Here is a 122,125-nt window from a genome sequence, read left to right on the forward strand (position 1 = left end):
ACCAAAGACAAGAGTTTGAACAGCCTGTCACACACAAAATTTTACAATATACTAGAGAATCAAAAGAGAGAGAATTTAATCTTTTTATTACCATGGAAAAACCCACTGATGCTCCCAAAGAGGCTCTGCAAGGAAAGAGTAAACAATTGGCAGAAGGTCCCTACCCCAGCGAAGTATCCTGTTTACAACCATCCTTTCCTCTGTGCCAGAACACACCAGACTGAACCTTGAAGCCAACGAGGTAACATCAAGAATAAATTGTGTCCTTTGTCTTCAAATATTCGCTTGTGTTGCATGCACATAATTTCTGTTTCTCTGAAAGCACGCTGTCCAACTTTCTCCAAGTACTGTGACCTCCAAAGCCTCAGTGTCACATTCTGAAAAGCTATTCTGCATCTGGGCAGGTCACATTTGCAGTGATCTACTACATCTGCCATTGGTAAGGCCACAGACATGCCTGGTGTTTGTTGTAATGTTCATTGCACTGAGATAGCCCTAGGCACAAAGTGAGGTTTGATTCTCTTGCACGGGCACTTGACTGCAAGATTAAAAACTGTGCAGCTATAAAGTCACTACAGTTCTCCCTCCTGCAAAAGTGTACACCCATGAGTGACCATACTGACATGAGAGGTTTCACAGGAACTCCTGAATGTGCTCTGAAAATGAGATGGTTTTTATTATGTTGGAAGCTGTATAAAAACTTTATACAAATTTGAATTTCTAATTTAGAATCATAGAATGCTTTGGGTTGGAAGGGACCTTTAGAGGCCATCCAGCCCAACCCCCTTGCAGTGAGCAGGGACAGCTTTAACCAGATCAGGTTGCTCAGAGCCCCGTCCAACCTGACCTTGAAGGTTTCTAGGGATGGGGCCTCCACTACCTTGCTGGGCATATTTCTAAATATTCTGAAGTCTGTGATTTCTGTAATTTTTAGTGTCTCAGACCATATTCTTTTTTGTTATTTATCTCACCATAACGTGCATCTTATTCACAACTGCAGAGCATTGCTGACTCATGCTCAGTACGTAAGTCACTCTATTTTGAGGTCATTGTCTACATCAGTTTTCCCCATCTTGCCTTTATTCAGTCCAACATCTTGCTCCTTCTTGCATCTATTCAAATTCATATTCCTACCAAAATATGGAACAATTTCTTTAAGTTTTAAAAGCATTGCAATTTTTACATTCAGCTTCATCATATATTTTCTGGGACTTTTCCCTAGTTTGTCAAGGCAATTTGGATTTCTAATTCTATCCTTCAGTGTGACTTCTGTACCTGCAAAGTATACTCTTAGTCTTTCATTCAAGTCATCAATGAAAATGCTGAACAGTATCAAACCACTGAAGCACTTTACCCTACACAGTCCCCTGGTGTGACATTGAATGACCAATAAGCTTTCTTTCAATACGGCACGCTCTGCAGTTCTGCTTTCACTTTACAGTAGCTTCAGCTAATTCACTTGTCCTTAGTTTCTTTATGATACTATTAAAAGAATATTATATGACAGTGTCAGAGAACTTCCTAAAGTCATGATAATATTCTGTTTACTGCTTATTGCCAACAACAAAGTTAAACTGGCTGGCCTGTTTTTTTGAAGATCAACATCATGTTTGTTCATCTGTCAGACCTTCCTCAACCTCCCAGGAGTTCTCAGAAACAGTTACTATGGATCTCAGGTTGCCTTAGCTAAGTTTGCTGCTGCTGCAGTTCTATTACCTTATCATGAGATGCTGAGTGCTCTCAGGCCTTGAACCAGCTGTCTACAGTCATACAAGAAGCAGTCAGCAGAGCTACAGGCTGCATTGGGCAACCCACCCTCAAACCCAGAGAAATCAATGAGCTCAGAGGACCTGTTTAGGTGTAAGGGTGTGCAAAATCCATAGGCTGAGAGAACTTACGCTAGAGGCAGTAGGAGTATTTCACAGATGCTTCTGCTGGTATAAGAAAAACATCTGCCATTCCGTAGAGGTCTCTTCTGTAACTTTCTAGATTCATGAATTACATGGTTCACCGCTTCACCTGCCCACTGATAGATGCCTTGCAACTTTGAACAGTCTAAAGCAAGCAACAGAAACTGCTGAAAACTTTAGGTCTGGCAACATTATAGCTCCGTTCCCAGTAACGGCCAACTTTTGCAGCTCACTTCTCAAGTTATTTACTAGAACAAAACTTAGAAATTTTGACATTTCCTGCTCAATGGCAATCGTGGGGAGAAATGAATCAGAAGTAAAAAAAACAAAATGTTTTGGGGTGTGTTTGTCTCAAATGACACAGATCATTCATCCTAAAAGCAAATCCCGTGGAGATACAGTCAGTCCAGATATCTTCCACCATAGACTGGGGAACCTGGAAGTCCAAAGACCTCTACAAATTTCCAAAGATGCTGAAGTCAGAAACTCTGAGCCTAGAATTTCCATGGTACTACAAGGGTGGCATTTTTTCAGCTGGGTGTCTGCAAGTACTAAAACACCCACTTAAAATCCAAAACATTAATGCTTCTCCAGCTGCTGGATAACCTGCATAGAGCCTCCAACAGTGCTCTTGGTGAGCTACTGGGAAACCAGGCAGAAATGGCAAGCACTACACATTCTTCAGCAGGAGTTTACTGGAACCACTCCAGCTCTGCAAAAGAAGTCACTTTCTACCAGTTACTGCATGTAGCATTCCCATAATAGGTAAAAGATATATGCAATCCACCTGCCCATCACCAAAGCTGCCAGCAATCCAGACAAGGAACAGCCCCAGAGCATGCACTCAGCTGCTTGCAATCCCAGGACTTTAAAATGAAGAGGCAAGATGAGATCTACTGACTCAGTGACAGACAACCTGTACATTAAAATGAATTTAATATTTGAATTTTTGATTGCCACATTTCCAAAACCAAATTTCTGTTTGACACAGCCATTGATGTCAGGAATTAATTTAGATCCAAATCTCTGACAAATTTTTTAGAAAATTCTTGAACAGAAGCATGGACTCTTAGTAGATGGGAATAAGTCTACAGAGATGAATTAAATTACCCTTTACATATGGCCAATGACAAAAGATTACAAAGAAAATTACTGAATGTTTCTTACGTGACTTTCACAGCAATTCACTCCACTAGTCTATCACAAGTTTGTTTTCAGAGAGAGCACTGGTCAAAATTTACATTAAAAAAGACAATTTAACTAGAATAAAATTAATGGAGGAAGGAAAATGTCAATTTAAAGAATCTGATGGTGAAAAACATGTAAATTAATTTGAATAATTTCAATTTTCCATTACTTTTTGAAGTTAGAGCATATTGTTTCAAATATTAATAAAATCAAGTTTGCTTTGTGTTGGTTCACTTTCCTTAGCTATATAAAATATGCAAACTACCATTCTATTATGTTACAATTATATAACATATTTTATATTATAATATCTTGATGTTATCTGAATGAAACAAATGGTTCTGAATAATTTTTCTCATTCTGTGGGAAGCTGGTAAGTGATTTTTTTTTTGGTTGATTGTAAATTAAAACAAATTTGAAAGTGTCAAGATTTTCCACAAGCTAAAATCTTAATCTTAATCTTTACGAGAGGAGAGGAGAGGAGAGGAGAGGAGAGGAGAGGAGAGGAGAGGAGAGGAGAGGAGAGGAGAGGAGAGGAGAGGAGAGGAGAGGAGAGGAGAGGAGAGGAGAGGAGAGGAGAGGAGAGGAGAGGAGAGGAGAGGAGAGGAGAGGAGAGGAGAGGAGAGGAGAGGAGAGGAGAGGAATCCAACTGAAATCCTTATTCATTCAACACAGGTGAGCCAAACCCATGACTAAAATATCACTTACACTTTTGTTTACATTCTTTCAATAGCTATTTACATGGCTGGAGAGTAGCTGCTTATACATGTATACACATTTCCTATTTATATTTGTTTCTATAATTGCTTATAAGGTTTGCAAATCCTTTATTATAAATACCTCTTTCTACAAGCTTTGTTCTTCATTTCATGCAAGTATATGACATTTGCAAACCTACAGAAGCTTCCAGGTAAAAGCAACTGCCTTGGTTTTAAACTTCTTTTATCCTTAGATATTCTGGGCCTCTCTCTTCTACCAAAAAACCAGCAGCATCTGTGGAAAGAGTAAACAACATCATTCTGTCAATTTTAGAAGATCCTGAGGATCTTAACTTCCATGGCTTATGCAGAATACTAGCTGGGATAAATTCAGTATCATTCTTACATGATGGAGGATTAGGCTGAAAACTATGAAATAATCAACTTGGCTTTAACAATGTTTCAATTTTTCAAACTAAAAACAATCACCACAATAGAATAAAATAGATCATACCAATACATAGTTCTAAGCACTGTTATTCAATACTGATATTTATTCCTTGGCTGTAGAAGATTAGGGCCTTCTCTCAAAAGCTATTGTGAGAGTAAGTCCCTTTGTACAGACAGAAAAAAAAAGGCTTTTCTCTTACAAAATAGTCTTAAGAGGAAAAAAGGAAGGGATATACTTGAGTATCATCCTGAGGTGAAGCCAGGACATCACGTGCATATGTATCCACACATAAATGGAGAACCACTCCTAGTTCTCCCCATTTAGATGCAGCCTGGCTGCAAAAAAGATAAATAAATAAATATAACCTCTAAGCTACCATGGGGAGTCAATTGCTCAGATGTGTTAAAAATAGCCTCCTGACTTCTCTCCTGTCAAAGCAGATTTGTTTATAAGGACGTGAGACGCAAGCATGCAATGAAACACAATCTAGATAATCCCTTTATTTGTTTAGGCAATTATTTGAACAGCCTAAATGAATGATCCTAATATAAGGAGTTTCCTATAAAGACTGTTTCCAAGTGATCAGTGGATAAAAGGACCCCTACTGTTACAGCACCCTTTAAAGAAGGTTAGAGACACCTTAACCCTGGCAGGAAAATCAGGTACCAATGGCATCCCTGGAGGTAAAGGTGACCCATGCAAAGAGAAACGACACTTTATTAATTCCTTCCTTACCTCCTCTTCATGAAACAAGGTGGACCATGTGATAGGATATCTCTAAACAACAGGAGTAGAGAATAAAAGCTGATAAAAAAATTAACATACATGAATTCTGGCTCCCCTCCCATATATCCCACCTAACTTAACAATAGTAATTAACAACAAAAATTAGATACACGCTCAGTTTCCATGATAGGCAATGTGTTTGCTGACTGTCTCTGTACAGGTAGAAGCATTAGAGGATCATGTCATTGAGTGTCAGTGAGCTTGAGTCTAGAATTCTCTATACAACAATTTTCATAAGGATTTCTATTCAGCTGAGGTCTCAATAATAAAACCATCAGCTGAATACTTTAAAATCTGATTTCAAACTGAAATGCACACCAGCACTGTCAGTATATCTATTCAGCATTAATAACGGCTTTGCTGATTTATGGTTCTGCTGATAAAGTAGAGCAAATACACACTACCCTTCTCCTCCTGCTAAGCATACAAAAATATCAAGATGTGATTTTGTAAACAGATTATTTTTAAAAAGAGTTTGTACCTACACCTGGTAAACAATATCTGATACCAAAAGCACCAAAAAGAAATTTAAAGAAAGGCTTTTAAAAAGGAAAAGAAAAGTCAGAATAGTTTAGACACTGAAGTGACATCAGGCCTCTCTAAACTTGTGAGGAGCATGAGCTAAAACAGACAGTCACATGTCTAATTAGTTATTTTCACACTCCTTTAGCTAAATATTGGTTTTGGACAAAATATCTGCAGTATTTGTACTGGAATCTGCATCCTAATGCAAGAGTCCCTGTGTTCTAGATAATATACGCTATTGTTCCCAATGTTAAATGTCATCCAGTAGTTTCTAGAAATAAGTATGCTTAATTTATGAGTGTGAAGGTATTGAAAAGATAGACATCTGTCCTCAGTCCTCCTATGCAATATGGGTATTTCACTCTCATGAAAGTAAAGGCAGCCTTGCCTTGCCTTGCCTCTCCTTTCTTTTCCTTTCGTTTTCCAGTATCCTGAACCCCTGGATTAAAGAAACATTTCACATATGCTTCAACACACCCTTATCTGAGGACAATACCTTAAGAACAGTAGCTCAGGCTAACATGTGCAGCTGTGCTCTGCTTACAGGTTCTTAAGACAGGAACCCACCACACACACCTAAAGATCTCCCACAGTTTCAGCGTGCCAACTATTTCTTTGTCAGAGGTAACCTAACTGGTAAATACCTAATTAATGGAACAATTGTTGTGGTAAATACCTAATTAACAGAACAGTTGTTGTCAGCTGGTATCTAGAGCAGTTGCTTCTGTTGCAGACCTCAAGAAGGGCTCATGCCCCAGAGAGCTTGTTCCACTCTTTCAGCCAACCTCGTACAGCGTGCTATCTCTGCCTATGATCTTTGCCCTGCCTGTAGCCCTAGACCATCACAGCTAAATACTGTAAACATTTGCTAGGAAATGATGAATATGCTCTTTGCAGAGTACATGCCACAAATCCAAAGCTTTGGGGATGTGTCTTCACTACCCTATAGATGGTCTGTGCATGCACAGTAAGCCTATGCTTTCAGGACATGGGGATTTGAGCTCCAACAGCTCACACAGTGTGCCCGGAGGCTGCCTGATGTTTACTCTAAGTGTTAGCTTTGCTGCCCTTGCAGAGCACAGTAATCCGGCAGGTGTGCTAAGGATGTGTGTGGAGCTACCAGATATATGCCAGTCTGGACAAATATACAAATTCCTCTAAATTCCTGCCTGAAAAAAAGGACGATAGGCTTTCAGTGCTCAAAAGTTAAGTGTCAACTCTGAGGCTTGCCATGAGCTATGAGTTTTCCATGGGTGTTTGAGAGAAAAAAAAACCACCAATGTCTGGTTCATCCAGCTAACCCTAGAGAGCCAAGGGGATGACCACCTCATTCAGGCTGGACAGGATCATACTCGAGAACTGCACAAGGACAGAGTAAAGTAAAACAGAGCTGGTTTACTGTCTGTCTGCATCTGACAGTCCCTATCCAGGTCCATACTACAGTGAGCAGGATCTGAAATGTGACTTCCCAGTCTCACCCCTGTAAACTACAGTAGCCCTTCTAGAAAATGGACATGTCCTACCATGTTTACACCATCTACAGACAGAGTCAGGAGCAATACAGACACTCGCAGACACAGAGAAGCCAGTTTTCTCTGGCTAGCTTTCAGTTAAAACAACTGCCCTGGCTCCTCTAAAGAGGATCGCCATACTGGGACAGTAAGTTAATGCACACCATGGGCTGCTGGCAGGAGGTGAGTTCTGCTGTCCAAAAGGCACAGAAGTTTTCCGCTCATTCAGTCAGAACACTCAAGGCAGAAAAAAATATCCGGAGGCAAGAGGCTATTCAGCTGGTCCCTGAGCAGAGACAAGATGCCCGCTCACAGGGTGGTGGCAGGCTGAAAGCAGGAGACAGCCACCTAAGCCATAGGCCATGCAGCAGCCTACAATTAGCATTTACACAGCTCTCGAGTGCTTTGCAAATGTATTTTATCCCTACTTAACCCCTCTTCAAGCTTCATTTCCCCATGGGTACTCAAGAAGTCAGTGGCTGAGCTGGAAAATGTATTTCTTGCTGGCTCCAGTCTTTGCCAGGAACACAGGTGCTACTTTAGTAGCTCCCTGTAGATGCTCTTCATGCCTAGCAACAACAAACTGAATTTTTCTGACAGCAGATCAATTATAGGGGACTCCAAGTAATAGAAAAGGCAAGTGTGAAGTGCTCGGCTTCAAATTTTAAGGCAAAAGTATAATCTGTATTTGACTGCATTTTCTTTTCCCTGCCATCAGTACCAGTTTATTTCTACTGTCTCTTCAGCTAAAGAAGTGAGAGTTCAACCTGATTTTACTCAGCCACCCTCGGGAATGCATTCCTGCCAGCAGCATTCAGCTAACCCTGTTAAAAACATATAAAATCAGTGGGGCTTCTTCATACTCCACCAGGACAGACTTTGGTTCAGCATATTCCTTTCCTCTAGTGACTCTGATGCCCTTTTCAGCAAGCATCATTATGCAGGAGAAGCACTTGTGTGAAAGGCTCCCGTATAACACAGGCATTTAAGATCTGTCCTGCAGGCAAGAGCCCCTTACTGTTTTGACAATTTCCATAAGAATTTCTGTGTTACATTCTGAGTGAACTTTGCTTCAAAATATCATTCTTGTAGGAACCATGGATGGTGAATCCAAAGCAGGCAGCACTCTGATTTGGTCTGCATAAAGTTCAGAGAGAGGGTGAAGGGAACAAACCTTATGGGCAGGGAGGAAAAGCAGCAACATCTTCTGGATGGTATGCTGTAGCAAGGTGCTAGCATGCACCAGAGTTGCAAAGAGAGATTTATTGTAGGCAAAATAAAACTGCTTGTCTAGCCTGAGAGAAATTCAATGAGCAAGACGGTAAACAGAACTAATTTACAGCTGGTGAAATGCTGCTGAAGTTACTATTTAAAACATCTTCCTCTAGAATAGAACCTCTCTATAAGATGGTTAAAGACAGCTGAGGTGAGATGATCTCAGCTTCAGATACCAACACTAGTTATACTAGGGACCCTACATCATCTGTTTTAGACATTTCCTTTAGGATTAGAATTGCCCACTTTTGTCCCTTGACCACAGTAGGATTAGACAACAAGCACCAATGTAGAGTACTATGGTCAGCTGAATCCCCCTCAAGCTGTCGAGGGACGATTTTTAACCTTTTCAAACAAAACAACCACTGTTGTCCCCTCTGTAATTAAGAGGAATCAAACTTCAACCAACAGAGCTAATCAACTCTCTTTCCCCTTTTTGCCGTGGATGAAGAAAGAGGTAACAGATTTCCAAGTCAGAAGTAGAGAAGAGCTGTGAAACAACGCAAGGAAGGAAAGGGAAAAGGAGAAAGCATCTGAACTGGGGAAGAGAGGCATTTTTCCCGGTGTTGATGCTGCAGGTACCACACTGATTCAGCTCCAGCAGGTGAAGGAAACATGCACCATGTAAACAAATAGCTGGGGGAAATAATAGCCAAAATGGAGCTACCCTGGGAAAAGGTGAAGCATGGAAACTGTCAACATATTTATTAACTGTATTAACTTCTGGTATCTAAAACATATGCTTGGGCCAAATATTCAGGTGCCTTTGATGGTCAATGGAGGAAACAGGCAAAATTAGATCAGATCAAAAGTGTATACTGCAAATGTCTAAGACCCATTGGATGAATCCCATTTGCTGTAACTTTCACCTGTAGAGAGTCCACCTTTGGTTAGAAAATAAGAAGCCCATCCTAGCTGTCCTCATTTAGGGAACTCAAATCTGACATGATAACAAGCAGCAACAAAAATGGACAGGATAATTTACAACTGTATCTGAGCAGCTTGGCAGGGGCAGGGCAGCTGTTTTCTGTGTGACATTGGAAAACACCCCTGTGGCCCACAGCTTTCAGTAGTATCCATTTTATTGCCCAGAAAAGTTCAGGAAACCAGAGCAAGTTCAGAGAAACAGAACAAAAAGGGCTAGAGCTCTGGACAGAAGGAACGGTAACGAAAGTACAGAAGCAGCAAGTGTATGTTATACATGGAGATATGATTACGAGGATATTTTGAGGAGCGTTGAAATTTTGTTAAGATGGGTGTTTACTGAGGTGAGATCAAACTAGATTTTTACATTAAAGAGCATGAAAGACCAAGAGGACAATGAAGAAGACAGAATTGTTTAAAGAGGGGGTGTAGAGAAAGTGGCAAAAAAATCCAAGAGAAATATGAAGATAAATTTGCCTGAAGCTGACATCTACTAGGCAGTTTCTCAAAATGGAGAGAAATCCCTCCACTTGAGCTTATTAAATACCAGTGAAACAGTAGACAATTTTTCAAAACAAAACAAAAAAATTATGCTGGGAAAAGTACTTATACCTTGATATTATGGTTCTAACTTCTGCATAGTTTTCATACATAGCTTAGTCTTTTGCAAACTGCCTTTTCAAAAAAAGTCAACTAGAACATTTTCATTGAATGCAAAAGGCTTTAGAGTAACTCAGAATGTAAAGGCATATCATCCAGCCTGTGTGTCCATAGGCTAAAATAAAGTTGCCTGGTTTTAAAATGTGCAGAATGCCTGCAGTTTCCACCAGCATCAGTAAGGGCAATATGAAAGACAGAATAAAGATGAAATGAAAGATCATCCTATGAATTTGTCTCCCATGAAAATTAAGGCAGTCAGTGTTGTTTTCTCCTCATGTGCTGAATTTTGGCAGCTATAGTAATGGTGTCCAGACTAACTGGGACAACCTCAAGTGGAGGTGCCTTAGAAATCAGTCCTGTGATGACTGCCAGGCCTGTGTCCGGCAGCTGGGACTGCAGGAGGGTGAGACATACATGACCGGGATCCCGCGGTTACCCTGTGCAAATTATCTGTGCTGGGGAGCAGGCAGCTTGCAGGGACATGTCCAACCTATTGCAGGGTTTGGGTAGGGGCAGGGTGGTGTAGGCGGGTGTCTGCCTGAACTTCAGCAGAAACCTGGCTTTAGTGGGTGGTCTGTGTCAGCCTGTATGTTGCTTGAGAAACCTCATTGAACACATTTGTAAACTACAAAAGGCCTGAACAGACCAGAGAAGCTGAGATTATTTCCATCTGTTCAGCCCTCCGTGACCTTTCTGTACCAGGGAAAGGAACCCGTGAGCCTGGGAAAGAGAAAGACAGGGAAGCAAAGTGGGGGTGAGAAATGGCAGAAGGTGAAGTGTTGAGAATCTAAGTTTAAGTTTGGCAAACTAGTGAAAATAAGGCTGAAGTGGTGTGTCTCCTGTGCAGGTATGAATAACAACCTTGTTGTGTACTGGACTTCTGGTTTCAATACCCCACTTCACCTTGCATTAAGTTTGGTTACTGACCCTGAGCCACAGCTCTCCTGGCCCCACATTTAACAACCCTCTGGGGTCAAATGGGGTTGGCACAGTTTGGTGAGCCTGAGCGGGGCTGCTTGTTCAGTTTATGTCAGCTCTTTAACCTAAGGGTATTCTTCATCAGAGCATCTCATTTTCCATAAACTGGTGCTTTATTTAAGTGCTTGAGTAATCACTCAAAGTTGGTCAGATGACCATTCAGACACAACAGCTACACCAAAAAGTCCAGGGAACAGAACATTCATTCTCTGGCATCTTTACACAGCTAAAGGGACATGGGCTATTTCACAGCTAGGATGTGCTCTTTATCTTCTGATCAAAGGTGGACTCTCTACTGCTGACAGTTAAAGAAAGTAGGATTCATCCAACAGGTCTTGGATATTTTGCACTTTTAATCTGATCTAGTTTTGCCTGTTTGCCCCATTGATCATCAAAGGCACTTAAACATTTAGCTCAAGCATACATTTTAGATACCAAAGGTCAATACAGTCTCAAAAAGTCACTGCCCATAATTTCACAACTAATCAGGCTGCATAAACAGCATTACCGGGTAACTGCTGGTAATGGCTACAGCCGTGCTTCCTTCTTTCCAGACCCTCTTTTCTCCTTCTGTAAACCCGAAGGAGCCTGTCCCCCATCAGCTCTGCCCCCATGGCAGCAATTCCCAGTGGATTACCAAAACCAGTATTTACTCCTTAACAGCAACTCAGGGCAAACTAGGCTCAAGTTGCACTGTTTGGCTGCTGAGACACTGGATTAAAAGTGAAATTGTGGGACTAAATTAATTGTGACCACTGACTTGGAGGATTAGATCCCCAGGGTCTGACTATAGAATTTGTGCATCGAGAAACTGATACCCTGATGAGGTGAAGAAGGACTTCTGGGTCACTTATGGCTGCTTTCTCCTCTTGCAGCAGAAACTCAGTCAGATTTCTTCAGCCTCCTGCTTTTTTTTTAATGATCATAAATACTTTCTAGCAATAACATTATTATTTTTTCTCCCTGAGACTTCATCTGGCAAGTGGAAGTACAGCCTGTTTCTTCTTATCTCATTTGGAGACTGCTTTGCTAATTTTTCTGGAGTGTATTGAGCATCAGTGGAACCTATATGGATTTGGCTGGGTGGCTGGGCAGGGTCTGGAGGAGGATTTTCAGGACACGTACATTTTTGCAGTTCTTCCTTCTGAGATTTCCTTTGTCTGGCACTTGATGCAAGCCTGAGTTCTTCGCTGGGTGTACAGCCTGAGTGAGAAGGATGAGGACCTACAAGAGGAAATTCTCAAGGAATTAAAACGCGTGCACACATTACCAAGACAATTGAAAATTAACATTCCCCAGGGTATGGTATTGGGAAGCCTGTCAGAGTGAATAAAGCTCTGAGGAGCAGCAAAGATGCTCTCCAAGGAGAAATCAGATAAAACAGTTCAGCATGAAAAATATTCACAAAGGTGTCCCTGATCACGACAGCCATTGCACAGGAGAAGAATCAAATCCATGTTATAACTGAAGTAAAATCTGCAGTGGGAGCTCAGAAGTTTCTCAGCATCGGGGGATCTTCCCCAAGGAGAAACTTTGTATAAATAGTCATTGTAAAAGAGCTGGAGATGCTGCCTGAGACAGCATGAATGAATTCACTTGAGAGATGCTGTATAAATATTTGAAATGGAAGAAGAGCTTAATATAAGAGCTGTCTTGGCCATAAAGGAATAGGCCAGCCCCCTAGCCAGGTAGCAGCAGAGGCCGCAGCTCTGTGGTGAAATCAAAATGACAGTCCACGCAGAAGAAACACTGACAGATGATCTGTGAGAGATGAAAAGCTATCCAAAACCCATCCTTGCTAAATCACAGGACGAACACCTCAGAAGTGTGGTGAGGGGGAGGACGACCTTTCTGCTGGGGCCTGTTTTGTTGGAAGCAGAGGACCCACACAGGAGAGGGACTTAGAAAACCAGCCAGGTGGGAACAGCTTTCACCCCATCCTCTGGGGGAGTCCTTGCAGAAGAGAGGCCAGGTTGAAACCAGAGATGATCCCTCTTTTGCTCCTACACCAGGCATGAGGTCTTTGCATTGACGTGTAGGCACCTGGAGAGGCTTCCTGAGCACTTTGCAGTCGGAGGGACAAGGACCAGGGAGCTGAGAGCAGGACGAGGAGTGAGACGAGCACTGGAAGGAGCAGTTGTGGCACCAGGGGTAAGGAGGGAGGTGGTGCAAATCTGCCTTTTGGCTCATGCTGGGTGAAGGAGCCCAAGACAAAGTAGCCAGCTGCCAGTGACCCGGAGGGACGCTGGAGAGAGCAGTCAGTCTAGCCAGCGGTAGGACCAGGAAAAGAGATAGATGGGCAAGGGAGTGCAAGGGGAAGGCTGTTTTACAGAGGTGGGGAGACAGTGCCTTACTCATGCAGGGAGTTTAAAATGCCACATTCCCATTTGGCTTCAACTCTTCTCATCTATCCCACTCCTGGCAATTTCCGAAAATTGCTTCTTGCGGAATTGCCTGTCTTGTATGCAGTACATTTTCATTTTCTCAGGACATGTTTAAACACTCTCTGTCCTGTGCTAGTGTAAGGGGTTAATATCACTCAAGCCCTTATGAAGCCTAGTCCCTGTTCCTATTGCAATGAATTAAATGTAATTAAAGAAGTTTAATTAATCAACAAGTAATTGGACTTGCAGTCCACCCCTTGACAGGCATTTTATATTGAGATTCAAGCCATCAGAAATAACCTCCAGCACCCAGTTTTTAAAACCTGATAAACCTTTTCCTGACTGGAGCGGTACACAGAAGGGGGGTGACTCCCAGAAGAGGGGTGCATGGCTCCACCGGGCACTTGCCACAGCACGTCCCATGCTGAGCGGTGGATGCTGCCCCAAACAGTGCAGCAAGCCTCATCACAGCTGTTGCCTCTTTGTCAGGAGGTAAAAAGGGGAAAAAGTGTTTCTGAGCTTTCTGCGGCTCAGAAAGATGGAAACATGGATTTCTCTGGCAGTCTCTGAGATACAGGAATCTGTTCTGCCACTCGAGGCTTTCAGAGCACCATGAAGAAAAGGCTACATCAGGCTGAGGAGTCCCGTGGCCCAGTCTTTTTTGGAAACACAAGAAATCAAAGCCAGATCCCAGATAGGCAGAAGCCAGAAAGTCTTCCTGAGCCTCAAGCCCAGTTCCAGAGCCTCAGCCAGCGGTGTCCACCACAGCTATGGCCAAGTCACAGAGGAAGATCTTTCTGGGAACACCAGTGAATGAGGCACCGATACACATTAACTCGTGGAAAGCATTGAACTGATGACATTGAAGGTCAAAGCGAGGAAGGAAATGGTTACACTAAATGAAAACTGATTTATCAATGCATTTCATTTCAGTTTCCTTTAGTTCCAAATTCTTCCCATGTGCAGTTCAAGACTCTGTGTGTCTATCTATATGTATATGTATTTATATATATGTGTATAATTTCAGTCCAAGATGAAACTATATACTCGGAAAGGTACAATCACGCATTTCATGGGTAGGGTAAGTCCTGTTATGCAGAGAGACAGTTCTCTGTCTCCTCACAAGAAAAGAACATCCCTATGTTTCAAAAACAATGGCAGCTCTATTTCAATAAAAAAATCCACAGCACTTTATCTTCTCCTTTCATAGAAGACTTCTACTCACAATTTCCAGACAGTGCTGATGGCGTACCTCTTATCTTCAGGGGTAATGTCATGTCTTGTGTCTGATATAAAGAAAACCATATGTTGTTTCCAGCAGGGCATTCTCTCTGTTTTACAGTAACAGACACACTCATTTAAAAAAAGAAACAAACAAACAAACAAACAACAACAAAAACAACAACAACACCCACAAACCCCCACAACCAAAAAATGGTATTAAATTCAATGACTGTGCATTTCCCATCAAAGACTCCAAAAATCCTGTAGAATAACTCCCCACTCCTTAGCAGCTCTGTGTGTTCCATGTGTGAAGGATGTAGGAGCCACTGTACGGATGGAGCTGGCTACCTGTCAGTCTGTCGGCTACAGCAGCCTGAAGGAAGAAGCATTTTGTTTCCAGGTCCTAAGAATTTAAACCTACAAGTAGTCATGCAGGCAGTTGCCAAGGTTATACACTGGAACAGACTGGGCATTTTCTGTTTTCAATTTTGGCCTTACTTGTAGACCGAAGGATTTCTTTGTCATCATCTTAAAACATTTTAGTGGAAAGAAATCAGGACTGCCCTGCAGAATGGTGATCTCCTGCAGACTGCTCTTCCAAAGCCATTTAGAAATTCTGGTTTTACCCACTCCAGGTAAAGATCTTACCTAATACTGATACTTAGGTACATTTAGAAAATGGGAGGAATATCTTTTAAAAAGTCAATCCCATACTGTAGGATGCTTGCTAGATTTCATGGATTAAAAAATTCTAAGTATGAAATACAGACTCCACTTCTACACGCATTTATCCTTGGTGATTCATGCCATCCCTTATCCATGCCACTCAAATCTCATGTCCATAAAAATCTTCAAGGTTGATAAATATACTTTGCTTCGACTTTCTGGACACTTTTTCCAGTTTTATGGTCACTAGACAAATGTAATTAGGAATATGCATTTCTGCTTCCATTCAGAACTTTAAAAATGTAACTTTTTGATTCTAGGTTTTGTTTAGTTTTGGTTTTAAGTGGTTATAAAATATAGATTACTTTCTACATCAAAGGGCAGTTCAACACACGCTTCTGTCCGGACTTGTGATTTTTGTCTACACACAATTAGCATTTATCCCTGACAGTTTTATATGCATATTTGACCCTGATAACAATGCCAAAATGACGTAAGCCTCTAGCCACCTTTTGGTATAGCAGTATCACCTACAATTTCATAGACAGCTAATGTAATCTCCACATGTCACAGTTAAGCAAATCCACCATTTGAAGGGACAACTTGAAATATACAATTGACTATGCTTCAAAATAATTTTGTTCTCCAAATGATATTGTCATTTCAGAATTCTGCAATAATGATGACATCGCAGAACTAAACAGGTCTGGGGATGTTTAGGAGTGTCACACATTTTCAAACATTTCCAGGGTACTGAAGCATTGAACAAAGGCACCCAAACTCTGACCTGTAAATATTTTTTCATCCCTGCTGCCTCAGGGAGGAACGCCTTTTCTTAGCCAAGCCACTCCAGTTCCTTGCACAACTCTCTTCCTTTCTGTGCCTGTGGTTGCCAGCAGACAAGAGGGACACATGACAGGCTACGTGTTCTTGCAGGTATATGTTATCTGTGCAGACCTGCCAAATACCTCCTCTTTATACAGAGAGCAGAGAGGCATATTACAGGGTACAGTATTTACTGTTTTGCATCTATCATTTCCTCTCATACTTCCTAGTGAGTGAAACTGTGGTCCTTCACCATTTGTTCTATATATGCAGCAGGTAGATACTGTTAAGACTCACTACCACAATTTAAAGTAGGCAACAAGGGCCTCTCTTAGGGAAGGATCTAAGGCTCTTGTATTCAAATCATTTAATTTCAGTGGCTCCATTAGTATTTCTCTTTACTCTTATCTACAAACATTTATTAGCCTTTCTCACTTTCATAAGCAACTCCCCATATTTTACCTTTGTGCCCTTCCCCTGTTAAGTCCCTCAAGCACCCTTCCTAGAACGTTTTGTTCCTTTGCCCCATTTTCCCCACAGCCATGACTGCCACTGCACCTCACTGTCCATCCCACTTCTTCTCTGAACAGCTATGGTAAATACAGCTAGCCACTTCCTAAAGCAAGTATTTTTTCCCCTAGAACCACAGCCAATTTTTTCTCTCATAAACCCTTGCAGTATTACAATATCCCCAATGAAGCCATCTCTTACTGGGACCCATAGTCAGCAGCTCTGTTTTCCAGATGTTCTCTTTTTTCAAAACCATATGAAATCTCAGTGTCTTTTAAAAGCAATTATAAAACAGTGCTGGTTCCAAGTATCCTGCTTCTCAACAGTTCATACATCTGCAGGCCTAACTCCCATTTGCTGCCACTGAAGGTTGGGAGCAGTAATTCTCATGTAACATCTATTCCTCCAGGGCATAGAATGGTAGGCAAAAAAGATCTAGAGACATGTACGTAAGGCAACTGTTGCTGTTGTCGCTGGTGTTGTCTTTCAGCTAGGTGTTTGCAGTGCAAAGACCTGTAGAGATTTTTGAAGACTCTGTCCTGATATTTTGTCTTTGCAGTGTAAAGGTCTCTGATCCTGCTTCATGGCCCTCTGGTGCTCTGCAGGATTAATGCTACGAGATGCCGTTTACTCTTATGTACATTTATATATTTTTATAGGTAGGATGACCCCATCTGTGTAAGTAAAGAGACAGAACAAAATTCAGTACCAAACAAATACAGGGATTTTCACAAGAAAAAGCTGCTGACCCATTATTTAAACGTATTCCTACTCCTCCTAGCTATCAAGGTTTTGTCAGTTTATAAAACACTTTCCAGCAACCAATAACCTTTAAAATGTATTTACCAGGACTCTTCAGTTTTACAGTCTTCAAAGATGGGGAACTTTCCTTCTCTGAGGCCCTTTTCTTCTTTGTAAGTTTATTAATATTAGAGGTGTCTCTGATTTCACCAGAAATCTACAGATCGTCTTTTACAAAATAGTCCAAAACATACACCAAATTCAATATTGTCATGCTCCTTGGCTTCCTAAAAGATAAGATTTACAGTTAAAAAGCTACTTTACCCACATCTAAACAAAATAATTTTACAAAACAAGCATGGCATGCTCAACATGGGTACTTACGTCCAAAGCCCACTATTGCAAACAAATCTAGAGGATCCCAGTGTTGTGGTTTAACCCAGCAGGCAGCTAAACACTACACAGCCGTTCGCTCACGCCCCCCCTCCCCAGTGGGATGGGGGAGAGAATCAGAAAAAAAAAAAAAAGTAAAATTTGTGGGTTGAGATAAAAACAGTTGAATAGGATAGCAGAGGAAGAGAAAGTAGTAATAATAATAATAGTAATAATAATATACAAAGCAAGTGATGCACAATGCAATTGCTCACCACCCGCTGACTGATGCCCAGACAGTTCCCGAGCAGTGATCGCTGCTCCCCGGCCAACCCCCCCCAGTTTCTATACTGAGCATGACGTCATATGGTATGGAATAGCCCTTTGGCCAGTTTGGGTCAGCTGTCCTGGCTGTGCCCCCTCCCAGTTTCTTGTGCACCTGGCAGAGCGTGGGAAGCTGAAAAGTTCTTGACTAGGGTAAGCAGTACTTAGCAACAACTGAAACATCAGTGTGTTATCAGCACTAATCTCATCCTAAATCCAAACCACAGCACTATGCCAGCTACTAGGAAGAAAATTAACTCTATCCCAGCCAAAACCAGGACACCCAGGAATTTTGTTTTTCCAATAGGTCAGAGAAAGGGTTTTGTGGGAGAGTTTTCCTGGTTTTTCACTACAGCTATTTAAACCTGTTGTTAATGAAAATTTATGCTATCAAAAAAACACCCCAACGATACAAGTTAGGTAATTACATCACCAATGTGACTGCTGTCTTAAGTGTAGCACTAAAAGCATTAGTCATTACAAAATGCTATTCTGAAAGCCTTTACGCATTCTGAGTGAATCACAGAAAGCTTCTGCTGTTCAGCAATTAGAAAAATAAGCCTGTCAGCAAAGCATGAATGCCAAGGACTGGGGCGGCATATTAAAACAGAAATATTTATACACATAAAGGTAGTTATAAAAAATAGGTAGCCTTGTTTCAGGGTCTGTAGAAGCAGCCATCTTCTGTCAGGAGGTTGTGTTTTAAGATACTGTCCTGGTTTCGGCTGGGATAGAGTTAATTTTCTTCCTAGTAGCAGGCACAGTGCTGTGGTTTGGATTTAGTAGGAGAAGAATGCTGATAACACACTGATGGTTTAGTTGTTGCTAAGTACTGCTTATGCTAGTCAAGGACTTTTCAGCTTCCCATGCTCTGCCAGGTGCACAAGAAACTGGGAGGGGGCACAGCCAGAATAGTTGATCCAAACTGACCAAAGGGCTATTCCATACCATATGACGTCATGCTCAGTATAGAAACTGGGGGGGGTTGGCCGGGCAGCGATCGCTGCTCGGGAGCTGGCTGGGCATCAGTTGGCGGGTGGTGAGCAATTGCATTGTGCCTCACTTGCTTTGTATATTATTATTACTATTATTATTATATTGTTATTATTATTATTTTACTTTATTTTATTTCAATTATTAAACTGTTCTTATCTCAACCCAGGAGTTTTTCTCACTCCTACTCTTCCAGTTCTCTCCCCCATCCCACTGGGGTAGGGGAAGTGAGTGAGCAGCCTGTGGTGATTAGCTGCTGGCTGGGGTTTAACCCCGACAGGGCACAGAGGAGATTGCTGTTCCAGCACTGGGATATTTATCACATGTAGCAAGAAAAACATTTTTCTTTGTAAAACCATCAATTTTGCCTGCTAATAGCAAATGAATGACTAAACCCCCATGATCTTCATGGCTCTCTGCTGAGTCTTGTGAGGCTATACTGAGTGCAGGCTGGTCTGCTACGATGAGGAATAAAACCTCTGCGCTTTATAATGGGAAATTAAAATGGGATCTCAAGCAAGAGGGGAAAAAAGGGTCAGAAATAGTGACAAATGACACTCTCCCTGAGAAATTTATCTCGGTCATCTCTGGAGATTCTCCATGTGTTCCACAGCAATAGACAATGTAATACTTACTTCTTCCTGGTATTATCATAGAATCATGGAATCATAGAATGCTTTGGGTTGGAATGGACCTCTAGAGGCCATCCAGCCCAACCCCCCTGCAGGGACCAGGGACAGCTTTAACCAGATCAGGGTGCTCAGAACCCCGTCCAACCTGACCTTGAATGTTGCCAGGGATGGGGCCTCCACTACCTCTCTGGGCAACCTGTTCCAGTGCCTCACCACCCTCATTGTAAAAAATTTCTTCCTTATATCCAGTCTAAATCTATTCTTCTTTAGTTTAGAACCATTACTCCTTGTCCTGTCACAACAGGCCTTGCTAAAAAGATTGCCGCCATCCTTCCTGTAGGCCCCCTTTACGTACTGAAAGGCCGCAATAAGGTCTCCCCGCAGCCTTCTCTTCTCCAGGCTGAACAACCCCAACTCTCTCAGCCCGGCCTCATAGGAGAACTTAATGTGAACTTAGATCTTTGAAGTTTTTCCCTTCCACTTTTTAAACTCGACATATCTAGGCACTGGTCAAACAGTATCTGCTCTACTTGCCACGGATAAAAACGCCCTGAGCTCCTGACTTCAAGAAAATGCACATAGGAAAAAGATCTGAAATCCAGCATTTACTGTACATATTACTGTTTAAAGGACACTTGGTTTTTGAAATACAGCTTTCGGACCTCTACTGAAAGAAATCTGTACTTACCGTTAGCCAAAGACACACGTAACTAACATTACATTATGGCAGTTTACATATAAAGGAGGTACATGCCATATATTGGTGAAAAATAGGCAATTTCCAGATAATAAAATTGTCTGCTTTTCTTATTGCTGTATGTTTTTTTTTAAAATAAATTTTATAAAACATTTTATTCTTTACATTATAATTGGCTCTCATTTTACATTTTAAAGAGTTGTGCTTCATTGTGATGGAGAACATGATAATGGGAGGGCTAGATCATCCTGTTTCTCATAGACCTTGTCTAAAGTATATAGACATTTGAAGAATGCACTCTACTTTCTCAGAAATTTTATACTTGCTATCTTGACACAACATTCACTTTTCCTGCAGTAATAGGTTAACATAGTGCTTCTGCATAGAGAGAAGATGGTTAATCTGGCTGCAACTACATCAAGAAAGAAAATGGGTATTCTTATGGTAAAGCATCCAGTTGTTTCTTTACCTTGCCAGAAACCTGTATGGATAAAATCAAATCAATACCAACAGTTGTTTTAACTGAATCTAATTCTTGTTAGGAGCACATTCCTATGGAATCCTTTTTTTTTCCTTTACTACCATTTTTAAACCTCAGAGACTGTGAAAAACTGAAAAAACAATGCCACTGTCCTGCTTTTGTTAATGACAGAAAAATGGGGAAATGTGACTAGATTACATCAATGTACACAAAAAAGTTATCAGTAACCAAAGTGCAATTAACAACACCATAGATTTCTTCCAAATTATATATTTTTACCAGAAGCAAGCTCTTTAACATTATAAAGCAGGTTTATTTCTTCAGCATCTCCTAACTGCATTTTTACAGGCAGATCATTTTAAAGAGAGCTTTATAATTGCTGTTATATGGCATTCATCCAACCTAAGGTAACAATAAAGTAGACTTCGGGTTGGGGGTTGACATTGTTTACCATTGTCAATATTTTACAAACAGGTCACTGTTTAAAGTGTTTTATACTCTTTGTTAGTAATCATTTACTTTACCTACTGTATCAACTGTACATTCATCTTTTTGGTCACATTACTTTAAAAAGACATTGGTATTTAAATTCTTACATTGCCCTTACAAGGGCAGTTCCTCCATCAAATGCTGTAGCATAAGCACAAAGACAGTGTCACATGTTTTAGTACTACGGTGATGTTATTCTTACTATCAGTGTTGCTAACAATAATGTCAATATCAGTATCAATTTATTCTTTATATTGGCATCATTCCAAATCAACCAACCACAGACATGCCTGGACCATCTACACTAAAATTCCGAGTTTCAGAAAGCCGCTCTTTCAGGTGATGATTAACAGTGCTAAAAAGTGAAGCTCTTATTATAGCTTTCAGCAACTTTTTCCATTAACCTTCTAACTAAGGACCTCAGTTTCAGTATCTACCCATCATTTAAAGACTGCCACACCTCCTTATCAACCTTTTGACATCTTATTCGCTTGTCACTTCTGCACAAAAAATATGTGGAATCCTTTTCTGAGCGTCTGGAACAACAGGCCCCAGAGTCACCTGGAGACTCTGTAAACACTTCCTCCAAAGATTAAGAGATCACAAACAAAAGAATTAGCATCTACCACTGATTGCCACCAACATCACCTACCTGAAACTATCTTCATCTTGGCATTCATTTACCTGTGCTTCACTCAGTCCCCATGGACACATCACATATATCAATATACACACTTGCAGGTATTTGCATATATACATATGCATACATATATATATGTGTGTATTTATGTATTTGAGAGGTCATATGTTCCTTTACATGTTCCTTTGCTGCAGAATGCCCTAAGTAGCTACATCCCACCCATGAAAGGGTTTTGTGGGTACATAGCTCATGTAGCAGCAAGCTAAGGCCAGAGGGAAACAAGACACATCTGAATCCAAATGTAATGTGGGGAATCTTAGAATTCCTATATATCACATCTACCAAGGAACAGACCAGAGGTGTGATTAGGTTTAATCGAGAGCTTGCTTTATTAGACCTATCTTTTAAAAATGGTTTAATTAATTGCAGTGGGGGGGTGCAGGCTTTGATAAGGGTCTGAGTGATGCTATATGGCATTTCCATACACATCCATTATGTTTTTACTTCATCCAGTTTGAGAAGAGTTACCTGGACACCTCCACTCTCAGCTGTACCCTCTGGCAGTCCCGTTCCTAGTGTGAGGATGCAGCAGACACTAAGCATGGAGCAGATCTTAGGCATTCCTGAGAAGCCCAGAAAGATATGAGAGAAAGGCTGTTCAACAAATACATGCTGGGCATATAAAACTTTACCAGACAATAGGACTGTTGTGTGGAAACAACCCACTTGTATCTCTTAGGCTCACAGTAGTTGCAAAAATGACAATAGCAAGTATAACATTAGAGTTTGTCCTGGTTTCAGCTGGGACAGTTAATTTTCTTCGTAGTAGGTGGCATAGTGCTGTGGTTTGGATTTAGGATGAGAATAATGCTGATAACACACTGATGTTTCAGTTGTTGCTAGGCAGTGCTTACACCAGTCAAGGATGTTTTCAGCTTCCCATGCTCTGCCAGGTGCACAAGAAGCTGGGAGGGGGCACAGCCAGGACAGCTGACCCAAACTGGCCAAAGGGCTATTCCATACCATATGACGTCATGCTCAGTATAGAAACTGGGGGGGGTTGGCCGGGGGGGCAGTGATCACTGCTCGGGAACTGTCTGGGCATCAGTCAGCGGGTGGTGAGCAATTGCATTGTGCATCACTTGCTTTGTATATTATTATTATTATTATTACTACTACTACTACTACTACTTTCTCTTCCTCTGCTGTCCTATTAAACTGCCTTTATCTTAACCCACAGGTTTTACTTTTTTCCTGATTCTCTCCCCCATCCCACCAGGGTGGGAGGGTGAGTGAGCAGCTGTGTGGTGCTTAGTTACTGACTGGGGTTAAACCACGACAGAGTTGCAGCCAGACTGAAAGAATAAGAAATAAACGTGGTGTTAAACTTAAATCTGGCTCCCACCTGGAGTTCTGCTGTAGCCTGCCAAGCACAACAGGGAAGAAGGCAACAAGGAAACTAGTCTGGAGATCAGAGCAGAGGTGTCTGTAAAGAACAAAGGCTGTCTAAACAGTACCGCTGTCTGCAGACACTGCACTAAGTCAGGCAGCATTTGGAAAGAGGAAGCTCACAAGAGGAGGAGGGAGAGAAAGAAAATGAAGGTGGCAGAGGAACAGAAGAGAACAAAATGGGACAAAACAAAGGTAATGAGAAAAAGGCAGAGTTGTAGTGTCCTTCAGCATTTAATGATAATAAATGTTTGACTGAGATTATAATTATTGGTCAACAGGCAAAAAGGATTACAGGAAAAAGGAAAGTGCTGCTGAGAGGGGCAAGTGTACTTGCCACTGTAATGAAATGCTACAGACTCTGCGACACGCAACCCCCCAGCTGTGTCCAGCCAAGTGGTCATGGACCACTTTATGAACTGGATCAGAGAGCTGACAGGAAAAGCAAGAACAGAGGGGGAGATTTCTTCACTCATGGTACTTCTTAGAGGGAAGTATAAGGGGATGTTGCCTCTTGCACCATCTCATCTTGACTTGACTGACTTGCTGAGGGGAGAGGAAGAGATGTTCTGAATTAATAAAACAAGAATCTGTGAGGATGTAACTGAGGACAGGGACACTAAGCCCTGCAGAGCACTGAGAAGTAAAAAATATAGTTTATGTAGAAAAGCTGGCATAGAGAAAGTAGGCTGTAGCCTTAAAGCCATAGATGTTTTCCCCAGAATAGTTTTCTTGGACTATTAGGCTGTTTAGCTCAACTTTGCTGTGAAAGCCCTGTTTCTTTGCAAGCCTTTCACAATTAGTTGTCATTCTCTGCTCTTGCCTCCCTTCAAGACTTTTAACACAATCAGATTTAATTTATTAGCAAAGTGAGTTGCAATTGCTTCCAAGTAATGAGCAAAGATGCACTCTCTTTCTTTATTTAGGTCATCCCTAGCAAAATCACTGCTGCAGACACCAGCTACTAAAGGACGCAGAGAACATCTGTGTGTCATGTCCTTTCATTTACCTTATCCGGTTCAGTTCAGTAGGGCAGATTTCATGCTGTACACCCACTGGAGAATACTTTTACCATGTGGATATGATGCTACCAGAAGAAGAGAACCAGTTGGGGAAAAAAAGACTTTTTGCTGTCTCTTTGGGGAGGGGTAAACAAAGTTAAATCTTTGTGCAGAATATGGTCAACACACAGACTTGTTGAAATACTCAGAAGGATTTTTCTAGCCCAGGATGAAAGTTCCCAACAAATCCTTTCAAAGACAACAGCCTCGAGAGCAGCCGGTCACCCATGTCTTAAGTGATTGCTGCGGACCTCACAGGTCAGCATGTCTTCAGCCTAATTTAGATGGGGCTGGCACATCCTAAATACAGAGCCAAATCACTGGACTGTTGGCTCTCTTAGAGCTTTCCCCAAGCCTTTCCCTACAACGAAGCACTCCAAAGACTGTCTTGCTCTAATGCAGAATGACACAGGGTTTCAGAAGTTCAATCAAACTGGAATTCTCTGTGGTCTTGGCCTATAATAAAAGCTCCCCCGGGAGGTACTGAGTAAGTGTATTTTTCTAAGCACTCTGGGTAGTCCTTCTTAGTCCTGATTCATAAATTATTGGTGCCTCCCTGTTTTTTCTGAAGACTCCTTCAGTGGAGGCTTCAGATCTGTGGTATTGAGTAACTCACAGCCGTCTGTCCCTGACTTATACAAATATAAAAAATTCCCTGTTTACTTTTCAAAAGCACCATGCAAACCAAAGGCACTGAGGAGAGGTTTGGTTTTCTTCTACACTTCCCCAAAATATCAGTGAGCTATTTCTTTTATAGTCTCTGATCATAACCAGAAAAAGAGAAACATGTAAGTTGAAATTGAAAGCATGCAATCTGCCTGTTGTTCAATTTCTGTTTTTCCTGGAAATAACTGGATACATATAGATCCATAACTACTACATTGCGAAAAGTTGTGTTAAACAAAAATATTGCAGCTGCTTGCTATAATTGAAAAAGAAAATTCAATCTGCTCTGTCAGCTGGGTCCACTTCATATGAGATAGTCTCATTTTCTTTTTAGTCACTGACTTCAGGAATGGCTATCATAGATGCTCCATTTTTGTGTTCTGTGAAATCCTCTTCACCCATATCAGTCTCTGGGGAAGGATGTTCAAAACAGAAATACAGTACATACAGCAGGTAGCTTTAAGCACCATTTGATGGGAATGAAACCATTGTGAAGATTCATTAGTTCAGTAAATTGCCACTGCAGCTTTCTAGTCACATTAAAAAACTGATGCTTTTAATGCAAGCCAGGCTAATAAACCATATGAATTATGCTACGCTGTTTTGTATCTAGATCTAGAACTGCTCTATGCCACCATAAGGCAGACAGAATAGATGAAGTCACCACAGAAGACAAGCTCAGAAACGAGCATATAATTAGGCTAGTTGGTAAATCCATCTGCCAATTCATGAACAGCTTGGCCCTGGCTTTTGCAACCTCTGTTTCCAAGAGAATACTGACAACCAACCAAATCTTGTCTTTTGAGATCAAATATTCTGCCTTGTGTTGTTTTAGTATGTACATTAATACCTCACCATGCAACATTAATAACTCACCATGTTACGTGACATGTCCAATGATATGCCACCAAGACAAACTCATGTTGGTTGGTTGTTCTGTCACTGGTTTATCCCTGGTTGTGACCTTGTTGACCACTGGTAGAATAAGGCCTACATTAGTGAGGGACTTTGTTAGGAGAAACACAGACACTATAGCTATTTGGAGAATGATGGCTTCCCTTTCCTGTTTGAAACGTTCAGCTAGAAAATGCTCAGTCACTCTCCCTGTGTAAATTAGATCTTCTACAAGAGTGTATGGGAAAATGCTATAATTTTATCTACTTGCATCCCAGCACTTTCATCAGCACATCTCATTTTGAAGGATGTCAGTCTCCCAACTTTATTGTGAGTCTTGCAATATCTGACACTAGAGCCAGCTTGTTAATCAGGATACAGCTTTTATTCAGAAGAAAATCGAGCTCTTTGGGTTATTGGGAAACTCAAAAACTATTAACTGTGTTCCTGAATGGTTTCAGATGATAAAAAAATCAAGAAGTACAGCTAAGATACCATTATCTACAAGCCAGTCTCATAGGCTTGGGTAATTTACTCAGGATTTTTAATCTTGGGAGATGTCAATCCTATAGCTATGCTAATAAAAATCACAATGTATACTTGAAAAATACTAGGATCGTATCTATTTCCTTTAGTCATGTCCAAGCAGTTGCAAGTTTAATTAAAGATATCACTCTAAATTTGCCACTAATCCCATATAAACACATAATTATTTCTTTCCCTCTAGTCACTAGAAACTGTAGAGCAAATCTTTTTATATTTATTCCAGACTTTATTTCTAGACCAACCCACTAAACTATTATAATCTGCTGTTCTTTAGAGCATTTTATTCTTGGTTCCTGGATACTTCCCTAAAGGAGTCATGTTTGCTAGTTATTAGAGAGTATTATCTTTCCTTTTGCTATTCCTGCGTTGCAGCTCTTGTCCATTTATTATCTAGTGTAGTCCAAAAGGACCTAGGCACCAAAATCAGCACACCAGATATATTTGGTCTGCAAGTACCTGAGACAAGCAGCACCAGCCAAGTGGCCCAGGCAGGGCAGATGATATAATTCTTAAGGGAGCAATATCAAAACCACATAAAGCAGGGAACCATCAGTCAACAGATTTGATTGACTGTGATGTTGGTTTTGGCATTCTACCTTGAAGAAAGTGGCCCAGCTGCCAACTTTCTCTGAAAAATAGCTGAACTCTATTTTTGTCTCTCTGAATACATGACTAGATCTCTCTAATTCAAACTTATATTACCAGTGTAATATGTAACAAACTAACTTTCAGACATCTTCATCCTGCAAAACTGCAAATGATCAAAAGTCATGAGTGCAGGCTGTGTTTTGTACTGTCTTACCTTAGTTAAGTTTAGTTAGATCATGCTTCCCACCATTTTACAGACTGTACTATGACTACTAATTGAGAGACAAGGGTTCCATCATTTTGGAGAACTTTCTGCCTCAGCCAAACAATAGAAGGGGCTTTAATCACATTATATACAGCATCTACCACACTGTACTGTGAAATCACTAGTCCATTAAGAGCCAGATTCAATTAATGACTTAAGTTCCTAACTACCTATTGCAAAAGTTGATTAGGAAGCTAGGAGCTTGCACATCTTATCAAAGATACAGGATGAACAAAACAGTCACAGTGCAAATGAAAACTGAGCGTACCAGTATTCCAGCCTCTTAGTGATACAGTCTCCCAATTAAAAGGGATTATAATAATAAATAGAGATATTTGAAATGTTTGCAAATACTCTTCTGTCTATGCATACTTGTTCTGGAACTGTAGTTGAGAACTTTTTCATACCCTTTTTCATAAGATTTTCTAAGCACAAAATCTCAGAGAAAACAAAGGTTCTTTGCTGTATATAGGTGTGCAAGCCCCACTTACCATGATGACCAATGGTATTTTATCCATTCCTTGTGCCACCCTGGTAATTTATTTGTCTAGTGCCTCTCCTTTTATTCTTGGGTTGTAAGCTTTTTTGGTCAAGGACCATTTTTTATGCCTGTCTGTAAAGCATCAAGCACAATGACATCTTGGTCCATGGCTTACTTTCTGATGCAAATAAGAATCTGTCTCTTAGATCTGAGATGAAAGAGGTTTTGAATCCTTTCAAAGAATGAAAGAAATATTTCTGTAAGCACAGAAGCAGAACCAAAAAAAAAAAAAAAAAAAAAAAGGAGCCCAACAATGCTTTCTGCAGAAGCCTAGAAATATTAGTGGAGAAATAGCTGCCTCATATTACCATTAGTTATGTATCTGACTACCAGGAGGTCTTTTGTCATAACAGAAATCAAAGTGGACTCAGGAGAAATGACCAAACTGTGATCTTTGGTGAAGCTGGAGTCATGAAAGCTGTTACAGGCAATGGGCATTTACCTAAAGTTAGCAATGAAGCTGAAGAAAGAATTTCAAAAGAATCAAAACAACATTAAGGTGGGCAGATTTTGTACATGGAATGATGATATTATTTTTGAGCCATCTGTCAAACCAAGCTCAAAGACTTCCAAACCCATGTTGCAGGGGGTGGAAATACCATCAGATGTTTTTTATTGGCTTTGATGCAAGGCTAACTGGGTTAGTTCATTGTCTCCAAGAGTCATTGGCTCTGTTATCTTACAAATCTAAAAGAAAGAAGCAGTCAAAATTTACAGTAAGAATAAAGCAGTGAGAAAAGCAGTAAACTTCCTCTTCTCTGTTAATACCAAAATGATCTTTGATTTTACTTTGGACAATAAAGTGACTCTAAGTCTCCAAAGTACCCCAGTAAATTATTTCTGTCAATCCACAAAACATACTCACAAAGTTTTCTGTTGCACATATTCTGTGTTCCTCTGAATCTTGGAACTATTTACATTATTCTAAGAGCAAAATAAATAGCTCAACACCTGAGCATCAAACTAGTCAAACTCTTGCTGATAGGGGACAAAAAAGGGGTGGGGGGGGTGGGGGAGGACACGACACACACGACACCACCCACACCTTACAAAGGTGGCAGATCTTGCCAGGGTTGATGATGACTCCCTTTGCCCTGGTGCCCTCATCTTCAGACAAAGGCAAACTGGCAGCTGCTGGCATAGTGTTGTCGTTTAGCCCCAGCCAGCAATTAAGCACCACGCAGACACTCACTCACTCGCCCTACCCCGGTGGGATGGGGGAGAGAATTGGAGGAGTAAGAATGAGAAACACTCCTGGGTTGAGGTAAGAACAGTTTAATAATTGAAATAAAGTAAAATAGGAATGATAATAGTAACAATATAATATAACAATAATAATAATAATAGTATACAAAGTAAGTGATGCACAATGCAATTGCTCACCACCTGCCAACTGATACCCAGACAGTTCCGGAGCAGGAATCACTGCTTCCCAGCCAACCCCCCCATTTATATACTGAGCATGACGTCACATGGTATGGAATAGCCCTTTGGGCAGTTTGGATCAACTATTCTGGCTGTGCCCCCTCCCAGTTTCTTGTGCATCTGGCAGAGCATGGGAAGCTGAAAAGTTCTTGACTAGCATAAGCAGTACTTAGCAACAACTAAAACATCAATGTGTTATCAGCATTATTCTCATCCTAAATCCAAAACACAGCACCATGCCTGCCACGAGAAAGAAAATTAACTCTATCCCAGCTGAAACCAGGACACATAGAAATGAGTTGTTGAAGGTAAGACATCTCTGGCTGATGCTCTGGGAGGGGTTAGGGGCTAGAGAAGGTGGCCTTTTCCTGCAACAAGAGAAGCAGAAAGCCCTGGTTTCATAGCCCCTCCTCTACAATCTCTGACTGGTCCCATCTTTTCCCTCCCCAGGAGACCAGGAGACTCCCCAGGTGAGTAAGCAGTGTGGGGTGCCTGCAAGGTGACTGGAGAGGAAGCCAGTCACCACATGAGGCAGGGGGGATGCTCAGCTGTCTGACAGGTCTCAGGGGGAAGTGGAAGTCCCATATCCCAGGGGGAAATAGGAGAAGGATGAAAGAAACCTCAGGTTCCTGCCCCCACCTCTGCACTCCAAAACTCTAGTTCTTTCTCCAAACCTCCCATTCCTTCTCCAAACCTCCCAAATCCTCCACTGTTCTCTCCCAGCCTAAGTCAGCCATACATCTGTTTCATGTACTCATAGTTATCTAAAAATGCCATACTCCCTCTTCCCTTCCCATTACCCACTTGGAGCCTTCTTTGCAGATACTGAGCCTTCCCCACAGAACTAAATGTCGAGCCAACTCTGGCTGTAACCATAACCTGGATGAGAGCTGTACAATCACTTTGTCATTTCCCCGTCATGTAGTGGAGAGTACCTCTGCTAATGGAGGTTTCAGAATATCCCTCTGTTCACACTTCACCTTGATCCTTTGGCTAGTCATTTTAATGAAACCTGGAGGAGTGGAAGGGGAGAAATGGCCACTGTCCCACTGATTCTATAAAATACATTGCATTTAATCCCTTCCTTGACCCCAAGGCTGCTAGGTCAAGACTCAACACTTGTCATTGCTCATGTTCCCTGTAATAACCATGCTCACACTGGCTGTGTCTGAGCTGCACACATGCCACCCCAGCTAGGGGTTAGAAGTGGCCTGGGGCAGGTACCCACACCTAGGAGCTCAGGAACAAGAGTCACATGGCCACTGGGAGCTCAGTCCTGACCTTCTACACAGTCGGAGAACGGAGGTAAGATACCTTACCATTAAAACAGTGCTTGAAAAAACATATTTCAGACCTTGATGACCACGGGCCGATTTTGCCTACCCATGACCACATGTCCATCGGGGTGGATTAGCTTTGATGGGATTGAATTGGATTGGATAGGACAGGGAGCAACAGACATAGTGCCCCGCTATGCAGTGCCAGCAAAATCTAATTATCTGCTTTTCTGCTTTTAATCTATCAGTCTAACTTTCTTTGTCTTTTAATCACTTCCAATAAAACTCAGTGATACTTTTCTTTAGTCTTTTCATTATGGTTTTCTTTTAAGATAAATGGATGTCATGGATTTATATCTGCTATCAGACAGGGCTATGCTCTGATTTATAAGGGAAGACAAAATTATGCAATAACAGGCATTTTAGATAGGATATAAAAAGTTTCCCTTTCCCATTGCTTAAAGATTGCGCTTTTTTTTTTTTTTTGTGAATGATGATTTTCATTGAGACCAAATGAAGTGAATTAGTTGCAGGAAAACTATGAAGGGTGTAGAGAACTTGGGACCAATCCTTTTTTAAATTATAAAACTGTTCAATCTGTTTTGGTTTGTAAGAATAAGTGAGTATATTATATAGATTTCTAAAGGCTTTAAATCAGCGAAACCCCTCAGACTATTTTAACACTTGGAATTTACTCTGTGATTTGACTTCATTGGTTTCTGTTGAGCATGACTCCTTCCCAGTCCTCTGCTCTGTCTTCTGTCTCTGTTTGCTTTCTCTCTCTTCCCCTTTGTCAATAGAGGCATAACTTTTTTCCACAGCATGACTCAAAATTTGAAGGAAGGTCTTAGTTTGGGTCTGTCCCTCCCTACCCAAGCACTCCATTCTACAACTGGCTGCTTGTTCAAATACATCTTAAACTCTGGCTTGCCTTGTTACACATTTTTCACTCTCCAGTGCACTATCAAGGAGATTCACGTCTTTGCTTTTTTCTTGTAAGCTGCATGGAACCTGGTTCTCACACTCAACATTGCTGCCAGAAGTCCTCATCTTTCCCTTCCTGTGGCCCTCCACCACTGCCATGGCCAAGAGCAGAAGCACTATAAGATGAGATCCAAGTCCACAGGGCTGAGAGTAGTTTCTGAAGGTTTCAAACATCAGCCTCACAATGAAAATAAGATACATGATGTCATAGAAAATAACTAAAGATCTAAAGCTAAAATTAGATGTTTGGGTCCATGCTTGCAATGGCATAATTCTTCCTGGCAAAATCAGAAGGCTGTTGAAAACCCTTACTGTTACCTGCTGGTGAGCTCCAAGAGCAAGAGTGTAGCTTTAAAAGCCTTTCCCTTCTCAACTGAACCCAGGGAAAATTGAGGCAAATAGCAAAGTGGCCTCTTCCATCCCAGGATTATTATTCAGACCAATGCTTCTTCTGTGGGAATGTAGCAAACCAGAACTGAGCTCATGCTTGTCATTTAATGATTTCATTGGGGTTTTTGATATGAAGCTTCTCCTTTGAGTCAGGGCAGAAGAAGAGACTTAGATAGGAATACCTAGGGCATGCTCTGCTGTGTCTTGGGAAGATGCAGTCTCCCCCATTGTTGAATGTTTTCTAAATGCAAGCCTAAAATAAGGATAAAATCCCCATCAAAATGTTTTACAGCCCCAAAATACATGTTTCTGTGACTCCAGATGGGAGTAAGGATACCAGCAGAGCTGTTTTCTCTTACTTCGTAGTCTCTGGATCAGAATACAGAAAGATATTAAGTTTGTCCAAGAAACAGCGGGTGTTAAAGTCTTCAGTTTTCACAGCTAATATTGCATTTGAAACAACAACCAAGAAAGCAAAGCTTGAACATTTGGGTTGATTCCACAGAGAATAAATTAAATTTACTGTTTATAAAAAAGTCTGTGTTGCAGAGAAATATTAATTCTTTGGGAAAAGAAATTAGCAGAGAAAAAAAGAGCAGAAGGAAAACCATGAAAAACTTAGACTATTTGTAAGGACATTAAGGTGTTCATCGGAAAATCGAGATCATAAGATGGTTTTCATCTTTAAAGGAAACTAAGTTATCAAATGTTATGTATGTATGCATATATATATATAATGTGGGTGTATGGATACATAATGTGTTTGGAACAGGCTTTTCAAGGAGCTATTATTTATGGATCTTTCTACCAAGCTGGAAGAAAATTCTTAAACTCTTTTTGCAGATTTAGCGCTTCATTTTACATCTTTGAAGAGGTCCCCTAAAAGGCTAAGAGCAAAATCTAAGCCTCTATGTGACTCTTAGAAACAGCATAATAATATGAGCATCTGGAGAAAAAAAATGTTTTCAAACAAAGTGAAGAGACCAGATAGTTCAGGAACAAACAGAAATAAGGAAAAAAAAAACCCAAACCCAAACTGTATGAGATGGATTTCTTTTTCAGAACTGGATTTTTAAGCTTACACTGCCCTGATGGCATGAAGGATGATTGGACCCAAAAGCTATGCCCAACTGCTGAATGAGGCATGCCTGAAGCTTCTCTCTGACACTAAGGCCAAGTGGTATGGAACATACTATTAAACTCTCTTACCCTGTAAAACAGAGTGGCTGCAGTCACACTGCACTTGGGAGCAGTCCCTGGCCTAAGCTAACTTCTGAACTGTGCCTGAGAATCATTTGGGAGAGCGCTACTTGGCCGAAAGCAAGCCAGGGGACATTTCAATAATTTAACAATATAAATAATCAAGTCCAGTGATGTGCCCTGGCACTGCTTAATTTATTAGAGCAGACACAGCTGACATGGCCAGCTGCTGATCCCTTAATAGCACAGAGAAAGCACAGAGAAAGCACAGATGGCCTTGGACTGCTCTCCTCTTCAAGCAGGGGTGCCGGGAGCATGCCGAAGCATATGCAGCACTTCACCAGGGGCCAGGGGAAACCCGCTCCATGCAGAGTGGGCCAGGGCTCAAGCTGGAAGCAAAGCTGCTGCTTTCCAGCACTGCTGCCTCCTTCCTGTGGGGCTGTGCAGGAAAACAAGCCACCTTTTGCTTGGTCCCAAGTCCATGGAGGGCTGGAAGATGCTGCTGTAGCCTGCTGGGGCACTGGAGGAGGGACCAGGGTTGGGGGTGGTCCTCTGCGTACAGTGGCCATGGTCCATGCCCAGGGATCGGAGGCAAATTTGTCTGTATATGGAGACAGAGCCTCCCCTGCCCTGCTGTGCTGCTGGGGCTTACTCACTCCAGCATAAACATTGAAGAGGGCTGCTTTGGTATCTGGCTTTTGGTTTATAAAATGGTATAAATCCTTCCCTGCTGAGAAGCACGGTTCAGACCAGGCTTGGGAGGTGTGCCTCTCGCCAGGGCACAGCGTGCACCAGTGGGGAGGGAACAGCCCCCTCAGGCAGGCAGTGGGATCCAGGGGAGATGGGTCACCAGGGGGCCACAGTGGGAGGGACCCCACGAACCACAGCACTGGCTTCTCCAGGTGGCAAAGGCTTGCCAAGGAGCGGGAAGGGATCCACTGGGACCCGTGTGTACCACAGCAAAAAACACAAGCAGGCTTATGGGAGGGGCTGCACTATATACTGCAATTTACATTTTTTAGTGCAGTTCTCAAAACAGGTGGCTTGTTTGGCTCCTTTGTAAGTGTCTTTGGTGTGCGTTTTTAAAAAAAAATCTTCTTTTTAATAGAACAGTTTCACTACTGGACTACTCTGGTCATTAATTTTTAAACAGAATGTCTGGAAAGGCAGCAATTACTTTTTGTAGGTCACTGGATAAAAACCTACTTTTTCTTTAAGAGTCTTGTTTTCAGATTTGTAATGAACTAAAACACAAACATTTAAATGACATAAAAAATTAAAAGAAACCCATGCAAGGCAGCCATGCATAGAATAGTTCCCAATGTGAGCGCAACTATTTTGTGTCTATCCCTCTGTTTATGTCTTGAAGGAAAATAGGCAACCCTCAGGAATTCAACAGTCGCTCCTTATTTGCCTCACAGCACAGTGCTGTGAAGTCTCCATGGATAAAACACAAGCCATGGGCATCAACTCTTTTTCAACCATCCAGTTAAGGTTGGCATACCATGCCTCTGCTCACCACTGAGGGCTGACCCTCATCACTAGGGTCCAGCCTCACGTCCATCACAGTCTGGATAGTGTGACTCAGACCTCCTGTTAGAAAACTCTGTCCTCCAGCAGTATCCATTGCCAGCCACCGGCTGAGACAGGCAGCATGGATGCCATGTGACATGTCTTCAGAAGCTTGTCTCAGAGATAGTCTTCATCTTCCTCCAATGGATGGTGGGAGGACTTTTGTATGGGCTTTTTCCTCATTCTCATTCATTTGCATTTGCACTTTATGGCTGTTTATGTTATAGCTTGCCCTTCAGGGTCTGCCATACTTCGACAGAAGGATTAAGAGGTTTGAATGGAGAGGTGTTGGTGCAAACCTGATACAACAGGAGGTGGGATGGGGCCTGAGGATCCACCTGGAGCCAGGATATGGGAAGTGCTTCTGAATTCAGTAATACAGGCATGGCCTTAGACAGTCTGTCTGCAAACTGTGGGGCTGAATTCAGGCCACTGACATCTGTGGATGAGTTGGCTTGTCTCAGTTGAATTAACTAGAAAATTAAACAACACCCATTAACGAATGGGCAAACATTGTACTAGGTGTGGGTTCTAGATGGCGTTCAAGCCTATAGAAGCTATAAAAGCATTGTGAACACAGGTGTCTGTGCCCTGAGTACTCAAAGCAGAGCCTCCATAGCCAATCCTCTGCAAAAAAGAGTGGGAGAGTGGGATTGTTTCATCTGCATGATGCCCTGGCCACAGGAACAGCATCACTGCTAGATGTGCAGAGCTAGGGATCACTCAGGTTCTGATATCTGTTCTCTTTTCCCTTCCTGGCTTCACAAATATGGAATAGGTCATCATCACGTAAACTTAGAAGCTTGCTTTATTGCATGTTGCTATTCAAATATCAACAAATCAGTCCTCTGTCCACGCACTACAGTTTCTTCAGCCCTTTGCTGAGTTCTATCCTTTCCTGTGCCTCTACTGCTGCACTGGAGCAGCTCAAAGACCAGGCTGTAGGCCAAGTCACCCAGCCACAGCACACACTGCTGTAGTTCTCTTTCACCGTAAGACCTGGACCTTCTTCAGTTTGTCCACATCTATCTTGAACCAGAGAGAACTAAAACTAGATACACTGTCGTAAGTGGCAGCCTCACCAGTGCCAAGGAGAGGGGTATAATGCCTTCCCTTGATCGGTTGGTCACATTCCTCCTAAAGTGGCTCAGCATACAGTTTGCTTTCTTTGCAATTTTGACTCATATTCACCCCAGAGTAAATAATCCATCATAAAGCCCCAGTCCTTTTCAGCTGCAGTCAACATGATTCTGGTCAAATAATTGGTTTTAGTAATATTTTTAGTAAAATAGATCACATTATTTTTTCAGGCATGACAATAGATTTGTGATCTCATGACAATCTAAACAGCACATTGCACAGATCACTACTGTCTTTTCCTTTAGGAACCGGTTGTTTTCCTAACAGGATTACAGCAACCATCATATACATAGTGAAACAAGGCAGTCCCTGCTTCAAAAGAAGAAACTTAGGTAACAGGAGGTATTGCATGGCTACCAAAAGCAGATAAGCAAACATGAGTTGACAGTGAGATACTGATGTTTTGCTATAAAAAGCAGCAATTTCAACGTCAGCTGCATAGCCATTATATTTTATTGCTGCCTTCTGTGTCTGATCAAAGTAACTGTGGCTATAAAGGTGTCATGAAGAAACAAACTCCTTTGGGTTGCCAGCCTCCCATATGATGTCATTTTTCACTGAGGCTAATACAAAACAGCATGGCTTGCGAACAGGAAAATAAATACCACAACAGAAAATCTTACCAAGGTAAGTCAATGGGAAAGAAAGAAAAGCCCAAAAATCCAGGTGTTCAAGCTGTTCTCTGGAGTTCCAAGATGATTTCCTGGAGCAGCTCCCGGGGATTTCCTAGCCGGGACACCTGCACTCACATGAGGCAAGAGGGCTACTCTCACCTAAGAAGTTAGCTTTCCGTTTGGGACTGCGTTTGTGAGAGTGCACCTGGAAGCCTCCACCAGTTACATGGGATCACACTATCTTTTTAACCAAGCTCATTGATCATCCCAGCAGAAACACGTTACTGCAATTCCTGAATTTCTCATACAATTAAACTACCTGTTGATACGACCTCTAGCAGTAAGGATGACAGGAGGTGAGAAGATAAAAAGCTATAACAATTTTTATGAGAAATATCCATGACAATTTATTGCGAAAATTTTAATCTGGATGCATAATGCCACTGAAAAATCAAAAGTAGTGAATTTTTCACACAGCTTATTTTACAATATTTACAGTATAAAAAGAGGAAGCAGTTATTCAGAGGATTAGTCCAACCCCTCTCAGTGGCACCAGAGCACAGTTTTCCTTAAAAAAGGCTATATTCCTAAGAATCTGAATAAATTCAGGCCCATAAACATGTTACTACATTCGCTGAAAAAGGAACCAAAGAAGCAGTCTGATTGTATTTCCAACACAGAGTGTCTCATAAACTGTGAAACAGGAAAAGGTAAACTCTATGAATTTACTCTCTGCTAACCCAGTTTGCTTTTAGCAATGGTAGAAAATAAAATTATCAAAGAATAACAATTTTTTTGAGACTGCCAATATAAACAGTTTCTTGCTCCAAATGAATCTGAAAAGTGCAGCCACTACATTTTCCTCTCTATAGATAGAAATCATTCTGCTCCTGCTGTAGTCACAACTAAAAATCCCGGTAGCCCTAGCAACGGGACCCCTGAATGTCGGAGGCAGGCCATATAAAGATCTGAGAAACATCCCAAAAGACTGAAGCAAAGAGAGTTTAAAAGGGAAGCATTCTTCTTCACTCCTTGACTACCATCTTCTTGTTGCTGAGGGAAGAGGCAAATCTCCTAACTCCCAATATGATATTTCTGTACATTAACTAGTTAGAATAAAGGCTAAATTCAAAACTAAATCACTTGAGTAGAAATTCAGTACCTAATTTACTGTAATATTAGGCCCCTGGCTCCTATTCTTTTCAGTTCATAAATGTAGATTGGCTAGAGGGACTGCAAAACACAAAGCAATAACATAAAATAAACTATTAAAGCAAAGGACACCATGTTCCTTTGATTCTCACACGCACCCACACACATACGCCCACACATACGCAAAAGCTCCTCAGGAGTAAGAATTCTGAAAAGTGAAAAGTCCAGTATACAACAAGGCTGTAAAATAGACTTATTACTTTTTTCTATACATGTCCTGTGTTATTAAGCAGCTTTCCTATAAAAAAGGCCATGACATCTGCATGCCTTTTTCTGCTGCTGGAGAGGTAATTGCTTTTTCAATAGAAGTCATTTCAAGCTACTTGCTATACATTGAGTGACACACTGGACAAGTAATTTTATGTTCCCACAACAGCAAATTAGAAAGGCAGCAGAGCGATAGAGTAACCACAAGACAATCCTTTTCTCCCCTTCAAATTATTGCACAGAAAGCACTAAAAACAATACAATGTCCAGCTACTGACTTCACAGTGGACCATATTCCACCCCAAATTCTTTTGCAACAGTTCTTGTCTTCATTGTTTTTAAAAGGATTGCAAATGTCTAGAAACTTAAGCAAGACAGTTGTTAAGGTTTGATTTTACTGCAATCCCTTTAAAATATTAGACTGTTTTTCCATTTGGAAATAATTTCTTGATTATGTCAGAGGCCTGATTTGCCCTTCAGAGTTTTCCTGCCTTACACTAGCCCTCCATTCAGGCGTCCAAATGCAGTTGTGAGTCCCATTTACCAAACCCTTAGCTCAAGCTAGTAAAGTTACTCCTGGATAACACTTGTCAGCTACATCATTTGCACAAGAATAAACACATGTATTTGTACACAGGAAGTAAAACAAAGCTTTTGGGACCTGGAAAGCTTGAAGAGTTCTGATAAGGCAAGAAAGGACTGCAGCGCTCCTACTGAAAGGCAGGGAAAAAAGGGTAAGAAAGTCTGGAGCTGTCACCTCCATACTGGATGCTACCATGCAGAAATGGATTCAGTATTGAGCTCAGATTGAATCATTCCCAACATTTCATAGTAGATGCTTTACAGCACTGACAGAAAGAGAGGTGAGGAAGGCCAGCTATCAGTTTATTCAAAAGCATGCAGCACCTCCCAAGGATTCTCTGATGTCTGGCTAAAACTGATTCAGCCTGCTGAGGAAGGGAAAAGGAGTTAAAGTAGGTTTATTATTGTGTGGTCCAGTTTACTTTCCCTCCTCATCCACGTCCTCTTTCCCAAAAGAGTCAAGCACATATGAACAGAAAAAGGACAGATCCTTTTGAAGAAGCCAGTTTATTTTCTCAATATGCATTGACAGTCATAAGCGCACAAAATGGAAAACAAAAGGTTATCATAGAATCATAGAATGGTTTGGGTTGGAAGGGACCTTAAAGATCATCTAGTTCCAACCCCCCTGCCAAGGTCAGGGACACCTTCCACTAGACCAGGTTGCTCAAAGCCCCGTCCAACCTGGCCTTGAACACTTCCAGGGAGGGGGCATCCACAGCTTCTCTGGGCAACTGGTTCCAGTGCCTCATCACCCTCACAGTGAAGAATTTCTTCCTTATATCTAATCTAAATCTACCCTTTTCATTTTAAAGCCGTTACCCCTTGGTCCTATCACTACATGTCCTTGTAAAAAGTCCCTCTCCAGCTTTCTCATAGGCCCCCTTCAGCTACTGGAAGGCTGTTACAAGGTCTAGCCACAGCCTTCTCTTCTCCAGGCTGAACAGCCCCAACTCTCTCAGCCTGTCTTCATAGGAGAGGTGCTCCAGCCCTCGGATCGTCTTCATGGCCATCCTCTGGACTCGATCAAAGAGGTCCATGTCCTTCTTATGTTGGGGGCCCCACAGCTGAACACAGTACTCCATGTGGGGTCTCTCCAGTGCAGAGTAGAGGGGTAGAATCACCTCCCTCAACCTCCTGGCCACGTTTCTTTTCATGCAGCCCAGGATACGGTTGGCTTTCTGGGCTGCAAGCACACATTGTTGGCTCATGTCCAGCTTTTCATCTACCAGTACCCCTAAGTCCTTCTCCTCGGGGCTGCTCTCAATCTATTCTCTGCCCAGCCTGTATTTGTGCCTGGGATTGCCCCGACCCATGTGCAGGACCTTGCACTTGGCCTTGTTGAACTTCTTGAGGTTCACACACGCCCACCTCTCAAGACTGTCAAGGTCCCTCTGGATGGCATCCCTTCCCTCCAGCATGTCAACTGCACCACACAGCTTGGTGTTGTCAGCAAACTTGCCGAGGGTGTGTGTACTCAATCTCATTGTCCACGTGGCCGATAAAGATGTTAAACAGCACCAGTCCCAATACCCACCCCTAAGGAACACCACTCATCATTGCTCTCCACTTGGACATCGAGCCATTGACTGCAACCCTTTGAGTGCAACCATCCAGCCAATTCCTTATCCACTGAGTGGTCCATCCATCAAATCCATATCTCTCCAATTTAGAGACAAGGATGTCATGCGGGACAGCATCAAATGCTTTGCACAAACGAGTCCAGGTAGATGACGTGAGTTACTCTTCCCTTATCCTCTAACCCATTGTAGAAGGCCAACAAATTTGTCAAGCACAATTTGCCTTTAGTGAAGTCATGTTGGCTGTCACCGATCACCTCCTTATTTCCCACATCCCTTAGCGTAGTTTCCAGGAGGATCTACTCCATGATCTTGCCAGGCACAGAGGTGAGACTGGCCTGTAGTTTCCCAGGTCTTGCTTTTTTCCCTCTTTAAAAATGGGGGTTAAGTTTCCCCTTTTCCAGTCAGTAGGAACTTCACCAGACTGCCACAACTTCTCAAATATAATGGATAATGGCTTAGCAACTTCATCCGCCAGTTCTCTCAGAACCCATGGATGCATCTCATCAGGTCCCATGGACTTGTGCACCTTCAGGCTCCTTAGGTGGTCTTGAACCTGATCTTCTCTTACAGCAGGAAGTTCTTCATTCTCCCAGTCCCTGCCTTTGCCTTCTGTGACTTGGGCAGTGTTGCTTAGCACTTGCCAGTGAAGACTGAGGCAAAAAAGTCATTGAGTACCTCAGCCTTCTCCATATCCCAGGTAACCAGGTCTCCCATTTCCTTCCAGAGAGGGCCCACATTTTCCCTAGTCTTCCTTTTATCCCCAACATACCTATAGAAGCTTTTCTTGTTGCCCTTGACGTCCCTGGCCAGACTTAATTCTGTCAGGGCTTTAGCTTTCCTAACCTGATCCCTGGCTGCTTGGACAATTTCTCTGTATTCCCTCTAGGCTACCTGTCCTTCCTTCCACCCTCTGTAGGCTTCCCTTTTGTGTTCCAGTTTGTCCAGGAACTCCTTATTCATCCATGCAGGACTCCTGGCGTTTTTGCCTGACTTCCTGTTTGTTGGAATGCATCACTACTGAGCTTGGAGGAGGTGATCCTTGAATATTAACCAGCTTTCTTGGGCCCCTCTTCCCTCCAGGGCTTTATTCCATAGTACTCTACCAAGCAGATCCCTGAAGAGGCCAAAGTCTGCTCTCCTGAAGTCCAGGGCAGTGAGCTTGCTCTGCGCCTTCCTTGGTGCCCTAAGGATCTTGAACTCCACCATTTCATGGTCACTGCAGCCAAGGCTGCTCTTGAGCTTCACATCCCCAACCAGACCTTCCTTGTCGGTGAGAACAAGGTCCAGCATAGCACCTCTTCTCATTGTCTCCTCTATCACTTGGAGAAGGAAGTTACCATCACATTCCAGGATCTTCACAGATTGCTTATGCCCTGCTGTGTTGTTCCTCCAAAATACATCAGGGTGGTTGAAGTCTCTCATGAGGACCAGGGCTTGTGAACGTGAGGCTGCTCCTATCTGTCTATAGAGGGCCTCATCCTCTTGGTCTTCCTGGTCAGGTGGCCTGTAGCAGACCCCTACTATAAAGTCACCTGTCCCTGCCCACACTTTAATCCTGACCCATAAACTCTCAGTCTGCTCCTCATCCATCCCCAGGTGGAGCTCCATACGCTCCAGCTGGTCATTGACATAGAGGGCGACACCCCCCCCCCTCATCTCCCCTGCCTGTCCTTCCTAAATAGCCTGCATCTTTCCATTCCAACACTCCAGTCATAGGACCCATCCCACCACATCTCCATGATGCCTGTAAGATGATAGCCCTGCAGGCATGCGCAGGTTAATACTGAAAGCATGCAAAAAACACTTCCAAATGCACAATTTTACAGAACAGGCAAACAGAACTTCTTACAGACTAAATCAAAGCAATGAAAACAGAAAAAGGAACATGCTAAAACCCATACTTAGGTACTCAGATAAAATACATACAAAATTTAAAGCAAGCTTTGCAAGCAATTCACTAACTGGTTGTTCAGATTCCATGACTTTTCATAAATAAAATTACAAATATGTCAGGTAAACCTCCAGATGCAGTACGTCAGTTTTCCCATCTGCAAATCCAAGTCCAAAACAAATTACTTGCTTTCTGTGCTTGGACTCAAAATTAGAAATAAGTAGAGCTGGTTCACTTTTGGCCCAAGGGATTGGCTTTGAATTGGCTTGCTGAGCTAGACAGCAGTAATAAGCTTTCTGTTTGTAGACTATAATCTTAAATTTGGCACTTGTTCTCCCTGCAGTCCTCTGGCACAATGGCATCTATTCAGACCTCCTACTTTAGTTGCCTAACACAAGTGCTGAACATCTCAAAAATGGATGCCTGGCCATAGCAGGCATCAATAATAAAATAATTTAGAGTACCCAGCTTAGGTCCACTTAGCCTGTGGAAAGAGCCAGGCCTGAAAGAAGGCCCCTGAAGAATGATTCAAAGCACTAAAGAAGATGCCAACTTCCCCCTGCTGCCTAGAAGCCCCTTAACAACGAAGCAATAATCCTGAAAGTTTCCTTGGGAGTGCTAGCACATTGCTGAATAGACAATTGTCCAAAGGAGAGGAGAAGGTGGACTCCCAGCAGGTGCTTCTCTGAAGGTTTTGCATTAAATGTTTGTGTCTGCATGAGCTCAGAACAATGAGCCCTCTCCTGTGGGCACCACATTGCCAAGGTGTCCCCTTCTCGTGGTGCCCCAGTGAGCAGAGCCCCAACTCAGGATGAGCAAGACCTGTTGCCTTCCAGCCCCAAACCCAGGGTCAGTGGGGAGCTGAGCCCCTTGCCCTCTTTTCCAGGGATGTGCTATTGCTGTCTTCTTAGAGGTCGTCTAGCATAGCTCATCATTGTTCAATCTCACATACCAAGGCAACACAGCAAATACAGTTCCCTGAGCAATTCATTAGTTAAGCGAAGTAACCTATATTCCAGCTGCCAGCTGCAAACTAAGAGCTGATGCACTGCTGGCAACACAGTGAAACTTTGTTTTCATATACCCTGTAAGATATATATGTGCATATATATACACACACCATAAAATATGAGTATACATATGCTATATATTTATATAATCTATAATATATAGATTAAACATTGTCATATGTGTTACAAAAAACTGCATTTATTATAAATATTTATATATTTTATATAAGTAATATATATATAAACTGAGACCTTATTCAGAAAAATTGTAATTCAAAGGTTTTTTCGGTCTTTCTGGGTTGCATTCTTTAAAGCACCTGCCACTGGAAGAAAATTGATAATCCCAGACTGGGATAAACAAATTTAATAAAGAGGTTCAACAAAATACAGTGTTGCAGTGAAAATCTCATCAAAAGCTGGAATGATGTAAGGCAATCAGCTAAACTGAACCTCTACTTCCTCTGCTTCCATTTTTAAGCATGAATAAATGTAGTATGAATGTAGAACAAACATAACTCTTGCAGTGTCTCCAATCCTGTCTCCCTAGTTTCTAATTGAATTCTTTCATTTCATGATTTGGTTTTCCCAGTATCACTAGTCTAAATCAGTGCAACATACAGGCAATGTACATTAAAAAATTGTAAAATGTACAAATAAATTCCATTCATAGTTACAGCAAGTCCCATTAAAGCTAAGCTGGTCCACCAAATAACAGCCTGTAAAAATATCAGGGAGAATTTTACTGTTAGTATAGGCAATTATAGAACAATTTAACTGGAATCAGTGGATACTCTGAGCTTATATCATCACAAGCAAGGACAGAACGTGGATTATCACCTAATACTATTAAGAAAGCTTTAGGAGTATTTTGCCCATTTGATGAAGTCACAAACATTTTTCAGGTTGTCATCGGTACGCCAGAAGGAGAAGACTATGAGACCCACAGCCCTTTTCTTCAAGAGCAGCAGTGCGCAAAATGTGACCTTATGTCCTCTGACCTGTGTCTGTCCTTATATTCACCTCAGGAGTCTTTCCACTGCATCTTTTCAAGAACTTGTCTTCTTCGTGTTTCTATTTTCCCATGAAATAGCACTTTCTTCCCTTGTGAAGTTTTTTTACAGCAAAAATATCAGGACATCTGGGGCTGTATAAGAAAGTATTTTGTGGGATTTTATGGTTTTTTGGCCACAGGTTATTTTCTCTCCCAGGATGCTACCTGCTTGGCCACAGCCTTATCAGCAAGTAAAACAAAACCCCAAATGCCCAAATGTCATAAATGTCTGGTTGTCAAGTACAGACAACCTGCAGATCTGGCCATAAACATTTGTGGACCAATGTCTTCTAGGCACCATAAATAAAACTCATTGTATCAAGAACAGCAACCAGAGGTCATGAAGAAAACTTCGGATGATACGAAATACAGCTGCGCACCTGCTTAGCAGCTCAAGTTGCTTTACCCTCAAAAACTAGCAAGTGTACTGTAGAGAGAAGGCTACAATTTATGGTTATAAAATCACACAATTCAAATTACAAACCTTGTAAAAAGAGAAAATTACCCTTGAATATTAACTCACAAATGTAAGATGGTTGGCATTTACTATTTGTTCCTGCATAATTTGCATGGTGCCACTGGTGCCCAAAGCAGTATACAACAGCTGAGCTGAGGTAAGATGAAGAACTGGTCATTATGCTGCAGAGTCAGTTGAAGTGTATGGCTCATACTCCAAGATATAAAATACAGTGGGCCATATTCTGGCTGGAGATTTTGATCTTGCTTATTTGCCTCTTCAGCCATGCCCAGCTGAGGCATGCATCACCCTGTCGTTGGGGATGAGCTCCTCGTTGATACATATTTTGTGCCAAGATGCACATACCCCAGCGTCAGTACCCCGTGCCTATGATCTCTGCACACTCACAATTCACCACCAAGTCTTCCAATTCCTCCACCTCATGGCTGTCTTTCCTCATCAAAGCTTTTAATGGGTTTATCATACAAAAACATTGCCCAGACTAAAATTAATCTTCAATACCACAGAGGCCTGAAATTTGATTGTTGTGGGAATTCCTCTGGCTTTGCGGCATTTAAATTCTCAGCCATAGCCCTGTGTAAATGTAGAAGTTATTGTGTCTTGAATAGGTTTGTGCCTTCCCAGAACAATGTTAGATTAGAGTTTAACACTTCTGTATCACCCAGTTTCTTGTCGCATGCTTTTTTTTTAAATTAAATCCTGCTTTACCTAGTACATACTAATGAGTCCAAGCTTCTCCTGTTTACATGTTGGGAGTTTCCTAGGCTCATGTTACAGGTTAGAAGGTCTACTGCGTATTCTGTTTAAAAGAATGAATTAAAAAAACAGAGTTGAATATTAAGTCCTTAAGTAAAAAGACAAAAATAAGAAAATTCCCCAGCCCTCCAATTAAGAGCTTGCTCATTCAGTCCTCATACCGTGCCAGCAGACTACACACTGATAAAACCAATTTTGGATTATTTAGACTTGAGCAAAAATTCTGTGAGTTTAGGGAGCCAGCATGAAAATCACTGGCATAATGACAAGCTCCAGTGATAAGAAAATTCAATTAAATCATTACACAGAAACATAAGCACTGATGGAATTTCCACAGCTTTAATGAGGCCAGTATGGAGTTCACGACCTTCTGTGAAAAGCGTGTTTAACGATGATGGGCTGGGCCATTGAGTGCCATTATTTATTTAAAGTCCTAAAAGGGAGCTTGTCTTGCACTCTGGATGAGTCTAATCAGCAATAAAAAATTATACCCTAAATAAAAGACATGTCCCTGCCTCTTTCAGCCTCCCCTTTACTAGCACCAGAGAAGAAAAGGAAAATATGAGTTTTGCAGCATTTTCATAACCTGAAAACTAGGCAGCTGTTGGTGAATAAAGGGCAGAGTTTGCCTCCATCCATGGGTCATAGCAATGTTTTAAGGGATGTAGAAGAATGTTTTTTTTCTTACTTCAATAATCGCTAAGGAAGTTATCGAAGTAGGAAGAGAACAGGTGAACTGGGGTTAGGGTGTACAAAAGAAAAAGCCATGTATATGGGAAAAGAAACAGGGCAGGAAGCTCCTGAGTTTAACAGTAAAGCATGACCAAATAAATCCAACATATAATTGATGATGCATTTAATGGTGGATAGCTGAAAATCAGAAAGGCTATGCCTATACTTGTAAATCAAACAGCACCGAGGCACATTTCAGACTCAACACTTCCAGGCTCCACTCTTTACACCATTAAATTATTTGTGACCCCTGGTATAGTTCAGGACCATTTCAGCTAACACTATGCAAAATTTTTCAGTTATGGTTCAAAAGTTAGCACGGATAGGCAACTGTCATGCAGCAGCTGGTATTAGAGAGGAGGATGGTTTAGCAGTGTGGATGCAGGGTATCCCTTGCCATTCAGTAACAGCACCAGGCAGCACTCCCAAGCGGTTTCAATTAATTGATGTAGATAGAGCTAGAAGGTCCATCTCTTGCTCCAGTCATAGGATCTGTACTTGGCCTCACTTCTGCTCCTGAAGGGAGAGAGCAGGAGGAGATGAATTTCTGCCCCAGGTCACTGCTTGAGAGTGCAGGATACTGGCATTTGTTGCAGTGTCCAAATTACTGAGTTCTGGGAGTATGGTCAGAGCTTTTACAAGGACTTAAATAAAAACTGGAAAAAATCTCAGCTGAATATGTCACAAGATTATGCTCATGGTCATCTTTATTTCATTTGGTTTACTTGGATTTCAGATCAGGTCTTGAGAACACAAAGTACTTTGGACTCCATATGAAGTCCTCAAGTCAAAATGTTATTAAGATAAATCTGAACTTCCTCTTCAGGGAGTAGACAAAATCAAATCCAACACCAAGAAGGAGAATCACTTGGTTCAGTACTCATGGGAGAAGTGAAACACTTTTAAAATAAATGCACAGTGGGTAAACACAGCTCCTTACATTCTCTCTCAAATTGCATTTTTAGAGAAATATTTTATTAGGGTTAATACTGCTTTTAAAGTTTTTGTGGAGAGCTGAGGAGAAAATAATCCTTGGCTTTCAAAAAATTGTGCTTTGCAGCCTTCAGAGGATCTTGAACTTTAGTGTCTCCACCTACCCCTCTTCCACATCCAGCCAGGACCTTTGGTTGAGTGTTTATTGAACAGGTATACGTTAACCTTCCACATAAATACTGTCCTATTGACACTTACAAATAAGTCTGTCTTTTGCTGTTTAAAATTCACCATTTAATAGTCAGTGTTTGTAGAAAGGTGCTAAATAAAGAGAAGGAGAAAAAAAGAAAGGGAGAAAAACGCTTCAGGCAAAGTTTCCCATCATCATCTTCTTACTGTAATTATCACCACAAAGCATAGCAAAAAATGGTCCAGAGCACAATGATTTATCTAACACAGAAAAGTAATAAAGGTCTGATTCTGATTTTCTGATATTAATCAGTATTTGTAAGAAGAAAGTCAGCTCCCCAGTATTTTACACCCTTCCCATAGGATAAAAGACAACACAAGATTCAAAAGAGTGGGGACTGATGCATTTGGAGACATTAACCTTATTCCCTCCCAGACCCTGATCTTGCCTGTTTTCAGTGTTCCCACTTCCAAGCAAGCACTCAGCCGTGCTGTTTTCAACAACATCTCTGGTCTCAAGTGCCTCCATGCTGCAGGGGACAGTTTGCAGTCAAGACAGTCTGCTCAGGAGGATGCTGTATATTGTGCTGACCATGGCCTCTCCTCCCTCTTTAAAGAGCACAGAGGAACATCTGTGGAATAAGCCTGATTTTCTGAGGAGCTAGAAGTTATTGCTAAGAGAAGCAAGGCAAGAACAGAGAAAAAAGTAGGATAGGTCCAGGAGGGGACATAACAGAAAAACAAGCCCTGAGTTGCTGAGCTTTTTATAGATCTAGAGGGATTGCCATTTAAATGCTGATGTTTGCCAAAGTAAATCAAATATTTATTAAGAAAATCGCCTGCTTGGGTGGAAAACTGGAGCTCTTCAGAACCGATGATGTGCTTACCTGGAGCAAATGGAGATTTTTTTAAAAAATAATCACCCATTATAAGCAAAAGTAAAAACCAGACCTTGACACAGCAAAGTCACAGCAATTACTCTGCACTGCAACATTTGGCAATAACCCAGGTTTTCCAACATCTGATCCAATGTAGCTCAGCTTCCTGTTTGCACTTCCAAATGACCCGCAGCCACTGCTACAGGTAATGCCAGTAAAACTGGTTGTGTTTCACAATATTCTGATGGGGGTGATTTCTGCTTTGTCTTACTGCTCTAGAGCAGATTATCTTGCACGTATTTGCTGCAGTGCCTGATTATACCTGACTAAAATACAAAAAAACCCCAGTATGTCCTTGCCAGGAACCATAATCATCTAAAAACTTTGAATTGCTATGGGTTTTTTAATCCACAAAAAGGAATCATGCCATTTTAGCTTTAATGCCTTCACTGGAGAAAAAAAAAAAAAAAAAAAAAAAACCACCTGTGAAATTCCCAGTGTTTGTTTGCTTTGAAACAGCCAGACTTTATCAATTCTGCCCCAGTAATATCTCTGCTGCAGACAAACTCTTTAGAAACCAGAAGGCATAATATGGAGAAAATCAAATGACGATTGCATAAATGTCTTTTTCCCGTTACCCAGACTGGAAGCCGGGTTCCCACAGATATTTGTGAAACTTTTCTCTCAGCTAGTTAGGTGCAGAATCACTTTGAGTTTTTTGTCTGTTTGTGAGGGTCCCCAAATTTGGCATAGGAACACACACTGATGCACTTCTTAGAAAAGGCTCAGGTCACAGGTATTTAGATATTAGCTATATATCACACAGTTTTCAAGCACTTGAACAGCAGGTTAAATGTAATAAGGCTTTGGAAAAGAAAGAATTTTCTACAGCTGTTCTTCTCTGATGTCAATATTTCTTGCAGTTTCCAGTTCAGCTTATTTGTTATGTTACAGAGCATGATCATGAAAGCTCTGTTGTTCATTGTCAAGGAAACAGCTGTGAACAGCTGGCATATTTTATGACCATTCTTATTGCAGGGTCATGCAATAATTTGTGAATTACCACCAGAGCTGAAAATTTTCTCTTGTCAATGTGAGTTGACAGATGTTTTGTCTTTGACCTATAATAGCCTACATAAGGACTGGACGTTTTTGTCACATTTTGAAAAGTACAAAGAGATAGTGGCAAGATGACTAGTTTAAAGACATTAAACCACTGCAGAAGTTCAGTTGTCAAAACATGTAACAAGAAAAGATTTGATGAAGGCTAGAATGCTATTATTTCTACAGCTATAGCTGCAGCATTAAGTAGCTGACAACTATATTTTCAAAGTTATCTAACATTTATATCAGGGTCCCATTCCTCTTTTCTTGCATTAGCTTGTCTACCCTCCTGCTTCCCCCTCCTTTATAAATATCATTACCTTTACTCAGCCCTATGCTTCTGCCTCTCCAAATTTCAGGGTCTCTCCCAGCCCTCCTAAATGTAGCAACTATTACCTCTTTTTTCCCAAACAAATCCTTGCAGCCCAAGCCATGCCAGCCCTGTCCATCCCAGCTCTCTGCACCCCACTCAGGACTGCAGCCTCCTGGAGGAGTTCCTGTCACTTTGCCTCATCCAGACCTCAATATCTTCTCACTTGTTAGCCAGCTACCTCCACATCTACCCAGATCACCCCAAAAATCACTCTTTTCCAGGTATCACTGGGGCTTATCCCTTCCTGCTTCCATTTCCGGTGCTCCACCAGCTACACCAACATCCCCCAAAAGAACTGTGCTCCTCTGCCACCACCACCCTATACCTGCACTGCCCCTCACTGCCCCTGCCTTGCCTTTGCACTGCTGGGGTTGTCTGCTCTCACCTGACTTAAATGTTTTAAATAAAAGTGGTATTCACAATGATTTTTAAATGCTTTATGATTTAATATACTTTATATTATTATCTTCCAAGCTCTGTCATCAAAAATCCTGAAGTGGCAGAGAGAGAAAATATTAAGATAAAAACTTCTGGCTGCGCACAAGCACAGCCCAGCTAGTATTGTGCTCCTTCTATTTTTCTTGTTTAATGAAGGTTAATGGAATGTGGCCCGGTTGTATACACATGAAAACTGTATCTCATTAGTTGGTAACTCTTATAAATGTGTCAAAGACTATAACTTGTATTAATGTGCTAAGGAAAGACTTCTATAACCACTACAAGATAATGAAGATGTGATCTCAGTTAAATCTACTCTAGGAAGATAAAATGAGCCAAAATTAATCTAAACTAAAAAATTTGAAGGCTATGTGTCTTGAGAGTTTGAAAAATGTAATGTACTGGGAGCAATGTCCAGGACAATCTAATACAATGAATTTTGAATAGTATTTAGATGCCAAGAAAAGGCAGAGCACTCTACTTCAAAATGAAAAATACTAAATTACACCACAACTATTTTGTTTACTTTCTCTGAATCCCTGAATGATAGTGTCTGAGGTTTAAGGAATTCTGTGAAGATATTAGCATATGCTGTACAGCACTTTGCCACCTAGAAAAGCATGCCATAGTAAAGACTCTGGGAAGAATGGGAAGAACATGCCTATGGGGAAGTCAGAACAGCACCCTAGAAGTCTTCTGCCTTTGAAACTCACCTTTGGGGATGCCAGCTCCTGACCACAGGAGATGCCCTAGCAGAAGCACTGTCTTACTTGGAACAGCTTCACACAACAAGACATGAGTTTCCCTTGGCAACTTTCACATCCCACTGTTTTCAGAAACAATAGTGAGGGTCCCTTTGAAAGCAGCAAAGTGCTTCGAAAGGACTAAGACTGCCCACCTCCAGGCTGGATTGATGACCAGGGAGACGCAGTAGTCCTACGCATTATCACTGCTCAGCATAGTGCATGTTGTACCACAGTCACTACCCCATCTTCACTGCAGCTGCACCCAGCCTTGGTAACAGCGTGAAAGTCCGTCAAAATAGCAGTCTTTCTTCTAGCCAACAAAGTGATCAGAGGTACCCTTAGGCTACACAACCCCTGAAGCTCTTGGATACAAAGTCAATGAAAGTTTGTAGTGTAGACAGTATTCTGTTAATAACCCACAGGTCTGGCATTAGACTGATGCATGAAAAATTATTTATGTCCAAGCAAGCAACTGCATGTGCTAGAACAAACTGTTCAGAGGATCACCCCGTACTCAAATAACTCAAACCTTGGCACACAGTGTAGATCTCAGCGCCACATGCACCAATAGTTGCCGTCTTCCTACTGCTGCCCTACAAATATGCCATCATACTGCTGCCTTTTCCTCCTCTAATGCACTTGCTTGCAAGTAAACATGCCTCTCCTCTTGCTGTCTCCTGCCTAATCATCAGTGTTGGTTCACCCATACACCTTTTGAAGCCAGTGAGAGCTTCACATGGCATAATCTCAGAGTAACTGTGGCTGCAAAGGTGGCTACCTTACCTGAAGACTAATGCAGTACTGCAAAGACACTATGGCAACTATCATGATCTTAGCAGAGGACAGCTTGGCCTTCTTATTGTTCATAGTAACAACAGGTCATAGCCGTTCTGAAAAAGGATAAAAACTAGGAAGATGGTTGCATTACTTCATGAAAATATCTTCTGAGAACCTAAAACCATTAAACCAGTAGTAATATAATAAGCCTTGGTAATTCTGTACAAGCTAAGCCAGCCAGAAGGATTCTGAGAAGGATTTTCAGTGTTTGTACTCTCATAAATTAATTGCTACTGCCTAGGAATAGGATTCTAAATATAACAAAAAAATCTCAACTGAGGAGTTTTACAGTGCCCTCATAAACCTGTAAAATAACAATGCAAGCGCACAAGCATTTTTATTTTTTTGATTAAATGTATCACAAAATGCTGATGTGTAAGAGTGGAATTATGTTCTCAGGAATAAATCTCTGGAACCACCTCTGGATCTGTCCACTTATGTCATATTGTATCCATTACAGCAGCATTTGAACACCTTCCAACTACTTACAATACAAATAACAATCTCCATTTCCTTTCCCACAATAGGATTGCATTCATATTCATTTCTATGTTAGCAGATTAGTTGGTTTGCATGTCTGGTGCCTGTATAGTGTATATCACAGCTTGTCCACTGTCTCTGAGTACAACATACAGTAAGTATAATAAGAAATAACAGAAGTGAAGTAACAGCTGGTTTGTCTGGTAATATTGTGTGTATACGCAAGCCTGGGAAATTCAACAATATTGCATTTGCCTTTGAAAGCGAGTATTATTTATCACACCAGCATTTCTCTCATTTTGTAGAGGCAGATTATCATCTCTGCTCCTGAAGATTTCTTGTCACACTGGTTCAACCCCATGTGCATCTCCTTGTAAGATAAACCCTCCATGAAATACTGGTAGTGAGATTTTGATTTTCACAGTCATTTAATAAAAAGTACTTCATTATTCATTCTATAAGAGTCTCTCTGGAAATAGCAAGCACTCTTTTAACAGGGAGATGCTTTGGTTGTAAATCATAGGATACCAAACCGGAAGATAAAACTCGCAAAGAACATTTAAATTAACAGAGAATGGATGAACAATTCATAATTAATTATCTGAGAATGAATGCCACCTCAATTTATCATCCAATATTTGCAAAGGCAGTACATGCACTTGTATGCCTTTTACTGTCTTTATAAGGTTATTATGGAACGCTGGCCTAATCCAGTCCAGTGATATAGTCAGGTCATTAGTCCTTCATTGACTTCTCCTCTAAAATTGTATGAAGGATGATGTCAGTAATAAATTAAATGCTTGTCTTTCTCAGAGGTAAAAGAAGCAGGACTTTCAAAGCTTGTGCCTATTACTTCAGTGTGACTGGCTGTAAATGATTATGCAATGATTTGTGGAATGTCTATATGTACAATTAAAAACAGCTTGATATTATGAATTCCCTGTGTTTAATTTGTGAAGACTGCAATTTCACTTTATATACAGAGTTGGTTTTCCCTCTCTATTGGTTGTTTTATCTCCTGATTTTTATGTTGTACTGAAATTCCCAAGGATGGTGATTCAGGGCTAACAGCTGAGCAGTGATGCCATCTTTCTGCCAGCATGTGTCACATAACCTGGTATGGAGACATTCAGCAGCTATTCACTGCTAAATCACACATGCAGCGTCTTAGCAGCGTAACAAGGTCCTTCCTCTACCATGGTCACTACGTGCACCATCGCATATATCACTTCTGGCCATGTGGTGGGGCTGTGCACATGCATCAGGACTCCTCAGTGACTTTATATGAACATCTCAGACCACAGCAAGAAGGTCCTGAGCATGTCAGCTGCACTAAATACAGTTCATCCCCAGTCTCATGATGGAGAAGCCCACTGCGTCTTCAGAAGGGAGAATGGCAGGAAAGAGACTGTGAGCTCCCGAGCAATTCATCCAGCACACTTCAGTCTGTCTCCCCATCTCCAGGCTACCCCCAGGAAAGAAGGAGTCAGGATGCAGCCCACAGACAGGCTGAACTCGTCTAGTCATTAAATTTCTGTCACCCTCTGTTCATATGGAGAGTTCATGGGACAAAATGTTCATTTTCACACTGGCCAGCTGCTTTCCTAAACCTAAATTTCAAGAGAGAAATAAACAAGCAGGGGATTATCTAGTGGGCACCTGGATCATCTGAGAAGGCTGATAAAAGCTTTAATTGACACAGAGTACTTTAGTCTAAGTAGAGAAGCAGAAGTTGAGTCCAGGAGAGGAGGCAGAAAGCTAGCTACCTGCCAGAGCAGAGACCCTGTAAGGAGAGGAGGTATTATTGCTGCAGGAGGAGGATTCTGGGGACCTCAAGCTCTAGGACAGTTGCAGAGCAAGGAGGAAACTGGAGGATGGGTATATATGAAGACACTCTGGTTCTGATTTCTTGTGCAAGGTAACGTAAAGGAACATTATTTTCTGGAACACCTACCAAAACTGCATCCTCACATAGTCAGAGCTCTGAGAAAGAGTGAGCAATTGCGTGCGAGGGACACCAAGGGATCACCATTATTCCTGGCTACTTCAGGCTTCTGGGCATTTAAGCCCTGTTTCTGAGAAAGATGCCCAGCTTCTGCATAAGAAGTTTATTGAAGACACCAAAGAAACAAAACCAGAATTTTTCAAGTGGCAGAAAGCTTAAAAGCACACAGGATCAACAGGAGCCAACCCAGAAGCATGACACGTAACCCAGCTTCTTTAAACAGCTTGGTTCAAAGTTCACGTCTTTGCATCCTTCAGGATTCTCAGAATTTAGCTGGGACTTCAAGCCAGAATGTTTCAGTCAAATGCAACCCAGATAATGAGACCCAGAAGCAGCAGTTATTGAATTCTCAAATAATATATTTGCTTTCAATGTTACAAAACTAGTTTCTGTACAAAGACATTTTATTTAGATTTACCAAAAATACTTTGAGAGTTTCCAACACTATCTTATATCAATGTTTGCCATATCCTGACGTTCTGATCCACTTTTATTCAGTTTGAACCCAGGACTGAGGACAGAAAATGAAGTGAAGCCTTCAGGATTTGATGCTCAGTGGGAATTTGTGTCTCCCAAACCAGCAGTATCTACATGTTGCATGTAGGCCATTCCTTTGGGCTTGCATGCAGCTAGGCTCTCCTGAACAAGCCCTTTTTTCTGATTTGGGAATTTTCAGTGGAGGAAATCTGAGCTATATATCCATTTGTCTGGTGTTTCTAGACTGCTGTATGTGAGGAGGCTCCTGAGGTTTTGTTGCCTATGTATAACCCAACTCAACAGCACCTGCTCAGCCAACTGTAGAACTAGATAGGGCTGCTGGAGAAGTAGCATATTTGCTGTAGAACAAATCTTCTATGTCCAAACGACCTTGGTTTTCCTACACATGAGCAAATCAGCAGTAGCCCCATAAACAGCAGATCTGATCTTTCTCAGTAGCAGAGGCCTTGCTGTGCATTTACCATACAATGTACAACCACATACTTCTGTCTGACATTGCCAAGACTCAGATTTCACCTCTCCTGCCCAGAAGCAGAAATACACTTCCCATAGATCACCAATAGTCGGATCCCATGAGCAAGAGCTGAGAATATACTGAAGGCAAGGACAACATGACTCACCTCCCTCAGTCTTCACGCAAACTTTCTTGAGGAAAGTTGTTTCCCTTCTTATGGCCCCATTCCCAGGGACAACCCCACTGTGGTGGGTTCCCAGGTACTTCTGCACAAGAACAAACTACAGTGAGAGCAATAGCAAATATTTCTATGAAAACTTCAACCCAGGAGAGCATTCTTACTGAAATAACATAATGGAGATAATTATACAGAGAAACTGGCTCCAATTCATGATTAGACAAATAAAATAAAGCAAACTGTTGATGCCTAAAATATTCAAAATTTATGAACCTACCTAATACTGTTTTCATGATCACTCATTCCTACTGCAACAAACATGCTATTTATTCCCCTAAATTTCAAGTCACTTTGCTTGTCTGTTATTTTTTCTCTAAGTTGGCCAAAATATTTGTGTCTGGAGCATTGCAGTATCTCTGGCAAAGCCTGCAGAATGGCTTGCCAAATAATGTCTGTGGACACACACAAAAGCTGGAATGAAAAACAAAATGTCGATGCTGGCCTATAAAGAGGAGTTGGGCTTTCAAGGTCAGCAAGAGGTAAGTGGTTTGTTTGTTCTCCTGGGGGTAAGTATTAAGCCTCTGAGGCTTAGAAGGGAATTAAACCCAGATGTCTCGTTTTCTATGGAAGTGATGTACTGTGGTGGGTTGAGCCTGGCTGGATGCCAGGTGCCCACCAAAGCCGCTCTATCACTCCCTTCTCAACTGGACAGGGGAGAGAAAATGTAACAAAAAAGCTCATGGGTCGAGACAGGGACAGGGAGAGATCACTCAGCAATTACTGTCATGGGCAAACCAGACTCGACTTGGGGAAAATCAGTTTAATTTATTACCAATCTAAACTGAGTAGGGTAATGAGAAATAAAACCAAATCTTAAAACACTTTCCCCCCACCCCTGCCTTCTTCCTGGGCTCAACTTCACTCCCAATTTTCTCCCCCTCCTCCCCCCAAGCAGCGCAGGGGGACAGGGAATGGGGGTTGGGGTCAGTTCATCACACGTCGTCTCTGCCGCTCCTTCCTCCTCAGGGGAGGGCTCCTCACACTCTTCCCCTGCTCCAGCGTGGGGTCCCTCCCACGGGAGACAGTCCTCCACGAACGTCTCCAGCGTGGCTCCTTCCCACGGGCTGCAGTTCTTCCCGAACTGCTCCAGCGTGGGTCCCTCCCACGGGGTGCAGCCCTTCAGGAGCAGACTGCTCCAGCGTGGGTCCCCCGCGGGGTCACAAGCCCTGCCAGCAAACCTGCTCCAGCCTGGGCTCCTCTCCCCACGGGGCCACAGGTCCTGCCAGGAGCCTGCTCCAGCGTGGGCTTCCCACGGGGTCACAGCCTCCTTCGGGCACATCCCCCTGCTCCGGCGTGGGGTCCTCCCCGGGTGCAGGTGGATCTCTGCTCCCCCGTGGGCCTCCATGGGTGCAGGGGCACAGCTGCCTCACCAGGGGCTGCACCAGGGGCTGCAGGGGAATCTCTGCTCCGGCACCTGGAGCACCTCCTTGCCCTCCTTCTGCACTGACCTGGTGTCTGCAGGGTCGTTCCTCTCACGTATTCTCAATCCTCACTTCAGCTGCAGTTTGTGTCCCGCTGGTTCCCCCCCCCTCCCCCCCCCTTCTTAAATACATTATCCCAGAAGCACTACCACTGTTGCTGATGGCCTCGGTCTTGGCCAGCGGCAGGTCCATCTTGGAGCCGGCTGGCATTGGGTCTATAGGACATGCGGGAAGCTTCTAGCAGTTTCTCACAGAAGCCACCCCTGTAGCCCCCCCACTACCAAAACCATGCCATGCAAACTCAATACATGTACTTACCAAGCTATTCTATAATCAGAGGGGGCACATTCATCATGACTTTTCATTGCCACCTAAAAGAGAGGACGTGCATCATTTTTTGAGAGAACAGCTGCAGGTAAAGATGTCTCCACACTATGGTTTCTTCACCTTCTTCTCACCTACCTTTAAATACATAGCAGAAGTACCTAAGCTTGTATCTAGGCTTAGTCTAAGGTCAATGGAGGCAGCCATTTCCAGAGAGCTTAGCTCAGATGCTAGGCAGGAACTCTGTCTCCTGGAGATGCAGGTCTTCACTGACTAATAGACAAAGTACAGGCACTCCAGCTGGAAGCTTGAAGTTGGTAGAATAAACACAGGTACCAGTACAAAGGTTTTTCAGGTAACTCTCTGGGGCGCCCAATTGTATCCCTGGCTTGAACAGAAAACCTCGGACATGGCTTTCAGCTTTGGATCCCACCTTGCGGATTAAGCGCCTAAAAGTCCGGCACTTAACATCCTCTACTACATGTCTTCTTTTCCCTCTCCTCCCTGTTAGTCAACTCCTGAGTCAGTTTCAGGTTTCACAGATCTAATTTGACGCCTAAGGAACTACCCTGGAAAACCTCAGGAACCCTGATACTAAAGAGCCATGTGTAGCTCCTGGACTACAGGAGACTTATGAGCAGTTCAGATGTGGCTCTTCCAAAAAGCTGTACCTCTCAGGGTTATGCTGGTCCCACAGCCAATGGGTCAACTAAATCCTTGGCTGCTAGAAGAAGGTGCTGCGACTGACTTTGCTGGGTTGCAATCCACCTGTGCACCTAGCTCAAGAGCCGCTGCTATCTTCTGCCCTTGTGTCCAGAACTTTCTCCAGCTCTTGAAGCGGTGTAACAAGTATCTTGTCCTTCTCAGTCCTACAGAGACTGAGCAATGAAGGCTGAAGCAGTGACCCCTTATTTGGGGCAGGTCAACATGAGTAAGCACCCAATCTATATTCTGCACTGCTTCTCAGCGCACTTTAGTCTCAGTTCAGAGTACCTGCGACTAAAGCCTTTTATAGCAGAGGATACAGATAACACAGAGAAAACCTCTTGCCTCCTCAAAGCCCTTTTGTAGCAAGAAGATCGGTCAGCATGCTGTGGTCTGTCTCAGGATCTAGGTGCAGCTATGTGTATAATTATTATCACCTACTGTACCGAACACAGCCATTTACAAGTGTGGAAATTCAAAAGGTCATGGAAACACCGTCAGTGAGGCAGTCTGCAATAACAATTCAAAGTGAAAGCGAGCTATGGCTCACAAACAAGCAGCCAGCATTAATAGCTGTGGACACAGCAAGTAGTTACAAGAAATAGTAGAAGAAAGGAAGAAAAGAAGAAAGATGATGGAGGGCAATGCTAATAAATCAGCCACAAGGCCTGACAAAGTATGTAGCTGAGTGATTTTAATTGAATTCAAAGTGTTATTCAGCACTTCTGTGACTAACCTCTGGTCAATTGAAGGCTGATTTTTAAGGTTATGCAGAAGTTAACACGTGCACGATAATGAACAAACCTGATCCCAAGCCACAGGATTTGCACAAACTCTTTCTGCACAGAGATGCCTACTAATTTTGGTGGAATCTGTGTACCCATACCTCTTAGTCAGCTCATGATATTTCAAAGACCAATGAAGAAATTCAGTGTACAAATGAAAACAACAAAACCCTAAAAATTCTCTTAGGAAGCCAGCTGTATCCTTAATATGCCATGTTTGTCAAAGCAGGAAAATAAAAACCAAAACAATCCTGTATTAAAATGTTGAATGTTATTTAGTCATTACTGGTTATAAATAATTTGCAAAGTCTTACAACATTAACATACAACTGAGTGGATTAAATATTAGTTTGGGGCATTAACTTGGATATCATGAGTTTTGTGGACTAAATTCTAATAATTAGGGGGGTTATTTCAGTATACCTATGTCTGCGTCCCATACGCATTTGGGAATCTTTTGGGGCTTAGTAATGTTACAAAAAATAGAAGGGGAAGGGAAATAATGAAGCCAGGTACACTGACAGTTTAACCCACATGCAGGTTGATTCAACACGCTTTCTTGGGACCACATTCAGGTGTGAGGAGCTTGTATCAAAAAGACACTGACTTTGTACACAGCAGCACTTAAGCCGGGAGAATTGCTGATGGGGTGGAAGCTGCTCAGCCTAGACAGAACAGGCACAGAATTTACCAGGAGACCCGGTCCACCCCCGTGCTGCTATGGTCACAGGCATTTGGCTACACAACTCTTCTGTGATCCGATCAAGGCACTGTGTCACTTCTTGGGCAAAGGAATCAAAATCTGGCCCACATCTTCTGAAGTCTTTACAGTCTTCATTCCTATAGTGGCCTCTTCACTTGCTGACTGCATGCATTTAAAGCACTTCTGACATCATTAATGAGTTTTCTGAATTAAAAATAACTGATGACAAATGTGAAATAATTCCATTTTTTTCTGTACAAGAGAAACAGCACAATGTCATCTGTATTTCCTAATTGTAAACTCTAAATGCCATTGCTGTATAATAATGCCAAAATTAACAAAGATACATAAAATAAATCCAATTACTAAATACCAACAGAATAAAATTCAAAGACAAGATGAAAATGTGTCATTATAATGTTTTACTGTGTATACTGCATAAAATTGCCACATAAAATTCTGATCTAAATCATCGTAAGATGCTGTGCCAAATGTTCCAGTGTTAAGCCTCCAGAAATGGAAAATTAAGAATTAGCTGAGTGCCCAGTCCTTTTATGCTTTTCAGACTCCGGAAATCTGGATGGCACGAGGTCCCTTTGTTAGCTTTCATGAAAAAGGGAGACTTCGTGCCATCTGGAAGCTAAGAGAAGACAGCATATTTTAGCAAGCCAGAGGTACAAGAGTCAGGGCTTTTTGGCAGCTCTTTCACTCCTCCAGAGCGACCGGTTCAGCCTCAGCAGCAGGGCTACTGCAGGCAGAGGGGTGTGCGATGCCATTTCCATGCTGCCATCTATTGGCACAGGTGGGCTTGTGTCCTTTATAACCCACGTTGCCAATTCTTCCTTTATCAATTTTTTACACGTTTATAATTTTTCTCAGTGGGATTTATCTGGCTAAACACACACACCTGCAATACGAGCACCTCGTGAGAATTGCCTCAGGCTTCCTTGAAAGTCAGGGGCAGAAACAAGCACTGCTGGGGTGCGATCCTTTCACCCCAAAGTAGATAACCAACATACATCAGATGAACAGCACCCAAAAGGCATTACTGTGCTTTGCTCGTGACTATAACAGGATCCGAAGAGTGACAAGCTCAGGTGCAGCGATGACTGTCACACTGTAAGTAAGCATAGAAAGCCACCAAAAGGAATATTACGCCCTTATCCAGTGGGGAAAGTCTTTAGAGGTGCTGCTGATTTTTAATTTGCTAACTTGTATCCATACACAATGAGGCCACAGGTACTACAGAAGAGAGGTATTAACTACACCTAACTTTGGGTAAGAGTGATGACATTTGGTCCAGAAGTCCAGCTCCACTTCATATTTTTTGGCAGTAAAATTGTCTTTAAGATGTTTCTACTTCTCCCCCAACTCTGCCTCCAGTAGCCTGTCCCTTTCCCTTCTCAGAAAGCTAGAGATAAGTAAGAGAAGACTCACATGTAGTTTCCTGCACACAAACACACACGCACACACCAGATAGAGGTATCAATCTGTTCCTGTAAATTTTGTGAACTGTAGATTCAGATTATACAAGAGCTAGACCTAAGTAGGATTTGTTTTAATCCAAAAAATAGAATTTGCATCATGGTAGAAAATCTGCTACAAATAATGCAATGTTAAATATGATTTTGTCTTAACAAAGGACAAGCAGAGTCAATAATTTTAACACTTTGGCCAGTCAATAATTAACCTACAGTTCTAAAGGTGTCTTATTTTGGATTATGCTTAACTCAATAGAGCAACACTACAATAACACAATCTTTGCAAAAGAGTGGTCTACATACAAATTTGCACAACTTTAACAGAACCACACATTTGGGTGTGACAGATGTATACTTCTTGAACAGTATACAAGAAAAAGAGGTTACTGCCTAATTTCCAACTTCCTATCATCACCCGCCCTGTGCTGGAAACTGCCACCCTTTCAGATCTCATGCCCAGAATGCTCTTTTCAGCTTCGGTAAGTGATAAAGTGTGTGGCAGATTTAAACTTTCTACATTTTTTCACAAACCTCCAGTCATTACACTCCTTGCTTCTTAAAGCATAAGTTAATTACATTAATTGGCTAATAAATGAATCTGAGTAGCTGACAAATGCTCTCTAAGGTGTCTAGACTTGACAACTGCAAATGCTGTTTCTTATGAGGAAATTTCCCTACTCTAATAGCTGTTCCAGTCTAACATTTCATTCTCTTGCCAGGAAACACCATCCTTATTTTCAGCCTGGTTCAAGACTAATGTGCAACCATTGGAGCAACACTGAAAGCGGCAAGGAACACAGCCGTGGGAGAAAGCAGTTCAAGAGGTATGTGCTGCATTATGGGGCACCATTGATAAAACTGATCAATAAAACCAAACCTCTACTGTGATGCTTCTGGCCCCAAACCTGGGAGGGAAGAGCTCACATTGGAATCAATAGGAGCCACCCTTCCCTCAACAGTGTTAGCTTTGGGAAAGAAATTGCAAGGGTATTCACTTCGTTTTAGACCCAGTTTATAGTTTCCATATTTCATGGGCGTAGAAGAAAAGGATTTACAAATCAAGAATTAACATGAGACCTTCTCTACTGTTGGATTGTGTGAGGAACCACGTAAGGGGGTTGCCTTTAAAAGCAAACATTTCTGCCAAGCTGCTCCTTGTCTTCTCATAAAAGGTAGACTTTAAATACATGAAAGAACTGCACGGGCTTCCAAGGAAAACACAGCTCTTACAGCAGCAGATATTTTGTGAAGTGGAAGCTTCAGAAGTGATCCAGTGATCAGGTGTAAGTGATCAGGTGAAACACGAAGAAAGAAATCAGTCTTCAGCAGGCAGAAAGTACTGATCTCACTGCTCACAAAATGCATATAACCAGAAGTTTATTTAACGTGATATTTGTGTAGATCCCATAAGATAGATAACTTTTTATGTGCTTCCACAGAGGCAACAATTGTGCAATAAGTGTGCTTAAGTAAGGTGGGTAGAAGGGAATAAGTAGGAAGCAGTGAACGAATGTACATTTCATAACAAGTAACACTACGCAAAAAAGTCATCTTTTAAACTGAAATATTACAAAACTAAGAACAGCACAATCGCGTTTTCAAAATCTACATAGCGGCATCAGTAATGCATTACTTGAAGTCTTTGCTTGAGATTGATAACCTTAATAAAACCAACGCACACGCCATACCTTTGTGCAGTCTGCATTGATGCCTTTCTCCCATACAAAGCACAGCAGTTCAGCAGTAACGCATGCCTTTGTTTTAATCTATATGTAACAGAATAATCACTTCCTTGAGCCCGACTGAAGGTCTATCCAGTCCATTACACTGTCTCTGAGAGTGGCCAATGTCAGAGTCCTCAGGAATGAACAGGGCAAGCATACAGCACCTCTTTCTTAGTGCACAGGGACTTCCTAAGCCAGAACTGTATCTTGACGACTAACAGATATTCCTTGTATGATTTGCCTAATGTCTTTTTTTAACTTACTGACTCTCCGAGTTAATCTAAATGTTCTGCTGTCCACAACTTTCAGACATCAGTTCACCACATGTAAAAGCAGGCACCAATGTGTGAGCATAAAGCAACCCACATCTGTCTGTATGAATACACAGATCAGAGGGGAGCAAGAAAAGCTGGAAGAGTCTTTGAGTGCATTGGGTGCTCATGAGAAAAAGCAAGCTGGCAATTGCATAATACATCTCTTCTGCCTTGGAGACAGAGGCTGTCTATGAATTTCTTGACCACACACAGGGAAATCACAAAACACTCGTGATGCAGGGGCTGAACAGGACCACAGTTAAAGTCCACTGTAGTATCTAGACTTCTCAGCTCTACACAGATGCCTAACTCCCATAGGAAACCATACAGTGACAGAGTAGCTGGAGGAAAAGAATACATAGATGATGAAGAAGCTGCTAGCATTTTAAGAGGGGTGATTTACTGCTCTTAACATGCTGAGAATGTTCAGTATGTTTACTTCTTATAATTAAACTTTTGCATGTTTTACTGCAGGGCCATCATTGCCAGACTACCTCCTCTAGCACTCCTACCATATTTGTGCTAAAGCAGTAAACTGCTGCAGCAAAGAAGTGTATATGTCTTTGAATGTGAGATTTTTTACTGATAAGAGCAAATAAAGCAGTGTCCACTTTTGTCTATAATTTTATTATCTGAGGATACCAGATATAATGGTATTATCCAAATGCTGTTGATGAAAAAATGTACACTTCAATGTGATGACCAGCAACTGCACTGCCATGCAGCTTGCTGGGAAGGTGATCAAGTTCAGTACATACATACAATTTGTTTTAGATCTATCCACTATAGGTATCATTGATTAGAAAATTCAAGTGATAGGTATGTGAACTGGTCCATTGTTGCTGTTGCAGGAGCCATAAACCAAATCCGAATGATCTTGGGAAGGAAAAATATACCAGGTAAAGGATACAAGAGCAATAAAAAATGGATCAATTCACATCTTGACTTATTGTGCCTTATTGCTGCCTGTTCTGACTCGGACATTCAAAAGATTTGGCTAGTAAGTAATGGGTGGTTTGGTTTTGTTTGCTTGTTTTTTTTTTTTTTTTTCATCTGTGTTCATCATAGAGAAACTTGGAGAAGCTCCTATGCTAGCATGTTGAGAGATGCACTAGAGGATCTTTCTCATCTGAAGTGTTTGTAGAGCAGGTGACAAAACAGAGAAATTGAGCAACAGGAGACCTGCAGGGCCAGCGAGTTTTTCCCCAAGAGTTCTGAAAGGAATACAAAACTGAACTGAATTAATCCAGATTTATTCTTGAACTCATGTATCAACAAGCTGTATCAGTTAAAGTTCTCAGTACAAGAGCACAAGGTAGCTAACTTGACAACATTAGTAAAACAGGTTCCCAAAAACATCTGAAGATCTTGTGAACTATTAAATCTGATGGCCATACCAGGCAAATTAGTAGACATTATTTTGAAGAATAACTTCAGTAGATATATGGGAGATAAATGTAGAAATTTGCTATATGAAGGAGACTCAATATGTGTGCTTTTTAAAGTGAAATTATAGAGTCATAGAGTCATAGAATATCTCAAGTTGGAAGGGACCCACCAGGATCATTGTGTTCACAATGGAGTTTTTTAATTCAAGCAGGTAACAAAGGGAAACTGTCTTGATACAGTCTGCTGGGGTTTTCAGCAGGCAAGCAGCTAGGGCAGTAAGCACACCAGGAGAGATGAAAAACGGGAATAAAACGTGAGTTTTTTGTACCGGAAGTATTAATTAAAAGCAAGGAAAGTAGAGAGGAGAAATAACTGTTAGCTCTGACGGTGGGAGAAGACCCCCAGGGGAGTACTCCCTGCCGGGATTGGGATGGGTGGCAGGAGCTGTGCTCCTGCTGCGGCCCATCCACGAGTTGTCTGGAGAAGGGCACGGATGATGGCGTGTCCGGTGAGGGTACCGTGCTGTCCAGTATGGTAAAGCAGAGGGGTTTACTGACCACGAAGAAATACAGAACAACATTACAGCACTGGATAACAGCAGGCACATTGAACATAGATAGTGTAAAATGCTACACAAGGGAAAAAGCAATCCCTGCTCCGCTGGCTGTGACAGGCCCCAAGCGTGCTGCTCATGCAGCCCCGTGAAAATTCTAGCTCAGTAGTGGTACAGAACCTGAACAGAAAGCTTATCAATTAATTGGGAAAAAAAAAAAAAAATTACTTTGTGAACAAAGTATCACAGTGCCACCCACCACAGCACACCCAGGTGCTGGTAACAGTTCAGCTTGCTGAGCACCGTACATGCTGTGGGACCGCAGGAGGTACCGAGGGGCAGACGGGACGGCAGGAGTTCGCACCGCCGCCTCTGTGAGGGGCAGGGGGCTACACGGGGCCGCCCCCTCCCCGAAGCAGCCAGTTGCGGTGTCGGGGGCCCGCGGCCGCCCTCAGGGAACCGGGTCCCCGCCGGCGCCTCCCGGCAGCCCCACAAGATGGCGCCACGGGACCGGGCAGGGGCCGGGCGGAAGCGGCGGGAGGAAGCTCCGCTCGCCGCGCCGGGCTGCGCTCGTCCTCGCCGGAAGGGAGGCAGGAAGCAGCGGCGGTGGCTCCGCTCGTCTCCCCTTGCCCACCGGAGCCGCAGGCCGCCCGGGTGGGTGCGGGGACGGCGGTGCCCCTGCGCAGGCCGCGGCCCAGGCCTCCCGCCTCGCTGGGCCGCGGCGGGACGGCTGAGGGAGGGGCAGCCGGGGCGAGTGGTGGCGTGAGCGGGAACGCGGGCGGCTCGGGAGGGAGTTTTGCTTTCGGAGCCCGGGCGTCTGGCTTGGGCGGAGAGGTGGTGGTGGTGGTGGTGGTGGTGGTGGTGGTGGGGATTATGGCACGCAAATCGGCTGTACGGGCTCGGGGCTTTTCCTTTCCTCTGCAAAATGTCGGCCTCCGGCCTGAGGCGCGGGTACGGGAGCTCAGGCGAGAGGGGGCCTCCGTGTGCTGGGGGTTGGGGCCGGGGTGAGCCTGGGCATAAGGGCTTGTTTCCCTGCCAGCCCTTCGGTTTAATTGTCTGCCCGATTTGGCAGAGGCGAGAGCTGCTCATCGGTTTTGTGATCCTTAAAGTCACTGACCAAAGTCTGGGCACGGCATCAGTGAGACCAGGAAATACATTTTGCATTTACAAGTAATAGGCTAAAAGTTTCACCCTCTTCCTTGTTTATGACTAAACTGACAAGCCATATATGAAACATAAGCTAACTCGGGCTACTAATAATTGTACAGCTTTTAGCACTTCACTTTTGACTGCTGACTTTTGGCCCAAATAGCTTTTGGGTTTGTGTCCTGGATCTTGGAGACGAAAGACCCTCTTTTTGGGAGCAGCAGAGGATTACACTGTCTCGGGCTCTGCTCAGGCCAAAAGAGCCGTAACAGGTATGCTAAAGTTTGATCTGCATGCTTTGTTTGCAGGTCTAGTGGTTAAATGTGGATTGTCCCTGCAATTAACATAATTTTGTCTTATGTGTAATTTGTTTCCCTTCCATTCACAGGAGTTAACTACTATTGGTGTAAGGACATTGATGTGAAGACATCATAGTGATAGGTACATCTTCATAGCTCAACTGACTCTTCTGCTGGGATGATAACCAGCCATAACTGTATCCTAAGTGCCAGACAGGTTTCATATTTACAGCCATTGGCAAAGAAGAATGCGGTGTATAGCGTGGGGAATTTTTACCCTTTCTTCTTTTTAGGGGAAATACTTGTACTGCCAACTGGCTCAGCAATCACAGGCTTAAATTTCTGCATGACTGTAACTAGGGCGCTTCAGTATTAAAGTGAACATCATACACCAGCAATGCACAGTATTAATCTGAAGCACAAAGTGTCAAAACACTTTTCAGACATTTCCGTCTTCTGGTGGTAATTCTGCACCAAGAGTAAGCATTAGAAGTATAAAATGAAATACATGTTTGTGGGAAGATGGACACTACTGATGGCATGCTTTTCTTGCTGAACTCGTCAGATATTTTTAAAGAGGATGTAGTAGGGTGAGTTTAAAATACACAGTGCAAATTGATGTTTAACACCTTAAATTATGAAACTTACTGCCCTGGGTTGTCATGGAAACACTTAGTATTCATGGGTTCAGAGAAGTGACACATTCTGGCTTTAAATGCCAAAACCAGTTTGGACCTGAAAAAAGTATCTGAACTGACACTTGCTGAAATCAGGAGAAACATACCTAGAAAAGTAACTCTGGTATACATACTCCAGTGTTACATTTTACTGAGCAACTCTTACTACCCTTTGCCAGAAACTGGATACTGGGTTAGGGACATCTCTGGCCTGACTGAAGAGGGCACTTCTCACAGGCTAAAGGAGCAGGGACAAAAGCAGCAGTGGGCAAAGGATATAGCCAGCTGTCTGTTGTTTTGGGCATTTCTGATTTAAACATAGTTTGCTTTTTCAAGAAAGCTTTATAGAAATGTTTTTTGTTGAAATCTGCTGAAGTTACTGAAATTTCACCTTCCTTTAATAACATCTTATATTTTCACCTTAATACCATGCAACAGGTTAATTAATCTTGTGCTCATCGGTGTTCTGAATAAAGTCAAACCCTCCTTGGTCCCGCATTGGTAGGTGTTTCTGAGCTGTACCTGTCACCTGCGTTATGACAGCCATGTGGCAGCACTATATCCAACGTACCACTAGAGGGCTTTGTTCCAGCGTATGAATTATATTACCAAGTTATTAAAAAAAGTATTTCATGGTTGTGTCTCGCAGCATGACATTGTCTCAACTTCTTTTGACTCCAATGGAATTGAATGCTGTCATTGCTTTGATCAGATTTATTTATTTTCACTCATGCTTACTTGCCTCAAGTTGGTAAGGAGACAGGCATGTTTTGATGGAAGGGAGTACATCCATATGTAATTATCAGTGGGGAAATACTTTAAAACTGAGAAAAGGAAGTAATAACATTTATCAAAAATAACTTTTCCGTCATTAATGGTCAGCATAGGCAAACAAATCTCTTCCTCATTTTAAACTCAACATTTGCTGGTAAGTTTTGTATGTTCAGTTGCTTCCATATTTTATTTTTTAAAGTAGAAATTATAGAAGTAGAGTTATCACGTTTATTTTCTACTTCTTTTCATGTTTCGTATTTTATGTAGTTTGTTAATTCAGCTGCAAATAAATTCTTTAATTTGGCGTCACAGCTTGCAACATTGTTCTGCTCTGCTTTATATTTGTAGTCTAATGTTTCATACATAATTTATGAAAAAAATTAGAATTTCTGTGTTTGGCAAAACAGGTTTTTCATATTTGGTAAACTAATACAGTTGGATAGTTTTGCCAGGGTTTTTCCCCTCCTTCCCGTTCAGAGAGCATATGTACATGTTGCGTATTAGTATTAAAGTCTCAGATTTGACCACTTCCTGCTTTATAAAGTGTATTTACATTAAGCTCTGAACCTGATTTCTGTTTATGCTGAAATTAGTTCAAAGAATCTTTTGTCATGTAGGAATTAGAGTGAACATGAAAACGAAATACACCTAGTTTTTCTGAAGTGGAAAATGGAAGAATCAGCTACCATGGACTTAGGTTTTTAAGTATGAGAAAAAGACATTATGACAACCTTGACAGTATCCAGATGTATATAGGAAAGGGACAAAAAGTACATGTGTACGTCATGAGAGTGGAGATAAAAGTTTTGAAGAGGGCTAGCGTGGGTAATGAGGTGTTTGAAATGAACAAAGAGGGATAACCCAGGAGCCTTTTATGTATGTGTGCATTTCGAGCATTACAAGTCACCACAGTGTGTTACAGTGACCTCGGTGCTGGGTTTTCTTCTTCCTCCTAGCAGGCAGGAGAGAATACAATGGAATCATACACTTTGGTTGCCTAATGCCTGATCCTGCGATCCTTTGCTCACATGCGTCGTCCTATTGATGGCAATGGGACTGCTCATGTGTGTAGGGCTTCTTGTAGACTGGTTGGTGTGACCCAGGGTTTATGGATTTGAGCTTGATGTGAGCTTTGTAAAGGACAATAACTAGCCTTTGTGGTAGCTGCGTGATTTGCATTTTCATTGAACCATGGCCCATCCCCATTCCTCTTTCATGCAATACAGCTTGCCTTAAAAGGCAAAATGTTGCTGTTTAATCAGTATTGTTAAATATGAGGCAGAACGCAACTGGTGTATGTACTGTATTCATACGCATTTTGAAAAATCCTACTTTAGTGCTGGTATAAATCTAAAGCAGTTGTAAGGGCTGTCTTGGCTATCTTCCAGTGTTGCTGGGAATAGCGTTTGACCATGTCTTAGGGGTAGCAATGGTAGTTTAGTGTATGGAGTTTCTGTTAACTTTCACTGGCACTCGCCTAACATAAAGTTCAAGTTGAGACTGAGACCATCAGGAGAAACGTGGCTGAAGCAGCTAACGTCTTAATGTAGTAAAAGAATTGTCAAGTAGGGAGGGGATTCAGAATATGTCTCAGTGATTCATGCTGGTAAATCTCACTGAAAACGATGGTAATTATAAATCCTGGCTGGTGGTTATAGAGATCTTGTTCTCTCTCTCTCTGCCCCCCGCCCTTTTTTTTTCTCTCCAGTTGCCCCTTTTCCTTTCACCTTTTCTTCACATTTAACAAATGTGATTGCAACCTGAATTGGCTTGTGTTTTCTTTATGGGAGGCAGGATCAGATGTCTGAAAAAAAGAGAAAGTGGAAGAAGAGATTGTATGTGGTTGTAAATGCACCATAGGTTTAAACAGAAACCTTACTAACTGAATGGAGTCAAGATGGGTTTAATCGTTTTATCGTAATTGATTCTTTTGTAGATGTCCCTCTGTAGACACCACTAAAAAGCGAGAACAATGTGTTTCATTTAAGTTTATGATTTTTGTTCATTTAAGTTTATGATTTTTGTTTGCCATTAATTTGGAACCTAAAGGTTATAGAAGCATAAAGCATGGGAGAAAATAGAAAAGAAAAGGGTAATTAAAAAAAAAAGGTGTTCAGTCCTAGCATTTTAGGCTGCATTGTGTAGCAGGATCCCTTTTAACCTTCTTATTGTAGTGGGGAATTTTAAGGAATGGGATTTGTATTGATGCTAATCAAAAACTGTAAATAAGGGACTTCAACTAGCCACAACAGAGAAGGGATAGCTGTAGGCCATAGTACTCAAGTTTAAAAAAAATCTATTCAGTGCTTGCAACCATCTTAATACACATATTTTTATGAATTAAAAAGCTACTGTTTTCTTTTCTAGTTCACCTTCATCACCAGAACAAACTCCGCAAGAGATGGTAAGCGGTCTTTATGGGTTTCTGTGTGATAACTGAGTCACATTTTATGTACAAAATGCACATAAACACTTTTATTGAACTGTCAGTGCAGATACAAAAAAATTAGATGTGAAAGTAGCTAAATTGCTTTGAAATAGAATTCAGATTACAACAGTGAGTGATTTGTCTACTCCTGGGAAGACTCCAGAGACATAACAGGAAAATAACAGAGGACTCTCATCATTTGCCTTAGATTTATAGCTTTTGTTTCCTTGAGGAAATCTCTTATTTCCATTTATTCCGCAGCTGAAAAAGCACAGACAGAGAACTAAGTTAGACTTTGAAGTGTTCCATTCCCTTTTCCACCCCAGTGTAAAACATTTCTGTAATTTCTTTTTTAACAGATGTATTTTTAAAATTCAAATGTAAAAGGGGTTTTCAAGGGTCACTTCCAACAAAAAAGCCACAAAAAGTAGTTGGACAGGCACCAGCATCACAGTTCTGTCTACATGAACTGGCTTTTTGTCTTCCTTTCCCCTAAATTAACAACTGGAGCTAGTCAGCTAGACAGATCAGCCAGCTGGATTCCAGAGCTTTCAGTAAAGTCATCAAGGCCCTTTTTAGAAACATTTTAGAAGAACTGGAGATAATTTTTGAGCTTTGAAAGAATATGTTGTCTTCTTTGAAACACCTAGAATGTAGGAGATACCTGCTTTTGTCAAGCTTGATGGTGTTTCAAAACTGGATTTTTAAGTAGTGGGAAAAATACACAGAATGTTCTAAAAGTAACCTGTGAATGTATCAGATTTGACAACAGGACATTCTCATCTGGCTGCTGAAGGATGAGGAGTCAGTGTGACATTCTTAAGCAAAGCAATAACAGTAAATAAAACATTGTTCATCCTAGCTTTTAGATGGTTGTATGATTAAGAATGAAGAAATTCCGTATGGAAGGCAGATGCTTTTCTTGCACCCACTCATTTTAGGAATAAATCTTCTGAAATGCATGGTCTTGTAGCAGCGCAATGTTAGACGAAGAGGAGAATCAGACTGAAGTTTCACCTCCATGAATTGTTACTTTTCAGGAAAGATAATTTGTCTGGACTTTTAAATCACGTAGCTGAGCCCCACAGCCCTTCACAAATAGGGTGCAGGTTTTGATCAGAAATTCTTAAGGAATGCAAATTTGTTGTAGTGGGTTTTCTTTATGGACTATTAGCTGGAGGTATTTTGTTTCTGAGAGCACTTACCAATGACCTTAAAAGAGATAGCATTTGTAGATCTCTTATGGGATAATGGGCTCAATTTTGCAGAAAGAAGGGAAATATGAGAGTTACAATTATTTTTGTAAACTCTCTAGCATTTGCATTATTGCCTGAGAACCAGAAAGTGGAAACAACTGTAAGTAAATGAAATTAACCTCTCTTGATATTGTTAGCATTAAATGGAAAGTATTTCTTATGGGATTTTTTTTCTGGTTTGTTTTGGGATTTTTTTTTTTTCCAGAGAACCATTCTTTTAAGGCTATGGGATGGAGTTAGTGCAGATCAAGAAAACATGCTTAAAGACAAACTTTTGTCTTGTATGCCCTTTTTTTAAAAGAAAAAACCAACTAATAAAGGACTATAAATGTCACATTCATCTCTGAAAACCTCCGCTAATCTTGCCATAGTTTTGAGTGTTTGCCAAAACATGGTTTAATTAAAATTCTTCCAATTTTAAGTACAGGCATTCCATTTTGGCCCAGATAAAAGATTTCATATGGAAATTTTAAGATGTGGGGGGAAGGAAAAAAACATTTGCTATTTATTTTACTTGTTCTAGGCTCTAGTTTACTTTATGGCCTTCTTTTAAGATCCTCTATTAACCCCTCTTTTTGTGAGTACGGATGAGGAGGGAGGTGAAATGGCCTGTAGGAAGGAGGCTGAAGGCTAGAGGGACTGTGCGGCTTTGTAGCTGCTGGTGAAATCTGAACAGCATGAAACTGTTTTTTCAGGAAAACTAATATTAGCTGCAAGACAGGAGAAGGTGTGTTACAGTATGTTTTGTTCTATAGAACTATTTTTCCGTGTACTTTATCAGTGGTACTTTATTACCCCTTTTTGTATGTTGGTTGCTAATGAGTACAAAAGGGAGATTTACTGGCAGCTTGCACTTGGCTAAATACAGCCTTATTTTTGATCGAGGCCATGATGGATATATGAACTTGGCTGAATTGCCATTTGACCTTTTCTGAGAAACTTATTTTGGCAGGCAGATGGAGGAAATATGTTACTGGATAAAATGAATGCCTTTGTTTAATATGGAGGAATTTTAATCTCTTCTGTTTTCTGTCTGCGGATTTGGAAATCAGGTATAGGTTGTAATACATACACCTTGGAATGATTCAGTTCTTAAAACTCACATGAGTGGCTAAGGAATTGTGGAATATATCCACATAATGTGTCCCCTAAAAAGAACTGATTCCCACTGTAGTAGCACAAACACTTGGAAAATACCTTCAGGACACTGCAACTTCTCTATTGCTAATTCTTCACTGGTAGTTGTGTTAATGCAAAAACAACCTCTTGTTAGAGTAATGAAGTGTAGTGCACTTGCGCTGTGTTAGTACTTGTCCTCTTTCAGGTCTATGTGGTTTATCATAGGAAAAGGATGACTAATGATTAAAAGGCAAACTTTGCACTTGCATTTACAGTGTTTCTCCCCTCAATTACCATTTGTTTTCTCTTTTTTACTTTTTTTTTTTTGTGTGTGTGTGTTTTTTCCCTCTCCCCTGTGTTTTGGCCACAGGAAGACACTGAGCCATGGTATTGTCAGCAAGTGTACGCAAGATACTGGAAGCACTATGACTTAGCCATGCGTTGGATGCGTAGACACCAGAAAGCTTACAGGAAAGCCGTGGAGTCCTTTTATTGCCTGCCGTGGCATCCTTCTGCAGCCTCTCTAAGGAGCCGCTACTCAGATTGGGATGGGAATCATCTCCCACATACCCAAAGCTGTTCTTCCAGCTGTAGCCCACATGGCAGAGCTCCATACCATAGGGGAGCTCAGCAGTACACAGATGCCCACCAAGGGAGGGAGGATGCTGACAGGGACTCTGAAATGGAGGAGGACTCTGAGTCTGAAGGGGAGATAGAATACGACTTGAGTAACATGGAAATCACAGAGGAGCTTCGACAGTTTTTTGCACAGACAGAGAGGCACCGGGAAGAACTGCGTAAGTCCGTGCTTGTTCTATGTTTTCTGGTACTTGGTGGCCATAACGTTGGGTGATGGATGGCTTTAACATTTACAAGCTTTGTAAGAATTCACAGAAATAGGCACTGCATGTGACCAAGCCAAACAGAAAGAAGCAGGCAAAACTGGTGGGTGCACTGAAGTACCATTCATTACAAATGAATCTCGGAAATGTTTGAAGTTTCTTTGTTAAGAGAGAGGGAAAATTATGACTGCAAAGAGGAGAATAACACATTTGTCCAGAAGACAATATTCACCTTCAGTCCTGAAGGAAAAACTCCAGAATTTTTATGGTTAAATCTAGTTAACATGCCGTATGTCTGAGGGGGGAACCCAGAGGAAGTGCTTTACATCACTGAACCTTAGAGTAAGCCTCAATGTATTTTATAACATGGAGTAGCCATTTTGTTTGTTATTCTTTGGCTAACCCAACAGTAAAATTCCATGACCTTTTTCTTCTCCCCCTGCATCCCTAGGGTACTCTTCATTCTGTACTGTACCACAAGTTTCTCTTTGTTTTGCGTCTTGATCTGGACCCGAGTCCTTAAGCAGAGAATATAAGCCAAAGGCTTAAGATTTTTCTCAGGTCTTGATCCTCAGAGATGTGGGTTATCTTTGTTTCTGTGAAATCTTTGAAAGAAAGAAAAGATTATGCTGTACTTTATTGACACTTTACTGCATATACAAATGTTGCAGGCAAATTTATTACCTGTTTTAAGAAAGCAGCACGATGGAAATAACTTTTCCCACATGACTTCAATAGGAAATACACAGAACAAATGGTTAATAGAGCTCTCTCTGCTTTCTCTGAAAGAGGGAAATGTTCTAAAAATGCATAATAAAGGCAATGATTGGGAGGGAGAGATAAAAATTGTGTTATTTTGAGTTCGTTGATCACAGGGTATCCAGTGAGCTGAAACTCAGCTTAACTTCACACTTCCATCAGTATGATGCACAGTTGCTCTAGTTCACAGAGGAATGCGAGTTAAAGATCTCAGTGGTAGTGCCTGATGTGCATCCCTTTCTCATCATGCTTTTGTAGAATCAGCTTGGTGTTCTCTGTTGAAACATTCCTTTGATGAGGTACAGGATGCTTTAAGATGCTTGACTGCTTCTGGAAATGCCGTACATTTTCTTTGGATTTATTTTGTCTTTATGATTAGTGGTGTTTAAAGGCGTGCGAGTGATTAAAGTGTTATCCTAGAAACTGGGAAATCTGGGCTTAGATAAATTCTCTGTCACAAATATTGTATATGACCTTGGTATAGCTATTTAATCTCTTCCTGACCCCTCACTGGGTGCTCTTGCTAAAAATATGATTTGATTCTTTATGAGAAGCAGGTGAATTGGGAAGAGGTTTGTGACTCAGAATACAGATTTTACTTTTGTTCCTTCCACCACAGCGGTATCTGGAGCCTTTTGGAATAATTAGGTCTCTGCTGTGTGCCATGTACTAGCCTAGTTTGGGTAAGTGTAACTCCGTTCACTTCAGCCGCACTATTCCAGATCTTCATGCAAATTTAAGCAGAATCTGGTCTTTAGCTACTGCATGCCTCAGTTTCTTTAATAGTTTTGCTGATAAAGTGAGGATAATAATTGTCTGTAATTCCTCAAAGGATGAAAAAGTAAACAAGTACTTGATTTGAAATTTAAAATGCCACAGAACTCTTGGGTGAACAGTGCTATCTAAATGATAATTTTGTGAGTAATTAAAAATACAGTATGATCTTGTTCAGAAATAATTTTTTCTTATGGGGGAAATGGAAAATAGAATACATTTTTAATTCTGTTGAAGTTTCTCAAAAGAAACATAAGCAGCAGGAGGAGGGGAAAATCATTGTTTCCCTGATGGTTTGGAAGTGAGCTGGTATGGAGACCATGTTGGAGGCAGTGCCACTCTACTTTAGGAGGTAGTGGTATTAATTTTCCTGGATGATGTTTCTGAACAAAATGAAATTTAGGGGTTCATTAAGCTGCGATTCATAATGATACTGTCATGTTACATCTTTCATACTGTGCCGAAGAATGATTGTCGTTCTGTATCAATGCTCAAGAAGATGGAGATAATGCATCCACAAAAGAAACCCATGATTACTTAAGCATTTCGTCTCTGATGCCTTTTCCTTTTGATCGCAAACTGTATTTCCTGGGCTGTCCCCCCACCTTAGCAGCAGATTTGTACAGAAACTTGGGCGCTATAAAGCTCAGTAATGCCTGAAATTTAGGCATCCATCTCTGGAAGAGACATTTGTAATGTTAAGAGTTTTAAATTTTCTCTAAACTGAATGAGAATGTTTGGGCATGTCAAAGGGGAATACCAACAGTGACCTTGATGATCAGTTGAAGTATAAGCCAGCTGTTCGGGAATGTTAAGGGGAAGGTTGTGTCTCATGTTTTCTTTCTCTGGCATAAATAAGGGGCTCCAGGTGGAGTTCACAGCCTTTGACCCCTGCACCTTGATCTGCACTTGGGAGCAGACACCTGGCATGCTCTTCTTTGAAAATGAACGCTGTGCAAGAGTTTGATATATGTTTATTAGCAGCTTGCTGAAATGTGAGACACATGGGAAAAGAAGAGCAATGGGACAAATAGAAAGGAGAATTTGACAGATAAGGAAGAGGTACAGTGTATAAGGAGGGGTACTAGTACAGAGGGTGGAGGTCTGATTTATCTTTGTGAAGGATGACTTCCACTAGTCTGGTGGTTTTCAAGCCCTGCAAGATTAGGATATAGCTGCATCAAGGCTGTGTAGTATTTTGGACGTGCATAATGAGTCTTAATTTACCAAGTAAGATATGGCTGGTTCCCACACATGATCCATGTCTCATCAACATGTAGAAGGATAATCAAATGGACTAAAACAAATCCTAGCTGGTGACAGACTCTTCACTTCTAATGCCTGCTCTAGAGTTTGCTGGAGGTAAACGCGATCACAGACATCAGAGGGTAAGATCTTGCAAACTGTGGAAGACTTAAATAGGCCTGAGATGTAGGTGGGAAAGGCATTTGTGTCTGGGTGGTGAAATGCAAGTCTTAACGCTAATTGGAAAGAGAAAAGCTTCAAAGATAAGGAAGCCATCATGTCAGACTAGCCAGAGAAGAAAACTTCAGGTTTATTTCATTTTTCTGTAACTACCACAGACTTGAAGAACAAGCAGATTCCTAACTTCTGTAGTGATAGTTTTGGTTTGTTTTGTTTTCACAGTGGGCATTTGCAGTGATTGGCTGAGTTGGACAGTAAAGCCTTTGAAACTGGCAACATGAGCCTTGCTGCATGATTTAACACTTCAGCAGTGATACAGTTGTTCACAAACAACCTCTTTTAAAACAACCTCTTTTTATGTCTTTGAATTCATGTCAAATTCTTACCAGTTTTTATATTCGTGTCATGTGTTGCAGTGAAGCTATGTGTTCCTGGAATGCCCTGAAGTAATTGTGAGCAGAGTTTTGCTGAGGCCGTATGAACTCAGACATATTCATGCACTACAAACTTATTTCGTATTCTAGATAAACTGTGCATTTGGTTAAAATCCCTTACAGACAGTTTTAATTTCTTTCCTCTTCAGTTGTTTCTTCATATGCAATCATAACTATCTAGTGTTTCTATTTTTTCAGGGGATTTTTTTGTCAGGCTAGTCTGTTGTTTTGGTTCTTTGTGTAACTGGTGAACCTAATATACTGTGCTTCTTGGCAATGTTTTTAGTTGCATTTAAAAGTCTTCCCTCTGGCTGTTGAAAAGCATGAAGTTATTTTTCTGGGTTACCATACCTGTCAGACCTAGGTAGTGTACTGAATTCTCCAAGCATCCTACATATAAAGGACAGAATACAGTAAGTTGTCTTTTCATATTTGCAAGAATTGAAAGGACAAAAACTAAGAAAAGAAGATTCACAAGCCTAACAATTCAGCAAATTGGCTAATTGCACATATTTATTACACTTTTAAATTTAGCCTTTGAAACATGTAGTTTGTCCTGATGCAGGTTTTTTTGTTCCCTTTTTACATATAAGAGAAAATGACTACTGTAATTGAGTGAATACAGCATTGCAAGTGCATTGATAACCATTGTGTAGTAGTCAACAGGCAACGAGACAGGGTACTTTATTTAAAACCAAAGAAAAACCAAGTACCATCATGTCAGTTCATTACTGAAGGATAATAGTCTGTCAATTGTTAATGCTATGACTAGTTTTTTTCCATTAAAGCCTCTGTATTTCCTACACATACGCTCCAGCTTTTCCCAGAATAATGTTGTCTCAACTTAAAATTTTCATGCCAGATGGAAAAACCTTTAAAAAAAAATTGAAAGGAAATGGTGAATGAAGAGGTTTGTTTCAAATCTGCAATTTGTAGGTTTTTTTCCCTTGGGTTTCTTTTTCTCTGAAAGATGATGGCTGCCACTGCCTCTTTCGTGAAGAGGGAGTAATGGAATTTTCCATGTTTTGAAACTTGTTTGAATAGTACCAGATCCATGAAGCTTTTGGTTTTGTTTAAGGCCTGTTTGCTTCTCTGGAAAATAGACTTTGATGCAGGTTTTTTGCAACCATGTTTTCCTTCTTTCATTCACTTTTGGTAGATGCTTCTCCATGTTCTTTGTCTTTTTCTCCATCAGGCTGTTGTTCAAATTCTTACTCTTGGTCACCAACATCTTTTTTGTTTCTTCTTCCCTACCCTAAACTGTCAAAGCAGTGTGGATGGCGACCTTATAAATATCTGCTCAAATTCCTTGGCTTTGTCAGCCTTGTTGTCGCATGAACTTTTACCACCATCTTTAGAAGTTGAATTGCTGAAGCTTCAGGGAAATGCTTGTGAAATAAGAGTGCTCTCTGCAATATGTATGGGTGCTTGAGAGACGTTTTGAAGCACGTTTTTTTGTGAACTGAAGGAGAAATGTGAAGGGCTCTCCTTTTGTACTGCATCTCTCCTCTTGATGATTGAGCCTTTTATCCTGTAGCAGCAGAATCTTGTCAAGTGCACACAGTGTGTCCAATGTAGAGTCTCTGTTATTTGGTACTGGAAGCCAACAGATGAGAAAATGCCTCCTTGCTAGTGAAGTAAGGAAAAGTGCCACAATTTTCACCACCTTAACATTGAAAACTAATCTGTATTTGCAAAAATAGAGGGTCTGAATTGCATTTGGAGAGCAACAGTTGGGCAGTTTTATATCCTTTTCATGAGAGACAAGGTTATCTTTGTACTAAGACTATCCATTTGGGAATGCAGCCATTCCTAGAGTATGTGATAGTCAAGAAAATGTCCTTGGATCTCATAGTAGAGACAGAATTTGAGCTTAGAAGAATGTATATCTTTGCTGTGTGGACTGGTGTCTTTCCTATCAGTCCAACATGTTTTGCAACGAATGGACATTATGCTGTACAGGTGTACTTCCTGCTCCAGGAATTAATGGAGGACGACACTAGAAAGCTGGAGGCGCTGCTGAGGAAACAGTGTGCTTTCTGTATCACTGGACCAGATGCAGTCAGAAATGGATATCCTCTTCTGTATGCTCAGGAGAGTTGTGTGAGGGTTAATATATAGAACTGGAAGTTCCATGTAAACTCTTTCGTATTTGTTACGTGCCTCAGGCTGAGACTCTGACAGTGTTGGCAACCCCTGAAAGTACACAAGTGCAAGGCCAGGCTTGTTTTGCTGCTAAGAGATGCCCCGGGTTTCAGCTCCTAGGTGGCATCTGAGGATGCCATGGACCACACTCCATGCATGCAGCCTGGACAGTTTAGTGGAACTGGGGTCTGGAATGCTGCTGCCCTGTCTGTCAGTGGCTGTACTGGGCTCAGTTCTTCCTAAGCATGCCATGGAGTACTGATGTTTGAATTACAGCAGGCTTATAGCTAGGAGCATGGCAAAAAAAGCTCATGTGCTTCACTGTAACTGTAGCGTAGGCATTGCTTTAAGAGGAATGCCAAGATGTCAAACACCTCTGTTTCCTATTACGTTTGATGGAAATGAAGAATGCTGTCTTAATATGAAAATATGTATTAAACTTTGGAAGCCTGTGTTTGAAATTGTCACCCTTTATTTGTCTTTCTAATGTGTTCCTGTTATTATACTGGAGATAGTACACACCTCAGGTGCTTTGTTGAGAGGTTCAATTTATTCGTATTTACAAGGGATTTTGAGTACCTCAGCAGGAAGTGAGCAAAAGCCGTAAGTGGTAGAAGAATGAACTGTATGATCTGAGAAGAATTGTTCTTTCCAGACCTTTTGCTTAACAGTTAAGTTAGATGTCATCCCTGTGACCAAAAGGCATCCTGTCGACATCATCTTTGCTGAACAAATACAGGATTTGAGCTATCTTTTCTCCCAGAGAGCTATTATCCCTAAGTTATTCATGAGTCAATAAGACATGAATATGTAATCTTGTATTGTTGCTGCTCTTAGTAAAACAGTGCTGTGGTAAAATTCCTTCTGACTGGACTTGTCTTGAGGATGTGAGAATAAGAAGTGTAGGACAGAGTCAGATCATTGCTCCTCTCAGCTGCCCTGTCCCTCACCATCCGTGTGCTAGATCTGCTTTAGATAGCTGTTTCTTGATAGTTGCTGGTCTCAGAAGGATCCTGTGGAAACAGGTCAGTAACTTGCTGTGATGGATTAACTATTGGAACTTTCTCTTTACAAAGAAAATATATGTGGTAATTCAGTTTTAGGTCAGACAAGCAGAGTGTCTGCGCCTGTTTTGTGTCCGTGCAGTTTCCAAGGCTTGAGGGCATTGCTGTGACGTACCTGGGCTCTGCAAAGCTTTGTGAAATAACCACCAGGCAGACCCCAGGGCTGAGGGGCCATGTATGGAACATGGAATCCCTCCCCAGTCTTGCTTTAAGAGCAAAAATAGCTTTCAGAAGGCTGTTGTGGTAGATTGCTTCATATGGGAACAGTTTGGTGTGGGAAGACGCAGACACTACTTGCACTCAGAACTGGTGCTGGTAATTTTTTGAAGGCAGGTCTGCCTGCTTGCTTATGCCATTAGTATCTGCAGCTGTCCTCGGTGGCTCCTCTAGTCTTCTCTTCATTTTTTGTCCCTGCAGGGGAGCCTGTGAAAGCTGCTGCAGCTGCTGTGGAAAAGAGCAGGTGAGACCATGCTGACAGACACAGTTCTAGGGAAAAGTGGCATAAAAGCTGCTCTGTGCTAATCACTCGTCTCGGGAAGTCTGTCTTCGCAGTTTATGCAGTTTTCCATTTCCTCTGAAATTCCTCAATTACTGGTTCCATCTAGGTGCCACATGAAGCATTTCTGGATCTCTAAATGATTTTATTTAGGAGAGAGCTCTGACTCAGTTTTGTGCTGATAAATCTGAATTCATATGCTTTTAGCGTGATACTCTTAACCTTGTAAGTAGACAGTGACGGTGTGGGCTATGAATGAAGTGTTTTCTAACACAACCTTTTTTGTATCTACCTGGAGGAACTGTTGCTATAGCAAGAATGTTTAAAGTTTCAGGGTGTACAGCACTGGAGTGATTGTGAAAAGCATTGCCAAGGACCAGCGTGGAAATGGGTGTAATGATGTGTGCTTTCTGTGCTCTTTATCTAGAAAATCTGCTCAGAATCTACAACAGAGCATGGCAGCAAAATATCTCAAGCATTACACATTTTAGATGTCTCTGTTATAAAGCAAACCTCTTGTACAGATTTGCTTGGAGACACATAATTTACCTCTGCTGATTTTAATGGGGTGTTGTTAATGCCAAGGCTTCAGAGGCACCATTTGCTTTGCAACATCTCTCACTGTGGCTCAGTTTTATCAGAAGCATCCAGATGGAATTCACGTCCATCGTCATTAGGGAAATGTGGGTGCTGTGGAGGTAGAAACTGAGAGTTCGGAGACTTCCATCTGCCTGGGTCTCTTTGAAACTCATTTCCTCACACACTCAAAATCAAGTGAAAGCTGACAGACAGAGGCTGTTAGGCTACCCATCTCAGACTTGGTGGCCTTTACAGACTTCCGTCATGACCTTGGACATGCCATTTGGGACTAGATCCACAAAAGCTTTCAACATAGATGGAATTTAGAAACAGATTTCCAAAATAATAATCTTTCTCTTCCAACCATGCCTTCAAGGAAGAAGGGAGCTAGTCATTCATACCCAAAAGATGATGCATCTTAAACCCCAAGGTGCAAGGGAACATTGTCACTCTCATCTTTTCCAGTGGCTGGGTTGAGCACCTGTGCCACCTTGTGATGTGATCTGCTGTGAATCCCATTCCAAGGAATCTAAAGCACCTCCTGTTCTAGGAATTCGTGTTCATTTCTTTTTATTTGGAAAAATACCTTTTTTTTTTAACTGAGAAACAGTTGTGCTGCAGCGGTATGAAGTACTCAGTACAGACTGATCCAGTTGTTCATCAGTGTTACAATTGTTACTGGCCTCCAAAGTATCCAAACCTGTTTATCTGGATATCAGAGCTTCCCCCTGATATTTTCAAGGACATATGTCTAAGTTGTCCAAACACTGCTCTGCAGTACATTGAGATTATGGAGGCAATGTAAAATGAACACTAAATCTTAAATGGGTATTTGTACTGCAATCAGGTTTGTGCTAAAATAAATAACATGGGTGTTATACTATTGATTGTTATTGTTCACATTTAGCTGGATAAGAATCTCCTGGGTTTAACTTCATTTGTAGTTGCTGAATTGGTGGTTGTTGCTCTAAAAGTCAGCTCTATTCACAGAAATTGGAGAAACTTTGCCAAGGAATGTAGGTCTCCAAAGAACATGCTGGGCCTCAATTTTAATATGGTTGTTCAAATACTAACAAGCCAATGCTGCTGTTCTCTCACTCTGGACAAGCCTTGCGGAGCACCTTCAGTTCTAGGTGGTCTGCAATTTCTGATGTGGTTGCTAAGCAGAAAGAAGTGTTGGAAGACTCACTTTAAAATTCATCAGCTGTCATTGCTTTAGGATTTTTGGCCACTGGTGTGGTGGGAAGGAGGCTGAAAAATTGTAGAAGAGTCTGGACTATGGAGACTGCATCATGTGTGACATGTTGGTGGAGGAGGTGTTGAGGTGGTAGATAGCAGAGCATCTGGCTGCCTTTGGAGGAGTGCAGGAAGAAGTATCTGCCTTTTTCTGATCTCTCCATTTCTGGGTAGGTAAAGCTGGTGAAGTGTAGTTACTTGCATTCCCTGCTTTTGTGTTCTTCCCTTGGCATTAGTTACTGACCTTTGTCCTGAACAGGCTGTCAGGCTAGATGGGCTTTTAGTTTGATTGTTCTCCTCATTTAAAGTCTTCTCTTCATCAGGTCACTGAAACACTTCCTTCACGTGTGAATTGCCCCATTGAAGTGAGTGACAGGGGGGAGATGTGGAGCTCCCACTTGCGAAGAAGTACAACTTAACTTTCTGAAGGGCAGGGTGCCAGCTGCCTTTTTGAAAGGGGACAGTGCTCAGACTTCTACTCCAGCAACTGACTCTGGAATCATTTCTAGTGTCAAACATTTCCCATTTGTGGAAGGTACGATAGACACACATCTGCAGGTTTTCTCTGGCATATTTTCCCAATGTTTTTTGTTGTGTTTTTAAAACCAGGCATAGCAATTATCCTCATGTGTTTAAGTATATTTCATTTAATTTACTAGAATGCTGAAATGAGCAATGAGAAACTCAGAGGTCAGAGGTAAACTAAGTTTTCAACACTATCCCTCAGCCCTTTCTTTCACAAGTTGTGATATATTTTGCTGATTCTTTTAGTTTGACCCTCTTTCCAGATAGCTCTTTCAAAATAATTGGTCAGGCAGCACACTGTAGTTTACTAACAGCATGGAAAAATGCGTATTTGCTTGCTGAAATTAATTTTATCTGGATCAGAGATTGTTACTTAATTCCTCATGTCTGCGGTAATACAAACTTACGGACCTGCCAGTTAACTGAAAGGTCAGTTCATAGCCTGAGTATGCTTCCTTTCAGAAAAATCAATGACATGGTTACAGGTTGCTCTCAAAAACTTTTTTCTAATGTTTTTTATAAAGTTGCAGATTTCCCTGCATATATTACTGAGTTGCTTTCTCATGTCATACAATGAAACAAAGTTGGATTCAGCAGTGTAGTCTTTGGCTGAAGTCAAGAAAGACATTTCAATGTAAAGTTTGAATGTGTGAGTTTGCTTTAGAAGACTGGTACAGGCTGCTTCCTTTTTTTTGCCTGAAAGCACCAAACTTTCAGTATTATTTAGCTGTCTAGCACTCTGTACATCATGGAACACTTTCTTCCAAGTGCATGTGCTTAATTTCTATTTAGGGCACATGTAAAAAATAATTGTGAAACTCATGTTTCTTCAATGTGCTGGCTTGCTTTTAAAGAAGCACTTTTAAATTTGAACATTTCCTTGTTCAGTCTCCTCTGACTGTGCCATATATTTATACAGTTATATGTGTATGGATACAGTTATATATAGATTCAAGTAATCCTTCTGTTTACTCTAGCACTGGTGTCTTTGTCTGGCATCAGCATTGTTGACATCAGTGACAGACTGGAGTTGTTTTGGGGGATGGGAGTGCAGAGTCAGCTGGTCTGTATTTAATCTTCTTGCTGTGGACTTGATCCTTACTTAGAGGCAGCTGCCAGTGCCTGATCCTGTGCTAATTTCTAAGCAGTGGTCAGTCAGCAACTTCCTGGTTGTTTAATTCTGTCAGATGGCACAAGCGTACAGCCTGGACATCTTGGTGTCTCTGGTATGATACAGACCCCTGGTTACACCGCGCTTGCTTGTGTGTTTTCTATCCTAGATGCACATATACCTGGTTATTAATTACATGTAGACCATTCAAATTTCTAGAGCAGGCTTTCACTTGAGGTTCCACTGGGCTAGCTGGTTGCTTCATGTTTATGCGGTTTGACTGTTCCAGTTCATTTTCTGGTTGGGTAAGAATATCCCTTCCTAAGGGTTACACTGTGGAAGGTAATAGAAGAAAATAAAAGAAAGGTGATTTGTTGTTCAGCTGGGCAGTAACCAGTGTAGCCTGCTGCTAGTGTAAATGTGGACATGAAGGCTTGTATTGTTACCATCTAGGATCTTTGGCAGTTTGTTTTGGAGACCACAAGACAACCCTTCTTGGTTTTTAATCCTATTTTTACAACAGAAATCGGCTGCTTTATTCTCTGGTTAACTGTGTAAATTTCTGCCAGTTATTTAACCCACAGATTTCAAAATAATGTGAGATAATTCTTTAAAACTCTGTCAGGTAGGAAAGTATTAGATTCATTTTACAGATTCATTACAGTGAGACATGTGGTTAATTAACTTGAGAGTGATATGTACCACCCAGTAGCAAACCTGGAAGTGGAACACCTTGGTTCTACCCTTACTTCCTGGCTTTCTATTCATTTTGATTTCAAAGGTAGTTTCTTTCTGCTTGCTGTCTTGTTTCTACAGAGCTGTTCTCTTTAAAATATGTAGAAAATCTGTATTATAGTGAAAGAGAAGGTATCAAACTGAGTACTTCAGATTTGCAAAATCTGTTTGCTGTCTGCTTAGACAGCCTGTTGCAACTGCATCTTTCTTAGGGAGCACACTCTCTCACCTTAGACTATTTCCTGCTTTTACCAATAGGTTCTCAGTCAGGCTGTGCTTCAATGAACATGTCTCAGTGCCAAAGCCAGGTTAAGCAATTTTTCTTCTAGCTCTTCACTCCTGCTCCAGTGCCGCCCCTTCAGTTCAGCATGTGTGATGCCAAGATGCTGAACTGTACCAGGATTAAATATAACTTGTTGGGGTTGGTATTTTTTGGTTGGTTTTGTAGGAATCATTGTGTGGCCCCTTAGACAATTGTAGAGGAATCCTTGAGGGGCCTGGGAACTGGAGCATGCAGCTAAGGGAGAAGGAGGGGAGCAGAAACTGTGTAAGCTAGTTTTGTAGCTGAGGAAAGACAAATGTCTGTGGAACCATGGTTTCAGACTGCCACAAGCCTGCCAAGGAATCACATCTGCTCTTACTTCAAAGCCTGTAACAGAACATTTTCTTTTTTCTTGAGAATATTGCATTGCTTGTAGATATATGTGGTGAAATATTCAATTTCTTTTAACTCATTCCCTCCTCAACCAGCAGATGGAAAACTTGTCAGTGTAGATACTTGGGGTTCTAATACCTTCAGCAATTTTGGTAGTTCTCTTTCATGGTGACTCTGGTGACTGAGAGCTTATCATTGCAGGCAATTACTCCCCCCAAAAGTCACTTTTATTCCAAATTAGTGTTTTCAAGCCAGCTGCAGCATTTGATTTTTCTGCATAGGTTAGACTGTGGGCATATTGAGATACGGCCTCGCTGTCTCCACTTCTTTGAAGATCAGACTTCTTGTGTTAAAAATGGGAAGAAGGAAGTTATATCTTGTCATCTGTAATCCTTTTGTTATATTGTTTGCAAGCACAAGGTTTTAAATTTAAGGAGTTTAAACATAAGTCTGTTTTCCCCAAGCCAACTTGCAGCTAGAATGAGGCTGTTCATTTTGCTATAAAATCGTCACCTTCTTTCAGTACATTTCCACAATTTCTGTAAGTTGCTTAGTGCTCCAAAGTAACCCTCCAGCAAGCGAGACTGTGCTGGTTTTGGCAACCTGGAATATTTTATCTTTACAGATGTGGGGGTAAGTCACAGTTGTTTGTATCTCACAGGCTCCCACCGATGGAAACTCTTGTCCTGCAAAGCTTTGCACTTGCTAAAGAATAATGCTTGAGATGTCAGCCCTTTGGAAATCCAGAGCTCTGTAGAAATTAAACTCCTTGAATATCCTGTTTACAAATCCTCAGATTTAAATCCTTATTTTGTTGGAATTCCTTTAGGCAAAGATTTTGGTTTTCCCCATGATGTGCCTGGTTCATGCAAGTACGGGCATAATGAAATGGTCTGATGCTATCACTTCAGAAAAACTCATGTAAGTTTATGGTAAAGGTACTTAGCTTCTCTAGGGAGATGAAGAAGCTGGCATTTTGCATTGAGAAGCCTGTGTGGGCAGAATATTTAACACAGCAGACAGGCTTGTGGGAAGTGGCATTCAAAGAGAGAACTAGGAGTTTTTAATCAGTAGAAATGGGAAGTGTTTTTAACTGTTAGTGTGGGCTGCTCAAGATCAGCTCAGGTAGCATTTAAAACAAGATGAGAAAGCTCAGAAAGTGTACATGCAGCAGTAACAGAAAATCATTCATCATTTGAAATAAGCAGGCAAATATGCGAACAGGGGTATAGGTCAGTCTGAAATCATGGAAAAGAAAAAACATATCAAGGCTGGGGAAAGTGCAGTATTTCCTTGAAGAATAATGTGCTAACTAAGCAAGAAACTGAAAGTCAGTAAAGGCCATTTGACACTTACAGGGAGCAAGCCCTTGGTCTCTTGCCATAACTACCATAGGCAGAGCCCAGGAATGTGGCAGACTGCAGAGCATGTGCACCTAGAGAGCTGTAGAGAAGGCTGCCTGTATAAGAAACGTCATCAGATTGTGTATGGTCACTGGCTACAGTGAGCTAAGGGTTGGATGTATAAATATTAGGAGCTAAAAATGGTACAAGAAAACACACAATGCTGGGTGTGAATCCTTCAGTGCCTTCATTAAAAATCCAACGTAGATAATTACCCTCCCTACTTTTATCTCCTTTTAATGTTGAAAAGTCTGTCCATGGAGACTTCTCTCCAAATAAGGGAATTTTGTGGGGTTTTGATTTTGAGGTTGTTTTTTTCCTTGGGTTTTGGGTTTGGTGGGGGTTTTTTTTGTTTGGTTTTTGGGTTTTGTTTTTTTAATAAGAAAGGGATGAATTCCAGACAGGAATTTTTTTTTTATTACTACTTAAGCTTCTCAAAGGATATTACAAAGAAAGAAGAGCAAAGTGGAACAAACTTACGGAAAGTATATAACATTTTCCTTTTCATAAAATAAGAGAAACAAGACGTCTGAGTTTCTAAGGGCCTATGGGGAAAACAGCTTATGTCTCGAAGGGCTTAGGTCATAGTTTTGCTGAAAGTATGTAAGAGGGCATTTGTGTGCATATGAAGCCCCAAATGCAGTGAATATAGCTAAGATACTAGTTACTGTTTATTCTGCTTTTGGCAGTCCTTGAGGATGGAGATAGTTGTCTATATTAGTTCACTTTTCAGCTAGTATGCCCAGATTAAAAGTCATCCAGTGGGGAAAAGTAGGGGGGTGGCAGGATGACAACCCAAAACTCTCTTTCAAAAGGCCTGGAATCACTGATGATGTCCCAGGATGCAGTATGAGTTAGGTAGAGATCTTGGTATTCCTTAAATATGAAGAAAAAAGGCTATTTACTGCATTTGGAAAAAGATGTATCAACTGGTTTTGGCCAGGTAATGATGACTTCCCAGCAGAACTGGACTCGGTAGGAATAAGTTAATTCTGAAAAGAGCTTCGAGAGAGAAAGAGCATCTTTGGGAAGAAATGGAGCTGACCAATTAGGAAAATGTCAGCAATGCTTTTCCTTTGTGCAGGAACCAACCACCACTGCAGCTGCCTGCCTGCCTTGTGAACATTTGCAAAATACTGTTCCATGATTGGGGGAAGCTTGCCAGTAGTTGAAATTGAATGCTGTAAAAGAAAGCACATTTATTTTAGTGTGTGTGAAGTGGAAGGAGGAACTACTTAGAATTGCGTAAAAATTATTTGTTTCACATTTATAACTTGGCAGCATAATGACTGACAAATTTGGAGTGTGCAACTGATTTGAGAATGAGCTGGGGACTTCGTTGCTACAGGCTGAGAATTAGTGTTTTGATAAACCTTGTTATCTAATTAATGGATGAATATTTAGTGCTTGCTTCAGAGAAATTCTGGTTGCCTCTATAGGTTTAGGGCTATAAACAGTTTATAATTTTGTTTCTTTTTTTTTTTTCCATTGCCAGATGCTTGTTGTCATCTTTTTGATGAAGAGGTAGTTGCACATTTAGCTCAAATTGCATTGCTTTGTATAGTTTTTAAAGTAAATTTTAAGGTAATGGAAAGAACCCAGACTGCTGGAAATAAGAGCCGTTCTACTTCCCAGCCCCTGCCCCACCAAAGAAAGTTTAGTGTGCATCTCAACAGGACAAAACTTTCTCTGCTGTCATCTATTTCTTATCTCTGTGTTTGGCTGGAAATACTGCTTTTGGAAAAGCAGTAGTTTGCATACCCGTTTGCCTATACCCTGTGTTAAGGAAAACCTTGAATGTATAGAAGTCAACTACAGCAATTGTGGAAGGTCCATCAAGTGCCTCTCGGTCAGGATCAGAGGGGTCATCTCCAAGGAGGATCTTACAGTATGCATCTGCTACCGACCTCCAAACCAAGACAATAAGGCAAGTGAAGCAATATTCAGGTCACTTAAGCAGGCTTTGGGTCAACAGAACCTGGTTCTTATGGGTGACTTCAACTACCCAGACGTTTGTTGGAGGAACAATACAGCAGCTCACATATCCTCCATGAAGTTACTGGAATGTGTAGAGGACTGCTTCCTTGTTAGATGTGCCAACCAGGAATGAGGCACTGCTGGGCTTGCTGCTCACAAACCAAGAAAACCTGCTTTCTAATATCTCAGTTAGTGGTAGCCTTGGCTGCAGTGATGACAGTATCATCGACTTCGGGATCCTGCTGAGCATGCTGAAGGTTAGTACTAAGACAGAGGTTTTAGATTTTAGAAGAGCAAACTTCAGCTCACTCAGAGCTCAGTTGAGAGGAATTCCGTGGGAAGCTTCCATGGAGGATAAAGGAGCTAGTGAGTGCTGGGAGTTTTTCAAGAATGCTCTCCTGGAAGCTCAAAAACAGTTCATCCCCTTTAAAAGTAAGGGAGGTAGGCGGAGCAAGAAACCACTTTGGCTTAACTGTGAGCTTTGAGTCTGCTCAAAACCAAAAGGGAAGTGTACCAGAGATGGAAAAGTGAATTAATACCCTTTGAGAACTACAAGGGCATTGCCAGGGTGTGCAGAGATGCAGTTAGAAAAGCAAAAGCTCATCTCTAATTGAAATTGGCCAGAGATGTCAAAAACTACAAGAAAGGGTTCTTCAGGTATGTAAACAGCAAGCAGAAACAGAAGGAAAATACTGGCCTGCTTTCAAACAGGGGAGGTGAATTAGTCACCAACGACACTGAAAAGGCAGAGCTTCTCAACACTTTCTTCACTTCTGTCTTTACCAGCACTACTGGGCGCCAGGCCTTGGGAACAAAAATCCAGGTCTGATGTAAACACAGACCCACCATCAGTGAAGGAAGAGTTGGTATGTGAACGATTACAGGAGGTTGACCCCTACAAGTCGATGGATCCTGATGTCATCCACCCAAGGGCATTAAGAACACTGCCTGATGTCATTGCGAGGCCACTCTCCATAATCTTTGTGCAGTTGTGGAGATCGGGGGATGTCCCAGAAGACTGGAAGAAGGTTAGCATCACCCCCATCTACAAGAAAAGCTTAAAGGAGGATCCAGTAAATTATAGGCACATCAGTCTTACTTCGGTCCCTGGGAAGGTTATGGAACGAATCCTCCTCAGGGCTGTCACAAGTCAAATGAAGCACGTGACTGGGAAAAGCCAGCATGGATTCACCAAGGGCAAATCATGCTTGACAAACCTGATCACCTTCTGCAACAAAGTAACCTGCTTGGTTGATGTGGGGTGAGCAGTGGACATTGTCTATGTGGATTTCTCCAAGGCTTTCGATACGGTTTCCCACAGCCTTGTCCTAGAGAAACTGATGTGTTACCGTCTAGACAAGTGGTCTGTGCAGTGGGTGGGGAGCTGGCTGACGGGCTGCACCCAGAGGGTGGTAGTAAATAGCTCCTTTTCAAACTGGCAACCTGCCACAAGTGGCGTCCCCCAGGGATCGATATTCAGCCCAACACTATTTAATATCTTCATAAGTGATCTGGATGATGGGATCAAGTGTACCCTGATGAAGTTTGCCAATGATACCAAACTGAGTGGGGAAGTGGACACTTCAGAAGGGAGAGCCACCCTGCAGGAAGACCTGGATAGGCTGGAAGAGTGGGCTAACAAAAACCTTATGAAGTTCAGCAAAGACAAATGTAAGGTCTTGCACCTGGGAAGATATAATCCAGGAGTGCAGCACAGGCTGGGATCTTCCCAGCTGGGGAGCAGCTCTGTGGAAAGGGACCTGGGGGTCCTGGTGGACAACAAGCTTAATGTGAGTGAACAGTGTGCTGCTGCGGCAGAGAAGGCCAACAGGGTGCTGGGTTGCATCAACAAGGGCATCACCAGCAGAGATAAATAAGCCATTACCCCACTCTACTCAGCGCTTGTCAGGCCACGCCTGGAATACTGTGTTCAGTTTTAGTCCCTGCTATACAAAAAAAGATGTGGACAGGCTGGAGAGGGTCCAGGGAACGGCCACAAAGATGATCAAAGGACTGGGAAGCCTGTCATGTGAGGAAAGGCTGAGAGAACCAGGTTTGTTCAGCCTTGAGAAAAGAAGTCTTAGGGGACACCTTATCACCATGTTCCAGTATTTAAAGGGTGGCCACAAAGAAGGTGGACAGTCCCTTTTTAGAAGGAGTCACATGGAACAGACGAGGGGTAATGGGTACAAGTTACTCCTGGAGAGATTCCAGTTGGACACAAGAGAAAATTTTTCACAAAGAGAACAATCAGCCATTGGAATAATCTTCCCAGGGAAGTGGTGGATTCCCCAGCATTGGACACTTAAGATTCGGCTGGACAGGGTGCTGGGCCATCTTGTCTAGACCATGCTTTTGCCAAGAAAGGTTGGACCAGACGATGTCCCTTCCAACCTGGTATTCTGTGATTCTATGATTTAGTTCCATGGCTTCTCTTTCCTTGATTGTCCATAGCAGCACATAGTGCCATCACTGACAATAGAGTTTGTCAAGGTGTAGTATCTTTCCACAAATAACTGATTTGAAACTGCAGTATATTCCACACAGCTACAGTGGTATTATCAGCAACAGCTGCCATGTTCTGTGCTCAAATTCAGGCTTTGATACAAAAAACTGTGGGTCCCTGTAGCAGATTTCTGTCCCCAGCCTTTGCCTGGACTCTGTAGACCTGATTTATGTGTCTGAGACTTCCAGAGTCACTCTGGGAATTTTTTAACCAGTAGCTATGGAATAGTAAAAGTCAGGTTAGAAAGTTAAGGGCAGTACATCTGATTAGTGTAAAGTAAAAATATACTCCAGACATTTGTTAGGTAATTTTGAGAATGGAATTTAAATTGGTATTGTTCTTTTAATTGTTAACATTAGGATCTGCAAGTTTATGAACTACTCTGTGCTACAAAATGGAGACTGATGCACACTAAACTGTAATCCACTCATCCATCATAAACCTTCTGCTAGAGACCCATTTAATTTCGAAACAGAAGAATTCATTATCTCTCTCTCCAGAGAAATTAATTTTTCTTAAGTGTTATTGTGTGCAATGAGCTATCAGAGAGCATTCTACGGAGAGGAAGCAGCTGTGTCTAGCATGCAGCTACGGCACTACTGAATAAAAATTTTCCATGGGCAATACAAAAGTATGAGGAATTATCTTTGTGGCACAAGAGAGTCAATATGGGTTCAATTCATTGCCTTGCCAGAGTTTTGCTGTGTAACCTACAGTGGAAGACATTGGTTTTCCAGCACAGATTTTTTTTTTCAGTCTAACACTATTCAGTGTAATTTGCATCAAGTTCATGCTTAAAAGCCTGTTACCTAGTTGTGGGAAGTCTGGTGTCCCCGTGAGTTTGTTTCAATGGGTTGCAATCGACCTGTGTAGTCACAGCCTTAGTGCTGTAGCCTGCCCTCATAGTGCTGGGCCCTCTGTAGGCAGTGTTAGCTCTTTTAATTCAGACCTTCTGGTTAAAATGGCCTGACACTGAATAAAGCTGACTCTTCCAAAAACACATATGGACTCTAATGTATGTTTCCTCATGAATTCTGGCAGTGCAGCACACTTTGGGGGTGTGCCCTTAAAGCAAAATCACAGAAAGTGAAATGCCTCTCTGGAATAGATTTCTAATAACCCCTAAGCACTCCTGCCCTTCAACTACCAACACAAAGCGGTGGATGGTGTTGGAAATGACAGGACAAAAGTTTTCAATGTCCCCGTCATATGAACAGATGCCAGAATTGAAGTTTCCGATTATAGTGTTTAAAATATCTATTTTCTGTGAATGAGGTACAGGGGATAATTCATTTAGTAAGGCTGACAGACAGTCAGTTGGCTGCTCTGTACAGTACTTTCCAGTGTAAAAATAAACTGCAGATGTTTGAGACAGATATTACTCAAACAGATATACTTACTTTGGGTTAGGGTTTGCAGATGTCGTGTTTTGTGAAAGTTAGATCTCTGTCTTAGGGGAAGGAGGGAAGAGGTACCTGGCACCAAACACTGAGAGGCATGTCCTGTATGTGACTAATGCATCCTGACCTGTGGTCACTCTGTCCCTTTTGATGTCTGGAGGGGAAAAAAAAAAGTGCTCTTAGTAGTAGTAAACTGTTTCTGTGATGCAGTTTCGAGAACCGTCATTTGTTATTGGTAGGTGAAGGCCAACAACTATCAGATGATTTTCTTCATCTTGTAGAAATGTCCCTATAAGAGGGGAGTCTTTTATAGCACTTTACTGTTTTAACTGCATAGAGCATTATTATCCATCAGAGCAGCACCCAGGAAGTGGAGGTATGTTTGGGCATGCAAAATCAAGTTCTTGCTTCCTGATTGGGCTTACCAAAGAGGATTTTTGATGACAAATTGGTCCAAATGTTTCACCTCTCTGAACTGTTTTAAATCCTCTTTAAAAGATGTGGTGCGGGGGTTTATGTTGGGTGCTGGTTTGTTTTGTCCTTAAAGCAACAGCAGTAAGACTGTCAGTTTTGAACTTTGCAAGTCTCGAGAAGTGGATGAGGTTGGCTAGTTTATCTAAACACAGTGCTTACAGCTGTGTTTCATTGGATGCACTTGATGGCAGACACTTACATGACAGGCCAATTTTTCATTTTCATAGAGTAATAACTGATTACATTTTCTCTTGGCTGTGCTTCAGCTAAAGTTGCATTGTCCTGTGCATTGTTTCCTTACCTCAGCTGCTAAGTCATTACTTTGGAAACCAACTCTCTCACATTGGGTTTGGTTCGGGGGGTGGGGGTTGGGGGGCGTGCGGGGAGTGGTTTGGGTTGTTTTTTTTGTTTTTTCTTTTCAGGGCATGTGTATGTTGGGGAGATATGAAACAACACTGATTTTTACTTGTTATTACTAATACAGAGGTTTTCTGTAGTTTTACGATTCAATTCCAGGATCTTCTTCCCTTCTCCCCACTTTTTCCAGCCTGGCTTTATCATGCTGCTTAGCAAGAATTTGTCATTATGCATAATGAGCACAGCAGGATAAGCAGTACGCAGTTTGTTTTGTAGTTGCAGAAGTTGGCTGTACCCTAGAATGCGTGGATCTCTGCCCTCTAGACCCAGCACAAATTTGAATATGTAATATTTAAAAAGTTAAAATAAAATGTGATTGGTTGATAGCTCAGTAATTTACATCTCTTGTGGTTTATTTGTCTAGGGAGACAGCAGCAGCTGGAAGCTGAGCACCAGTACGTGGAGGCCGATCAAGATCTTCACAAAAGGACGGGGCGTTCTGTGCAGCCGCCTGCAGAAAGACCTGGGGAGAGGCGAATGGCAGAAATGAAGAAACTGTATGGTGCTGAAGCTGCCAAAATCCAGGCGATGGAAGCTGCCATGCAGCTTATCTTTGATAGAAACTGTGACAAAAAGCAGCCCAAATACTGGCCCATTATTCCCCTTAAGCTGTGAGTACCTTGTCTGTGCTCTGACCTGGCACAGAGCTGTAGGGACGAGAGCCTCAGTCAGGTTACGCTGCTGAAAGAACAAACTGCAAATTCTGGTTTTGGTTGGGCTTTAGGGCAGAGGCCAGCAAGGGCAGCATGTTTCTTTGCCCTGTGTTCTTTTTACACTGTCTGTCACAGTCCATTCTATCTACATACAATTGTCAAGTATTAATAGGAGGGAGAGTAATACCAAACCTGTCTAAGTCATAGTTTCACTCGTTTGATATCCACTTGCCTTGACCATGCTTGCAAGAAACTAAACAATGTCTATACTCAGTGAACTTGGAAAACTTAAAGCAATGCAGAAAAGAAAGACTACACGAGTTGTCTGCTCTTCTCATTTAAGAAATTGAGTAGTCCCATTTTTCAGTCCTATTTAACATAGTAGCATTTGGATCCTGTTTAACACAGCACAGCTTGAAGTGTTATGTCTGCTAATCTTGGATTTTTTTGAGAACCGGGAGCCCACTGGCCAAGATACAACATATCAAATTACTGTAGCCCAGCCATTTGAATTCTTTTTCAAAGGTTTATAATAAAGCAGGAAGTTTTTCTTCCAGTCTGATACTTGTCTGGCAGGAGTTTGACTCTAGAGCAAAATTATATAGAAAAATGTTTTAATTAAGAGGGTGGGGGGAGTTGGGGAGAAACCTGATGTGGCCCTGTCTGTTAGAGATCTGTTTAGCAGAAGAGAAACTTAAGAGGACAAAGGACTCTTGGGGCCAATGCCTACAGTGATTCTTGCCATTCTAATAAAAAGCATCTAATTGGTTTGAAGCTTTAAAGAAGACCTGTTAGTTTGATGGACTAAGGGTACCTCTGTATGCGGTATATGGAAGTGTGGGAGCCATGTAGCCCTGAGGGCTATGTTTATTTTAGGTGCAGCTTCCCAATGTCCACCTGCATATTATATGCACAAAGCTTAAACACAGGCAAATTAGATGTGCTTCTGTGTGTTCTCGTCCATCTGCACAGGCTGTTTGGCTCCACTTCTGTCACTCTTTACTTCTGGTCAGTTGTGCTTGCCCCACTAACAGCTGACCAGGTGGAGTGAGGCACACAAGTGGTCTGTGTAAGAGAGGCAGAATTGGCCCCTCAATACTGGTGACTCCTTAGAAAATGGTACCCTGAACACTTCCAAGGACTTTCTGTGAGGCACTGCTGCCACGTGTCATTGTGTGCTGAAGGGCTGTGGTTTGTATTAAGCAGCATTTCCATGCCATGGCAAAGGAACCTTACGTTGTTTTAACTGTAACATTCATTCATGTGCCTTTGTGGCAACAGAAGGAGGTCACAGATAAAATTCTGACTTCAGTTCATGCCCACTGTGTCTGGTGTATCTCTGTAGCATGTGTAGTTTGTAATATACACCAGCAGTCACTGTGCCCTCTGTAGCAGCCAGCTGCACCAAAGCAAGTCTGCGGTGCCGTTTGGAATATCTTTGGTTTTACTCGTAGCTACTACGTTTTTTCAAAGCAACATTTTCATTTCAGTTCCACCTCCTTCACTTTAGATGTGATGAGATGGAGTTAAATTGAACACTGAAATTAAAAGCCCCCAGTCTCCAAGACTTATTACTGGTGTGATTAATCTGAAAAACTTCTGTGAGACAGGAGAGGGGGAAAGGGTTATGAACAGTCCTGCATTTGTCTTCACTCTTGGTTTTGGTGGGTTTTGTCAGGAATTCAGTGTTTTGTTTGGGTTTCCTTTTGTTGACCAAATAAATTCTCTTCATAACACCTTGTAATTTATTTTTATTTTTTTATAAACAAACTTCCATACATCAGCACTCCAGTCTCAGATGCTAAAGCTTTCTTTTAGCTGCTGTATTGTTTAAGGAAGGTTGAACTTAGAGCAAGGACAGTTTTAATGTATTGAGAAGCACAAAGTGTTGACAGGACTTTCACAGGAATGCCGTTCAACATGCATGGTATGGTACAAAATGAATGGGAGGGCTGTTGCATCCGCTGGGAGAAAACCCTGTCCCAGATTAATGTGCATAGATCTCTCTGCTATTTGAAATGTTTCCAGTGTGGTGATGGTGTCTCCACTGTGCGGTTCAGTACAGAAGAAAGAAAGGATGGGTAGGACTGGCTGGTTTACTTTTCAACCCAATTCCCAGTTCTTGCTATGTTTTTTTTCTGCAAGTGGTTCTGCTAGCAGACGCAGAAATTCTGGTCTCCAAAAGTATTTGTAGAGACTTCATACAAGACACACATTGAATTTCTCTCCTACTTCAGATAAAACATAGAAGAAATTTCTTTGCCCTGTGTTCCTTTAACTATTTCTAAGAGGCTTTGATATGCTTCATGAGGTTGGAAGTAGAGACAACTGGATGAAGTGTTTCCTAGGAACTATGTATTAAGGTCTGAAAGGGAGGAATACGCTACTGCAGACTTAGAGTTGCTGCCAAATAATCTCTTTACTGCTCCTGAATTTCAGGGGATGGGCTGTTGCTGGTAGTTGGCCAGATGTCCCGTTTTGCTGGTAGTTCAGTGGAACTTGGAGATTTTGTGTTGCAGTTCTTTCCATTTCCCGTGTCATTTTACATTTCTAAGAAATATCTCGCATAAAAACGTGATCATGGAAGCAATGCAACTGCAACTCAGAAATGCCTGTTCAGTCAGAATGTCTGAAACATACACTTTTCTTGCACATATGTATTATGCTGCAATCCTCAATCATGGGACCACATACACTTGTTTTTTTCTGCCCAAATACGATGTACACCTATGATGGTGCAGACTTGATTCTTTCTTGTCCAGAATATCACACCATCACTTTCAGTTACACCAACTGCTTGTACTGTCCTGCCCGGAGGGAATTCTTCACTTGCTGGTGGTGCTGTTTCTCATGAGCTTTTCCCAGTGTCAGTAGAGATATTACACCCTGAAGTCGCAAGTACAAGTTGTCATACAAACAATTAGTCTTAATTTCAGAAACTAGTTTCCTCATTTGCTCCATGCAAATATGCAAACCAGCCTCATCTTCAGAAGAAGAGTTTGCGATTGGTTGAAGACACTTTGAAGATTGGAGAAAAATGGTAATAAGTGTTTCCTACTGAAAGCGTTCTTAACAGAAATGAAAAAAAAAACTTTCTGGAACAGTATAAATTTAACATACAAATAAAGCAATGACCTCTGTTTCCTACTGAAAGAAAAACTGCTTACTCTTATTCACTGGTGATATTGTCAAGAACACTCGTCCTTTTAGAATTATTTCCCCATAAAGCAGCTGACAGTTTAGTATGCTTGTGTATACAGGCAAACTGAGGAGAGGTTAAACAATTTTGATGAGCATAACTTTTCTTTTAATCAGCCTTATTGGTAAGTATTCATCCTTTTTGATGGCAGTCTTCTATAATGGCTTGCTACAAACATCTTGTACTTAGAAGAAGCTTTAATAAAAAGCAACCTAAATTTCTGTAACAGCCTTTGTGAAGGATAAACACATACATAATCCATATGGATTTGTTCACTTTTTTTTTTCTTTGCAAAAGCTTCTCTCAGTCATTATATGAAATACATTTCAAATATTGGCATCTTCATCTCTTGTTGCGTTAAAAGGGGTCCAACTCTTTGAATAGAAATTGAGAAAAGCAAGACACTTTGATTCAGCTGCTTAAATTTGGATTTTTGAGTATGATTTTTGGCATGCTGGTCTAAATATTTTGGCTGAAAGAATTACAGAGGGGCCAAGACTATTACCCAAAATGTGAAATACAGTCTGTCAAAAGGAAACATCCAAAACACTGTTTTCCTTCTGGTTTCTTAAAAGTGTAAGTTACTGGGGGATATACTATTTGATAAATAACACATTCATGCTGTGGTAAAATTCTGTCTTCAAGTTTCTGTGCTAATTCATTAACTGTCTACCCTAACCTGCTCTGTTGTCTCCTGTGGTGCTGTCTGGGTAGTCCAAAGGAAAGAAATTCTCACAGGCTTTCTCCTAGGTAGAACAGCAGCCTGTGAGGGAGTCTCAGCCGCTCCTGAAGGGTGGTTACAGCCAGAGTATAAAGTTCAAGGCCTCACATCCCTTCGTATATTCTTACATAGCTGGAATTGCTGAGCTGGTACGCAGGGGCATGTGCAGTGGAGCTCTGGGGAGATGATGGACCGTGACATTGCTATTTGGGTATTCTCCTGGAGACCTGGCTGTTGCAGCGGAAGAATTGCTTGGACTCAGTCCATTCTTTGAAGTAGATGAGTGCACATGCATCAGCCTCAACTATTAATTTCAGCAGGGCAGGAGCAGCACAGAAGTCTTGCTTGACCGAAAGTGGAGAAAGACTTGCTCGTCTTGAGCTTTGAGTGTGTAATCAAGATTCTCTGTGGATGGATTCTATTACTTACACAGTCACAGAAGGATTTTTTCCTCTTTAATCATGAATCATTTTCTTCTAAGAAAGCAAGCAAGCAGAGTAAGTGAGAACGTATGTAGTTTTTGAGAATACTTTTCAGCCTAATGATGCCAATACCACTGCTGGTTTCCTAAACTACACTGAGATCTTTTGCCTACAAAGCCTTTTGAAAAGCCAAAATACACAAAACTGCTATCCCCCTGACTGTTGTTTACAGCCATCCCAAAGAAATACCTTTGTGAGGAGGAAGGGATGAGAGAAGTGGAAAGGACTGGTAGGGATTTTTTCCAAATAGAGTTCAGAGTGGTCCTCCTTAATTTTTAGACTTTGTTTTAAATAAAAGCAACAGTTTACCAAAATCTGGGTTCAATAGAGTCTGTCAGGGGCTGTTAAAAATTGAGTTACACCACTGTCTTGGGATGTCCCTAAGCTGCACCTTACTGGAAGCTGGTAGGGGATAACAAAATACTGGTTTATTCATGGACTTTTCTTACACTGTTCTCTAGACAGCTGCCATTGGGTGATGGCATAGGAAGCCAACTAGACCTCTGATCTGTTTATAGTGATTTTTAGAATCTTTTTACATGCTTATACTGAAGATCAAGATTGAACTATCAGTCCTGAGGTTCAGCTTTCAGCTATCCTGTGCATCCTTTTTCCTAGGTACAAAAATCACCCCCATGGCTCAATTACTGCCATCAAGATCTGCCAGCAGCTCTTAATTGTGATCACTCCCTAGCTGGAAGTCAAAAGGGGTTGAGTTGGAAGAGCCCTGCTTCTAGACTGTTTAATGTAACCTAGTTTATTTGTAGTGAAAAGGATTAAGGGAACCACTCCACTCACTTGAGCAATTGGATGAGCTAATCTATGGGGGTGGCAAACTCCACAGGTGTGAGCATTCATAAGGCAATGCTGCCGCTGCTAGAAGAGAATGTGTGAGCACGTTTTCATAGTACTCAGAGCCTCCAAGGATTTTTCTTGCTTTGGTGTAAAAAGAATCCCTTTGCATTTCTTTCATCAGGCATGTTAGCCAGCTTTCACTATTACAAAACATCGAAAAAAGCATGTGCTTATTTTCCTTGATGAATATAGAAGATAACGCTCTTTTTGGGCAAACCCACAGATTTGGGTTTATCCCAAGATTTCTAATGATTTTCTACATTGTTTTTTTCTGTGTAAAAGTTAGTGGCCAAGTTTGCAGATCTGTAGACATTGTGCCAAGAAGCACACTTGCAAAATTCAGGTCCATACCCTTTGTTTTGGTGTGAGCCATTGCAGGAATCTCAGGCAGCCCTTTTGGTCTAGACATCTACAAGCATCCAGCAAGAAACAGTCTGTGCCTGGTATTTCATTAATTTTGATTCTTGCATAGCTAAGTCTTATTCTCATCCTTTGCGCTGGAGAGGAAAAGATTTCCTGGGTCATCATGTCTAGTTTTTGCTACCTCCGGCAACCACATCATCTAATCCATTTCAGAAGCTAATTAAGCTCCACTTTAAAACAAATTCCATTTCCTGTCACCCCCACTTGTGCTCTTTAATACTGCATGGCTCACTTCTTACTTGGAAAACATAATAAAATTCCAAGACCGCCACAAGTTTAAGTTGTCCTGTGTCAGAGACATCCAAAAATCTAAACGCAGGTACAGATTATGTATTTGGGGGTGGGGGTGGGGTGGTGCTATGTGCGTGTATTAATTATGGTACTGTAATATCCTCCCCCTGCACAGAAGGAAAGGAGTTACTGTTGTGACAGAAATGCTTGAAGTATGTTTTTACTTAAGAAATAATTCATCAAAGGCCACAGTTCTGGTCTGTAGCATATTCCATGAAGTGGTTGAGTAATAATCGAAGGCTCCCATCCCACTATTCTCCTTTCATGCAAAGTGCTGAGGTTGAGCTAAAACTTCAGGCAGTTATACTGCAATGCACTCGAAACACAAAAATTTGTTGAGTTGCTCCAAAAAGAATAATCCTTACATGACTGTGGAATATAAATCTGAAATGGACTGTAAACCAAAAGCAATCAAAAAAACCACTAAGCATTACATAATCATTGCATTTGGGAAGATAGTAATATTCATGACTTTTTAAGAATTTTCTATATAATCTGTTCATGAATTTAGGATTTCCAGTAATGCCAGATCGCCCTGTGCTAGAGACAAGAAAATACTTGTTATACTGAGTCTTCCTGAGCATAACATGACATTTTCATGTGTATTACTCTGCCACAGAGCTGTGTCTCAGCAGTGCCACGGCTGGTTTCTGGTCCTGCGTTGGTGTTACTGCCCTGGGTGTTCCAGGGACACGAGTGAAGTCCTTCCTTGGCACCACCTCTGAGAAGCCCTGCAGCTGAGCAGCACTCACAGTGGCTGTTTTTATCATTATATGTCAGTTCTCTGGTCTTTGTTACGTTGTCTTTTTTTGCTGGCTGTTGAACTCTGAATACGCAAGCCGTTCTGCCCATTTTGAGGCTTGCCCTTGCTCTGAAAGCCATGATGCTGGGTGCGTGATATGTGTGACATGACTGGGTGTCATGGCAACAGGCCATGATCTCATAAATGCCAGATGATGAATTCATTTCAGGAGCATGCCAGAAAGAACAGCTGCATTGTGCTAGAGAAAGGCCTTACTCCAGAACTGCCCTTCTCTACGAGCAAAGAAAATAGAGAAAATGACTTACAAAATAAATGCTCAGTGCTCCCTCCTTTGCTTGTTCTGTTTAGCGGATCCCTCTTCAGGTCACCTACAGCTCCAGTGTGAGAGCATAAACATGGATCTCCAGAGTGCAAAACTGCTTCTATAGAGTGTTTTTAAAGAGATTAGTTATTTGCCGTTCACAAGTGTGTTCTGCTACGCACACCTGCTCTAGGAAGATGTCCTATACTTTTCCGGTCAGCAGCAGTTAAATCTTGTTTGGAAGGGGAAAAAGAGCTGCCTTACTGTAGTCTCCTCCCTTCAATAGCTTTTTTAGTCTAGCAATGTTACTTGCATTATTCAAGTCTAGCAAAATGAAACCTGTTTCTACAGCATGGCTATGGCTAAAGCTTTTTTGTGGTAAATACATTGATAATAATTAACTGCACTAGTTGCTTGTGTTACATTGTGGAAACTGTCATTCCAGGCATAGCCTGCAGTGCAGTAGTCCCCATCAGCACAACAGAAATGTTCACTTCAGTCCAAGAAGATACCACGTCCTACTGGAATAAAACATACCAACAGTTTATATTGTTGAAACTTTAAAATACCCTATTAAAAACCAGTAATTGAACAATTTTGTTTAGCTAGTTTAACTTGTTCATGCCAGGCTTTTGAAGCATGAAATTATGTAAAACTGCTATAATGCTGGAAAACATACAACAGAATCTCAAGTATAATGCAGATTTTTTTTTTCTAATAGGGCACCCAAAATTATAATTGTGAAGAGAAAGTGTTGAAAAAAATTGTGTTGGGTTTGCTGATTCTCCAATATTATTTTAATTTCTTGGCTTCCAGAAATAAAACTTGAGAATTTTTTTTCTACTTCTTAACCAAGCAACCTTTAAAATGTTGAACGGCTTAGCAGTTGCACTTTGCAGAGTTTGAAATAACATCTGAATCCATACTGAATGTAGGAAAAACACCTACGCTGCCTCTCCCACTGCTGCTATCCCCACGAAGCTACCTGGAATTAAATGGATATGCATTTGTGATGCATTTTTATGGCAACATCCGTCATACTTTAGATCTCCAAGGATCTAGCTGAACATTTTCTAAGGTTTCTCCTACCTCAGTTGTTTTCAGTCCGCCTGTGCTTTCTTCTCGCTCCCTCATCTTCTTTTTCACAAAGGCTCCTACCTAGCTTGTATCCCCTCACCCCAACACACGCTCCTCCGTGATTCTGCTCTCTCATCTCTCAGCTCTTACACTCCTGTCCACCTCCCACACGTAGGGCACGAAATGTTGCCCAGACACTCGGTAGCCAGCAAAGCAAATGAGGAGGACTAATCTAGCTGACCAGAAAAAGGTCAGTGCTTCTGGCACCATAAATGCTGAAAGCAGAAAGTGCTGAGACCCTTCCCACAGCGTTGTCCCTGTCAGTGGCTGTCAGTGGCTGAGGGACTCTCTCACTCTCTCCTCTTTTCCTAATTAAACCACAAAAGTTCCTCACTGCTGCGCAAGGCAAGGGTGTTGCTGCTAGTTCATCTCTCCCCACTCTGGGTAGGCTCCAGTCAATCGCCCAGAGTAAATATCCCCATTTGTCTTAACTACTGACCAAAGCCTTTCTAAAGTCACAGTGCAGTGAAACCACCACAATCCTGCTGAGCACCAGGGGAAGCTTTTGTAAAACTTTCCCCTAGTGGGAGGAACAATTACTGGATACAGAGCCTGGACTTCACAATCCATCTGTTTAATTTATAGTGTGTCTCAATAGTACATCTCTGTCAACTCCATCTCTCCAACGTCAAGGCGTAAGTGTAATTTAGGAGCTCAGCCATTTGAAAGACCAACCGGGCGACCATGATCTATTCCCACCCGGTAGATGAGGACGTTGCTAAGGCAGTTTCTCAGTTTAAGAATGATTTTATCTCTTTTTCTCTCTTTTCAGCCCTCTTCGCCAGCTGGCATCCTGTTTTCTACTTTTCCAGCGGGCATTGCTTCAGCTCAGCGTGATCCTTCGGAGGGGGAGCAGTAGCCTATTTAGAGCTTAAAACACATAGAGATTTACTGGCTGGAACCCCAGAGAACAACCTAGTTAAGAGGCTGATGAGGGCACTTAGCCAGATCATCTCCAAAACACTACTGTTAGAAGAACCTGATATGCATGTCAAGTAAACACCAAATATGCAAAACCCAGCACATGCAACACACAGATAATAGTATAAGGTAATGGGCCCTATCTCCAAATAAATAATAGCACTCTCATAACCACAGGCAGTTCCAGTATTTTCTGGTCACTTTTGATGTCCTCTGAATAGGTTGTATCTATAATACAGTAAGACTCCCACAGGCTCCAGCAGGACTAGGATTTAGTGTTAAACCCTGGCTAAAATGAGAAGGAGAGATTTCTCTTGCACACCAACAGGCAAAAACTCTAGAATACATGTGATCCAGGAAGCGACTATATAAAGGCGTTGATAATTTCATTTGCATATAAAATAATAACAACAAGAACAGAAGCTAAATTATCCCATATATACAGAAACCCTGGGTGTTCAGGATTGGCTACTCATTATTCTCTTGTCATATAAAGCAATTCATTCTGCAGCTGCATTTCTCTCTTACAAATCCAATTCAATCAAGAGAACCGAAACATCGTTAGCAAACCCACTGATTTATCCACCAGTAAAGTGCTGATACAGGCTTCTATTCCTGCTGCTAATAAATTCTTTACATAGCAGTGTTTGTTGTGCTCTCTAGGGATCTCCCATTATTCTAATGGCTATGGGTTTCTAACTTTACCACTGGAATTTTTAAGCCTGAAAATCTGTAATAGTAGGGTCCAAAGTCTGGGGGAGTCACAGGAAAGAAAGAAGGGCACAAGCCCAGCCCATGTACCCAGTTGCTACAGAGATGTGGCTACATGGAACTGCGGGTGAAGCAGCAGCTGGTGCCTTAAAAATTGCTGTAATAAGACCTTTTTTTTTTTCCCTTTCTGAAATATAACCATTGTCTCCTGTTTTGCTCGTCACATCCTCTCCCTGTTTCCCTCGGTGGGCTTACCTCCAGAGCCTTGCCTCCCTCTCTGTACCTTTCCCTGGCTCCTGCTTGGTTTCTTGTCTTAATTGCCAGCCTGCAGGGCTCATTTACCTCTGCTCCAGCCTCTATTCTCCTGCAGAAATGCAGCAGCTCTGAAAACCCCTGCTAGGTGTTGTCTCCGGTTCCTCCTGCACATCAGGTACCACCAGCGCGCTGGGTGGTCACCTCCGAGCTCGTCGCAGCATCATCCCGTTGCTGCTTTCATATGCATGATCCCTTACGCGCCATTTCAAGGCCCGGGCACACACTTCTGCATCTTTTTCAAGGCAGGCTCCAAACAGGGAAGGCCCAAGGGCTGCTAGAAGTGCCATTGCTTTTTGAGAATAATTTCCCAAGCTGCAGTTTACCTAACTTCTTTAAAGGTCCTGGGTCATTTTGTCTGCCAGGTTCATGTTTGGTTTGCCTGCAGCCCTTTCATCTTTTAAACACAAAGAAGTTATTTTCTTGGAATATGAGAGGCCAGAATTAACGTTCAGGGCTATCTGGCAGCTAAGAAACACTCAAGTTTGGCCTGAACTTAATTAAAAAAAAAAAAAGTACAAAAAGTAAGAATCCAAATCCACCCATGTCAGTAGCCCACGTTTAATATAGCTTTAATAAAAAGTTTTATTACCTTCCTCTCTTGGAACGGTATTATTTTTCTACTTGCTGAACATGATGTCCAAGATAACAAGAATCGGGTAACGAGAGTATTAAAAAAAAGAGAGATCTTTATTTTAAAAATACAGGCTCTCCAATCTATCTTATGTATGCTATAAATGAAAGATAAAATGATTACTAATGTAAAATACTTGACACTTTCATTTTTTTACTTTTTCATCTTTCCTAATTGGAGAAAGAATCTATATGGGTGACTAGTGTGTTCTGCTTTGTTATTTTGAATCACATGCTCATGCATTTGAAAAAATTTAGTGTCTGGACTGAAAATAGGAGGAAAATGCTTATGTTTAGAATAGCTGCTTGGATTTTTTTGTTTGTTTTTTAATGTTTATTAGTCTAGGGAATGAGATGTTAAACTGATTATCCAAAACCAAGATTTAATACCAAACTTCATCTTGTTGTTTTTCAAGTTCCTCAGTTGCATTCTCATCCTGGCTGGACTTTCCTGGAGGGCTCTCACTCATCTGACCAGAGTGGCTTGTGTTTTTTTATTTCTGAATGTCACATTTCTTGCAGATCTAATGTGTTTGGTTTTCTGTGAAGTCAGAAGGAGGCGAAGCGTGTTTCCATGATGCCAGCAGACCTGAAGCCACATCTTCCTTCCAAAAACCACACCTCACAGAGCTGATGGGGGACTTTGTGTTTTAGTCCTATTTCTGTTACCTACCAGTGAAGAACCTGCAGGTTGCACCAGCTGCCGTAGCTCCCACAGCGCAGGACGCACATCCTCTGCCGTCTGTTTGCGCTATGCTGCTGCACCGTTGGGCACGCCGAGCGAGTTACACCACTGCTGAGTTACTGAGTCATTCCCATCTTTTCTCCAACACATTACATTTTTTGCCACAAACCGCAACTCTTGAGTATAGCCATTTGCTGGAGCTGGACTGTGCCAAGCATGAAGAGCAGTACAGAAGCAATAAAACATAGTGTGTGAGGGGGGGGAAGAAGCCCAACACAACCCCAAACCAGCATTTGGAAATGTATATTGGTAGAAGACTAAAGCTGGGTAGCCCATTATAAGAGAATTTAATTCAGCTTTATGATACAGTTTAAGTCTTAGGCACCATTCATGTTTACAGAGCAGAATTCAAACCCTCTGCAGTAAGTTACAAGCTTGTGCCTATTGACAGAGGCAAAAAAATGAGAACTAAAATGAAATCCGTTGGCTGTTACTGAGTCTCCACTGCCCAACTGAATGAGGAAAAGTGTTAAAATGAGTCCTGCAATTTTCCTTCCCAGCTCTTTGAGTTTGATTTTCAGTTTGCAAAAAAAGGCACCTGAGAATGTTCTTAAACGCTCTCTGTGCCTCCCATCAAAGGAGTTTTCTACTTTGGAAAAAGAGAGCCAGCCTTGTCTCAAAATGTACTTTTGCCAGGAATTCTGTCCTGATTAGGCTGCCTTGGAGCACTTTCTTGGGTGGGTGCCATACTGAAGTTACTGGATGGCAGCCATGTGTTCAATGCTCTTAAAGTCTATTCCCTTAATTTGCAACTCAACATAAAACTTAGGTTAAGTCTATTGATACCATTGGAGGGTGGGGCTAACATACATATGTATGCAATTATTTTCAGGATATTGCAATAAGTACATATATGCTCCCACAGAAGTTGCTCTGAAGTTGAATACTAATGTTCCTTGGGTATGCATTTTGCCCCTGTCTGGTTTCTTCATTTGCAAATTATTCCACATTCAAATCTCCCCACTGGTACTAATGAAAATGTTGGATAATCCATACATTTGAGTCAGCTCCTCCTAAAGACACTAAGCTGGTCCCTCCAGCCCACACAATCCTACCCCACAACAGGAACTTAGCAAAGCACTTCAGTAAATGTTTATATCCAAGCCTGCTAGACTGAACCCATCATCGCTGACCAAACTCAAGCGCATTTTTGAGCCTAAATGTTTTAGAATGAGGCATGTGGAAGAAAGCCTTCACCAGGATCATTTTAGCGTGACTCACACAGCAGGAGGTAAGACTTTTCTCTCCATCACTTGGAGAAAGGGTTGTCAGCATTTCTCATCCACATTTCACAGATCCATCGAGGAGGAGGAAAAGAGGCGGGCTGCACATGGAAGGAAAGGTCATACTGACTTGGGTTCTTTCTGTATAACAGGCATCCGTTTTCAGAGATGTTACTTTACTCTTTCACTCACAAGCTTTCCACTCTGTATAATGCTTTACTGAGACCACCCATGCTCTTTCAGACCTCATATTATCTCCTACATGGTTCTCTTATCAGGTGTGTGTTACCTATGTGGCGTGCAGAGAGAAAAAGGCACAGAAGCAAGTGTGTGTATCCAGAATAAAAACAGCTAATACCATTCTCTTCCCTCTGCTCTCCCCCCAGACCCGGATCTCTCACGGACACTCACAAAATATCCACACACAAGTGCAAAATACTGTGCTTAGGGTAAGGTCCCTCATGTAGAGCTAAGTGAAAGATGGTTCTTTAGTTGCCGGAGGTCCTAATCTAAATGTTAATCCTTCATTTTCAATGATATCTTCTAACTATTTTTTTTGTACCTTTAAAATCACAAAGTGACATTGGTTATTCCACAAGTGACTCGGGGCATATGAAACAGAGATGAGTTTATCTTGTAACACTGAAGATGTATTTAGTACTCTGTAATTACCACCAAAATGGTAATCACTAATTTTCAGATAAAATTAACTATGGTTCATTGGGAAAAATTATGCATTCTGTTGAATATATAATTATATCTATTCTAAAGCAATCACTGCTTATATTTACATATTGAGAAATGGTTGCTGGAAATATGACCTACTTGGTAATAAGAAACAGTTTTGATTTTGAAGAATATTTATTCCTTACCCTATCGTACCTGAATGTTAAATTCCAGGAGGACTATCTACATGCTGGCTAAATAATATCAAATTACTTCTCATTTTTTATCTTTTCCTTTCTCTCTTTTCCCCCAGACTACACAGTACCAATGATCTGAACAATTTTGTTCATCATTTTGCTGAACTTTGCAAACAGCTCTCTGCAGTGAGCATTAAGAAGGGGTTTTGGTAGCAGCAGTCCAAAGTGGATCAGCTTCACATAAAAGGTACAAATGACACAGGAGAGCGTGAGTCATTCCGCTTAATCTCCACCAAGATGCTGAGTTCAAAACACGAAAAGGTCACCTCTTCTTTGCACGGAGATGACAGTATAAAGTGATCCAATTGTCATCTTATTTCTCTTTAACATCCATGGCCTTTGTAATGCCTCTTTGAACAGAAGATCACATGGGAGAGAAAAAACCCAGCATGCCTCGACTGTACATGGAATCCCAGCAGTTCGAGGCAGAGAGGATGGATGAACCCCCTTAAGAAAGGCCACAGAGAACACTCGCCACAACTAAAATCAAATTTTACCGCTTCTGATTCCCTTAAATCTAAAATACACTTGTGTTAACATTCAAAAGGAGGCTGTTTTACTAGTACCTGATTTTCTAAGGTTTTGGAGATTTGCAGGATTTTTGCAAAATCAAGCGTACGAGTGGCACCCTAAACACTAATCCTCTGGCAACTGGCAATGACTGCTACCCACTGGCACTGCCCGTGTAGTAGTCAGAAGAGGCAATATTTACGATTAACCATTAGCTTCACTATTAGCAGAGGAAGCCATGGGAGGGGGGCTCACACGCAGCTAACGGTAGGATGCAGTGTGAGCTGAGAACGCAGAAGCAGGCTTCCCACTAGAACATCTTTTTATTAAACCACTGTCTTTATGCGACTAAATGTTTAGTCAAAGCTAAAACATTAAGTGGAAACATATTGCCTTTGATTCTGTTTTTCATTGGGAAGGTTTCTGTATCTAGGGCAATCTGTCTGGTTAGACAGCCTGAGGAAAGATGGTAGGAGTCGAAAAGAGAGACAAGCACACAGGTAGTGGCAGCTACCACACCATTCTGTCCACAATGAAAATAGGGATTTGTTTTAGAGCTAGGATGTTCTCCACTGAAGAAGTGGGGAAACAGATGGAGCCTGGTAAATTAAAACAAAAAACCTGAAGAATTATATGCAACCAGCCTTCACTTGCTCTTGCAGTCTGTTTCACCACTGATTGCTGGAAATGGTCAGATACAGTAAAATACAGCATTTCAGACTGATACCATGCCTTTAGTTACAACTGATGAGACCCTCCCTTTCCCTCTTACCTCTCCTTGACTGATCTTGAGATTGAAGTTAAATTTTTTTCTGCAAATCAGATGGCCTCTTTAAAACATCTCCAGAAAAGAACACACTGCTCCAGACTAGGTTAGGAGATACACCAAGCATATTGCTACAGGGAGTGAAGGTGTTTCTTGAAATACCTGGTATCATCACACTAGCATTAGGGTAACAGTACAAACACAGAAATGTTTGCAGGTTGTTACCCAAGCTATGGAAAGGGTTTCGAGCACCCAGCGTAGACGAGGAATGACATATTAATCAATGGAGAATTCTAACCTTCACCTTCTCTTTCATAGATCAAATCTGCAATGGCACCAGGTCGTTTTATAATCCCTTGATGCCAAGACTGTCTGGATCAATCTGGCTTCCAGCGTAATTTACAGCAGGCCTTTAGCGCTGCCTTACAGCTACCAGCTATAGCACCCAAGGAGCCATTCAGCTACTGAGACTCGCCGAAATGCTGCACACTCCAGCCTTTCTCCTTTCCGTTAGGTACGAGATCAAAGAGTAAGAGCATGGACCGGAGTCCGGTCGTAAGCCATTCCCAACTAGGGAAGTACCTGTTTCTAAAGACATCTTAGTTCTGAAATGCAATCCGTTAGTTTCTATTCCTCCTGGAAATTCCAGCTAAGTATTCCTGCCTTCCTGACCTCATTTGAGTATTGTAACGTAGTGTTGCTAAAGGAACCACAACTTCTGACATCGGCCCTGTCAACTTATCTCTTCACTTGTCAGAGACTTGGTATCTCTGAGAGTGGAAATCCCCATTGACTGCTGAGCCATAACCAATATTTGGACAGCTGTTCTTTGCTTTACTCTTTGGAGAGAAAAATGACCAACATTTCTAAGGATGACAGAAAACTAATAAAGGACAGCGAGTCCCTCCTCTCACTGCATACATGTTAATACAGACAACTCCTTCTGCGCTACCATAGGAATGCCTACCCCATACTTTGGTGCAATTATGTAGACCCAATCTGGACAGCACTGGCCGTGTTGACCAACTTCCCTTGAGCAACCAGTCCCATGGATTTCAACGATGCAAAGTTATCCCTGAGTGCAACCACTGTCAGAATCGGGGACATATTTTTCAGCTGATCCCAATATTGATCAAGCAGTATTCTGCAAGAGTTTCACAGAATATAAATTTAACTAAAGAATTTATTTTAAAAAATACAATTCATTTATACCCTCACCAGCGTGCAGTGCTGCACACAGCAGGGTGCTCTTACCATTTACCCTTCAGCTCCTGCCATATTTCAGTGCTTTTTAGTGCCACTCTAGTTAAGGGTCATGTGCTATTTCCATAACTAATCTCATTTTTTCAAAGGTGCATAGCTCATCTACTTTAATTCCCAGTGGGGTCTGGAAGCAGCTTGCTAGTGACCGCCTTTGGTGTGAATTTTTTTTCCTATCTTTACAAAATGGCTTAATCAATCAATCCACTTACTACCTCTTAGAGAAGAGGTAATAATTTACTCCCTGATCCCGCAGTGCTTGCATGGTGTTGGGCCCATAGTCCTTACTGGAAAAACGTCTGTGTTCCTTAATCGATGCGAAAACCTCAGAAGATTTTGGCCCGAGAGGCTGGGATTTTTCTTCTAATGGAAAAAACCCCACAGTTTTAACATTGCAACTTTACATGTGAGCGCAGACACACACTACTTCGGGAGCAGGGTCCCGAGATTGAAAAAGTACTAATTTCCCTGAAAATTAGCGTTCACACTTTTGTCACTCCTTTGCCTTCATGTTTTATTATGTGTTCTTAAATTGATCTCATTTAGAGGGGAATAATATGGTTACATAACTTAATAGATCAATTTGTTAATAATCACGGGAGAAGATGAAATATATCCTTATACTTCACATAAATAACAGAAAATTAGGATACTATTATCGTGACAAAAGCAAAGGAAATGCATGCCAAGTGCCCAATTAATGTAAATCAGCACAACCTGATCGATATTGGTCACTGCAGACGCATTTACTCTGACTGAAGAGCTGGCCTTCGCATCTTGAAGCAATCAAACCGCTCGGACAGTTTAAGTCCAACTCAGAAAAGCAACTAAGCTGAAAAAGCCGACTTTGCCAGTCTCCTCCATACCCATCGTCTGCGTCTGTCCAGGCTTACTCCTGTGCGACGCAGTTATTTTCGCCTCCGACACGTCTAGGTACGGAGGGGTTTTACTGCTACGCTCCTAGCGGAGAAGCCGCCCGTACGCCCCCAAACTACTGGGTCTGTTACTTAGGGGTCCTCTTTGCTGGTTTTCCCAAAAGCTAAGATACGTTTGTCACTGTGTTCGAAGAACTGAAAAAGTCACTGCGAGCGCGGTGACTGTGCCAGGCTGCGTGGCTGGAACATCGTTCGAGCGGCGGCTCCCGCAGCGCTCCGTAACGCCGCGAAGCAGAATTCACGGGTTCGGGAGAGGCTGCGAAGGTGAAAAATCAGAGTCTTGAAGACGAATATAGGTATTAACGAAATAACGTCAGGCTGGGGCACACGGTGCCCTTGCCATTGCCACAGAGAAACATTAAGAAGCGGGCGTCTCCGAAGGCCAAGGGTGCCCCAGGCGAGCCACCTGAAGCGGAGCGGGGCAGGGGTCCTGCCCGGCCCCGGCCCGCGCCTTCCCGGAAGCCTCCTGAGGACGCGTAATAAAACACGGGAGGAAAACAGGGGCCGAGGGACGAGAGCAAGCCCCAGCTCCCGGGAGAGCCCGGCCCCAGGCCCGGGTGGCAGCGCCGGCCCCGCGGCGGAGCCGCAGCCGCAGGCGGGCGAGGGCGGCCCCCGCCAGGCCGCGGGGGGGCGCTCGGCCACCCCTGCCCCGCGGCGGGCTGGGCCGGGCCGGGCGGGCCGGGCCGGGCCGGGGCCCCTCGGGCGGCGCAGGCAGGCGGGGCCGTCCCCGCCCCTTCTCTCCACGCCGCAGCCGCCGGAGGCGAGCGGAGCCCGCCAGTGTGCGAGCGGCCGCCGCCGTGCCCTCCGCCGCGCCTCCCGCACAGCCCAGCGCAGCACGGCAGAGCCAGCCCCTGCCCCGCTCCCCCCCACCCCCCGCAGCGCCCGGGAGACCAGAGCCAGCCATGGGTAAGCCAGCCGGGCTGCGGGGGAGCCCCCGCTCCGGGGCCGCAGGGGGAGCGGCGGCTGCGGGGAGGGGGGGAGCGGGGGCAGGTGCGGGGCAGCCCCGGGGGTCGCGGCGGCCCCGGCCCGGCCCCTTCCCGCTCGGCGGGGCGGGGGGCAGTCGCCTGTTGATCGCCCCGGCGGAGCGGGCCAGGGGCGGCGGCCGCCCCTCAGCCCCCCCTCGCCCCGCCGGGGCCGGGCCGCTGCCACAGCAACTCGGCGGGAGCGGGCGCGGGGGGCTCCGGGCGGGCGGGGAGAGCCGGCGGGGCACCGGGACCTGGGCAGCTGCAGGGCGCTCCCCTTCCTCTGAACACGAATCCTCGCTGTTAATAGTGCTGCGGAGCCCTGGGGCTGTAGTTTGGTGGAGGCGGCGGTACGCAGCCGGGTCTTCGCCGGAGCCTGGCTTCCCCCGCCGGTGCCGCTGAGGCGGGGGGGGCGGCGTGGCCGGGGGCCGGGGCGGGCCGGGGTCTCCCGCGGGGCTGGGTGCCGGCGGCGGGCAGCGGCTCGGGCTCGGCCCGGCCTCCCCTCGGGGCTCGGCGGGGCGGGGGGTCCCGCTCAGCCCCTCCGCGCCAAAGGCGGGTCCGCTGGGGTGCGGTTGGGCTTCTGCCGGGGGGTGAAGCGTGGCTGGGGAGAGGAGGAGTGCACTCGGGGGGGCGAGCGGGCGTGCCTGCTCAAGGTGGGAAGGGGCGAGGCCGCCGGTGTGCCGGGCGTAGCGCCTTTCGGCGTGGGCATGGGGGAATCCCGCGGGGCTGAGGGGGAGCCATTTGCCCTCTTGCAGCGAGGGGTCTGCGCGGTGGAGGGAATTTGGCGGCGGTGGAGGGAATTTGGCGGCGGTGGAAGGCGGCGGCTTCTGCTCCCAAACTTACGGGGAGGGGAGCGCTTGCCTGAGCGGGTGAAGAGGAGGAGAAGCGAGGCCCTGCCCCGGGAGGGGTTCGCCGCGCACATGGGTCACTCGGGAGTCAGCCCGCATGTTCAGCGTTCGCATCCTTTTTGCGTGGGCCTTCTAGCATGGGCTGCTTCCTGCGAGCTTTCCTTTCAACCGACGATAGATCCAAATTAATTAAGCTGTAATGAAAGTTGTGAGGTTTGGAAAAAAGGAAAGGGGGAAAAAAAAAAAAAAAAAAAGATAGAAAAATACAGCTGCATCTTTGGTCCAGTTTGCCAGTGGCGTATTATTACTTAGAGGTTGCAGCTGCTAAAGCAGAGCTATCGGTGCGTGCCTGTGTGTTAATGTGCACATACGGATGCTGGCACTGTCTCTGGTTTTAATTAAGAAGAAAAAAAAAAAAAAAGAATTAATTACTCGGCCAAAGCCAGAGGAAGCTGACAGAATTCCTATGGTTGCTACTTTGTTAAATTAATTCGCATCACCTAATTCCTTAATTTCTAAGTGCTTGTTAACTGGTTTGTTGCCTAGCTCAGTGAAGATCAGAATCCTTTAGTATTACAGGTTTTTTTACTAAGCTTTTTTGAAGTTTCCAACACCCCTTTCAATGCATATTAAAGTAGATATTCCTACTGCCTCTGTGGCTCTGAAGGCTGAAACAAACCAACCAGCTGTATTACAGACACCATTTTTTGTGTGCATGTTCTGATACTCGCTTTTTAGACTGTGCTTTCCCTATGTGAACTTCTGATATTAAATGAAACTGTAAAGTTGACAGCCTCTCCCGTGTCTACATATCTTAGTATCCTCCACTTAACATACACTTTTACTTCACTGCTATGGATGGATGCCAAATAAATCTTGGAATGGAGGTGGAAGAGGGATGGAAGAGAAAGGGATGTTTTCAAGTGTCTTATTAAGAGAAGTGTATTCTTTGGATTACAACATCTTCTTTTGGGGGGGGAATAAAATTTATTAGATAACACATGTCAAATTATTCTTCAGTGCCTTTGCCGCTAAGTCTATGAAATTGATTTTTCTTCAGTAAATTAAGTTGTTAGGGGTTTGAAATCAAAAAGTTGTTTGAAATCTTTGTGGGTGAGGAGGAGCAAATCTTTAGTGTTTTTCTAAGATTTTAGGACTAAAATAAAGTTAGTCTTGCAAGTTGTGGGTCTGCAACAGTGTGTGAAGTCTATGTTTTATGTCCGTATAGAATGTCTTGTCCTGAATGTAACAGTTGGGAAAAGGGGAGTGGAGAGAAGAAAACATTAGTTGAACATTTGGCTAATAACGATGATAATAGCACAAAACTTCAAGGTCTGTCAACTTCTTTGCTTAGAAATGTTGGATGATCAAGCTGTGCCTGACGGGGTAATGGTGGCGTGGTCAGTCAGGGGAGAGGACTTCTAGCACAAATTTCAGATGAAATACTTTGAAAAGAAGTCACAAAAAGAAGCCTTTGTCAGCTGGGGATCCAGTCCCTCATGAATACAATGTTTTGTTTTATGCCATTGCGTAACTGCTGCCTTGGCGTTAAGTAGGCTGAGGCCGATGTGACCATCTAACCTGGACTTGTTTGGAGCCCCGGTGCTGTATCGAGCTTCCTGATCCGAGGGCAAGGATGTATTCAACTGGTTCTCATTACGACTGTTTGACTTGTCCTTGCTCGCGCAAAACTTTTGTGTAGGACTGGTTTGCTGAGGCTGATCTTTTTTTTTTTTTTTTTTTTTTTTTCCTTTTCGGAGGTGCTGAGAGCCCACTGCAGCCATTGACGTTCATTTGGCTTTTGGCTCCCTCAGCACTTCTGAAAGTTGGGCGCGTTGCACTCAACACCAGTGAGGGTTTGTTTCAGCTGGAGGGTGGTCAGTAATAACCAGCGCAGTGCTTTGTGCATCTGGTGTGAGAAGACCCACCTGGTGGCATGCTACGTCGTGGTGCACACTCTCCCAAATGTAGTGTCTCGTCTAGGAGGTGGGGAGGGGGCTGTTATCTTGCAAAATGAACAAAGGTTTTTGTTCCTAAAAGTTTCAAAAGCATGATACAGTCTCATTTCTTGGGAACTGTGTGTTTTCATAATTTCACACCTCTTCTTTGTACTCCCCAAACTGTTGCTTTCAAGTAGGAAAAGTGGTTGGAATAGAGTGGGTACATGTATTACATTTCTGTTGGTTGTCTTTTTTAAAAAAGAGATACTGAGGAGAACACTGTGCACAAACAGGGGACGAAATGATGCCCGTCTTCATGTCAGTTTGCCTCCCGTCTGTCTGCAGACCCTGTGCAGGAACTGCTGCCTTGCAGAGCCTGCAAGCCCACCAGCTGCCAGGGGCATCAGGCTGTGCCGCACCGGGGCCATCGCCCTGTCCTTCACGCCTTCTGCAGCGCACCCAGCTCCCCCAGCAGTACTTGCTCCTGCATCCCCCCAGCTCTTCCCTGCACCCCAGAGCGAACGATTCCTTCCTTGTAGGCAGTGCTCTCAGGGGTTCCACCTTAGGGGCTTGTGCCACCCATAGAAACGGTCCTCGCTTTTATGTGAAATGTGTCTGAAGTAGGTTCAAATATTCCCTAAACCAGGCTTTCTTCTTATAAACAGCTGGGGGCAAATCCTGAAAGAGAATCAGTCCTCTTTCCTTCTATTCAGCTATACACTTTGTTCAGGCGGGAGCTGAAATCTTTTGTGTGTCACAGTAATAGTAAAATCCGATTAGTATCGGTCATTAAAGGTGGCTGGATTTCAGTTGCCAAGTGGTGTAGTCCATATTCTGTTAAATCTTGCACCTCTTAAATATATTTAACCTCATTCCTATAAGAAAAGAAACTAACATTAAGTTTATCTTCTCTTAAAACCTGTGAAATATAAAATATTATACTGCTGCCCTTCCTCTATCTCCACAACACCTGCTTAGGCTATTAAAAGGTACTTAATTTTGCCTTCTCACTGTAATCCTCCTTGTCTGAGAAGGAGGTGGAGGAGAAAATGTTATGCATTTCAGATATTTCCCATAACCTAAACAATTTGAGTTTTCACCATATTTACAGATTCCCCCCTCTTGTTCTTTCTAAACGTGTGGTTCAGTAATACAGGAAATCTGCTGTCCCATGTGTGAATTATGATATGTCTGATAGATCTTGAAATGTTACATTTCAGAAAAACATACTGGATTATAGATTGCATCCCCGGGAGGGCTGAACTGTGGCAGTGCCTGATTATCTGTCTTTTTCAGAGTGTTTCTAGAATTTCTTAAACCAATTGAAATCTGCAGGTCACTTTCAGTGTTTAAAGGGCTTGAATTATTTTTCTCAAGCTAGGTATCTTTTTTTTTCAAGTTTGCTTCCATGTGTTATTATTCCAGCAGTTGTCATGTTGCAAGCGTCTTTTTTTTTTATATATATATATATACAGTGTTTTTTATATAGCCTTTTGTTTTTCAAGATTAATGCTATCTAATCGTAGAACGGTTTGGGTTGGAAGGGACCTTTAAAGATCATCTAGTCCAACCCCCCTGCCATGGTCAGGGACATCTTTTCATTTGTTCAAAGCCCCATCCAGCCTGACCTTGAACACTTAGAGAGATGGAGCATCCAGGGATGGGACATCCACAACTTCTCTGAGCAATATTTAGTAATATCTAAAGTCACTACTCTAAAAAATAAGTCCAAAGTCCATTTCAGGATAAGGTTAAAATAAATTGAAAATAAACCCAGTGAAGCCCACTTCTTGGTATCTTTTTTTTTTATTCCTCGTGCAGCAGCATCATGTCGTCCGTGAGTGGGTGCACATTCTTGTGGCGAGGATTTTGTTTTCTCCGAGATACACAGCTGGTACAGCCAGGCGCAGAATCACTGCACGTATTGTACTTCCACTGATGGTATTTGGATGTAAATGCGTTGTTATCTTTCTAGAAGGGCAAGAGCACTGTATTTTTTCAGAGCACTGAAATTTCACTGGGGTAAAGCGTTTGCAGAGGGAGCTGCCATGGGTTGTTACATTACCACACTCCCCACGATGGCCATTCTTCCCACTGAAACTCCTGGATTTCTCGTCTTTTTGACCTCCCCCGTGTGCATCCCAGGTGTGTGTGCCCTTCACCCCTCCTCGGACACACACGCACCTGGTCCCCGTGAAGGTGTCCCCAGCACCTGCCTGGGCTGCACATCACCTTGCTCCCCCATGCAGCTCCTCGGCCATTCCTGCTGGGGGACCAAGAACTTGCATGGAGACGTGAGAGCCACCTTCTTGCAAGTTGCTTTGGTCTACCTGCAAAACATTTGAACCCTTCGTGGCACTGGAGTGTTAACACTGTGGAGGATGTATGTATTTGCTTATAGCGTACTGTTAACGTAGGTGCTTTTTACCCTGGCGTCTGGGGTTGAGGCTTGCTCCTGATAGAGTGCATGGCATCTCACTGGAGTGCTAGTCTGGTGGGGTGTGTGGTGGGGGGTTGTTCTCCAGGGTTCGCATCAAGGTGCTTGTGGCTGAATTGGTTTGAGCTGCCCAGGGAAATAGAAATCCTTTCTGTTCTCCTGGCTGGTTCCTTAAAATCCATTTGGGTATGAGTGCCTCTGGGTTTGAGTTGTGGTGAACAAATGTAAGGAAAGATAGTTTAGTCTCCATGTGGGACATCAAAGATGGTTGTATTGAAGTAATGAGTCTCAGCTGAGCCTGCGAGGCTCTCTACAGATGCAGAGGCCTGCACTGGGAGGTTTACTGGGTCAATACCCACAGCAGGCAAAGGACAAAACAGAGCCATGGTGGCTCTTGTCCACCTTGTAAGGTGGCTTCTTCCAGCTTGTATGCAACGTAGCCTGTGCCCCAGAGGAAGTGAATTCAGTGTGATAGTACTGGGGGAGTAATCCACATCTCCTGATCCTCTCCCAACTTTTTTTCTCAAGTATGCATGAAGCTCTGACAGCTGGGCAGCTGTGCCCATCAAAATTCCCTGTCACCCCTCCCCTGTAAACAGTGAAAAGCAGTGGAGGAGATTGGACCATTCAGTGTAACAAATAGATAGCATGGCATGTACCACTTAGTCCACAGCTGTTTGTTACTTTCTGTTGCTGCTCTGTCTTGATGCTTTGGCAGTCTCCTTCTCCATAATTGTTTGTCTCTTGGGTTTTAGGCTCAAAAGCTTGCATGTGGAGTTGCAGCTTGGGAAACATTTAGAAGCAGTGCAGAGAACTATGAGAATTCAAGATCTTTTGTTCTTCTTGGTTTTGGAGCTGTCTGACTAGCAGCAATTTCAAAATGTGAATGGTGCTTATGTTTTGTTAATAGAAAGATGTGCCTGACACAGAGCTATTGAGTGGTACAAACCTCAGTGTGTTGCTGTACATCAGTTTGGTGTGTGCTTGTTTTATGCTTTGATAGTTGAGTGCATGTGACACTTGGAAAGTTTACCCTAAAAGTTATATGTACAGAAAACTACTTTCATGAATGTGTTTGTACTTAGTGTTTGGGGGATTTTTTTGCCTGGGGGGAAGAATGTTGAAAAGGACTGTGGTTCAAAGACAGCTGGGACCTGGGTCATGAAGAAGACTGGACTTCTTGAACTTAGGAACTGATTTGGAGTAACCAACATAAGACACAGCCTTCATAGTTTTATGGGGTTTTTTTTAATATTTTGTTAAGAGCATAGAGCAGTCATTCCATATTGCAGCCTAAAACTCTGTCTTTGTATGCATTCCTTTAATGCCAATGAAAATAGAAGAATTGCCCCAGTCTAAAGCATACATAAATTGGAGAGTGGGATCACACTGAAGGCACACAGGGCAAAACTTGCTCCATTACTGGCTCGGGAGTAAGGAAGCAGCTGGCTTGCCTTCCAGGTGCCGTTTTGGGGCTGGTGGATAGAAAGGACACCTTGTGTTAACAATGCAGCCGGTTTGGAGATCCAAAAAATAGAGTAAATGATGGGAGTCCAGCCAGAGGAGGATTATGTTTTGAGTAGTGCACTGGTTTTCTTAATATTGGAAACATACGTTTGGGCTTATTGGTGGTTTTGCTGAGCTGGAGCTGTGGAGCCTGCTGCTGCTGGCTAACCAAGGAGGAATCTGACTTCCTCGTGCTGCCAGCAAGGCACAGCTAACTGGGACTCGCTGATGTCTGGTTTGTGCTTTACCTTTTAGTCTACATTTTTGTCAGCTTGCATGCTAGAAAATTCATTGAGGCTTTTCAGTCCTAATGCTGAGTGCGCATCAATGAAGCTGCTGGGTGAAGGTGAGCGTTGGCTGCCTTCAGTCTCCTGCCTGCGCCCTTTCTGAGCCTGCCCAGGAGAGCAGCTGCTGTTTGACCTTATTCAAGAGAGATTTCCCACCAATTTTTTTTAAACTCCATGGGTTTATGTATGTTTTGCTTTCTGATGGGACACAAGTGTTTTGCAACATAAGAGAGTGCTTTTGTCAGCTTAAGATGTCTTTTTAAAGTTGCTTGAATTCTAGATGCTGGGAACCTCTTGTCAGGATTTGCTGGAATGAAGTCCTGGGCACACATTGTGCTGACAAACACTGCAAGTCTGAATTAGTGCAGAGCTCTGGCTGGTTCTTCAGTACTTTTTCCTAACTTGTCTATTAATTTTCATTTTCTTGTTGGTTGTTTTTTGTGTATCTTGGTTTTTGGGGGTTTTTTTGAGGAATAACTTCTGGAAGGTTTTAAATGATTGCTGTTTGTGTGTAAACTTATGCTTTTGTTACTAGAACTGTGCTGACATAAATGTCATGCACTTTCCCAAACAAAAGTATAAAATGAGTTTTTGTATTTGTTAGGCGCACAGCTGAAAATAAGTTTGCCACATGGAACCTCCCTTGTGGGAAATTAAATGCTTTTCTTGAGCTGCTTATGCATGTACAAAAAAAAAAGTCAGGAGGAAAGATGACTGGGAATATTTGGAACTGAGAACTTTTGGTACAAGGACAGGGATCTGCTTCAGCACATCTGTCAAGAGCGCACAACTTGCAAGGTGTAATGAACAATAACACTTCATGCAACATCTGCTTAGGCTCTGTGATGGGCACTGGTACAAGAGCCTTGAAATCTCTTGAAATCTCTGAGATATTTGTCATACCATGTCAGGGGAATGTAACAGAATCTAGTGCATCATCTATTATTGCCTACTTCCCAGCCAGTGAAGTTATTTAGGTACTAAAGCTGATAACTGTTTCATTGAGACAGAGTTTTATGTAAGCAAATACAAGGAATGCAGTGCTGAGGGGGCTTTGCTATGTGCGACTGATATAGCCCATGTTAGTAATTATTTCCCTCATGCAGCGTATACCTTCACTCTATAGACATTTCGCCCATTCCGTGCTGAAATTAAAGTGGCAATTTCTCATGCTTGGTAATTGTCTGATGAAAATCCCCCATTTCAGATGATGTCTGGAAACTTAAAGAAATAATGACATGGAATGAAAAACAGACAGTTAAGTATTTTTGCTTTTTATAGCCTGTGATTTTTAGTCCTCTGCTTTAAATTATTTTTAAACAGTTTGAAAATACCTGGGTTTCTCCTCAAACTTGAGCTATGAGAAGCATATAAGAGATACTTAATCTTTAAGCTCCTCCTGAAATTCTCTGAGGTTTTTCGTCTTATCTGCCGCTAATACGCTTGCAGCATAGTGTATGAGAAATTGTTGTAATCTACCACATACTGAATTCCTGTTATTCCTCAGTGGAAACCTCAGGGAGGCAGAAAAGAACCAGGAAGAAGTTAAAAAAAAAAAAAAAAAAAAACTTGAAAATGCTAATTTAAAGTACCCGTGGCAGACTGAAGGTAAGTATTTGGGGAGTGGGTGGAACTGAAACAAAACACAAATGAGGTAGAGGCATGAGTCAAGACTTGCATGATTTTAGCCTTAAACAGTCTGCAGATTTCATTAAAATGATTTTATTTTCCTGTAAAACTTTATTTCTGGATTTTCTTAGGTTTCCCATGGCTGTCGTCATAAGAGCTGCTGAATGTTTTCCCCATTATGGTCAGCTCCCCAGCATGGCTTAGCCTCTTTCCATCATCCCCTCAGAGAGGAAGTGCCGAACTTCTTCCTTCCCTCCCTCTAGGCTGTTTTCTGACACGTTTTGTGGGCAGAGGTATGCATGTGGGTAGATGGTTCCCTGCCTCCCTTATGCCTGTTGGCATTTGATCCTCCACTGAAGGCTTTCTCCCTGAAATGGTGGCCAAGAGCGCTTGCCGGTTTTGCACGCGTGATGAGCAGGGTTGTGATACCATCCGATGGTGCACTGGGCGCATGCAGGTGTGTTTTTCATAAACAATGTCTCTCTGTGATAGCTGCTAGCTTTTATCTGTTTCAAAGTAAGTGCTGTACTTCTACTAGAGATAGAAAACAGTGGGGACATTGGGAGAAACAGCTTTAAAAAACCCCAGAAAGTCAGGAGGCACTCTCTTAAAGCAAAATTAAGTACTTTACTGGAGGGAAGTTGGAGGCTTGGCTTTCTGTTTCCCTAGTGACAGAAGGTCACGTTACACATGGAATATTAAATGTTGTCGCCGAGGCTAATGGGAATGTCTCAGCTGCTGCTAAAACCTGACATATAAATGTGTTAATTACTGCACACTGAATCTTTTTTCTATTCTTATAAGAACACAAAATAAAAATTCAGGAAAATACCATTGTAGTTACAGTCAGTGCTAGCTACTTCTTCCCCTTACAAAATGCATTTAGTTGATGAATCTATTTTGTTTTGTGCTTTATTAGTTGATCTAAGATAGCATCACTGTTTTTTGTACGTAGAGGTACTTGCCAAATTGGATGGTGTATTGGCTGTAGGATGGCAATCTACTTTCTGAAGTTCACCTGCCCTCTTAGAAAGAATTCAGTTCAAATGGGTTAGAGAATTAGGAATATTCTTTGTTTGCAACATGGTTGTTAGAGTTTAACTGAGGGATGAGAATGGAAACAATGCCTGGGTTTCTGATAAAAAAAAAAAAACAAAACAAAGAAACAAAAGAAACCTTACCAGCTACTTGGAAAGGTGGTACCTCTGTTCATTACTTCTTCTCTGGCATGCTAAATGGGTCCCTGTGCAGGACTCCTGAGGAGGGTCTTACACGGACTTCGTAAGAAGACGCAGAAGGAGACAAGCAGTTATCCAGCCAAAACGTGAGTTCCCAGAGCATTTCTTCCTGTTTCCTGTGGTATAAGGCAAGTTTATGGATTCAAAAAATGCCATCATGCCTGCTTAAGTTCTCATCTACTGTAATCCTTCTTAAAATACTTGATCCTCAACCCTTTGTTTTTTAGGGTAGAGGATGGTAAGATCAGTAGGAGGGAAGCATGCCTTTTTCCTTCTATATGTGTTTGT

General features: G+C 42.2%; 1 protein-coding gene across 1 annotated transcript; it reads left to right on the top strand.

Moving 5' to 3' along the window:
- Positions 1-66,143: 66,143 nt before the first annotated feature.
- On the top strand, positions 66,144-102,926 carry GEMIN8 (gem nuclear organelle associated protein 8). The gene is made up of 5 exons (XM_009486771.2): positions 66,144-66,157; positions 69,834-69,870; positions 72,640-73,066; positions 93,591-93,837; positions 102,824-102,926. The coding sequence occupies exons 2-5, from the start codon at positions 69,868-69,870 to the stop codon at positions 102,924-102,926; spliced, it is 780 nt and encodes a 259-aa protein (XP_009485046.2). The 5' UTR covers positions 66,144-66,157; positions 69,834-69,867.
- Positions 102,927-122,125: the final 19,199 nt, after the last annotated feature.

This window comes from Pelecanus crispus, chromosome 1, assembly GCF_030463565.1.
Source record: "Pelecanus crispus isolate bPelCri1 chromosome 1, bPelCri1.pri, whole genome shotgun sequence".
Classification (NCBI taxonomy): Eukaryota; Metazoa; Chordata; class Aves; order Pelecaniformes; family Pelecanidae; genus Pelecanus; species Pelecanus crispus.

Excerpts from the sequence above, each read along its gene's own strand:
- GEMIN8 (XM_009486771.2), top strand. Across the intron at positions 73,067-93,590 it reads GAGGCACCGGGAAGAACTGC|GGAGACAGCAGCAGCTGGAA; the intron begins GTAAGTCCGTGC and ends TTATTTGTCTAG. Across the intron at positions 93,838-102,823 it reads CCCATTATTCCCCTTAAGCT|CCCTCTTCGCCAGCTGGCAT; the intron begins GTGAGTACCTTG and ends CTCTCTTTTCAG.